The 144,179-nt window shown below is 35.4% G+C and overlaps 8 protein-coding genes and 1 pseudogene across 13 annotated transcripts in view; 4 read left to right on the top strand and 5 right to left on the bottom strand.

Moving 5' to 3' along the window:
• The window catches only part of LOC110663827 (uncharacterized), a 12,097-nt gene extending 1,943 nt beyond the window's left edge, over positions 1–10,154 (top strand). For all 3 annotated transcript variants that reach the window (XM_021823250.2, XM_021823251.2, XM_058129783.1), the window contains 10 exons: positions 1–61; positions 236–421; positions 529–681; positions 1,166–1,621; positions 2,343–4,679; positions 5,772–5,977; positions 6,068–6,223; positions 8,163–8,397; positions 8,761–9,074; positions 9,399–10,154. The exon at positions 1–61 is cut by the window's left edge. In XM_021823250.2, coding sequence (XP_021678942.2) covers positions 1–61; positions 236–421; positions 529–681; positions 1,166–1,621; positions 2,343–4,679; positions 5,772–5,977; positions 6,068–6,223; positions 8,163–8,397; positions 8,761–9,074; positions 9,399–9,693 — 4,399 coding nt within the window. In that variant the 3' untranslated portion in view covers positions 9,694–10,154. The remainder of the gene's footprint in view (positions 62–235; positions 422–528; positions 682–1,165; positions 1,622–2,342; positions 4,680–5,771; positions 5,978–6,067; positions 6,224–8,162; positions 8,398–8,760; positions 9,075–9,398) is intronic.
• Positions 10,155–11,047: 893 nt separating this feature from the next.
• On the bottom strand, positions 11,048–16,135 carry LOC110663807 (beta-galactosidase-like; annotated as a pseudogene).
• A 41,885-nt stretch (positions 16,136–58,020) lies between these two features.
• LOC110632570 (FCS-Like Zinc finger 13) lies at positions 58,021–59,235 on the top strand. The gene is made up of 2 exons (XM_021780837.2): positions 58,021–58,718; positions 58,913–59,235. The coding sequence occupies exons 1-2, from the start codon at positions 58,150–58,152 to the stop codon at positions 59,070–59,072; spliced, it is 729 nt and encodes a 242-aa protein (XP_021636529.1). The 5' UTR covers positions 58,021–58,149; the 3' UTR covers positions 59,073–59,235.
• A 3,218-nt stretch (positions 59,236–62,453) lies between these two features.
• Positions 62,454–71,600, bottom strand: LOC110632572 (oligouridylate-binding protein 1). Its single transcript, XM_021780839.2, has 12 exons — positions 71,242–71,600; positions 70,424–70,485; positions 69,517–69,619; positions 68,406–68,482; positions 68,269–68,330; positions 68,064–68,151; positions 67,875–67,950; positions 67,744–67,774; positions 65,724–65,843; positions 65,125–65,207; positions 63,405–63,578; positions 62,454–62,958 (listed from the first exon to the last, which is right to left on the bottom strand). The coding sequence occupies exons 1-12, from the start codon at positions 71,314–71,316 to the stop codon at positions 62,674–62,676; spliced, it is 1,236 nt and encodes a 411-aa protein (XP_021636531.2). The 5' UTR covers positions 71,317–71,600; the 3' UTR covers positions 62,454–62,673.
• Positions 71,601–74,694: 3,094 nt separating this feature from the next.
• On the bottom strand, positions 74,695–77,157 carry LOC110632576 (protein TIFY 10A). Its single transcript, XM_021780844.2, has 5 exons — positions 76,706–77,157; positions 75,944–76,136; positions 75,529–75,845; positions 75,362–75,419; positions 74,695–75,136 (listed from the first exon to the last, which is right to left on the bottom strand). The coding sequence occupies exons 1-5, from the start codon at positions 76,875–76,877 to the stop codon at positions 75,022–75,024; spliced, it is 855 nt and encodes a 284-aa protein (XP_021636536.2). The 5' UTR covers positions 76,878–77,157; the 3' UTR covers positions 74,695–75,021.
• Positions 77,158–85,118: 7,961 nt separating this feature from the next.
• On the bottom strand, positions 85,119–92,163 carry LOC110632573 (probable polygalacturonase). The gene is made up of 5 exons (XM_021780841.2): positions 91,529–92,163; positions 89,813–89,933; positions 87,658–87,906; positions 86,768–86,921; positions 85,119–85,883 (listed from the first exon to the last, which is right to left on the bottom strand). Exons 1-5 carry the CDS (start codon positions 91,958–91,960, stop codon positions 85,358–85,360), a joined length of 1,482 nt encoding a protein of 493 aa, XP_021636533.2. The 5' UTR covers positions 91,961–92,163; the 3' UTR covers positions 85,119–85,357.
• Positions 92,164–96,179: 4,016 nt separating this feature from the next.
• Positions 96,180–99,153, top strand: LOC110632571 (pollen receptor-like kinase 3). The gene is made up of 2 exons (XM_021780838.2): positions 96,180–97,957; positions 98,047–99,153. The coding sequence occupies exons 1-2, from the start codon at positions 96,658–96,660 to the stop codon at positions 98,631–98,633; spliced, it is 1,887 nt and encodes a 628-aa protein (XP_021636530.1). The 5' UTR covers positions 96,180–96,657; the 3' UTR covers positions 98,634–99,153.
• Positions 99,154–99,776: 623 nt separating this feature from the next.
• Positions 99,777–102,385, top strand: LOC110632578 (uncharacterized). 3 transcript variants are annotated; one of them, XM_058129781.1, is made up of 6 exons: positions 99,779–100,236; positions 100,388–100,489; positions 101,143–101,304; positions 101,398–101,569; positions 101,910–101,983; positions 102,078–102,385. In XM_058129781.1, the coding sequence occupies exons 1-6, from the start codon at positions 99,871–99,873 to the stop codon at positions 102,156–102,158; spliced, it is 957 nt and encodes a 318-aa protein (XP_057985764.1). In that variant the 5' UTR covers positions 99,779–99,870; the 3' UTR covers positions 102,159–102,385. The 3 variants fall into 3 exon arrangements, with proteins under 3 accessions (XP_057985765.1, XP_057985764.1, XP_021636540.2); XM_058129782.1 differs by lacking the exon at positions 101,143–101,304 and having other exon boundaries at positions 99,777–100,236; XM_021780848.2 differs by lacking the exon at positions 100,388–100,489 and having other exon boundaries at positions 99,780–100,236.
• A 3,173-nt stretch (positions 102,386–105,558) lies between these two features.
• Positions 105,559–107,147, bottom strand: LOC110632579 (protein DEEPER ROOTING 1). 2 transcript variants are annotated; one of them, XR_009141334.1, is made up of 6 exons: positions 106,920–107,147; positions 106,757–106,829; positions 106,101–106,597; positions 105,846–106,014; positions 105,648–105,743; positions 105,559–105,605 (listed from the first exon to the last, which is right to left on the bottom strand). XR_009141334.1 is itself a non-coding variant. In XM_021780850.2 (5 exons), the coding sequence occupies exons 1-5, from the start codon at positions 107,109–107,111 to the stop codon at positions 105,724–105,726; spliced, it is 951 nt and encodes a 316-aa protein (XP_021636542.2). In that variant the 5' UTR covers positions 107,112–107,147; the 3' UTR covers positions 105,559–105,723. The 2 variants fall into 2 exon arrangements, 1 of the variants encoding a protein (XP_021636542.2); XM_021780850.2 differs by having other exon boundaries at positions 105,559–105,743.
• Between the last annotated feature and the right edge of the window lie 37,032 nt (positions 107,148–144,179).

Here is a 144,179-nt window from a genome sequence, read left to right as displayed (position 1 = left end):
TCACATTGCTTTGGATCAGAAACTCACTGGTGGCCTGATAGATATCCTGCGATCTAACAAGGTTAATGGTTTCTCTGAACCTTTACCATTTTAGAATGCAAATTTTTTACTTCATTGTTTGTTGGAAGAGAATGCTTTGCAATTTCATGATATTGTATGTTTCAACTCATGTCAGTCATTTTGTATATACTTCTCTTTACGGTGGTAATTTGATTTATGATGGACAATTCTATAGGAACTGTTTCAAGGGAGAGCAAAAGGTTTTCATGTGGAAAAGGCTTTAATGGCAAAATCTGTTCGTGATTTTGAAAAAGCAATATCCATGGTATCTTATGGTTTTGAGAAAATAGAAGAGTTCTATTCAAAATCCAGCACACGAGATGTGGTTGGAAATGTGAATATTCCTGTTCTCTTTATTCAGGTGCATGTTTTGTACTTCTAATACCTTCTGCTTTGAGTTCTGGATATGATTAGTCTTTTAGTTCATTTTCAGACGTCTAATCAGTTGTAACTCTGTAAAAATTTCAGAACGATGATGGGACAGTACCATTATTTTCCACTCCACGCAGTTTAATTGCAGAAAATCCATTTACAAGTCTCCTTTTATGTTCTTGTATGCCATCTGGTATTATTGAGAATGGTAGAGCGGCTCTATCGTGGTGCCATAATCTTACTATTGAGGTGATGAATTTGTCCTCTTCTTTTTTATCCTAGAAGATTCAGTCATAGAATCTGAAACTGCCTTATCTGCTGACCTAAGTTTGGAGGTTCTTGCCTTGCAATTGATCTTTATGGAGTTTTCAATTTTAGATGCTTTGAATTAATGCACATGTATCATATGATAAACTCGTGTATAGTTATATAAGGATTCATGTTGAGGTCTTTTTTAACATTAAATTTTTTCCTACAGAGTTTGGATAAATGTTTAGCTTGCATTAGATATTTTGAGTTGCTCTAAACTGTTAACTATAATGTTCTTAATTTTCAATACGGATATGCTTGACTTTTTTCCCCTGAATTATTTGTGGTGCTAGTCATGTCTTGACCTGAAACATATTCTTATGATGTCTAATGAGTGATCAATAAAGAAATGCTAAATCATTTCCTTCCCCTTCTTTTGGTTGAGGAATTTGACGTCTGACTACTATGCATGTTGTGCTTGCAGTGGCTATCAGCAGTAGAGCTTGGGCTTTTGAAGGGTCGTCATCCTCTTCTAAAAGATGTGGATGTTACCTTCAACCCTACAAAAAGTTTAACTCTTGTGGGATGCAGGACATCCAAGAAAGGTATCAAACTTGAGAAATTCTTAGATCTTACTGCAAGTGACGCTAATGGGTATACCATAGATCCCATGAAAGAAAGGATTGACGATAGTTATACTTCTGCCCAATCAAGATCCAGAAGAGATTCATATAGAAATTTGGAATTTAAAGAGGGATTGCAAGAAGTAGAAAATGGTGCATTTCAGCAGACTAGCTCTGTTGATGTAGAATTGGCCAAAGAGGAGGTAGCTGATTCTGTAGATACTGAAAGTGGTCAAGTGCTACAAACAGCAAAGGTGGTAATGAATATGCTTGATGTTACTGTGCCTGGCATTCTGGAAGAAGAAGAAAAGAATAAGGTATGTTAAGAAGTGCAATTTGTTATTAATGTGGCAGATATTGAGTACGCTATTTATCATACTGTTCCAGTTTTCCTATGACTCCTGGTAATCCTGACCAGCTTTGTCATCTGTTTGCCTGAATAAGCAAAAAAATGATATGTAATTGTAGAAGCTGACATTTATGTTCTATTCTTATGTCATGTGGTTAAGTGTTGACTGAACTTTTCTTTGGTTTTAGTGTCACTAAAATTTGCTGCAAATTGGATGAAGATTTTTTTTTTTTTTTTTTTTTTTTTTTTTTTTTTTTAATTTCATTCTTGCTAGAAATGCCAGTAATATCTTTCAATATTGTAGACAATGGTATCATTGTGAAGATACGGAAAATTTATGTACCTTAAGCTTCTTTTTTGCCATACTATCAATTGTAATAAAGCTTTCTGTAATTAAAGACTGGAGCTGCTCATGTATCTTAAGGAGAAAAGAAGGATAAAAAAATTTGACTGCAGTTGACTAACATTTTGTAAAAGTGACTGCCTTATAATACAATTTATGAGCTATTTGATTGTGATATTCATCTTCATAATCATTTGAGATAGTTTTTCCTTTTTTCTTCTTGCCAAATGTCCTTAAGAGCAATTGTTTTGTTAACTGCTTCCATCAGATGTTTTGGGCTTGCACTTTTATGGTTGCTTACCTTGATTTAAGGAACCTCTGAGACTTATCTGGGACTTATGTTCAGGTGTTGAGTGCTGTGGGTCAAGGAGAGACTCTTATGAAAGCTTTGCAAGATGCTGTGCCAGAAGATGTTCGTGGAAAGCTTACAGGCGCCGTGACAGGAATTTTGCATGCGCAAAACACAAACTTAAAACTTGATGGACTTCTTGGTAAAGTTCCTGCTGTGTCATCAGCGATTAAATCAAAGTTCCAGGAAAAGAGCAGAGGAGCATCAAATGATGAAGCTACACTTAATGATCCTCAGTCTTTAGATGAGATGAAAATTCCTGATGATTTAGCAGATGTCTCTGGTAACAATCAACCTGGATCGGACAAGTCTACTGCTGGGCTGGAACCAGAACATCACTCTTCAGAAAATTTGCATAACTCTAGTGATTTGGGGCAGCCTCAAACAGTGAACATTCAGCAAGGTGATCCTTATGGTTCTGTTAAGGGCACAAATGAGCCAGGAAATAATCATGAAAGTAATGAGCTTGTCAAAGAAAAAGCTGCTTCATATTCTAACAGTGTTGAAAAGGGATTGGAGACCAGCACTAAGCAAAGTGTTACTAGCCGCACTGAAAATGCAGCTGGCACTGAGGAAGCAGTTGTTGATGAGTACAAGGTGGATGAGGATGGTGGAATGCCTCAGCTAGAAATGATAAGGGAGACTAATACCCAGAAAAACGAAGAGAAAATGCCAAATTCTTCAACTGATCAAAGTAAGATGGCATCAGGCAATATGGTTGAAGAAGCTTCTTCACCTGCAGTATTTTCTTCTGACTCCCAGCCAATGGGAAATGACAGCAGTGATACTCAGAAGAGGGACAACAAAGCAGTGCAGCCTGTTTCTGATCAAAATAAACCAATTGCGTCTGATTCTAATTCCCCTACATTCAATGTTGCTCAGGCATTAGATGCCTTAACAGGGATGGATGATTCCACCCAAGTGGCCGTTAACAGTGTTTTTGGTGTCATAGAAGACATTATTTCTCAGTTGGAAGAGGAAAAAGACGATGAGAACAAAATCCAGGATAGAGATGAGGTTGAAGGTGAGACAGTTGACTCTAGGTCCAAGAAAGAGAATGCCAGTGGTGATAGCTTGTTAAAAATGAATGGTAAGAATGACTTGACCATGCAACCTGGTATTTCACAGGATTCTGCTGTATATAAGCACAAAGCGAATGGTGTTAACCCACAGAATGTTGCGAATACTGGAAGAGTAGAGGAGAAACTCACTGGGAATTCTGTTTTATATGGTGAGAATGGTGCTGATGGTTCCCAGGAAAGTACTTCCAGTAACTATACATATAAGAAAGGAATAAAGAAGAATCAATTAGTTGGTTTCAAATTTTTGGCTGATTATGCTGATAAACATGTAAATAGCATTCCATTATACATAACAGCAAATCCATATGGGGACTATCTACAGAATGAATACTTCCGCAGGTATCTTCTCTCAAAGATGCCAAATGGCAAACCACTTGATTTAGATACGACTACTGCTCTATTGCTTGACTATTTCCCTGAAGAAGGTCAGTGGAAACTCCTGGAGCAACCAGGAAATATTGGAGAATCTATAGATGATGTTACAGCTTATAAGGATCAGATACATTCACCTGTAAAGGTGAATGATACAGACAACTATATTGAACCATCGTATGTACTACTAGATGCTGAAAAACAACAGGAAACTGTTGGAGAATATAGCGTAGTGGACAATTTTGATGAAAATGTTGAAAATGGTGATTATAGATTAGAAGAGGTGATGCAATTTGTGAAAATTCTTATAGTGGATGCTTTAAGGTTTGAAATTGATCGCAAGTTCAGTACAGATGACATGAAAGAAATGGAATCCACTCTCACTAGTGATCTTGAGCAAGTGGCAAATGCTGTTTCTCTAGCCATAGGACAGGAGGGCACTTTGTGCTTGCAAGGCAAAGACTTCAGTATTGTCAGTGCTTCTGAAAAAATGGGAACTCTTCAAGGAGAGTGTATAGTAAGGGCCATTTCTTCCGCTGTTCTGAGCACGAGCTATCTGAGAAGTGTTTTGCCTGTTGGTGTTGTTATAGGCTCTAGCTTAGCTGCTTTGAGAAAATATTTCAATGTAGGTACCAGGTATGATAATGACCTGACATTGAATGCCCAAACAAAGATATCCAGGGAAGAAAATCTAGATAAGTCCAGCATTAAGGAGGCTGATCAGCAGCTTACTACTGGAATGGATCAAACTATTAGTGTGAACATTACAAGGGGGAGAGTGGGGGAAGAAGCTGAATTGAAAAATACAAACAATGACACAGTCATGGTTGGGGCTGTTACAGCTGCCCTTGGAGCATCTGCTTTACTGGTACAGCAACAGGTACTAATAAATCTATTTAGATGCTTGATTTCTTTTCTGGAAGGCTCTTTGAAACTGCCTCTTAGGGATTCTAATTGTGAGAGATAGAGGTTCATGCAAGAGGGTATTGAATTTCTTTGTTCTTGATATATATATATCTTTATTTATCTAAAACACATACTCTGCCATTTGAAATTTGGCTGTGGGTTTTTCTCCATAAGCATACAAGTAAGATTCTGTTTTTTCTAAGAATTTTGCACTTCAAATTTTTTTGGATTATCAATCAAATATAATGTTGTCAACAAATGCATGAGTATCTTTGATTTCATTACTTTTCACACATCCAATCTTAATTTCTTTATTTCTTGTTCCTTCTTTATTATTATTATTATTATTATTATTATTATTATTATTATTGTGAATTGATTTGTTCTCGTACTAGATTTGAACAATGAAATGTCTGAAGTGGCCATGCAACAAGCTTGTATGTGTGGATGTGGATAACAATGCCCCTAAATAAATGGGTACATACACATGCATACATATGGCATGTCCTTGTATTCAATTTTTTGTTAAATTTTTGAAAGTTTTGTTTTTGAAAGTTGCAATAATTTAACTACATGCACATTTCTGATTTGCATCTGTCGAAAAAAATAAGAAGCAAGACATTTCTGATACGTGACCTGGACTATAAAGCAATGTTAACAATTTGCTTCCAAATTTATGTGTCTCTATGCGTCTGGGCTTGCACATGTTCACCATCCCTATTAAATAACAGGTTGGAATTAATATCCATTGCCCCGTGTAGGTCTTAAGCTCAGTTCAAACCCCAAACTGTTAGAAATGACCTACTGCCTATTGTTTGGGGAGAAAAAAGAGAGAGATTATTGAATCATATCAAGGAGCATCTGAAATCGTCTCCTGTATGGATATAACAAGTACATAATTCTTCTTCTGAATGTTAATTTGGACACTGAACTGGCTTGTTCATGAAAAAGTAATTCGTTATTCTGATCCCTTTTTTTTTCATATTCATGCTTGTTAATTGTTTGTTTCTCCTTTTACTTCTTTGGTTTTCTTTTCTAATCCGTATTAGTACATTTAACTTTGAAGAGTCCATTCTACGGCAAAGAAACTGAAGAAAGTTCATTGAAGTCCTTGAATAAGAAAGTAGATGATGTGAAGGCAGTTGAAAAGGCCGACGAAGCAGTCTCTGAAAAAATACAGAATAATGTAGTTGCAAGCCTTGCTGAGAAAGCCATGTCAGTTGCTGGTCCAGTAGTTCCTACAAATGAAGATGGTGAAGTGGATCAAGAAAGGTCTTTAACAATACTCATACATGTTTATCCCATATGTAACTGGCATATTTAATATTAATAAAATTAGCATCTGCATTCCCATGTCAATAGGCTGGTTGCAATGCTAGCAGACTTGGGACAAAGGGGTGGCTTGTTGAGACTGGTTGGTAAAGTTGCTTTGCTTTGGGGTGGCTTACGCGGTGCTACTAGTCTGACCGACAGGCTTATTTCATTTCTACGTATGGCTGAGCGCCCCTTGTACCAGAGGTAATCTAAGCTCCTAAATGCCCTTCTACGCAACCTTCCCCCTGTCCCCTCTTCTTTCTCTTGTAGTTCTTTGGTTCACCTTATTCCTGCCTTTTGTTAGTGCTTTGGTTAGTTTAATAATTAAATGCAAAGAGTTTAAGCGACACTATGTTGAATATCTGGAAGTAAATATTGTATTGAAATCCTGGCAAAATACATCTGTATCTAGAAGAGGAATTTGGTGGCAAAATTTTATTGGCTGTCTTTGGAATGGCAAGATTCAATAAACATTTTAGCTAGCCATCCCACCATTTATGCATGGCTTTCTCCGGTTCTTAGTTTACTCAGGACTTGAAGAAATTCATGCTCCAGTGTCTCCGTAATTTGGTTTTATATGTATTCCAAATTTTATTACTTTCACACAGCCAGTTGACTTCTACCCTGTTTGAAATTATTCTTTTGCTAGAATTCAATTCAAATGATCTTGTAATAAATAGTGTGTTTGGAATAAATTTTGAAATGATTTCTATTGTTTGGAATAATTGAAAAGTAAAATGAGCGTGCTTATATTCGTATTTTCCCCTTACAAAGAAACAAATATAATTTAAGTAGGGGTGTTTATAAAAGACTCCATTAAAAGAATTAAATTCTTGCAAAATTATATCACTTTTGACATGAATACGTTTTTTTTTTTTAATTTAAAGAATTGAATTCTAGCAATTTGAAACTTCCCAAATATGAGAAGTGGTCAAATAGAATTCAATTTTTATTTTTTACTTTCCAAACACAACATTTTTAAGTACTGAATCAATGATTTTTGTTGACCTTTCATGTCATTTGGAACTTTCAGTGCATTACATGTATTGCAATTTTATATCTTATAATTGCATTCAAAACTGAAAACTAGAATGGTTCATTAAAAATGAACATGTGAATAGAGAGAGAGAGAGAGAGAGTTTCAGAATCAGTGAAGATGAAGGGTTAAGGGTTTAAGGTTCAATTGTGTCAAACTGGTATACTTTTCAACCTGAATACTTTTTTAATAAATATTGAAGTATATTAAATTAATATTATATACTATTCAATAAATATTAAATTTATGTTATGATTTAATTAATACTTTTTTATAAAATTAACACTAATATACAAAAATTAATAAATTAAATACATAAACATTTGCATGTTAAATTAATATTAAATTAATAAATATTCAATTCTATAAATTAATTTTAGTATATTAGCTTGTATGTAAAAAAAATGTCCTTTTAATATTTAATCAAATTGTCAACCTTTAAACTCAAATTAATTACTTAATTTTTAGTGTACAATCGTTCTCCAAAATTAACTATCCAAAAACACAATAATAAACTTGTATTGTCCAAAACATGGGTTTAGAGTTACTTTTGGAGAAATGAGCATACCAGAGTTCGGAATGTTAGAAAATATAAAATATGGTCATCTTGTATTTTTTACCCTTTTGAGGCTTGTCACATGTCACTAACCACTGATTGCCTTGTCATTTTGTACAAAAATTGACCAAAAAAAAAAAAAAAAAAAACTGAAACCCACTCAATCCATGTGACCCATGACTGAGTCAACCAGTTACCCAGCCGGGTGATCGGCCTTTGGCCAGATTTCACAAATTTCAGTTTTTAAAGGTAATCCAGACTGGCCACTGGCCCTTTTCCTAAGTTTCCGAGTTGAACTGGCTGGACCGGTCTAAGTTTGAAAACAATGGTTTTCCTTATTTGCTTGGGCTTAGTTTTTTTGGCACAAGATGGAAGTCTTAGAAAGGAGCTACAGATATTACCAACATCCCTGTTTGTTCCGTTCTAGTTGATGAAAAAGAAAATTTATTGGTTTACCAATTTGATATATATTTCTTTTCGCTTTACAAGTCCAGTAAGGATTTGAAATATTATGTTTGCTGATTCTTTTCGATCATTGTTTCTTCCTTAAGGATTATTGGGTTTGTTGGGATGGTGCTTGTTCTGTGGTCTCCAATCATTGTGCCGTTGCTTCCAACACTTGTGCAGAGCTGGACGACGAACAATCCCTCCAGATTTGCTAGCCTTGTTAGCATTATTGGCCTTTATATGGCTGTTATGATACTTGTTATGCTATGGGGCAGAAGAATTCGTGGGTATGAAGATCCACTAGAGGAATATGGTTTGGACCTTATGAAACCACATAAGGTATGGTTGTAACCTATTTTTAAGATTCTTATGTTTTTAGACGAGCTTAAACTTGAAAATTTTGTCACTTGCTTCTTGTCTCAGCAAGTTCTGGACTTGCCTAGCAATGATAAGAGTAGCAATTACTTTTATTTTGTGAATGAAGAAGCAAGTTTGTTATTCATTTTCCATGGTAATTGTTTATTTCTTACAATGTAAGTTGCAAACTCTTAGCTGCAAAAGAGGGAAAACTTTTTGACTTTACATTTCTTTCCTTAATCCTTCTTGATGAAGTTTAGTCTTGAAAATGGATGAATATTTTGTGGTGCCATGTACATTAGAGAAAATGGTTTACTGCTGACTTTCTGAGCTCACTTCTTGCAGATCAAAAATTTTTTTATGGGATTGATTGGAGGAGTCACGCTTGTTTTATCAATACAGTCCATAAATGCTTTATTGGGCTGTGTGAGTTTCTCATGGCCTTCAAGTCTTCCTACGTCTTCTTCAGATGCCATGGTATGTCTCAAAGTATATGGGCAGGTAATCATACTGACTGGTCGAGGAATTGTTACAGCAACCGGTCTTGTGCTTGTTGAAGAACTGCTTTTTAGATCATGGTTACCTGATGAAATTGCCACTGATCTTGGTTATCATCAAGGAATTATCATTTCAGGACTAGCATTTTCTCTTCTCCAGAGGTATCTTCTTCATTTACTATATTGTAACATCAAACTGCACCTTTCTAGGGTAGGTAAATTTTATTGGCATATTATTCATTCCTCTTCAATTTTGTTTCCCATTTTTTTAACATCATTTTGGGTACTGTAGCCATTTAGGTATTTGTTTAAACAACGTCATGCTGCTTTTTTGGTCCTGAAGAATTATAGTAAATGTAGGAATGAACAATTAAATGCATGGTCAAATTTTATTTATGATTATGGTAGATAAATTTGATTTCCTGCTCTTGATAATTATTGATTATCGGCCACTTTATCATATTTGTTTGTTCCAAATGATTTTAGGTCTCTGTTGGCAATACCAGGGCTTTGGCTTTTGTCTTTGGCTCTGGCAGGGTTGCGGCAAAGGAGTGAAGGCAGCCTTTCCTTTCCAATTGGGTTACATGCAGGGATCACAGCTTCAAGTTTTATTTTGCGAACAAGTGGATTTTTGACCTATAAACCCAACTATCCTCTCTGGGTAACGGGTACTCACTCATTCCAACCTTTTAGTGGGGTAGTTGGTCTTGCATTTTCTTCGTTATTAGCTATAATTCTGTATCCAAGGGAGTCTCTACCAAAAAATGAAAGAATTGAGTAGGACTATTGAGGAATAAACAGTGATTTTGTCAGTTAAAAGAAGCAATGGTTTTAGGACGGCGCAGTTAGTATGGTTTGGTATGGTAGCTGGTTTCAACTTATACTCTCCAGCCTGCTATCGTTAGAATGCCTTTGGGAAGAAAGGGGGAAATAAAAGGTGCACAAGCACAGAGGAATTAAAGAGATTCTTTCGCGGTGGTGTTCCTAATCTCAAAAATCTGAGGTTGCGGTTGCTTGAGTGCGCATTTAGGTCAGGAGGAAAAGACAAAAAAAGAAGCAAAAAGCAAAGTCTGCCGGTGTACAGCTGTTTAGTAGAAAACGAAAGGTAGGGTTTCGGTGTATGGTCGATATAAAATCTCAAAATGCAGAGATGAGAGAGCAGAGCATTTTGCAAGTTAATTGTATGTATAAATTTTGACATACGCCCTTTCAACGCATAAAATATACGAGGATTTATGACGATTGATTGTTTGCCTTGTGTATTGCATGGCGGATGGCACCCCTAAAAAGCCCTAGCAATGCTTGTATAGCTTACATACAGCAGAATTATTGAGTTTTGTTACCCCATTTCATATTGCCAGAAATGCAATCAATATGATTTTCTACCCTTCCTGCCTGGTGTTTAGAATTCCTAAAATCAAATCCTCAAACACCCGAAGTTGATGTTCATGGGCTTTGTAATTGATTCGGTACATGAAAAATCTTAAGAAACTTCTGACATGATTCAATTTCTCATCGACCAAGCCACAGATGAGGTTTTGAAGAAAAGGTACTCAGAATGCTCTAATGAATATGGTCTCATTAATGATTCCCTCAATTTTTGCGAGTACATAAATTTTTGTAATTCTTGCAGCAGCGAGTGCTAGTACGGAAGCCAGTGAGCGTGAAGATGGGTTTAATTCACCCCATCCTTCCTATCTTCACCACGATAAGGATTCATGAGCTTGTTGCAATTTTTGAACACTCTTTTGGGCAATATATGTACGCTCATCTGGTCAAATATTGTGAAGGGCGGCCTGTGGCTCACTAAAATCAATATAATAATTATTTTTTTTATTTATTTTATGCTGAAACTCGTGTTCCTAAATATAATAAACTTTCTCAAGTCCATTTTATATTTCTTTATTGACTTCTCCTCTCCGTTTTCTGCATTATTTTCCTTCAAATTCTTTTCTTTTTTTTTCTTTTACCATTAATATTCTGGTAGATGAGCATCAAGAAAAGGAATGCGGCCGCTGTTTTCCCACGCCTTTTTTTTTTTTCAATAGATAATTCATTTCTCTCATTGAGATAGTACAAACAAGGTTCCAGAAAGACAACTCCACAAGAACTAAAAAAAAAAAAACTCTGCCAAAAACAAAGAGCCCAAAAAGGCCCACAGACAACCAACTCTAAAGCTGTGAGGAGAAAGTAAACTCTCCCCCAAAAACAAAGAGCCCAAAAGGCCCACAGACAACTAACTCTAAAGCTGTGAGGAGAAAGTACCCATAGCTTGTTTCCAACAGTGCCACCACCGACCTTCTCCCACGCCAATAGCCTCCGCCCGAGAAGGTGCTCGAGTTGTCACGCCTGAACATCACCTGAAGATCTTCCTCAAGCAAACATCCTTCCAAGGAGACTGAGTAAGACCCCCTAAGCCAAATATCCACCATCTCCAGTGATTTAGTCCAAAAGTGACCGTCCTTGTGGCCTAAAACGAAAATATACCCTTCCGCAGTCTGTAAACAGAAAGCCATAAACTTACATGGCTCCCTCCCGTGGGATGTATATCTAAGGACACCCATAAACTCAAAATTATAGAAGATCCATTTACATTCGAGTATCAATGACAAATTAATTTACAAACCTAGACCATTGCCTACAATACTCATCCTCGAGGAGCTGACTTACATGGTCCTGTTTCACAAAAGTTCTATCATATCATCATCATCATCATCATCAAAGAATCACAAGTGATGGTGTTGGTTCCTATCATTATTCTAGTTTGTTATTGACAAAAGCAGATTCTGATTTCCTGTGACTCGTAAATCATCTTCCCCTAGCTAGCAAGTAGCCTGCACTGCAAGCCTGTTTGTGTTGCCGCAGATGCTTTCCAAAAATTGCTTGTGAAACATTCAAAGAACAACTCGTTTGGCCAACACAAGCCTGCAAATTGAAAAATCATAATTTCCTTAATGCAACTAATTATAGAAAACGTAAGGCATTAGCAGGTTTTGTTCACTACCTTCTGCACTGCGCATAAGGCATCAGCAGAATAACAAGAGCCCTTCTGGAAGGACCCGCATGATCCGCTGGGGTTTCCAAAGCTTGCGAACTGAATAGCTGATATTTTCTGCCCTCCTTGGCATGAAAATTCCAATGTACTTCCGTCATATGCATTACCACAGGCGGTCCCTTCGGTGACCGTTTGGATACCAACTTGAGCAGGGTTCCCGCCAAATTCTTCAAACAAAACCAATGTGTTGTCCTGCTTGATCAGGAATGATCTTGGGACATGGTACCCGCATGCACAAATAATGTGTTATATAGGATCATATTCCTGCTGCAATAATCTTAAGATCCAATTACCATCTTTGAGTTGGATTTCCACAATTTTTCACGCATTTATCTGCAGTATATGCTCCACAGTAATCACATGTGTTGCTGCACTTGTCGTTGGCAGCTAGGTAAGACGTCCAGAAGCGACCAAGACTATTCCCATTCACCCAGGCCATGCCCTTGCCCATGCCTTGCAAGTCCACCACCACAGGGTCTGTGCCTGGAGGAGTCTTGAAGCTGGTCTATAATAAATACAATATTCAAATCATTTCGTATGCCAAGTTCCATCTCATTTCTTGGATTGTTGATAAAGTACAGAGGAATTCTAATTTGATAGATTCTCTAACTTTCTGTTTTGAGAGATTATGAATGGGAAAAATACCTTGTACCATGTAAATGGTTGCCCATCTGGGAGATTATTTGATGACCATTTAGCTGAATGATCACCATTGTGGAATTTTTGGGCTTCACTAACCAATCCAACCTTTCCTCCAGAAATGAAGTCACTGTAAACATATATGATATCCTAAAACAATGTTTCCAAGTATTTTCCAATTTTACAAAATTTTTACCTTGTAAGACCAACTGTTTGATGATAAATCCATAACATCACTTCCACTTCCAAGCAACTTAACAGGACCACCGTTGATGCCAGTTGGCTGCAAATAAAAAAATGAACCATAATTCTGCCAAGATAAAAAATACTGTTAGTAGGAAAAAAATAAAAACATATGGCCCGTATTCTTAGAATGCTGTCAAATTTCTTGTTTGTTTAGCTTTGCTTCTATCCTTCAAGTTCTACTGCAATATTAAAAAATCTTCTAAAATTCTTTTGTTAATGCAAAGGAAAAACATGCCTTTAATCCAACAGTGGCATTGAGTAAAGAGATAACGTTAGTCCCAGAGTTGAATGTGGCAGCTTTATTAAACAGAAAATTGAAATCCCCTCCTGTGCCCCACTGGGAACCTATCATTCAATCAGAAAGCAAGTTAGAGGGGTTAATAATCACAGAATGCCTGAATGTAATAATCACACAACAGAAGGAAACCGATCCCAGAAAATTGAGCATACCAACGAGCTTCCTATTCACAAATGCGTGGAGTACATGGCCTGATGTATTCACACTCAGATTTGCATTATTCCAGGACGTTCCGTTTAGATTAACACTGAATCATGATTGATGAAGATGAAGAAAAGCAATTTGATTAGTAACATAATGAAGAGGGTCTTATATAAAAATTCATGATTAAGTGAAGCAAGAGAAAAAATCGAATACATATATCTATATATACTTACGTAGTCATGTACCATAAGTAGTCTGTAGCATCAGCAGTAGTTTCCTTCAGTTCAAGAAGCTTTGTCGTATTAAATGTACCCTTTCCTTGAAGGGTATCATCCATGGGCTCTGCTGCCCATGACCAAGACAGTGGATTGCTAGTACCATTACCACAGCTTGGTTTCTTTATCATCAGAGAGGTTTGTGTATTAACCTGTAAACCGTGCATTAGCATCTCAGAATTCATCTAATGACAGTTTAATTAATTTAATTTAATTCTTAATTTTACCTTTGCAGTGTTGAAAATCTCTTTGTTGCAATTTTGAAGAATACTAACAGATCAAGCAGGCACAAAGTACTGGCCATCCTGTTTCAAGTCAATGTTTGCATCTTTTGATGAATCTTCATTGGATAGGAAACAGAACCTTTCGCCACTACTGCTGGTGAATGTAGTCAGCTGGTGAAGAGATGAAGTCAGATTTCATTGTTGTAATTATCAAACTGATACTATTTTTGAATCTTTTCACTCACATTAACATTGTTCCCAAACTGTGTGACTGAAGAGTATCTACTAGTGAGGATTTTCTCCCCTGATTTAATTGCAGCATTGAGTTGCTTAAGATGTCCCCACTTGGGCTGGTTCAAATTCCCTAAAAGTTTCAGGATTACAGAACATTTTCAGACCTCATGAACAACAAATCAGGAAGGAAATTACAATAGAAAAGTAGGATTTAAGTTCCTCAATTACCATATTCGTCAAGCGGCGCATCATAGTCATAAGAGGTTGTGATATAAGGACCTCCAGATGTGCGTCCAAAGTTAGTTCCTCCATGATACTACATTGAAGGGATGCAAGAACATTATTAAAAAAAAAAAAAAAAAAAAAAGGAAAAGGCCAAGTCATTAAATGGTTGGACAAACCATGTAATAATTTTGGAAGACCCCACTGAATTGAAAAAAGCGAGCAATTGCAAATGCTTAATCTTCAGCAGTTCTATGTGGATCTTGACCGCCCCAACTTTTGAACCTGAATTTCAATCCCATTTCAGTGCTTAGCTTACGCTATGGAGATATTGATATCAACATAATTCTAGACAACAAGGCTTACCATCCAATCCAGTTTTCAGTCCACATTTTGGGGGCTACTTGGGTTGTTTGGAGTGAATTGGTCGCAGTAGTATCCATTGCATGTGTTGATCTGTAACAGGAAAAAATTTTGAGCTACTAAAGCATTTTTAATATATTCATCAATAGAATGCAGAAGAATTTCTTTTTGGAAGAGAGACCAGAAATGGTAAATGAAGTAGAAACAAATTACCATGGGTTGTGGAGCGTTGCTCTGCTGACACATAACCCAAGGGATTCCAATGTTAAAAGGCTCAGCCATTTGTGCACACCATTGAATATAGGATTTCCCTGATGCTCCATATGGTTCCATGATATTTCCATATTCGTTCTCTATCTTTTATACAAGAAGATCAAATTCCAACACATTTAGAAAAAGATAAATGTGAGAAAAGGAAGAAAGAGAATTCAAGACTGGAAACCTGAGCAAATATGATAGGTCCTCCTTGTGATGCAAAGAGGTTAGCATCTTTGCACAGGTTCACTATCTTTGCAGTGAAAGTTTGCATCTCGTTCTGCATAAGTAAAAAAAAAAATAATAATAAAATAAAATTAGAGAGAGTTTAGAATATAGCTTTACACCACATAAAAAAGTCAATATTTATATTCCTAGGTAGAATAATTATAGGAAATTTATGGAAAATTTTTATATAGATCCAATTCGTCATGGATTTAAACCACAAACATGTGAGATCTGTGTATTTAATAAATGTATCCAATTATATATTTTGTATATTGAGTCATGATAAATAGGCAAGAAAAATATGAGATTAATATATAAATATAAAATATTTTATTTTATAGAATTATTGAAAATAAAGATGTAGTCATTTGTGGTTTTTTCCATTCTTTTTTTTTTCCTTCTTATTCTTAAATCTTAAGAAAATAGAAAGAGTTAGTATACCAAAGTAATGGAACCTTGTAAACGGCATTATCTGTCCTTAATTCAACCCCTTTCATATTGTGTAGCCAGACAGGAAAACCTCTGATATCGGGGGGGTCAAAAAAAGGCATAAGTATAATTAATATTATTGTCATTTAACTACTTAAGCTGCAATCATAACCTTACCCATAATTTCATTCAGCACAAGCATATGGTCCAATTCGTAGAAACCCATACAATCCAGCTTCTTGGACCAGCTTGAAGAACTTTACCACGTCGAGGTTGCCAGAGAAATCATACTAAGCCATCCAAATAGGCACTTTTCATAAACAATAATTAAAAAAGCATTAAAGAATCCTTGAATTTTTATATATTTTTTTCTGTTTTTGTTACTGAAACTTTTCACTGAAGTTGTAATTTATCAACCCTTCAAACTTTTCGACTTGATGCTATTAAAGATAAAATGCATGTCAGCCAAAACTTAAAGAATTCAAGTGCTTGGTAAAGGGAAGAACAATTGAAACCTCTTGACGACGAGGCTCATGGAGATTCCAGAAGATATATGTTTCAACAACATCAACTCCACCATCTTTAGCCTTCCTTATTAAGTCAGGCCACATCTGTGAAGCACACAAATTAACACCTTTCAAGGGTTATTCGCATTAATTACAAAACCAAAAAGAATTCAAGGCCACACATTTTGATTCATTAATTAATAATTCCTAGTTAATGACCTGTGGAGTGCTTCGTGGATAATGAATTGCACCAGAGATGAGAATACGACGTTGTCCATTGATGATAATGGCACTTGAATCATAGGTAACATTCGTTGATGCTGATCGAGGAGCATGATGATGAGAAAAATACTAGGACTAAACAAATGATAAGAAACATTTCTACCCTACAAAGTCAATGATAGACAAGTAACACCAATGAAAAGAGCTTCTGCATTTATAAGAAGACATTGAAATAAATTTCTATACTTAGACTCAGCAAAAGTTGAGGTGGTTGAGTAAGTTTTGGCCAAGTATTTTTGTGAATTAACGTGGTTTTCTAGATGTACATTAAGGAAAATTTTAAAATACAACATGTACGCTTTAATTTATGCTATGCAAAAGCAATAATAATCTTCTATGTCCTAAAAAGATCACAAGAAGACAATTAATGTTTTATTTTCATTTTATAAATTAAACTTTTTAATTTATTTAAGAACACATGCAACAAGTGGAGTTGCAGAAATATTATTTTCCTTTTCTGTTGTTTTTTTAATAATTTTTTATAATAATTATTATATCTATATATGTTTGGAATGAATTTTGAGCATATCTCGTTAAATCCATCATTGTTAATAAATTTTGAGTAAATAAATATTTAGATTTGTCCCTGTTAATTATTAAATCTTAAATGTATAATTTTGAAGTATTTTCTCTTTTAATGGGGCTATTATGTGTTTTTATTGACAAGTTATTTTGTTTTTCAATTAAAATTTCTCTTTAACCTTTCTCAATCACAATTAAGAATCAAAATTGAGAAAAAAAAAATATCATTTAAAACTTTGGAAAATAATATATACTTATATGGAATATATCTCATCTATGCTTATTAAAAAAAAGGAAAAAAAATCTTATCCCTTGATAATCTTTCTATATGTATAAAGTAAGCAAATTTTTTCTTGGTATTGTCACGTATAATCATATAAAAATTATAATACTTTATAATTATAAAAGTTATTTTTTGTGCTAAGTATTTAATTCTTTTTTTTATTTAATTATCTTTTTTATTTTCCTTTTAAGTATCTTTACTATTACCATTTCTAAATGATTATTTCTTTTAACAATTAATTTTTCAAATCTCAAAACCTCCATAATTAAATTTAGCATTTTAAAAATTTATTATACTGATTTTTATTTTATAAAAAATAATAATAGTATTGTTTTTCTTTAATACTCTTACATCTCATAATATGCATATATTTTTATGCATATTTTTTTTTATAGCTCGTTAATACGTTCATCGGAAGTTATACATTAAATTTATAATATTGATTAATAGATTTTTACTAATGTCAATTTGAATCATTTTTTGTAGAACCAATTTTAGAGGGATTTAAATTTAATTTACAATGAAATAATTAAATAAAAGATTTTAAGACTTATTTATTACTGTAATTGGTAAAAATATTTTGTTTAAAACAATTATATATATATATATATATATATATAGTGTGTAACACAGTTTTATATAATTTACAATAAATATGTGAATTTATATAATTTATAAGTTTATTATAATAATATTATATCATATATTAATTTAACTTTTTAGTATGGATTTAAATATCTATAAATAATTAAATATTTAGGCAAATACGTAATAATGATATAAAATGTATTAAGATTACAATGAATATATATATATATATATATATATATATATATATATATATATATATATATATATATATATATATATATATATTCATGTTTTATAAATTTTTTAAGTTATAAAATTCCAATTACTTTTATTTTATGTAACACCCCAAAATTTTAAATTTTATTATTTTATGAGCATTTTTGGTATTTTAATTTTATTTAAATTTTAGGAATTTTTTTGAGATTTTTCATATTTTAAAAATCGGGTTCGATTTTTCGAAAATATAAACTTTGATGATTTTTAAAAATTAATTTAAAGACCACGTGGCAAAACTAAAAATATATTTGGAATCTACGAATTTTTCTGAGTTTTTTGAAATTTTTTCGGAATCGGTCGACCTCGTTTTCAGTCCCGAGGCAGAGTAAAAATTCAAAAATTTTGTATCCTGAATCGAACCAGACCGGATCAGACCGGTCGAATCGGACCGGCCTTTTCTTTTTCTTCTTCCCTTCCCCGCGCGCGTCCGACCTCCTCCCCTTCTCTCTCTCTTTTCTCTCTCCTCCCTCCTCCCCTTGCCGCGCCGCCACCTCCCCTGCCTCCCCACCTCGCCGGCGCCACTCTCTTCCCCACCGCTTGCCACTGGAACACCGGAAAACGGCTCCAGAAGCGACGCGCAGCGCGCGCGCGACCGTTCACCTTCCCGGCCAAAATTCGGCCGATCTGGCTACCAATCGGACCGGGTCTTATGTATAAACTTATCTACTCGTCGAGATCTTTCCATAGACACCAAGAACACCGAAATCCATCGAGCGGTTTGTCCAATTTTTGCTCGGGAAGTTTTAGCCCATTTTGACTTTCGGGCTAGATTTCTCACAAACCGTGAACCCCACGAGAAAACCAAGAGTACCAGAGCGCTCCACTCATCGAGAGCTTCGCGGGAATATAAATTTCAAAATTTTCCGACACCGTTTTTCGATGGGTCCCACGAAACTTCGCAGTGTTTTTCCGAGCATTAAATGAGCTTAGAAAATTCTGAAAAATTTATGTATTAACCCCCGTGTTGTGGGCTTCGTGTAGGTATCCTCAATTCGCGGAAATTCGACAGTTGACTGGGTCTATGAATTTTCGGCCAGACAGACCCGTTACCAGAAAATTCTCCGAATTGGACCGAGGTTTTGGCTACCCCCCCATTGTCAGACATCCCAAGCACGGTCCTGAAGTCGAAATCGGCAAAGGTAAACCCGAACCTTACTTTTTCGTAATTTTTTAGTGCTTAAATAGGATTAAAAATCCATAAAATATTCGTGGTAGCTCAGAAAATTATGATTCTTTTTGCAATAGCCTAGTAATATTGTTAAGGACAGCGGGGCAAAGTTTTAGAATTTTTAGAGCTTGTTTGGGTAGTTTTTGCAAAAATGAGCAATTATAAGGACTAAATTGAAATTTTACATATTGTAATGGATGACTGATTTGATGGGCCCAGGAGGGGCTGTGTGATGTGATTGAGTTGTGGATATATGGATTGTGAATATAGAAGTGTGCTTTGAGCCATTTGCAGGTTGGGTAGGTCCTAGGTATAGGAGAGACTCTGCCGGATTTTCGGCACGACTTAGGACGTACTTGGTCTTTTCTTGATTTTTATTGAGTCATTGGTATTAAATAATTGTAATGTAATTGTTAGATGAGCCGGGACAACCTTCTTCCTCCGCCCAGCCGCCACAGTGACCGTTGTTAAGTCTGTGAGTAAAATATTAATTTTAATTGTAATTTCACTATTATTATATGTTCAAGCATGCCCATGCATCACTTATATGCATATATCTATATAGATAAACTTTAGGCATGATTTATGTTGCATTCATAACTGTGAAAGTGCCATGTATATTGTTGTGGTAATTTGGAGCAGCGTGCGTGTGATGTAGTGTGGACTATGGATAGGACCAGTAGACACGGCTTGAGATCTTCGCTGGGACCCGGTCCTTCGGGGTAGACACAGCTTGAGTTCTTCGCTGGGACCCCGATTTGGTTATTAACTGGAAGTTCGAGCTGAGTTCTTCGCTGGCACAGTTGGAATTAAGAGAGCTGTATAGGGGATCAGCTCCCATATATATATGATTGATATTGCTGGGTGCGTGAGTGCTCCAAATTACCTTTTTGATGTTATAATGTGAATTTATTGCTGATGCTGCATTTCACTCCACAGGGTGCATTAGTTTTAGATAGTTATAAAGATTATGGTTAAAATTGATATTTTACTCTCTGAGTCGAACGCTCACTCCTGTTCAATATTTTTCCAGGCCACAGGAGGATATTTTTTGAGGTTAACCTGCTTTCTTCCTCGCAGGTCGATTATTAATGTTTGTATAAACTTGTTAAATCTTAGAATTTTCGCATGTGTTAGAAATATTTATTTGATATGGGTCTGTAAACTAAATTATTATTTTGGACCTGTAATCTTAATAGTCTATGCATGTTCGATGGATTGGATGAGGGAGCTGAGCTCCCATTTATTTTTATGCTGATGAGTATGTGGAGGGTGAGCTGAGCTCCCCAATTGATTATTTATTGTGTTTACAGGTCGGGTGAGTCAAAAACTCCCCGTTGAAAGGTCCATTTTATGGCCGGACTCTGTCCAGTTGATTTCTTGAAATTGGGCCCAAATGGGCCTTAGAGTTGGGTTAAGTGAATAGTTAGGCTTACTACGGGCCTCGGGGGCTTTAGACTGGCCCAGGTCCTAGTGCCGGTCCGGCCCATAGGTTGGGTCGTGACATTTTAAATGATAAGCTTAAATACAACTCAATTCAACTAAGCCTTTATCTCAAAAATTTGGAGTCGGCTATATGGATTCGCTTTCTCCACTCTAAACGATTTTGGGTTAAATCCTCAGAAATGTGTAATGCTTCTAGGTCATGTTGTACTACTTTCCTCCAAGTCAATTTAGGTCTACCCCTTTTTTTCTTTCTATCCTCTAACCTAATGTGCTCTACTTGTCTAACTGGAGCCTCCGTATGTCTACGCTTCACATGACCAAACCACCTCAATCTCCTTTCTCTCAACTTATCTTCAATTGGCACCACTCCGACCTTTTCTCTAATAATCTCATTACGGACTTTATCTAGTCTAGTATGGCCACTCATCCACCTTAACATTCTCATCTCTGCAACGCTTATCTTAGACGCATACGACTCTTTCAGTGCCCAACACTCACTACCCTATAACATAGCCGGTCGTATGGCTGTATGGTAAAATTTTCTTTTCAACTTATTAAGAATCTTACGATCACATAAAACTCTCGTGGCAGGTCTCCACTTCAACCATCCGGCTTTAATCCTATGACTAACATCCTCCTCACATCTACCATCTACTTGAAGGACTGAGCCTAGATATTTAAAATAATTACTTTGGGACAGTACCACTCCATTCAAGCTAACTCGTTCCCTATCACCAGTTTGGCCTTCACTGAACTTGCAATGCATGTATTCTGTTTTCGTTCTACTTAACTTAAAACCCTTTGACTCTAGAGCATTTCTCTAAAGCTCTAGCTTTCTATTGACTAAACCCTTCTCGTGTCTCATCTATCAGAATAATATCATCCGCAAACATCATGCACCAAGGAATACTCTCTTATATATGTTCATCAATTCATCTAAAACTAATGTAAAAAGGTAAGGGCTTATGGCTGATCCTTGGTGTAATCCAATTGAGATCGGAAAATCTCTTGTGTCCCCTCCTACTATGCGCACAATAGTAATTGCTCCTTCATACATATCTTTTAACACTTGTATGTACCTAATAGATACCCTCTTTTATTCTAACACATTCCATAAGACATCTCTTGGAACACTATCATAAGCCTTATCCAAATCAATAAAAACCATGTGTAGATCTTTCTTCACATCTCTATATTTCTCCATCAAGCTTCTAATGAGAAAAATCGCTTACATAGTTGAACGACCGGGCATGAAACCAAATTGATTGAGAGAGATAGAAGTATCATGACATAGTCGATGCTCCACAACTCTCTCCCACAACTTCATAGTATGGCTCATGAGTTTAATTTCCCTATAGTTTGAGCAACTTTGTATGTCTCCCTTATTTTTAAAAATAGGTACTAAGATACTCCTCCTCCATTCATTAGGCATTTTCTTTGAGTTTAGAATCTTATTAAATAATTTAGTTAACCATATCACTCTCATATCTCTCAAACACTTTCACACTTCAATTGGTATTTCATCGGGTCTACAGGCTTTACCCATTTTCATTCTCTTAAGTGCTTCCTTTACTTCTAAAGATCTAATCCTTCTAGTATAATTCACATTCTTTTCTATTGTTCTATAATTTATATTCACGCTATTACCATTTGCACTATTATTAAAGAGATCATTAAAATAATTTCTCTATCTTTCTTTAATGTCCTCATCTTTCACTAACACTTTTCCTTCTTTATCCTTAATGCACCTACCTTGATTGAGATCTTGACATTTCCTTTCTCTCCTCTTTGCTAATTTATAAATATCTTTCTCCCCTTCTTTACTTCCAAGTTTCTCATATAACTTTTTAAAGGCCTGTGCTCTTGCTTGACTAACTGTCTTTTTTGCCTCTTTCTTTGCTATCTTGTATTGTTCATATGCCTCATTATTATCACATTTAGGTAATTTCTTATACCATTCTCTTTTTCTCTTCACTGCCTTTTGTACTTCCTCATTCCACCACCATCTCTTTTTTGAGGGTGGTCCATGTCCGTTAGACTCTCCAAGTACTTTTCTAGCCACTTCTCTAATTTTTGATGCCATCTGTATCCACATATCATTGGCCTCCATATCCAGCTTCCATACTTCGGACTCAAGAAGCTCCTTTTTGAACTTCACTTGCTTTACTCCTTTGAACTCCCACCACTTTGTTCGAGCTACACTATTTCTTCTTACCTTACTTGAATTGTTCCTAAACTTGATATCCAAGACCACCAACCGATGTTGACTTGTTAAAGCCTCTCCTGGAATGACCTTGAAATCCTTGCATAAAGCTCTATTTGTCTTCCTGGTTAAGAGGAAGTCGATTTGGCTTCTATGTTGTCCACTTTTGAAAGTCACTAAATGTGACTCTCTTTTTATAAAGTAGGTATTTGCTAGTATTAGGTCGTATGCCATAGCAAAATCCAGGATGCTTTTTTCCTCCTCATTTCGACTTCCAAAACCAAAACCTCAATGAACATTCTCATAACCTTGTCTATCACTTCCCACATGTCCATTCAAATCTCCACCAATGAAAACATTCTCTTCATTCGGTATGCTTTGCATTAAATCATCCATATCTTCCCAAAACTTTTATTTACTCTCACTTTCTAGTCCTATTGTGGGGCATAAGCACTAACTATATTTATTGTTTCTTCTTCTAGTACTAGCTTTACTAGTATAATTCTATCTCCTACTCTTTTCACAGCTATTACTGCGTCTTTCAATATCTTGTCTATGATTATGTCCACTCCGTTCTTATTTCTCTCCTTTCCGGTAAATCACAGTTTGTACCCTGAATTACCCACTTCCTTACTTTTCTCTCCTACCCATTTAGTCTCCTGAATGCAAGCAATATTCACCCTTTTCCTTTCCAAGGTATCCACAAGCTCCATTAATTTTTCTGTAAGTGATCCAACATTCCAAGTACCAACCCTGATCCTCATCCTAACCTGTTCCTTCCTAATTGGTCTCTTTCTATGATATCTTCTATTGTTTTCTATGTCTATCTTGTGTTCTGTTCTACTATCTGTCCTATGGACTAACTTCTTTACCCACACCCGTCCATGATGTGGGACCCTTGCTCACTTAACACCACACCCGGGCGACGGTATGGCGCCTCGCTTTCGGTGAACGCCCTACACCCTTGCATATTTTTCACTACACCTGGGCTCCTATGTAGCGCATTGTTAGTAGAGGATGCCCCAACGTTTATATCTTTTGAATCCATATCATAAGGTGTGACGAAATTTTTACACTGGTTGTCACCTACCGCAACCCTCCTCCTTTATCCGGGCTTGGGACCGGCTAAGCGCAAACTACTTAAGCAGAGTTAAATGATAAGCTTAAATACTTTTCATAAATAATAATTTAAATAAAAAAATATGATACGGTGTACATTATATTCACAATTATGATATCTCTTTTGTCCTTCATTTTTTTTCATTAATTGTACATATGTGTTGATTTTATACAAATAACTACAACTAAAATTTTTAAAAAAACATATAATATATATATTAGAATATAATTATTAAAAAAATTAGTAACAGAATATCATTGGTATTATTTAATGTGTAACTATTTGAAATCTTTCCTTATTATTTTTATTAGTATAAAGAATACAAGTGATGATGGAAATGATTGTGGATATGTATGTTTTCTTATTTACAGAGATACTACATCTATTTATACATGAGAATATGAGCTAATTTTGACAAGAATAATAATTGCTGTAATTATGCTAAATTAATATCCTATAATCATGTTAATTGTTGTAATTATGCTAAACAAATCTCCTATAATTATGTAAAGATAAATTTTCCTATAATCATGCTAACATTTCCCCTCAAACTCAAGGTGGTAGCACGGGTGTCAACTTGAGTCTGCTTAAGAAATCCTGAAAGAGAGCAGGAGGATGCATTTTGGTGAATATATCAGCAGTTTGGTTGATAGAGGAGACAGGAATCAAACATATGATGCCATGAGCAACATGATGACATACAAAATGACAATTAATTTCAATGTGTTTGGTACGCTCATGAAATACATTATTATGAGAAATCTATATTGCACTTCTTTATCGCAATTGTCGCAAGGTGTTTTGCGGTCGCCTGAACGAACCCTCACCGAAGTGGAAAAGAATGAGGAGTCGCCACTTTAGTTTTGAGGGAAACTAAAGAAAACCATTTGTGATAAATTGAAATAAAACCACTTCAAAACAGAGATTCTAAGTTCAGGGTCCGTAAACGGGTGGGGAAGGTGTTAGGCACCCCACCTCGTCCCTTAATTAGGGTAAGTAGATTTAACTTCGCACTCTTTATAAATTAGTTAGGAGGACTTGAATGGAAATGTTAATCCTTTTGACAAAAGGAATATTTGATTTTTCACTAATTCGGATTATCCAGATACATAAGTAAATGAGACAACCTTAGTGAGTTACTGTTGTATGTTAGTTTTGTTTGAAGGGCTATTTTATTAGAATCCAATTTTTGAAATTGGATGAGAACTCTCCTCCGATCTCTTTTAAATATTTATTTAAATTTTAGATTGAGAACCGGATAAGAACTCTCCTCCGATCTCTTTTAATATTTATTAAAATTTTTGGTTGAGAACCGGATAAGAACTCTCCTCCGATCTCTTTTAATATTTATTAAAATTTTTGGATTGAGAATCGGATAAGAACTCTCCTCCGATCTCTTTTAATATTTATTAAAATTTTTAAGCTTGAGAACCGGATAAGAACCCTCCTCCGATCTCTTTTAATATTTATTAAAATTTTTGGATAGAGAATCGGATAAGAACTCTCTTCCGATCTCTTTTAATATTTATTAAAATTTTTAAGTTTGAGAACCGGATAAGAACCCTCCTCCGATCTCTTTTAATATTTATTAAAATTTTTAAGCTTGAGAACCGGATAAGAACTCTCCTCCGATCTCCTTTAAAATATTTGTTAAAATTTTAGATTGAGAATCGGATAAGAACCCTCCTCCGACCTCTTTTAATTAAATGGTAGTCGGATAAGGATTTTTTCAATCTCTCTAAATTTTACCTATCGAGAGGGACTAAGGCTAAGGGTTCTGACGTTCAAAGGTGTCAGGGGGTCTGCGCAAGACTTCTTTAACTTATTGGTACCTTAGGACTGGGCAGGGGATTCCAAACCGAATCCTCCGACCTTCCTATATGGTCGCCTCACCAGCATTTTTGGTAGCCGATCTATTCCATTTAGTTATCCAGGGTTTGGTTTTACTCTGTCTTATGACGTCTTGCCCTATGACCTACTGAGTCATTCTAGTGACTCAGCTTTACCATTTTTCAGGCTTATTATTTAGACCTTTCATTATTTCAAAAGGACTCTTAAGTTGCCGTTACCCACATCTCATCCAACCACTTATGTATCGCTTGGAACTAGATGACTTACGCTCAGAAATAATAAAGATTAACAAAGGTATCGACACGGAAATAAACTAGAGCACAACCTTTCTCTGTATCTTTCTAGCGTGATATGAACTTAAAGAAAATAACATACGTAAAGAAAGAAAAATGGAAATGCGTAAAACAAGAACTAAACTTAATAAAATGGCAACATGAATACTGACCTGTAAGGAGTCGATTCTAGTGAACTAACCGAGAATCACAAAACGCAATAAGATTGCAAGTTGATAGCCGGGAGACTAAGGTTCGCCTTGGAACAAAGAGTGCTTCACTAAATGCAATCGAGTCAGAATTATACCCGAGTTTAAATGAGATTGAGCATGGGCGATGGAAGTGAAAATAAAGATAACAAGGAACTGAAAAATGTGAACACTACGGGATAATGAGCAGGCGAAAATGGAGAGTTTCAGTGTTCAAAATCTTTTAAGAAAACACTTCAGAAAACTGGTTCCAAAAGTTCTTCTTATGTAAGCAGAGTAACGATCTGAATTAAATTTCAGAGTTCTTCCGCTATAGTAACTTCCTCCTTTTTTTTCCGTCCTTTAAACAGTTTTTCATGCAGGTATTTATAGGGACCGGGTGTTCCCCTTGAAGGGTCAGGATCTATCTTGAGGGAGGTGGAGGGTCAAGATTTCAAAGGACATAATCCTAAGTTCAAGAATTAAAGAGAATCAGAATAGACGGCCGAGATCCACTTCAGAATCTTTGTCTTTTTCCTCCTCTAATCTGACGGTCCCAAATTCTCTTGTCCGGGGCGATCCAAGGGCTAGGAGTGAAAGGCGCTGGTTTTGTCGTCTTCTTCTTTGATCTAAGGGCCTTGGGCTCGTCCTTACAAGTTGGATCAAAGGTGGAGATTGGGAGGTACAGCGCTGTCATGACATATTCTTGCACCTGTCAGTAATGCGGGCGATTCTGGGGCGTGCGGTTGAGATTTTACCTGCAACGCTTTAACTACCTCGGCTCTGATCATGGCGACGGCGGTAGGCGCTTTATTCTTTTTGTTTTCAGCTCTCTTTTCCTTTCCAATCTTCTTAACATGATCCTTCTCTGATCTTTCATACCGGTCTCCCCTCTTCCGATCTCTATTATTCCAATATTTCCCTTAATCAGGCCCGATCCGGTCAAAGCATTAATTCCCCTCGATTCCCGAAGCGTCCGCTTCGTTTTCTGCTTAGCAATAAATGCCCGATTTTCCCCTATATATACCCACAGCGGAAGAGACTTTCCTCATTCGATTTTCCTCTCTTCCTTCTTACTTTCGATTCTATTTGCTCGTGAAGTTTCGGCCACGATTGTGGCTTTTGATCCTTTTCCGATGGACCTCTTTATTCCCCGACTGAAAATTTACGATCCCGGTGATCGAGGAATTATGATGACCTTATCTGATGATGGTGAGAGAACTGGACTAACTAACCAATCCGGGTCGAGGACCTTGATTGTGCCGATCTCGAGCTGTTCGATCGGTATAACCGGCGAACCGATTTTGGCCGAGAAAACTGCTAATGTTCCGCCGACCTTTGGCGGTTGCCCTTCCAAGTTTATTCGGCTTCTCACCGCATTGGGTGTTCCGACAGCGGCTCGGTTCCAAGCGGTAATACCGGTGACGATCTCTCTCATTCTCATGAGAGTCGTTGTCATCGCCATCTAAGTTGTACATCTATCCGATGTCGTCGGCCGGTCTTCTGGTCGAACACATCCTTTGGATCAGTCACAGCCTAGGCTTTGACATAGGCCCTTTAGATGGGATGTTCCGCTGATCGCTAGAGATCGGCTTTTGATGTAGTCAGGTCCTTAAATGTAATCCGATCTCTTGAAATCGCCCAAATGATGTAATCTGACTTTTGGAAATGTAATCCGATCTCTTGGGATCGCCCAAATGATGTAATCTGGCTTTTGGAAATAAAATTTTATTTTGACAGTTATCATTTTATTATTGTTGCTTCCGATCTCTGAAGTGTTTGTCCGATCTGGTTGTGATCGAAAAATTTCTAAATTATTTAAACACTTGATTATCTGAGTATGTTGAAATAACTGAAAGTGATTATTAACCTAAGTGTGAGAGATCAGAAAACACAATGAGCATGAGATCAGTAGGGAACCAACGCTAAACGGGACTTGATTAAAATTAGAAATTTGGCTTGAACATTTAAGATCGGGATCATCATTAAACCGGAACGGAACCTTTGATTATTCTTAAACTTTTGAAAGGGAGATCGGCAACAAAAATGGTAACAAAGATCTAGTGTCAGTTCAATTTCGTTTGTCAACAGAGATCAGGAATATACTTGACTGGTTAGGAGATTCGACAATGGGTTTGAGAGATCGGTGAGTGATTTAATAGACTGGTAAAGCTTTGACTGATGTGAGGACTTAGTATTGATTCAATTCCTTGTGAGGAGAGATCGGAAATGTGGTTATCTAGCAAAGAGAGATCGGAAATGTGGTTAGCTGTCAAAGGGAGACTTAGTACTGGGGATCGGTTTCAAAGTTTATTAATTCTGGGGATCGGCCAAAATATGGTGTCGACAGCTGCCCCTCTTTACATAATTTCTATTAAAGGGAAAAATTTTCCCGTGTAGGAATTATGTAAAGATTTAGACCCATATTTTGGACGATTAGGTGTTCGAAGTTAGGGAACTAAAGCATACCTAAGTTAGTGACCTAGAGATCGACAACATAAGTTAAATTAAAATCAACTTGGATCAAGGAACCAGAGGTTGATAACGGGAAATATAAATGCATGAAATTAAAATCAACTTAGATCAAGGAACCAGAGGTTGATAACAGGAAATGTAAATGGCAGGAAATTAAAATCAACTTAGATCAAGGAACCAGAGGTTGATAACAGGAAATGTAAATTGCAGGAAATTAAAATCAACTTAGATCAAGGAACCAGAGGTTGATAACAAGAAATGTAAATTGCAGGAAATTAAAATCAACTTAGATCAAGGAACCAAAGGTTGATAACAGGAAATGTAAATGCATGAAATTAAAATCAACTTAGATTAAGGAACCAGAGGTTGATAACAGGAAATGTAAATGGCAGGAAATTAAAATCAACTTAGATCAAGGAACCAGAGGTTGATAACAGGAAATATAAATGGCAGGAAATTAAAATCAACTTAGATCAAGGAACCAGAGGTTGATAACAGGAAATGTAAATGGCAGGAAATTAAAATCAACTTAGATCAAGGAACCAGAGGTTGATAACAGGAAATTTAAATTGCAGGAAATTAAAATCAACTTAGATCAAGGAACCAGAGGTTGATAACAGGAAATGTAAATTGCAGGAAATTGAAATCAACTTAGATCAAGGAACCAGAGGTTGATAACAGGAAATGTAAATAGCAGGAAATTGAAATCAACTTAGATCAAGGAACCAGAGGTTGATAACAGGAAATGTAAATTGCAGGAAATTGAAATCAACTTAGATCAAGGAACCAGAGGTTGATAACAGGAAATGTAGAGGTTGATAACAGGAAATGTAAATTGCAGGAAATTGAAATCAACTTAGATCAAGGAACCAGAGGTTGATAACAGGAAATGTAAATTGCAGAAAATTGAAATCAACTTAGATCAAGGAACCAGAGGTTGATAACAGGAAATGTAAATTGCAGGAAATTAAAATCAACTTAGATCAAGGAATCCAGAGGTTGATAACAGGAAATGTAAATTGCACTTACAAAGCAAGCCTAATCCGGACACAAGAAGTTCTTCCCCAATGAAGTGTACTTAACAGAATCCCGAAGGCCAATGATGAATGGAGGACGAGTTGTAAGACTTGACTTATGGCCTCATTTCTTCAAATGCCCCATTTCTGTTTTTTTGACTTCCTCCCGAAAAGCGCCCTTGCGGGTTTTCACTTCCCCTTCATCTATATGACTAGAAGCGCCCTTCCGGGTTTTCACCTCTAGTTTTCTCCTTTTTTTTTTTTTTTTTGCTCGCTCTTTCAGGACGCCCTTTCGGGTTTTCATCCTTCACTCATTTTATAGAAAGCGCCCCTTTGGGGTTTTCGCCTTCTTTCACACATTTTGCTAGGAGCGCCCTTTCGGGTTTTCACTCCTATCCCCCCTTTTTCTTCCAGGTCATTTCCTACAAATCTCATAGTAAAGTACGTGAGGTTATCAATTGTCAAATCTTAATCTTATGGCAAAAAATTTTAACAGATTAATAGCGCATTAAATAACGAGATTGCAGAAAGATAATGTTAAAGAGTGAGTATAAAGGGAAGATAAAAGCATAGGAGCAGTATGACTTTATTATAGCTTTAATAAAAACAAAGATAGAGTTTCAAAGGAAAAGGGTACAAGGATAGATCTCACATATTCCTTGTGGCTGGCTTTGAAATCCCTTAACTGCCATTATTTCAAGTTCTCTGAAGCCTCATGTCGTGACGGTTTCTTCTCCATCCTCGGTTTCATGCCCCATTCCTTATTTCTCCATTTTGGTTCTTGGGACTCCCTTTCGGGTTTTCACCCCTAGCCCCCCCTTTTTTTTTTTTTTTTTTTAGGCTCGCTCTTTCAGGACGCCCTTTCGGGTTTTCATCCTTCACTCATTTTACAGAAAGCGCCCCTTCGGGGTTTTCGCCTTCTTTCACACATTTTGCTGGGAGCGCCCTTTCGGGTTTTCACTCCCACCTTTTTTTTTTTTTTTTTTTAGGCATAGTATCTCTTGACGGTGTCAGCATTCACAGGTCTTGGCAATTCTTCACCATCCATGTGGGTCAAGATCAAGGCTCCTCCAGAAAATGCCCTTTTTAACTACATAGGGTCCCTCGTAGGTTGGTGACCATTTGCCCCGGGGATCGTTTTGATTCGACAGCACTTTCTTCATAATCAGGTCCCCAGGTTGGAATTCGCGTGGGCGAATGCTTTTGTCAAATGCCCTAGCCATTCTCCTCTGGTATAATTGCCCATGACATGCTGCTGTTAACCTTTTCTCATCCAGCAAGTTTAACTGATCCAACCTTGACTGGATCCATTCTGACTCATTAATCCCTGATTCCTTCAGAATCCTTAGGGAAGGAATTTCAACTTCAATAGGTAATACTGCTTCCATCCCGTAAACCAGTGAGTATGGAGTTGCCCCGGTTGAGGTTCTTATAGAAGTCCGGTATGCGTGAAGAGCGTAGGGAAGTATATCATGCCAATCCCTATATGTGACCGTCATTTTCCGGATTATCCTCTTGAGATTTTTGTTTGCGGCTTCCACCGCTCCATTCATCTAGGGACGGTATGGGGAGGAATTGAGATGTCGGATTTTGTATTGATCACACAATCTCTAAATCTTTGGACCATTGAGATTCTTGGCGTTGTCAGTGACGATTTCATTGGGGAGACCATGCCGGCAAATGATATTGTTTCTGAGGAATTTGAGAAACGTGTTCTGTGTAATATGGGCATATGACGTGGCTTTGACCCATTTAGAAAAATAGTCGACTGCTACCAGGATAAACCTGTGCCCATTGGATGCCTTAGGGTTGATGGGACCAATCACATCGATGCCCCACATTGCGAAGGGCCATGGTGAGATAAGGTTGAACAACTTATGAGGTGGCACATTTATCGGATCTGCATAAATCTGACACTTATGGCACTTTCGAAAATACTCGATGCAATCCTTTTCCATTGTAGTCCAAAAATACCCACGTCGCATGATTTGCTTAGCCATCATGTGCCCATTGGCATGGGTTGCATAATTTCCCTCATGAGTCTCAAAAAGGATCTTCTTCACCTCTTTTGCATCCACACATCTCAACAATTCGCCGTTGGGGCTCCTCTTGTATAAGGTTTCTCTACTGGGGAAGTATTCCAATGCTAATCTCCGAATCATCCTCCTTTTGTTTTTGTTCGCCCCCGAAGGGAATCCTCTGGTTTTGCAGTAAAACAGGATGTCATGATACCAAGGTTTACCATCAGGTTCTTCTTCAATCATGAAGCAATAAGCTGGCTCATTCCTTGTTTTAATCTTTAATATCTGAGTCATCTGCCCTTCTTCGATTTGAGCCATAACAGCTAGAGTAGCTAAGGCATCAGCAAATTGATTCTTGTCTCTGCTAAGATGAGTGCAAGAGATTTCTTCGAATTTCTTAATTAGTTCCAGTAAGTATTTCTGATAAGGGATCAGCTTCGGATCCTTAGTTTGCCATTCTCCCTTGACCTGATAAATAATCGGGGCTGAGTCTCCGTATACTTCCAACTTCTTGATTTTCATTTCGATGGCAGCCTGTAGACCCATCACACAAGCTTCGTATTCCGCGACGTTGTTGGTGCAGTCAAATCTCAACTTGACGGCTATCAGAAAGTGTTTTCCATTCGGGGATATCAATACGGCTCCAACTCCATTGCCGGACAAATTGACAGCTCCGTCGAAATACATTTCCCATACATTGGCTGGCCCCTCTTCTTCGCAGTCTACTTCATTAATATGCTCATCAGGGAACTCAAAATCCAGAGCTTCATAATCCTGGATAGGATTTTCTGCTAGGAGGTCGGCGATCACGCTACCCTTCACCGCTTTTCGGGTCATATAGACTATGTCATATTGGGAGAGTATGACCTGCCACTTGGCTATCCTGCCTGGCACGAATGAGCTTTCGAATACATATTTGATAGGATCCATCCTGGAGATGAGCCATGTCTTGTGATTCAACATGTAGTGTTTGAGGCGATTTGCCGTCCAGGCTAACGCGCAGCAAGTTTTCTCTAGGAAAGAGTACCTCGACTCGCAATCATTGAACTTTTTGCTCAGATAATAAATAGCCCTCTCTTTTCGGCCAGTATCATCATGTTGTCCCAAAACACATCCCATCGAGTTCTGTTGGACTGCCATATACAGGATCAGAGGCCTCCCCGCCACGGGTGGAACCAATACGGGTGGGCTTGACAGATACTGCTTGATTGTCTCAAAAGCCTCTTGACAAACTGAATCCCATTGAGTGGTGTTGTTCTTTCGGAGCAGTCTAAAAATAGGCTCGGCCTTAGCAGTGAGATTGGAAATAAACCTTGATATGTAGTTCAATTTTCCCAGGAAACTGCGCACCTCCCTTTCTGTTCTTGGGGATGGCATTTCTTGAATAGCTCGAACCTTGTCTGGATCTACCTCTATTCCCTTCTCGCTCACTATGAATCCCAACAATTTCCCTGACCTAGCTCCGAATATGCATTTGGCAGGATTCAGTTTCAACTGATATTTCCTGAGTCTCTCAAATACTTTCCTCATCACCTGCACGTGGCTCTCTTCTCCCCTAGATTTGATGATCATATCATCCACGTACACCTCTACTTCTTTATGCATCATATCATGGAATAATGTGACCATAGCGCGTTGATAGGTAGCACCGGCATTCTTCAACCCGAAAGGCATGACCCGATAGCAAAATACTCCCCATTGAGTGATAAAAGCAGTTTTCTCTTTGTCTTCCTCATCCATTGGGATTTGATTGTACCCAGATGCCCCATCGATGCATGAACACCTGCCCAATCCCACAGCATTGTCTACTAACACATCAATGTGGGGGAGAGGGAAATCATTCTTCAAGCTTGCTCTATTAAGATCCCTGTAATCAACGCACACCCTAACTCTCCGGTCCTTCTTCATTACCGGACAACGTTAGCTATCCATTGGGGATATTTGACTACTTCCAGGAACCCAGCATCATACTGTTTCTTGACTTCATCCCGAACTTTGAGCAGTGTGTCAGGATTCATTCTTCTTAGTTTCTGCTTCACAGGGATTGTCCCCGGAATAAGGGGAATTTTGTGCGTCACTATTTGGGGTCTAAACCAACCATATCATCATAGCTCCAGGAAAATACGTCCAGGAATTCTCTAAGCAAACTGATCATGTCTCCCGATTCTTCACTCTCCACTATCTTAAGCTCCCTTTTTACTTCATCAGTGCCTAAGTTTATGGTGCGTGTTTTGTCTCCACAAGGCACTAGGGAAGGTTCATCCTTTTCACCTCTTTCTTCTGTAAGATCTTCCTCAGATTCACTTGAAGTAATGGCAGTCATGGGGATTTCAAAATTAACCAGAGGAATTTCTGAGTCTATTGAATTATTAGGTGTTAATTGATGAATGGTCCTGAATGAATGAAAATAGAACATATTATAAGGATGGAATTCAAAAGGAAAGAAAGAGAGAATTGGATTTAAAATGCGCTATTAATTCATTAATATTTATGCCATAAGAAAAAGGTCCATTTACAGAGTTACACTTGCCACCATGGACAAAATGATCAAGTGTAGATAACCAAAGGTACTTTACTCGAGATTGAGTACAGGGATGTCCTCTGCTGTCCAGTTGTCTAGCTCTTGCCCCTCAGCTATTGGCGAGACCAGAGCCTCATACAAGGAATCCAGGTGGACGACATCAATGGATGGTTCATCAGGTGATTCTTCCACATATGCCGGATTTTCAATGACCGGTTTAGTGAAGATCTCTGCGATTCTCGGGACTACCTTCCTTTTTCCCATTTTCTGGTCAAATCTTTGATCCCGAAGCATCTTCCTCATCCAGAATTGCCCATCCATAAGGGCATCTTCCTCATATCCCAAACCACAATGGCCTACCTTCTGGATAGCCGGTATGGGTTCCACGATTCCCTGTAATGTGGCGCCTAGGCCTTTGCCTTCTTCGTACCCACTCATCGACATTATCTTGGCTACCATAGCCATAGCCCCTTCATTTCTGGTTTCTTTTAACTCAAGGGCCTGGAAGGAGCTTTCCAACGACTCCTCAGCCGCTTCCACATAAGGGAGTGATTGTGGCTTGGTGACCAAAATGGCTTCTTCTCCTCTTACAGTGTTGATTTTGCTGTCCATAATGTATTGTATCTTCTGGTGCAGAGTTGAGGGAACGGCGTTCGCAGAATGGATCCACGGCCTCCCCAGCAACATAGTGTAGGCCGGTTCAATATTTATCACCTGGAATGTGACGTTGAAGGTACATGCGCCAATTTGGAGTGGTAAATCAATATCTCCTAACACTTCTCTTCTGGTACCGTCAAAGGCTCTTACCACCATAGCACTTTGACGTATATCTGATTGGTCAACTGGCAATCTAGCCAAGGTAGCACTGGGCAGTGCATTGAGAGCTGATCCGTTATCAATAAGTACCTTGGCTACTATACAACCCTTACATTTCACTGTTACATGCAGAGCTTTAGTGTGCCTTAAACCCGCTGGGTCTATCTCGTCTTCCGAGAAAGTAACAAAACTGGATGCCTGGATTTGTCCCGCTATCTTCTCAAACTGCCCCGGAGTGATATCGGGGTTTACAAAGGCCTGATCCAGGATTCTCTGCAAGGCTTGTCGGTGCACTTCTGAGCTCAGGATCAGCGATAACAGTGAAATTCAGGCAGGTGTCTTTCTCAACTGCTCCACCACATCGTATTCACTCTGTTTCATTATTTGGAGCAGCAGTTCTTCCTCTTCTTTATGTCCGGCAGGTTCTACTTCCTCCGTTTTCTCAACCTCCTCTTCTGTATTCTTCAGTGACTCTCCCATTTTTACTTTCCCTTTTCTCTTTTCTTTCTCTTCGTTCCCGTAACACCTCCCACTTCGAGTTATGAACTCGACCTCTTTCTCAAGCGAGGAGGATTTTGTGGCAGCGACGGGCTGAAGATTAACCTGGGGAGTAGTACTGGTGGTAGGTCCGGCATAAGTCATTTTAAAATGCTCATGAGGAGTAAAACATGGTTTTGGTGGTGCCGGAGGCAAGGAAAGATTAGGAGCTGATGTACTGCTTGACGCTCCTTGAGTGAAAACTTGGAAATTATAGTTCTAAGGCACAGCGTGAGTATTGGTGACAGGGAGCTGAGGCAGAGTTCGGATAACGGTTACTGGCGGTGAGGCTACTGGGGGTGAGAAGGTGATTCTGGGTTTAGGGGTAGAAGCATTCCGGCTGTATCTAGTTGTGTTCACTCCCCCTTCCGTCTTCGATCTTGTCTGGCATCTCAGAACTTTGAGGGATAGCAAGTTCTGGACCTCTTGCTTGAATCCCTCACAGCTCCACAGCTCATGATCAGCTGCCCCTCCATGGTAAGGACATCCCGTATCCTTTACTGACCCTGATACCTGAGGGCAAAGGTAGCCTTCCTTCATTGCTACGGCAAAAATTTCCTCAAAGTGAGGAATCAGCTCGTCTACCTCCGGTGTCGACCTTTCTTCGTCAGGCTCTATCATATTTACACCATTGCCCGCATTATGGTTGGGCAATGGGCTTGATGTAACATTGGGGAGGGAACCATTTCCCTCAATTTTCAGCCACCCGTTCCGGATTAGAGCGTGTACTCTCCCCCTGAGTGCTCCGCAGTTGTCAGTTGAATGCCCTTGTGCCCCTCCATGATACTCACAATGGGTAGTGGCATCATACCACCTAGGATATGGAGGCTGAATTGGGTCTAGGGGAACTGGTATAATCTGGTTTATACCGACAAGGTATCGGTATATTTCACTGAGCGGGAGGGGAAGAGGTGGATCAGGGATTCTTGGGGGTCTTGGGCTGTTTTGTGGTGGTCTCGGTTGAGCAGGAGGAGGAGGTGGTCTAGGTTGGTAATTTGTAGGTGGGGGATACTGTGGGCGCGGGTGTGGATAATTCAGGAAAGGAGGCGGAATGTTTGCGATGGTTTGGCCATAAGGGGAAGGATATGGCCGGTAGTTATTTTGGGGAAGTGGGGAGTAATTATTCTGCCGGGTGATGAAATGCACATCACCCTCCTTTTTCTTGCCAAAATTGGCAGTCTTCTTTGCAGGGTTCTCAGCCAACTCCTGCAGTCGTCCCATTCTTAAGTTGGCCTCTATTCTTTCACCGGCCTGGATGATGTCGGAGAAGCTGTTGGAAGTGTTTCCAATCATCAAGTTGAAGTAAGGAGCTTTCAAAGTCTCGATGAACAGAGAGCATAGCTCGTTGTCGATCCGGGGGTGTACTTCGCCTTTTCTCTCCTTCTCTGGGAATACTCGTTGAAGCTTTCCTGTCTTTCGCACTGTGTTCCGAGGTCCCTCCTTGTAGGGGCCACATCGCAATTAAATTTATACTGTCTTAAGAAGGCATCAGCTAAATCCTTTCAGGAGCGCAGTTAGCTCCTGTCCAACTGAATGCACCACCTCAGGGCTGCCCCGGAGAGGCTCTCATGAAAGAAGTGGACTAGCAGTCTGTCATCATCTGTCAGAGCGGACATCTTGGCGATATAGGTGGCCAAGTGAATGCGAGGGTCTGAATTCCCAGTGTACTTGTCGAAATCAGGGACTTTGAACTTGGGCGGCACCACCACATCAGGAACCAATCTGAGCGATGCCACATCGACTAAACCATACATATTCAGTCCTTCGATTGCTCTCAATCTCTCTTCTAGAGCAAATAGTTTCTTGTTTTCTCTCGTCTTATTTTCTCCTCCCACTGCATGAAATGCTCCCCCAGTTGGGAGATGAGGGGTAGAGTGAACTGGAGGGATTAGAATTGAAGGGTATGGGTCGGTGTTTGAAACGGTTGGGTAATGAGAGTAAGGTAGGTCATTATTCATGGTAGCCGGATTGACAGTGATTGTCGGGTCCAGAATAGGCGACTGAAAGGTAAAAGAAGTTGAAGCTTGGTGAGGATCCATTGTTGTAGGAGGTGGAGGAGGTAGTGGTAAGTTAGGTTATGAAGTAGGTTTATTCTGGGACATTTCCCTCATTAGTCTCATAAGTTCTGAGACCTGATCCTTCAATTCGGAAACCTGCCCTTGTAGGTTCTGTGCTTGTTCCTGATCTTCCATTATCTTCTTTGTTCGAGATCTTGTTAAGTACACTCGCTTGGGTTGAACCGTTTGCTTGGTCAGACTTGCCTTGTTTGAAGCAATGTTGATTTTCTGTAAGGAGTCAAAAAAGGTTTTTAATGAATTTCGAATTTTGTAAAAAAATTAAAAGTCCTGGTCCGGACGAAGGATACAGTGGCATTTGTAAGCCAGAATGAAATCTGCAAAAGGATGATTGCATCAACTTTATCATGGCGTCGTTCGATAGTCTGACTGTGAATGACTGGATTGAATGCACATTTATGATACCTGTCCATATAGCGCATTCAATTTTTTCACATAACCCTAGCGAGGGAGTTCCTACCGGAGTCATACTATTCATTCACAATTTTGCTAAACAATGGTCCAAAAATCATTTTATTAACTGAATAATTTGTACACCAGATTCTTTACATCGGCCTAGGCTCTGGGAGGTTCTTTATAATGAGATGACATTTTCTGAGATACTCATATAACCTTTCTTCTTGTTTGGCAGGGTCGAATGATTTTAGAGCATACTTGGATTCAGGTAATAGTTCTTGTTTTCCCTGTGCTATCGTTCTCTCCAGCTGGTCAACATTCTCTTTCAGCTCTTGATAAAGAGCAGCTTGTCTTTCTTTCTCCTTCCTTTCCTTAGCACATTCTTTCAAGATATCGTTGATGAGTAGTGCCTGTTCTTTCAATTCGAGCTTCTTCTTTTTGTTTTCTTGTTCATACTCTTCAACGAGTATTTCTTAGTATTTCATTTTTTCCTGAAGCTTACTATTTTGTATTTCTACTTCTTTTACCACAGCTTGGAGAGAGTCTTTTTCCTTTTCCCATCGTTCCTCTTGCTCTTCGAACCCTATCTTTTCGGCCCTTGCCTCTTCCTTGAGTCTTCTCACCTTTCTTTTAAGGTTCTGCTATTGGTCCTCCAACTGTTTTATTTGTTCTTGCAATTGTGAGTTCTCGGTATTTGCCTTTTGTAGTGAGTTAGCTAGACGATTATCAGCTTCTTCTAAGAGGACGTTTCGGCGAGGGTCGCTGTCTTCGAATTCTGCAGTTGAGTGTTCTCGGTCCCTGTCAGCCCTCCATTCAAGATAATCGCGTGTGGCACTTGGACCTTGAGGGGACCTTTCCATCAGAGAGATGTTTTCCCAAGATCTGCGAGCCATTTTCAACCCTTCCTCTTCTTTGAGCTCATGGTAGAAATGACCTTGGCGGTATTTTCCAATGTTAATTCTGGACTGTGTTGAGCCAAACTGTCTCATTACCAATGCCGGAGTGTAACTTGTATATCCGGTCACTCCGATTAGGGATATCGACTGATTACCTCCCGTGCTGATCAAAATGGATTGGCCTGACGCCCACAGTTTCCTCCAACAGTAATCATGGCTATTGAAACTCAAAATCCATTCCCGCCACTACTGTTCATTCTTCGGACTGATTACCAACCGGGTCATCTTCTCAATGGGAAGCTGGTCAAGGTATGAAGTCAATCCTTTTGTCTCCACAGGACACATGTGACTGATAATCCAGAGGTACAACAATTGAGAACAACACTTAATGGACCCTTTGCCCTGTTGTCTACAGTAGGTAAGGGTTAATAAGGTCTCCGCAAGAATTGCCGGTATCGGATTGACCTCCTGCTTTTCTACTGCCCAGAATACTTCCACCGTGCTGCAGGTTATGATTCTCGATGGTCCCGGGAACAAAATCAGGCCATAGATTCCCAAGGCGAGTGTCACTGAAGCTCGATCCCACTGTTTCTCTTGGATGTATTGATCTAACCACTTCTTGAGATGTGTCCAATACCAACCATGCGTGTTTCCTTTGACAGTTTTTTTTTACTTTACTTCTTCTGGGGAAGTACCCATCATATGTGCCAATCGTTTCCAAGCCTGCCTATGCTCGAGATGAAGGTAGATCCGATTTTGCGTCAGGTAAGGAATCTCTAGTAATGTCTGATATTCTTCCATAGTGGGAACTGTATCAATATCATTGAAAGAGAATACTCCGTATTTAGGACTCCAAGCGACAAAGATGGCCTTTAATGCCGGATTTGGACCTTGACTCGCATTAGGGTTGCAATCCTCCGTACTTCTTCTCAAATCATGCCTTGACACGATCGGAAGCGACCTCCAACCATTAGACGGACCCTCGAGGTTTCATTCATTCTGACCTCAATTTTATTCAGATCCAATGAAGGTAGCAAGCTAGCATGTGCCTTGGAAACATCATTTTGCGGGGGTACTGGAGTATGAGCTGATTTGGACCAAAGTTTAGCATTCTGAACTTCTTCTGCCGACTGACTCGAGGATGCCATGATAAAAATGATGCCTATCCTTTTTACAGACTTTTGGTTTGGTGATGCCTGCGGAAAAACTCGTTAGCAGGATAAATTCAGGTAATCTTGTATTATATTGTTGGCAGAGTGGTACCTACACATTTATCAAAGTAGGAAAATGTGTAGGTTTTCTTAACAATATGATTCAAGATTACCCTTAAAAATAAGAACAAAATAAAATAAACAGAATAGGATAAGAGTAAGTATGCCCCTTTTGTCCTAGGATAGGGAGACTCCTGATACCGGATGAGTGCTACCTAATTGGATAGTTCTATCTTATAAGGTAGCTTACTACGGCTTTTAGCTATCGTGATAGTTTAGCTCAGGATCTAGTTTTCTAAGAGCCACAGGTTCCTAAATTGCCCCTACTGTAAACAGTAGAGCCTCATTCTATCCCCATGATATTGTCGGGAAAATTCCACGGATATCACAGTGAATAGAACGAGTTTCAATTTGAGCAGAAGCCTTCACGGATACTAACGGGGTAGAACCCACGGGTACCGCTACATGACCCCCTCCTACTTTCCTAAAAGGGTAAGAAAGCCCGGGTATAGGGCTGAAGTGTGTGAGGACATCGTGTGAGTGTTCAGTGTGTGAAGGGACATCTTTACCTCTTCCCAATTCAGGGGGATTTTATTTTTCCCATTTTTCTTTTTTTCTTTTTTTTTTCAAACGAAGAGCACTGTAAGGAGTAAAACAAGCAAAACAAGCGGAACAGTTAGTAGGAATAAACAAAAATTAACACATAAAATATTACCGGGTGAGCCCACCTAACTATAATTTGATTGAAAAATTAAATCTACTTTTGGACCTCTAGACCGGGGTTGAGTTGAAACAATGTCCCCAGTGGAGTCGCCAAGCTGTCGCAAGGTGTTTTGCGGTCGCCTGAACGAACCCTCACCGAAGTGGAAAAGAATGAGGAGTCGCCACTTTAGTTTTGAGGGAAACTAAAGAAAACCATTTGTGAAGATAAATTGAAATAAAACCACTTCAAAACAGAGATTCTAAGTTCGGTCGATGGCGGGTGGGGAAGTTGTTAGGCACCCCACCTCGTCCCTTAATTAGGGTAAGTAGATTTAACTTCGCACTCTTTATAAATTAGTTAGGAGGACTTGAATGGAAATGTTAATCCTTTTGACAAAAGGAATAGTTGATTTTTCACTAATTCGGATTACCCAGATACATAAGTAAATGAGACAACCTTAGTGAGTTACTGATGTATGTTAGTTTTGTTTGAAGGGCTATTTTATTAGAATCCAATTTTTGAAATTGGATGAGAACTCACCTCCGATCTCTTTTAAATATTTATTTAAATTTTAGATTGAGAACCGGATAAGAACTCTCCTCCGATCTCTTTTAATATTTATTAAAATTTTTGATTGAGAATCGGATAAGAACTCTCCTCCGATCTCTTTTAATATTTATTAAAATTTTTGGATTGAGAATCGGATAAGAACTCTCCTCAGATCTCTTTTAATATTTATTAAAATTTTTAAGCTTGAGAACCGGATAAGAACCCTCCTCCGATCTCTTTTAATATTTATTAAAATTTTTGGATAGAGAATCGGATAAGAACTCTCCTCCGATCTCTTTTAATATTTATTAAAATTTTTAAGTTTGAGAACCGGATAAGAACCCTCCTCCGATCTCTTTTAATATTTATTAAAATTTTTAAGCTTTAGAACCGGATAAGAACTCTCCTCCGATCTCCTTTAAAATATTTGTTAAAATTTTAGATTGAGAATCGGATAAGAACCCTCCTCCGACCTCTTTTAATTAAATGGTAGTTGGATAAGGATTTTTTCGATCTCTCTAAATTTTACCTATCGAGAGGGCCTAAGGCTAAGGGTTCTGACGTTCAAAGGTGTCAGGGGGTCTGCGCAAGACTTCTTTAACTTATTGGTACCTTAGGATCAAGGGGATTCCAAACGAATCCTCCGACCTTCCTATATGGTCGCCTCACCAGCATTTTTGGTAGCCGATCTATTCCATTTAGTTATCCAGGGTTTGGTTTTACTCTGTCTTATGACGTCTTGCCCTATGACCTACTGAGTCATTCTAGTGACTCAGTTTTACCATTTTCCAGGCTTATTATTCAGACCTTTCATTATTTCAAAAGGACTCTTAAGTTGCCGTTACCCACATCTCATCCAACCACTTATGTATCGCTTGGAACTAGATGACTTACGCTCAGAAATAATAAAAATTAACAAAGGTATCGACACGGAAATAAACTAGAGCACAACCTTTCTTTGTATCTTTCTAGCGTGATATGAACTTAAAGAAAATAACATACGTAAAGAAAGAAAAATGGAAATGCGTAAAACAAGAACTAAACTTAATAAAATGGCAACATGAATACTGACCTGTAAGGAATCGATTCTAGTGAACTAACCGAGAATCACAAAACGCAATAAGATTACAAGTTGATAGCCGGGAGACTAAGGTTCGCCTTGGAACAAAGAGTGCTTCACTAAATGCAATCGAGTCAGAATTATACCCGAGTTTAAATGAGATTGAGCATGGGCGATGGAAGTGAAAATAAAGATAACAAGGAACTGAAAAATGTGAACGCTACGGGATAATGAACGAGCTGAAAATGGAGAGTTTCAGTGTTCAAAATCGTTTAAGAAAACACTTCAGAAAACTGGTTCCAAAAGTTCTTCTTATGAAAGCAGAGTAACAATCTGAATTAAATTTCAGAGTTCTTCCGCTATAGTAACTTCCTCCTTTTTTTCCGTCCTTTAAACAGTTTTTCATGCAGGTATTTATAGGGACCGGGTGTTCCCCTTGAAGGGTCAGGATCTATCTTGAGGGAGATGGAGGGTCAAGATTTCAAAGGACATAATCCTAAGTTCAAGAATTAAAGAGAATCAGAATAGACGGCCGAGATCCACTTCAGAATATTTGTCCTTTTCCTCCTCTAATCTGACGGTCCCAAATTCTCTTGTCCGGGGTGATCCAAGGGCTAGGAGTGAAAGGCGTTGGTTTTGTCGTCTTCTTCTTTGATCCAGGGGCCTTGGGCTCGTCCTTACAAGTTGGATCAACGGTGGAGATTGGGAGGTACAGCGCCGTCATAACATATTCTGGCATCTGTCAGTAATGCGGGCGATTCTGGGGCGTGCGGTTGAGATTTTACCTGCAACGCTTTAACTACCTCAGCTCTGATCATGGCGACGGCGGTAGCCGCCTTATTCTTTTTGTTTCTGCTCTCTCTTCCTTTCCGATCTTCTTAACATGATCCTTCTCCGATCTTTCATACCGGTCTCCCCTCTTCCGATCTCTCTTATTCCAATATTTCCCTTAATCAGGCCCGATCCGGTCAAAGCATTAATTCCCCTCGATTCAAGGCGTCCGCCGTTTTCGCTAGCAATAAATGCCCGATTTTCCCCTATATATACCCCTGACGGAAGAGACTTTCCTCATTCGATTTTCCTCTCTTCCTTCTTACTTTCCAGTTCTAGCTGCTCCGGCAGAAGTTTTGGCCACGATTGTGGCTTTTGATCCTTTTCCGATGGACCTCTTTATTCCCCGACTAAAAATTTACGATCCCGGTGATCGAGGAATTATGATGACCTTATCTGATGATGGTGAGAGAACTGGACTAACTAACTGATCCGGGTCGAGGACCTTGATCGTGCCGATCTCGAGCTGTTCGATCGGTATAACCGGCGAACCGATTTTGGCCGAGAAAACTGCTAATGTTCCGCCGACCTTTGGCGGTTGCCCTTCCAAGTTTATTCGGCTTCTCACCGCATTGGGTATTCCAACAGCGACTTTCCTCCACACTGGGTGTTCGAAATGGCTCGGTTCGAGCGGTATCTGCGATGACGATCTCTCTCATTCTCATGAGAGTCGTTGTCATCGCCATCTAAGTTGTACATCTATCCGATGTCGTCGGCCGGTCTTCTGGTCGAACACATCCTTTGGATCAGTCACAGCCTAGGCTTTGACATAGGCCCTTTAGATGGGATGTTCCGCTGATCGCTAGAGATCGGCTTTTGATGTAGTCAGGTCCTTAAATGTAATCCGATCTCTTGAAATCGCCCAAATGATGTAATCTGACTTTTGGAAATGTAATCCGATCTCTTGGGATCGCCCAAATGATGTAATCTGGCTTTTGGAAATAAAATTTTATTTTGACAGTTATCATTTTATTATTGTTGCTTCCGATCTCTGAAGTGTTTGTCCGATCTGGCTGTGATCGGAAAATTTCTAAATTATTTAAACACTTGATTGTCTGAGTATGTTGAAATAACTGAAAGTGATTATTAACCTAAGTGTGAGAGATCAAAAAACACAATGAGCATGAGATCGGTAGGGAACCAACGCTAAACGGGACTTGATTAAAATTAGAAATTTGGCTTGAACATTTAAGATCGGGATCATCATTAAACCGGAACGGAACCTTTGATTATTCTAAAACTTTTGAAAGGGAGATCGGTAACAAAAATGGTAACAAAGATCTAGTGTCAGTTCAATTTCGTTTGTCAACAGAGATCAGGAATATACTTGACTGGGCAGGAGATTCGACAATGGGTTTGAGAGATCGGTGAGTGATTTAATAGACCGATAAGGCTTTGACTGATGTGAGGACTTAGTATTGATTCAATTCCTTATGAGGAGAGATCGGAAATGTGGTTATCTAGCAAAGAGAGATCGGAAATGTGGTTAGCTGTCAAAGGAAGACTTAGTGTAACAGCCCGATCATTCTCCAGTTAGTATTGTCCGCTTTGGCCCATGGGCCAAAGCGGACAATACTAACTGGAGAAGGATCGGGCTATTACAATTTGGTATCAGAGCTGGACTCCCTCTAGTACGGTGTGTGGTGCGAGGATGCACCAAAGTGAAGTCGGTGGGCTTGTCACGACCGAGGATGGGGTTGGGGCGTGCTTGTTCAACGATTCGCCTTTGGGGTGGAAACTTCGTGTCCCACATCGGAAATGGGAAGAAAAGATTTGGGCCATATATGTGGGAGCCTTCCTCACCTGGTCAGCGCGCTTTTGGGAATGAAACCTCCCAAGGGACAAATCCGTGAGGCCCATGGGCCAAAGCGGACAATACTAACTGGAGAAGGATCGGGCTGTTACATTTTAGTACTGGGGATCGGTTTCAAAGTTTATTAATTCTGGGGATCGGCCAAAATATGGTGTCGACAGCAATGAAGCATCATGGCAGAAGAATGAATGACATCCAAATCAATTAATAACCACCGTAACCAAAGTAAAATAGTATCAACCCCGATGGAGCTCAATTGCAAACTTACACCTCTTGATGGCACTCCTCTTTATGATCCTACTTTATATCGACAGCTTGTCTGGAGTCTTGTTTATCTCATAGTTACTAGACCTGATATTTCATATGCTGTTCATCTGGTCAGCCAGTTTATGTCTACTCCTCCCTCAACTCATTTCTCTGCAGTACTTTGAATCCTTCGTTATATCAAAGGCGCTCTTTTTTATGGTTTGCACGTTTCTTTTACCTCCTTCCTAGTATTATCTGGCGACTTTGATGCTGATTGGGCTGGTGATTTGACAGATTTTCTTTCTACAACTGGTTATTATTTCTTCTTGGGTGATTCTCTTATCTCTTGGCGTAGCAAAAAAGCAAACTGTTATTGTACATTCTAGCACAAAATCTGAATATCGTGATGCATACTTAGCTTGAGAGAGATATTAGCCATCAGAATTTTGAGAATCTTCAAGACCCAAAAAATAACTAAGAGAACCCAGGTCTTTCATTTCAAAATGTTGATTGAGATAATGTTGTAACTCTGAAATACCAGATGAATCATCTCCTATTATTATTATATCATCAACATAAAGCAACAGAAGAATAATACCACTGTCAGTTCAGCGAGTGATTAATGCAGAATCATGTGGACTAGAGAGAAAACCAAGTTGAGCAAGAGTGGAACTAAATTTGGCAAACCAGACCCTAGGAGCTTGTTTTAATCCATATAAGGCTCGCCGAAGTTTGCAAACCTTATGAGGAGAATGATAACTAAGAGGAGGATGCATATAAACCTCTTCTGTTAAATCACCATGAAGAAAAACATTTTTGATATCCATCTGTAAAAGTTTCCATTTACGAACTGCAGCAATAGCTAAGAGACTGCAAACAGATGTTAATCGGGCCACTAGAGCTAAAGTTTCTTCATAGTCGATACCATACTCTTGAGTGTACCCTTTGGCTACTAAGCGAGCTTTATAGCGTTCAATAGTTCCATCAAAATGGGTCTTGATTTGTAAATCTATTTGCAACTAATAGGGGTCTTGTTTGGTGAAAGATCAACTAAATCTCAAGTATGAGTTTTCTCTAAAGCCTGAAGTTCTTCAGTCATAGCTTGCTGCTAAAGAGGGTCAGTACTTGCCTCACGATAAGAACAAGGCTCATGAAGGATTGCAATAGTAGAGTAATAATGAAAATCAGAAGGATAATGAAGAGTTTCTCTTACACTGGTAGAACGACGAAGAGTAATGTTAGGAGGAAATGCAGGCGCAGGTACTAGGTCAACAACTGGTGCAGGTTCAACAGGGGTAGGTGAAGTTGGGCTAGTATTAAGCACAACAAAATCACCTAGATCAGGACTTGAAAACAGCTCTTTGGAGGAGTCAGTGAAAAATAGAGAGTCAGTATTGACAGAGTGATGAAATTTGAAAAGAGAAGAGAACATAGTATTGTCCCAAAAGATAATATGACGAGAGATGCATAACTTATTAGAAATAGGATCCCAACAATGATACATTTGTGTTCAATGCCATAACCAAGAAAACAACTGTAACACCCCTAATTTTTAAATTTATTATTTTATGGATAAATATTAGTATTTTATTTTATTTAAATTTTAAGAAATTATTTGAAATTTTTTTCGAATTTTAGAAATCGGGTTTGATTTTTCGAAAATATAAACTTTGATGATTTTTAAAAATTAATTTAAAGACCACATGACAAAACTAAAAATATATTTAGAGTACGAATTTTTCTGAGTTTTCTAGAATTTTTTTCTGAATTTTTGGGCCTTGTTTTTGGTCCTAAGGCAGAGTAAAAATTCAAAATTTTGTATCTTGAATCGGACCGGCCGAATCGAACTGGACCGGTCGAATCGGACCTACTTCTTCTTCCTTTTTCTTTCTCCCCGCGCGAGTCCCTACCTCTCCTTCTCTCTCTCTCATTTTCTCTCTCCTCCCTCCTCCCCTCGACCGCCAGCCGCCACCCAGCCCTCCTCACCTCGCCGGCACGCCACCCCAGCCTCCCCCCATTGCCGGCCGCCGCCTGGAACGCCAAGAAACAGCGCGTCGCTTCGTCTTCCTGGCTGATCCGGCCACCGATTAGGCCGGGTCTTATGTCAAACACCATCTACACCTCGAGAGCTTTCCATAGACACTAAGAACACCAAAATCCATCGAGCGGTTTGTCCAATTTTTATCCGAGAAGTTTTAGCCCATTTTGACTTTTGGGCTAGATTTCTCGCAAACCGTGAACCCTACGAGAAAACCGAGAGTACCAGAGTGCTCCACTCGTCGAGAGCTTCACGGCAATATAAATTTCGAAATTTTCCGACACCGTTTTTCGGTGGGTCCCATGAAACTTCGTAGTATTTTTCCGAGCATTAAATGAGCTTAGAAAATTTCGTAAAATTAATGTACTAACCCCCGTATTGTGAGCTTCGTGTAGGTACCTTCAATTAGCAGAAATTCGACAGTTAATAAGATGCGTGAATTTCGAACATGCATGACTCTGGAAAAGTCTTCGAATTGGATCGAGATTTTGGCTACCCCCACCATTGTCAAACATTCCAAGCGCGTCCCCAGAGTCAGAATCGGCATAGGTAAACCCGAACCTTACTTTTTCGTAATTTTATAGTGCTTAAATGGGATTAAAAATCCATAAAATATTCGTGGTAGCTCAGAAAATTATGATTCTTTTTGCATTAGCCTAGTAATATTGCTAAGGCCCGCGGGGCAAAGTTTTAGAATTTTTAGAGTTTATTTGGATGATTTTTGCAAAAAGGGTTAATTATAAAGACTAAACTGTAATTTTACATATTGTGATTGATGACTGTTTGGATGGGCCTAGGAGGGGCTGTGTGATATGATTGAGTTGTAGGTGTGTGGTTGGTGGATATAGAAGTGTGTTTTAAACCCATTTGCAGGTTGGGTAGGTCCTAGGTATAGGGGAGACTTTACCGGATTTTTGGCACAATTTAGGAAGTATTTGGTCTTTTCTTGGATTGTATTGAGTCAATTGTATTAAACAATTGTAATAAAATTGTCAGGTGAGTCGGATGACCTTCTTCCTCCGCTTAGCCCACAAAGGATCTTTGTCAAGTCTGTGAGTAAAATATTAATTTTAATTGTAATTTCGATATTATTATATGTTTAATGCATGCCCATGCATCACTTATATGTATATATCTATGTAGTTAAACCCTAGGCACGTTTTATGTTGCATTCACAACTGATAAAGTGCCATGGATGTTGTTGTGGTAATTTGGAGCAGTGTGCGTGCGTTGGCGTGCGTGTGATGTGGTGTTGGCTATGGATAAAACAGGTAGACACGGCTTGAGATCATCGCTGGGAGTCGGTCCTTCAGGGTGGACACGGCTTGAGTTCTTCGCTGGGACCCCGATTTAGTTTATTAAGCGAAAGTCCGGCTTTAGTTCTTCGCTGGCACAGGTTGGATTTAAGAGAGCTATATAGGGGATTAGCTCCCATATATTTATGATTTGACATTACTGGGTGCGTGAGTGCTCCAAGTTACCTTTTTGCTGTTATGATGTGAAAATATTGTTGATGTTGCATTTCACTCTACAGGGTGCATTAGCTTTAGATAGTTATAGAGATTATGATTAAAATTGATATTTTACTCTCTGAGTCAAACGCTCACTCCTGTTCAATATTTTTTCAGGCCACAGGAGGATATTTTTGAGGCTAACCTGCTTTTCTCCCTCGCAGGTCGTTTATTAATGTTTGTATAAACCTGTTAACTCTTAGAATTTCCGCATGTATTAGAAATATTTATTTGAATTGGGTCCGTAATTTAAATTGTCATTTTGGACCTATAAACTTATTATTTTATGCATGTGTGTTGGGCTGGATGAGGGAGCTGAGCTCCCATTTATTTTTATGTTGTATGAGTATGTGGAGGGTGAGCTGAGCTCCCCAATTGATTATATATTGTGTTTATAGGTCGGGTGAGTTAAAAACTCTCCGTTGAAAGGTCCATTTTATGGCCGGACTCTGTCTGGTTGAATTCTTGAAATTGAGCCCAAATGGGCCTTAGAGTTGGGTTAAGGAATAGTTAGGCTTACTACGGGCCTCGGGGGCTTTAGGCTGGCCCAGGTCCTAGTGCCGGTCTGGCCCATAGGTTGGGTCCTGACATCAACATAGACGAGCACGGGGTTCTAATTTGGTATGTTCATGAGGTTGTAAAAGAACAAAAGAAACACATCCAAAAAGTTTAAGGATGGAATAATTAGGAGGTTGTCCAAACAACTTTTCAAAAGGAGATAAATTATGAAGAACTAAGGTAGGAAGAATGTTAATAATATAAACAGCATGAAGAGTTGCTTCTCTCCAAAATTTTTCTGGACATGAGGCAGAAAGAAGAAGAGTATGAACAGAATCAAGAATATGGCAATGCTTGCATTCGGCTCGCCCATTCTGTTGAGAGGTGTGAGGACAAGAACGTTGAACAACGGTGCCTTGTTAACTAAGAAACTGAAGTAAAGAAGAATCTCGATATTCCATGGTATTATATATTTGGAGAATTTTAATGTAACAAGAGAAATGAGTTTTAATCATTTTTGCAAATGTGATGCAAATTTGTGATAACTCATATCAATGTTTCAAAAAATATATCCAGGTAAACCGAGAATAATCGTCAATAAATATCACAAAATAACAAAAACCATTTATTAAAGAAATAGGAAAAGGACTCTAAATGTCAGAATGAATTAAGCCAAAAGGAGTGTTTGAAGTAGCATTATTATGAGAAAAAGACAATGCAGGTTATTTTGTAAGCTGACAATTTAAACAATTAAATAACTCAAACTTAGTAGATCATAATAATCCCGGGAAATTAAAGGTTGGATTTTATTGGCAGATGCATGACCAAGACGAAGATGCCATTGGTGAATGGAGGAATTGGGGATTGTAGCTGCAGACACAAGTCTCTGAGGAAAATGTAAAGATGCAAACTCAAATAATCGACTTACTCTGCGACCCATCCCAAGAACTTGTCTCATTTGTGGATCCTGTACCTAGACACCATGGGGAGAGAAAAATAACATTTAGTCCTTTTTCACACAACTGACCAACAGAAATAAGATTGAGTGTCAAATTAGGGATATAATAGGTGTCAGGGAGATGAAGATTTGAGATAGACACATGACCAGTATGTGTGATATTCATTTTAATACCATTTGCAGTATGGATTGGTAGTAAGGAAGATACAGGTTTTGCAGAAGACAAGAATTTAAGATTAATGGTCATATGATTACAACATGCAGAGTCAAAAAGCCAATAAGAATTACCCTGAGTGGCAGACATGGTAGCAAGGGAATTAGAAGAGATAACCTATTTGAACAGTGCCTCAAGATCACTCATGGTGATGGCAGTAGAACCCTCAATAGCAGCAACAGCAGTGACAGAGGAAGATCTAGGCTTTGAGATATTCTTGAATTTAAAATGCCCTCCTTTTGGTCTTGGAGGGCATGTGGGACAATGTTCAAGAATATGATCGTAACCATGATAATATTTGCATTTTATAGTAGGACAATAAGCAAAAGCATGACCAATTTGATTACAATTCTTACAGAGTTGATTGTTAGATCTCTGATGTGAGGATCGAGTAGTTGCAAGAGCTATTTCAAATTGAGAAGTTTTATCCAAATTGAGACGAGTCTCTTCAAAAATAATCTCTTGAATAGCAGTATTCAATGATGGGAGTGGATTTCGATATAGCAGGGACGCTCGAACAGCCTCATATTCTGGTCGAAGAGCCATTAGAACTTGAATGAGATGAAGATGATCTTCAATGATTTTGGCCTGAGATATTTGATTCCAAATGGGTTGGACCTGGACAAGAAAATCATTCACAGATTGACCTGCTTCTTATTTCAAATTATGAAGAGTAATCTACAACTGATAATAGTGGGCAAGTCCAGTGATCTGATATCGATTAGCCAAAAAATCCTAAATTTCTTTTGCAGAGTCATAATCAGCAAATTTGATGTGAATGGTCGAGACAGAGGTATTGCGAAATCATGTGATGATCTAATGATTTTTACTATCCCAATCCTCAATACGGTCAGTAAATTTTGCATCAATTTCATCGTTCTCTTTTGTAAGCTTAGTGATATCTCCAATAGCTGCCAAAGCTTGCGACCTATCAAAAAACTTTTCATTCCTTGAACTCAAAGATTATAGTTGGAATCAGTCAGAATCGTTGCAATAGATTTCGAAATATCATATTTCTCCATTGGTTTTCTGGTCTGTAGCAGAGTGTAGATTGATAACAAGAGGAGGAGAAAAAGTGGTATGATAACAGAAATGAAAGAATGAACCAGAACAGGTTGTAGAGAGAGAAGAGAGACCCCAGAAACTAGAAATAAAAGCCTTATGGCTCTGATACCATATTAGGAGAAAAAATACAAGTGATGATAGGAAAGATTGTGTATATATATGCTGTCTTATTTACAGAGATACTACATCTATTTATACATAAGAATATAAACTAATTTTGACAAGAATAATAATTACTGTAATTATGCTAAACTAATCTCCTGTAATCATACTAATTATTGTAATTATGCTAAATAAATCTCCTATAATCATGCAAAAACAGATTTTCCTATAATCATGCTAACAATTTATTGTTGTTAGCAAGTTTTTATTTAACCCTAAATGCTCTCAATCTTTGTGAATAAAAAAAATTGTTATTCTCATTTCATCTTTTAAATATTTTGCAGTAAATGGAGTAATATAAAATGAAAAACATGTTAGAGACCAATAAAGAAATTATAATTATTAAGTACAAATACAATATTACTAAAATATCAGTTTTATATTGAGAAAAGTAAGATTGGAACTCTATAATAAAATAAAAATAAAGAATATTCATGTTTATGTTTAATTTCTTTAACTTTATAAAGTTAGAAATCATAATTATTTGACAAAAAAAGTAAAAGATAATATATTAAAAAATAAATAGAAAAATTAAAAAAAAATAAAGAATAAATTAGACATCATCAAAGCGGGACAAAAACTAACTCAAAGAGAAGAGGAAGTGTATTGTATCACATTAGTTTTGATTAAGATATTTGAATAATATATAAAATTTGAGTAAATCTCTTTTAATTAAATTAATTTTTAAAATAGAGGTCGATTCGATTCATTTCTTGTGCACTTTCTCAATACATGCAAAATCTAAAACAGCTGGATCTTTTCCCATAGGAGGTTTGAAAGTAGTCTGAAATATTAAAAAGAAAAAAAAAACATTTTAATAATATAAATTCAAAAAAATAAAATATATGCCTTCCACTTAAGACCAAATCATAAAATGTGTTATATATGACTCACCTTGAACCCAGTCACCATCCTGTTTGCAGGAAGATCATGGTGTTGCCATTTGGAAGCTTGAGATGAATCCAAGCTGTAAAGTTGATTTTCCAAGGCCATGCAATCCAACTTTTTATGACCATTTATGTGCTGAAAGATCTTTTATTATTATGTTCTCATCTTCTACCAACCACACTGGTCCTGGAATTTCAGTTTGTATCAAATTGAACATGGGACCATAATTCTGTCATTAAATATAAATAATGTTTACTTCCTTCCAATACCAAAATATTAATAAATACTTAATTTTTTTTTGTTAAATATATTGAGAAAAGGATCAATTAGCTAGAGTTGCAAATATTGTAGCGAAATTAATTGTAAAATAAAGAAAATTAGTTATATTTAATATTCAAAAGCTACTTAACAATCATTTAAATTAAAACTAAACTAAATATGATAAATATGATAATGGAATTATGTGATTGAATCGATTGTAAATGGTCAAATAAATTTACTTAAAATTAATTTATACACCAATACAGTTAATTTAGTGGTCATAAAAAATAATAATTGCATTATCATCGAGGATATCATTAGATTTAATTTCTTAAATTAATCCATCTCTTGTTTTCATCTAAGTGGAAAGAGGAAAATAATATAAATTAAAAGAGAAGAATTTGTCAATATTTCTTTACTAAATTAAAGTAATTAACTTAGCCGTTTAATCTTTTTTAGCTATATGACCAATATTAAAAACGAATTTAATTAGCAATACTTAATTTGGGATTATTTTATTATAAGTTGAAAAATGATTTAATTTTTAAAATTTCTATGAGAACCTTCAAGAGAAAATAATTTTAATCACAGTAGCAAGGAATTTAAAGTTTTCACAAACATTAAACCATCAACCTATCATTCCTTTTTTACTTCCTCTATTAATTAGAAGCCTTTTTTTTTTTTTTAAGAAGAAGTCTCAATTAAATTAATATATAATTAATTAGATTATTGACTTTTATATTACAAAATAAAACTAAGGAATTACCCATACTAATGCATGCAACTATTAAAAATTTTAATTTATATATTCCTTCTAATTTTAATATATACAAATAATGTAATATTTTAAATATTTTTATTAATTATTTCAATTTTTATTTTTATTACTTTTATTCTCAAACTTTTTAATAAAAATTTCATAATAGAAATAATTAAAATATGTATGTATATGTAATTAATATATATTAATATATTATAAGTTATCTTATAATAATAGCTACTTATTATAGTATTAATAAGGTTGTTGTCCCTCGTAGCAACCCAAGAGGGGGGTGAATTGAGTATTAATTAAAAATTTTAGAAGCTAAGGAAATTTAATGGAAAATAAAAACAAGGAAGAGAGAAAAAAAAATGATATTAGACATAAAGATTTATAGAGATTCGGCTATCCTAATCCTACTTTCTCTCCTCAAGGCCTTCCTTGAGAGTTAACTCCACTATATTTTTTCTTTGGGTGAAGAACAAACCCCTTATAAAATCACAATAGCAAAACCTTACTCTTTTACAATTTCCTTTTTTCACAAGAGCAATTTAATATTCTATCATACTCAAATTACAATGAATACTCTCAACAAATTTAAGCTCACTCTCTAAACTCAAAAATTACAGCTTAAACAAATGAGCTCTCAAGAATTGATTATGAAAGCTCAAGTTCTAGAGAGAAAAAGAAGAAAAAGTTTCAGAATGCTTCTCTATTTATATTTTTAGCAAGAGACCGTTAGAGGTGCATTAAATGTAAATATAGCTGTTCAACTATCAAAAATCTCGTTTCATCGAGTTATAAAAATCAACGTTCGGCTGTCGAAGTCCCTTACTTTAGCTGCTGAAAGTTGAGCACCAAAATTTCATATTCGAAAACTTGACTTTGACTACCAAAGTCCCCTACTTCAGCTGCCGAAGTCCTTTCTAGACAAAAATGCAAAAAGTTTTAAAAACTCATAACTTTTGTCACAAACTCGATTTTCGATCTATTTAAATCGTTAGAAAGCTAATTTAATAAACTTTTTAATAAAAACACTTTCAAAATCAAATTTTGCATTTCTTAAAAATGAAAATTTCATTTTACTCCCCCTTAGTTAAAAAATAGGTAAAAATAAAGATGCTAAGAGATTTTGAAAATTCCTAAACTTGAGCCAACATAATTAACTAATTGAAATTCACAAAATTAAAAATTTAAATTATAGTGTCTCATTGATCTTTGCTTTAATTTCTTACTATCTTTCAATCTTGATTTGAAGTAATTTTACAATTTGAATTTGAGACATATAATCTTAACACAAACACTTTCAAAGTAGATTAGTAGCACACTAATTATTTATTAGCATCAAAATATAGATTAAAACCTCTAAGTCCAACAAGAGTAATTATTAAATAATTTATAATTTACATATAATAGAGAATACAGCGTGGCAATACTATAAAAGAGAATACTATGCGTCATACTCTTTTATTAATTATTTTATATTTTATTTTTATTACTTTTATCTCTCAAACATATTAATAAAGATTTTATAATATATATATATATATATATATATATATATATATATATATATATATATATATATTATAAGTTACTTATAACAATGTCTACTTCTTATAATATTAATATGGTAACTATTAAATAACTTATAATTTATATATAATAGAGAATATGACATGATAATATTATGAAAGAAAATATCACGTATTAGCCATTTAGTAATACCATAAAAAAAATATCACGTGATAAACTCTTAAAAATACTTTCCTACTTTATACGTGTATATATATAACATCACTAAATTATTACATACATAACATCATATTGACAAAACATTATATGCTATTTAATAGTCTAATCAACGAATTAGTAGATAAATGATATATAGATGGAAACAACGTTACGTATCATTGTATTGATATTTGATTGTTACTTGTATAATTTTAAGGTCGGTATTGATATTATAATTAAATAAGAATTTTATTATTAATATTTTATAATATGATTGTAAAAGTATAAAATATAAGGAAATATATATATATATATATTATGTTATTAAATAAAAAAATAAATATTGGAATGTGGGTGTACTTCTTGACAACTAAAAAATCAAAAAAAAAAAAAAAGCCTATGATAGATGATGCTTGTGTTGTTGTACCCACAGTTTTCCACAGGAAGAAGAGAGCTGGAGGGTAGGGAGCAAAAGTCCCAAACCCGATCCATCAAATTTTCTTGATCTAGTTATAACTTGGATTTGTGTAAGACAGAGATGGAAGGATTTTATCTGAAGTTCGAATACTCATAATTAACTTCACATAATACTATATTATTATTTATTATTAAAAATAATTTATTTTTATATATTTAAATATTATAATTTTAATTAAAAAATAAATATATTATTAAAATAATATTTGAATAAATTTATATTATAAACTGATAAATTAAAATAAAAAAAAAATTCGTGGGAAATTTGCCACACCCCATTGCCTGGCAGGAAAGTTCTCACTACAACCCACCCCAATACCATTCCTATCAAGGGGTCCATGGTTTTGAAAACCGGATCAGACTAGACGGTCAGACTCATTTAATCAAGAACCAGACCATAGTCCGGTCCAGTTTTAGTATTAAACTCAGATTTCTAAGAATTAGAGAATATCAGTTTAAACTAGCTGGCATAACCGGTGAACCAGAAACCCAACCGAGTTTGAATTGATTTTCTAGTTTGATCGACTCAACAAAAAATTTTTACAATTGGCAGCAATAAGTATTGAACACAAGACCAAACAATTATTTTTGAGCCAACAAGCCACTAAGCCACACCATTATCATATATTTATTTCATTCATAAATAAATAAATAAATATATATATATATTTTTTAATATTTTAAATTTCATTCACTTGTAATTTTAATAATTAAAAATATTAATAATTTATTATGTTAGTATATTAATTATTATGTAAAATTTTTTCATTTATTATTTTATATAAAAATATATTAATATATATTTTTCATTAGTGCGAGTAAAATTATTATAAAAATTTTTAATTTTAAACTTTTTTTAATAATTAAATGTTATTTTTTTTAAATAATTTAATATAACACATTAAAATTTAATATATTTTTAATAATTATTTATAAAATATATAAAAATATTAATTATAATAAATATCATAACCTGATTGCAACGTAATTAAATTTTAAACTTTCAACCTTCATCCTATGTCTGAAACCTTAAAGCGTCATTTGCAACTCGGTCTAACTCTAATGGGTTAACTCGGAATCACGCGGCTTGAAGGAAAAAGAACCAATCTTGCAAGTGCAACATTTACAGGTGTCAATGGGACCCACTGTACTTTTGTTTTTTTTGTTTGGGTTGTGAGCCATTAGTTTTGTAACCAAGGGGCAACATACCCTTTTGTTATCTTATCATCCGAAATTCCCTAAATGCCCCTAAATAATTGCCCTATCTCTCCTTTATCTAGTGGCCTAATTATGATGCTCCCTTTTCCTATGCTATGCTTTTTCTTTTTCATGTTTTCTCGTTTTGTTTATTAATACTTAATAAAGATCATAATCCTTTTTAATTAAAAAAAAACCCTCGTAATCTACCCTCATTTTTCAGGAGATTTGATTGTGGAATTTAAAAATAAATAAAATTATCAAAAGGGAAATCATCTTTTATTATAATTTTTATACATAAGAATTATTCTCATTGCATCCAATCTTTTATTTCTTCAAAAAGAATATTATTTTAAAAAGAGAGAATAATTAATTTTTTTAATTAAAATTACATAAAAAAAATATTTCTTTATATGGTTAAATTGAATAATAATGCTAAATAGGACCAAAATTAATGGCAAACAAGCATGTCGTTTTCAAAGGGAAAGCATGGGCCTTCAATTCAGGGGGCTCACCCAATTCCTGGGTGGTTTTGGCAAATATTGCAGACTGCACCTTGTACAAGATCTTGCCACGTATACTTAACCTAGAAGGTGTTAATCACTCTTGGAATCTTTTTATGCTCGTTGGTGGGGCCCGATCCCAATAAGACGTCACAATCATTAGATGTGGACATATTAAAAAATGGACCCGCTTGTTGATTATTTTATTTTCTATAAAATAAATATTTTTAATAATATATATATAAATATAATTATTTAAAATTAACAACAATGAATGTTAATTTACGTTTAAAAAATAATATTGAATTAATAATTAATTAATCATAATTTAAGCTCATGATCATATACCTCCAAAAACTTGTGGGCTAAGTCCCACCAACTCCATAATATATTTGGATTTGGAGAGCTTGGGATATAGTTTCATTTGCGGAGAGATTTACAATATATTTCCCACCTCTCCAATTTTCTCCCATCTTCACATAGCTATGCTTAGTAAAAGAACCCATCCCATGATGGAAAGATTATCTGAATTATTTGTTTCCGGCAACCGTGGTGGATTCTTGGATGTTTCCAGTGCTAGTCCAAGAAGTGCATTGGAGTACAGACTTCAATCACCTAGAGGTCTAAAGAATTATGATCTTGGTGGGGTTGGCTTGGGTATTGTTGCTGCCCTTGAGAAACCTAGCAGTGATGGGGGACATGAAATTTTAGCAAAATATGCAATTTACAGTCCAAATATGAATAGGTCGGATCCTATTTCTGTTAGTTCTGGTAAAAACTGTGAGAGATGCAACAACTGTGATCTTAAGGAAATGGAGATGGAAAGCTTGGAGGATTATACTTACGTCACAAGCCATGGACCTGATAAGTCCTCGACTAAGGTGTATTATGATAATGGAAAAAAAGGGCACGATAGAATTGGTGTTGTTTCTATGGATAGAGAATCGCCGGCGAGATTTGTCGATGAAGCTGCGTTGTATCCCACCTCAGATTTTCTCAGTTCATGTCACTTGTGCAGGAAAAGGCTCCATGGGAAAGACATATACATGTACAGGTACAATACTGCAGCTTGTATTTTTCTTCTTTCTTGCTATCTTGATATTTTGATTATATTTTCCCATTATATTGGCAAGAATATGTATAAAAATGATGAGGGACAAAGGAGACGTGGTGTTTCTTGATTTTCTTGATTTTCTTGATTTGAAAAGATAGAGATTTTAATGTATTTTGCTTTGGATTTCTTTACAGAGGAGAGAAAGCATTCTGTAGCATGGAGTGTCGATCAAGACAAATAATGATAGACGAGCGCAAGGAACAGTGCAGATCAAAGGTTTCAAGATCTGCAGATGTTTCAAGCTCCTCTTACACAAGAAGCCCTATCTTCTCAACTGGAATTCTTGCCATTTAGACCTGATATATAAAACATATCTTCATCACCCACTGCCTATATCTCCAAGAAAATTATATAGATTTATAATTTTGAAAAGGAATTTTTTTTTTTCCTTTTTTAGATATTAGGGAAGAGTTTATGCTGTAGCCAAAATTATGAAGTTGAAGATGCAAATTGGATATATTCCTTTCTTTTTCTTTCCTTTTCATATGTTATTGATTAATTATGATATTAAATGGTTAACAATTGTCGTAGGCTGCATGAGAAGGAAGAGAGAAACATCTGCTTCCATTTAATACTAACCCACAGGAGAGTAGCACCAATAAGCGGTAGACAACACCACCTCAAGACTCAGATAGCATAGTCAAATTCAGCGTCTCTGAAGATAATTCGGATATTTGTGAAGCAGTAAAAGTCTCAGAATGTGCTGGCTTAATTTATAAAATTAAAATGTAAATTTATAAATATTTAAAATTTTAAATAATTATGTGTTGATTAAATAATTAATATATTTAATAAAAAATAATTTATAAATATATTTATTATTAAAAGAGATTTGTGTAAATTTCATAAATTAGAAGAGAATATAATAAAATATTTGATTAAACTAGTGATAAAATTAAAATTAAAGTTTGAGATTGAAAATTCTAATCATTGTTGATTTAAATTAGTATATTTTATAATTTATTTTATATTTATAAATAATTTTTTAACAAATTTCAGTTGTAATTAATATGATTAAAATATAATTTACATTCTTGTCCTTGATAAAAAAAAATTAATTCAAATAATTCATTTGGGATGATACTGTGTGTAAATAAATGTAGTCGGTGATATTAACTAAAAGGATAATATTAGCTCTATAATATATTAAAAGGATTAAATTCAGCAATACAACAGCTTAACAACACTTCTCATCATCAGAATTCTCTCAATATATACTTTCTATTCCAAAAACTACTAAAGGAAAGGAAAATAAGAAAAAGAAGCAATAAATTTCTGCCATTCTCACAAGAATTCTCAAAGCCTTTAAGCTTGCACAACAAACTCCTCTCATAGCCTAAAAAGAAAGCACAAAGTACAAAAATATTTGCGATTGGACTAGTAATTCCATAATAGAATATCATACCATTGGCATTGTGTAATATAAATAGCATAAAGCAAAAGGTGAACTGCCTTTATTTGATATGGAAATCAAAAAAAAGAAAAAAATTTTAAAGAGAGAAAGATAAACATTATTGCTAAAGGTATATTAATATTTTATTTATAACAATTATTAGTAATTACTCGCTTAATTCATTTTACTTTGTTTTAAAAGAAAATGTCTTTTCAATAAAAAATAATTTAATTACATATAGAATAATAATGATAATAATAATAATTTATTTTATACATGTGCAAAACATTTGCTCATTAGAAAATGGCATCAACATTTGTTATAATATTATAAAAACACTATACAATTTTATTATTTTTTATATCAGGGTAAAAATTAATTCCTTTTGAATTTATGGTTGTGCCTTCAACCAACCTAAATTTTCTCATTATATAGTTCTATAATTTTTTTTTTTAACTATTAAAAATAGTAATCTAGATGTTTGACATCCAACTCATATCGCATAATCTACTTCAGGCACTCGTCAATGTCCACTTTCATGCACTACTTTGTGAGTGGCCTTTCAACTTTCTCCTTGCTTTATGTTGATTTACCATTCCATTTTTGCCATCTTTTTATCCACCTTCCCCCATTGATAGAATTAATAGGTTACGCGAGCATTCATTTCCACCAATCTAGATGATTGAAATCATCTCCAATACTATGAGATGATTCAAATCATCTCCAATACTATAAGATCTGAAATTCGAATATTAATAAGAACTATTCATTATAAAAAAAATTAAAAAAATAAAAACATTTTATCCGCATGTACACAGCTAGCAATTCTATGTAAACCCTCAACTCAACTCAACTCAACTAAGCCTTTATCCCAAAAATTTGGGGTCGGCTATATGGATTCGCTTTTTCCACTCTAAACAATTTTGGGTTAAATCCTCAGAAATGTGTAATGCTCCTAAGTCATGCTGTACTACTCTCCTCCAAGTCAATTTAGGTCTACCCCTTTTTTTCTTTCTATCCTCTAGCCTAATGTGCTCTACTTGTCTAACTGGAGCCTCCGTATGTCTACGCTTCACATGACCAAACCACCTCAATCTCCCTTCTCTCAACTTATCTTCAATTGGCACCACTCCTACCTTTTCTCTAATACTTTCATTACGGACTTTATCTAGTCTAGTATGACCACTCATCCACCTTAACATTCTCATCTCTGCAACTCTTATCTTAGATGCATACGACTCTTTCAGTGCCCAACACTCACTATCATATAGCATAGCCGGTCGTATGGCTGTACAGTAAAATTTTCCTTTTAATTTATTGAGAATCTTACGATCACATAAAACTCCCGTGGCACGTCTCCACTTCAACCATCCGGCTTTAATCCTATGACTAACATCCTCCTCACATCCCCCATCTACTTGAAGGACTGAGCCTAGATATTTAAAGTGATTACTTTGGGACAGTGCCACTCCATTCAAACTAACTCCTTCCCTATCACCAGTTTGGCCTTCACTGAACTTGCAATGCATGTATTCATCTTCGTTACTTAACTTAAAACCCTTTGACTCTAGAGTACTTCTCCAAAGTTCTAGCTTCCTATTGACTCCTTCTCGTGTCTCATCTATCAGAACAATATCATCCGCAAACATCATGCACCAAGGAATACTCTCTTGTATATGTTTCGTCAGTTCATCTAAAACTAATGTAAAAAGGTAAGGGCTTATGGCTGATCCTTAGTGTAATCCAATTGAGATCGGAAAATCTCTTGTGTCCCCTCCCACTGTGCGCACAATAGTAGTTGCTCCTTTATACATATCTTTCAATACTTGTATGTACCTAATAGATACCCTCTTTTGTTCTAACGCATTCCATAAGACCTCTCTTGGAACACTATCATAAGCCTTCTTCAAATCAATAAAAACCATGTGTAGATCTTTCTTCCCATCTCTATATTTCTATGTAAACCCTAACTTTCATTAATATGAGATATTCATTTATTAATTCCGCACAAGTTGCCAACCAAAATACTTCAGAAGTGTTTATTGCATACACCACATTCCTGTTTTGCACCCTATAACTCAAGGCAGTTGGTTCAAACCCAAAAGACTCTCGTTGGCAGTAGATAGAATTTGACAACCAAAAACACAATAAACACTTGAAAACCTCTCTTGCTTGTGGCAGATTAACTAGCTGCCCAAGGACCACCTAAAAACCACCAGCGATGAGCAGGATATGCATTCTATTGACAACGAGAGAGCAGAAATGCTCACCATCAAAACCAAAAAATAAAATAAAATATTTAACCCTTCCCAAACAAAAGCTAATGTTTGAACAATCATATCTTTCTAAGACAATAAACATTCAGCATACACGCAGGCGCATATGTAACATAATACAGGACATAAACTTTAACAGGATTACAACCATAAAACATCATCCTACAAATTTTCGAATACTAATTCCTCCCAATCATGGTTCAAGGGAGATTTTCATAACACAGTATTAGTGGAAGTACATAAGCTGCTGGGTTGTCGCAACATTTTGGAACACGCCATCATATATTGCCTGACTAGTTCCAACAGCACCCATTCCCATGACTGCCTGCTTAAGGGCATGCTGACCTTGTGGATGCATAAGGGCTTGTGCACCAGCCATTTTGCTCAATGCCATCTGCCGTTCATAAGCTGCAAGGTCAGCAGCTGAAAGACCTGGCATATGTGCAACAGCTGGTGGGGGAAGAGGGGTAGAGCTTGTTCCTGGTGGAGTGGGTTTGCTACCCCAAGAGCACTGCAACATAAAAAAAAATTGAGCAATTGTGCCGTCTATTTAGAGAACACGCTCAAAACATTTAAATTCAAGCAAAAGAGTGAACTTTCATGCATCAACATTGCCATACGAAGTAAAATAAAAAATTGCTACATCACCATACGATCAACGCATAACCATACTTTCGTCAAAATATATCAATTATTATTTTATCTAAAAAAAGAGAAAAAAATCCAAATAAACCGAATACCTAGTCTCACCATTATACACAACTCGAGCACCATACGTAATCAGACAGAACACTATTTAACTTAATTTCTTCTTAATTATTAAATCAATATCTGCTTAATTATTAAAACTATTTTTAGACTAACATGATGAACAAGTAAGACTACAACATAGAAAAAGACAAAGACTTCCTATATGAATAATAAAAACCCATATCTACCTTAAGAAAAAACGATTACCTTAATAGGTTTGCCATAAAGAATACGAGCATTTCCCATCTGAATAGCAAGAGCTGCTTCAGCATGTGTACTGTATCTCACAAAACCAAAACCTTTATCCCGCTGCACACGCACATCTTCAATAGTTCCTGCACCAAGTGCATGGAACTGCCTATGAAGATCCACAGAAGTAACCTGCAAATTTATTTGTTGGTGAGAAACCCAGCTATAAGACTTTCCTAAACTTTTGGCAACAAAAGAATCAAAATTACTAACATTGTGACCTGATATCATTTCCATTACAAGGGAAAACACTTGAATTAAGTAGACCATTTAGACAAAATTTTCTAAAGATAAAGAGGAATTCATCTCACCACCCAGAATAATGTGGTGGAGGATTTAGTATTTTCACCTAAATTTACAGAACTCCATCCAGCTGTCATACCAAAATCCATCGAACCAAGCAAACATTGACCTTTTACATAGAAGCAGAGATGATGCTGAGCAAAAGGAGCCAAAACAGGATGTTCCAGCAGGGGCAGCACTTACACAGAATACTATATGCCCTGAGCATGTACCAGAGCCAAATCACATGCCCTGGGCATCTGATCTTCTGCTAGCCGTGTAAAGCTGCCTTTTTTTGGTTAATTTTGAAGTCCAGACGTCCTAAAGTCGGACTTCCTGTTTTGACTATCTACAGCTGTGGAAATTGATTAGAATTAATTTAGGAACTCTCCAACTCTATTTAGGATTTAATTATGTTTTCCTATTCTATCTAGGATTACTTTTACTCCTATTTTATCTAGGTTTCCTAAAGGACTTTGATTTGTTTTAACTTGCTATTTAGTAGGGATCTTTTCCTATTGTATTTAGGAGTTCAAGAACTCCATAAATACCACAGATTTTAGGTATTTTCAGAGCAGATTTTTGTTAATAAAATTTACAGCAGAGAATTTCTCTCAATTTTCAGTGTGTGTTCTTCTTTGAGCTTCATGCTGCGTCAAAGATAAAATTGTCAAACAGGCTTTCTTAATGCCCAGCAGTGTAGTCAAAAGTGTAAAAAGCGCTTGCTAAAGCCTAAAAGCACAGCAATAAATAGGAAAGCGCTTTTACATATGCTAAGCAAAGCACATTCAGTGAAGTGAGGCTTTTTGCCTCAACTTCAAGGCTAACATTGAAAGATGCTGAGACTGATTTAAATGAAGATTTTGATGGAAATGTATCTTATTTTGGAGATGAAGATGAGATTGTTGAGAACTTCGATGGCAAATCTAGTGAAGATAAGTTACTACGATTTTGAATGCCAAAAACTTTAAGATGTTTGATGATTTCTTAAGAGCTTAAATTTCATATAGTATAGTATTTTCTTTGCATATTAAACTATCAGTTAATTTTTTAATAATTTTGCGCTCCTTTCAATGAAGGAAGCACTTTTTTGTGCTTTAAGCGATGGGGTGATGCATCGCTTTGAGTGCCACTTGTGCTTTTAACTACCTTGATGCCCAGTTGGGTGAATGTGATATCCCAACTTCCCAATGGGATTAACCCAAATTGACTAATGAAAAGGTAACAGCATTTAACTACAAATTAACCATCCCCTTCATCCCAGCAAGTCCATAATGGTCCATAGCAAAAGTATGTCCATGATGGTCCATAGCAAGAGTATATCATATGAATTATAATATTTCATCAACTACTGGGCCACATGGCTACTAATTGCAAGTTTAAGAGAATTTCTTGCCTCAGAAGCAAGATTGCCAACATAAACGGTGGTGTACTGAAGATTGTACTCTGGCGCATCATCATTCTTTTCTTGACTTTCTTCTGCATTGAGCAAGAGTATTAAGTAAGCTCTAGCATGTCAATAAAATACACAAGCAATGCAGTAACAACAAAGTGATACCAATAAGCATGAAGACAGACAAGAAACTGTGACCAATGGAAAAACATTTTAATACGTATGAACAAACAACCAAAACTCAAAACACAAGCATCTGCATTATGTCATTTACAAGACAGGTTGCTTGTTGCACACTACAAGAGAGAACTATTTTGTTGCAAACTTGCTATCCATAAGGCAGAAAGAATACAGCTAATTACTTAAAACTAATATCAACACTAGGAAGAAAAACATAATTATACATATGCCAAGTTGGACGACAATTCATCCTTCAACTTGAAGAGAAAGCTTCATCACATGATGAGTCTTCAAAAGATTTGGTACCAGAAGCATAACAATATAAAACATGCCACTTGAGAGAAGCGTTAGATACCAGCGTGCACAAGTTGATGTCCAATTCCAACCACAAGAAATTAAGACACAATGATCAATAAGCTCACCTGATGTTCCACTTGTTAGCTCTACAACACTCTTGACATCAGAACTCGGCTTGTCATCATTAGAACTAGTACCTTTTGTCGCCCAGTTACACCGAATTTGTCTGCTTCCAAGCCATTTTCCTGTAATATCAGAACACAATTATAAGACACCAAAATGAAGAAATGTCACATACACGCTACCAAAATGGCATCAAAATGCTAATATGTAGATATTATAGTTCATGATAAGACTGTGAAAACCCCATGTACATAAATCTCTCTCCACTCTCCAGCTCATAGCAAGACCACACATGCAAAACAAACTCCAAAAGAATTTTGAGGAAAACACTAACACCAATTTCCATTCCATCTTAAATTCAACCAATTATGGTTTGACTAAACAGTCATGCAATAGGATACTCCAATTAGGGGTGTGCAAACGGTCGGTTCGGTTCCGAACCGAACCGAACCGAAAAAACCAAAAACCGAAAATCGAAAATTTTAAAAACCGAACCAAACCGATTGATAAGAGAAAACCGAACCGAATCGAACCGATAAATTTCGGTTCGGTTCGGTTTTAAACCGATCAAACCGAAATTTATAAAATTTCATATTTTTAACATTAAATCTAAATAATAAAAACATAAAAACAAAAAAAATTGGAAATCAAAACTCAAAAATCTTTAGATTCGGTTCGGTTTTCTTTGATTTCGGTTCGGTTCGATTCGGTTCGATTCGATTTTTTTTGATTTCCTATATATTAATAATTTCGGTTCGGTTCGGTTTTTTTGATTTTTTTATGAAAATAACCGAACCGAACCGATTAAACCGAAATTATCAAAATTATAAACCGAACCGAACCGATTAAATTTTAAAACCGAACCGATTAAATTTTAAAACCGAACCGATTGAACCGAATTAATCGGTTCGGTTCGGTTTTTCGGTTAAAACCGAAAACTGCACACCCCTAACTCCAATGTACTTCCACTGTAGCACCACAAAATGCACAATCTAAAATGCTGTTATGACCATTGTTTTACATAATGGCCGCTATTTATAGGTTTCTAGAGGCTCCATTACCTGTTAGGACGTTTTTTGAAAGCATATCCTGGTTTGCATGGAAAATGGCTATTACCACGCCACTGTTACAGAACGGTAGCGGCCCTTATTTACAATTAACGGTAACGGCCATTATTCCCAATAATGCAGCAGCTTAAAAAGGACAGCAAGCAGCTTTCTTAACTTGTTTTCATTCTTTGCATATTCAAGCTTCCCAACCAATGTTCCTATCGCCTTTTCTCTCAAAATTTCACCCAAATTTCTCCTTTTGACAACAAATCTATCCATTGTTCCTTTTCAAGCTAAGGTTATAAACTTATCATAAATACTTCTATTCTCCAGAAGTACTTGCAAAAGGTTAGATTATTTGCTGGTTTTTGCTTTTTTTTTTTTGCCATATTTGTTGAAGAAAATTAGGATTGATGTTAGATTTGTTATTAAATTTATAGTACATAACATTAGTTTGCTTGATTTATAGGTTTATGTTTTTTTTTTTAATTTGAACTATTTTTCAGAATTAATTTTACTAAAATAGCATCTACTTTGATGTATCTATGCTTATCATATAATTGTATCAACTCATTTCATGAACTTCACAAATTTTTCAAAAAAATTTGCGTAGCGCCAGACCAATACTGTTGTGTTACAGCGCGTCTCAAGCCTATTTCCATTACCCACAAAAAATTAAAAAAAATAAAATAATAACAAAATTAAAATAATAACCAAATATAAATATATAATAATAAATATTAAAATATAATAATTAATATTAATATAAAATATATAATAATAAAATATTATAATAATACAATTAAAATATTATAACAATATATAATAATAATAAAATATATAAATTTCTAAATTCTGTATGATAGAATAATCTACCGCTATTTAAAACCATGGTTATGACAAATGAAAATACATACTGCAAGAAAACAAGAACAGCAAGTAAACAGAATCAAAACAATGAAACTTAACATACCATTCAAATCATTTATTGCACTTTGGGCATCCTGGCCATGTTAAAAACAAAAATTAGAATCATAATATGAAAATGGAGAACAGAAATTACGAAGGGATAAGCCATAAGATTTCATCAAAGCAATTAAGTACCTGCTGACTCCTGAAAGAAACAAACCCAAAACCCCTTGAGCGCCCAGTCTTCTGGTCCCACATAACTCTTGCATCTCTGTAACCAATATACAGATGAAACTAGCCTCCAAATCATTTGAATTGCCAAAATACCAATAGTTGTTTATAGAAAAAGATGACTATCAGCATAAAATGAGAAAGTGAACTTACGAACAACTACGATACACAGAGAAGCATGCATACAACGTAGCATCTGTAACTTCAGGGCTTAGATCACCAACAAAAACATTGAAATGACCTACAGGTCAACAAGATAACAATATAAGCAATAAGAAAGAATAAACAGCACCAATTGTGTTCACTTCCAAGTTCCGACATGCTAATAAACAATATATTGCTCAATCCATTTACAAACCTGTTGTATCTTCTCTTTGACTACTAGCATAAGCCCAGTTGACTTTAATTGGTTGTCCAAACCTATAAAACAGATTAACATATTACAAAATAGGAAGGGCAAGCTTCAACTGAAATTTAGCTACAATTCTAACTTACAGATGCCTTCCATTAAGGGTCACAATGGCAAGAGCAGCTGATCTGCGATCAAAGTAATCAACAAAACCATAGGATGACTGCATAGAGAAGGAAAAAGAGTAACTATATCAGAAGCAAGATCCAGTAACAAAGCCATCAATGCAAGTTGATTAGACGAAATAATAGTGAAATAACTTATGCTGGGCAATTATTGCAAGGACAAGATAAGAATCTTCTTGCACTCATTATAGCTCTCGAGAGAAAACATATGGATTACTGTTGACCATCCGACCTAAAAAAGAAATTACTAAAGGCACCATTTGTTTCACATAAAATGTTTCTGCTGCTTGGGACACTTAAGAAATTAGTCAACAAATAATATTTTTCAGGTTTATATTGTCAAAAGAATAATATTTGCCAAGCATTGACAAACTCATTAAAAGAAAAAGGACCTAGAAAGGAACAACATAAACACATGCCCATTGGTTTACCAAATGCCGGTGGTCATCCTTGCCCATCACCAGTGACAGCAGCCGTCACCAATTGTGAGAGAGAACCACAATTTACCATTTTGTCCTTTTTTCTCATATTCAACCATAAACTGAAAAATGTTGAAGATCTAAACATTTTTATAGTTTCACATACTGAAACAAAAATAATAATTTACAATGCAGTCCAAAGTCCAAACACCCAAAAAAAAATGGAATTGATTTTCAGCATAATACCAAATTAAAGAGTGAGTTATTTTCTCAAAAATATGTTTTCCTCATAAAACATTTTTATTAGACTAGTTTTTTTTTTTGGGAAACAACAGAAACCTAAGATTATTGCCATAAAAACTAACCTTCTCTTTCCTAATCAGTTTCCTCAAAAAAAAAAAAAAAAGATTTCCTCATAAAACAAAAATCAGACAAATTATTTTCAGAGAAAAAACAGAAGACTAAGATTGTTGCAATAAAATTCCTAATCAGCTTAAATCAATCAGCTTAATCCAAATAATATATATATATATATATATATATATATATATATATATATATATATATATATATTCCTCATAAAACATTTTTAACAGACAAGAGTATTTTCAGGTAAACAACAGAGGCCTAAGATTGCAGAAATAAAATATAACCTTCTCTTTCCTAATCAGCTTAAATCCTTCAATGGGTCCAGTGTTTGAGAAAACTTCTTGAAGAAGGGGTTCTGTAACCTGAGGGTGGATGTTACCTACATACCTGCAGTTAAGGGGGGAAAAAGAAAAAAAGAAAAAGTATCCTATCAATACCAAAAGCACAGTCAAAAAAACATAATCTACCTGCACAGAAAAAGGGAATATAGAACGAATGTCATATGGTATAAAATAGAACTATTAGGAACAAACAATGGTGTGCAAACCACAAAGTAATGTTGATACAAACCTAAAAATGATAGATAGTAATAAAATATAGAGAGAATAAACTTTTCATAATTCAGCTCCATTGGTTTCATGGGAAATAATTTATCTATGAAAAATCTTTTCCAAGGAAAATATAATGAGAAAATAATTTATTTTCTGTTGTTTAGTTTCAATGTTAAAAGATTAAGGGCAATTATTTTTTACTGTTTAGACTATAAAAGATTCATTTTTGTTACTATTTTATTGTTGAATATAAGTAAAAAATGCATAAAAACGTTAAAGTGAGGTGGCTGCCACTAGTTGCCTGTGACCAATGATGGCTGCTGGTAGTCAGGGAGCACTAGTGGTGGCCAATAAACTAATGGGTATGTATTTGTGTCATGCATTACAAATTTCTTCACATTTTAATAAGTTTATCAAAATTCAAAAATGACAGTCTTCTTTGAAAAGATGAAGTCATTCTTTCTTAAAAATGGATTACTTTTTCCTCTAGTAGGAATTCTGAATGCTCTAAGCATGCCGAAAATATTTTCCATGAGACAACAGAGCATTAGCATGGAAAGATACAAGTTCTCCCAGTTCAGGCATCAACTCTAGAACAACTAAAATAAATCAAAGGCTGAAAAAAGGCTACAACACTCACACACTGCGGCATGTACTCGAATCAAAACCAGGAGGCAGATTTCCACTCAAGATAGGCTCTATCTGCAAACAGAAATGTAAAAATAAAAAAAAAAATAAAAATAAAAGCCCTAAAACTTAAAACCCTACGCTCACCATGAATGATTGAGAAAAATAGTATTGGTTGTGGAAAATCCTACTCACAATTCTATAAGAAAGGTCAACAAATCAGAGGAAAAAATTCCTCAAAGGCAAAGCGTAGTACAAGTCCTCATATAGTAAGTTCTAATCATGCTAAAAGAATATGTATAATCACAAATAGCATGAAAAAGGCAGTATTTTAGAGCGTGTCCCATGAGTGATTGACCACAGATATGGTAGAAACTTGTTATGAGAGAATATTGTCCAAGAGGACCTCAAAAAAGGTAACTAAGTACACAGCCACACTCCTTACATCCATCCGTCTAAGCATGCTATCAATCTAGCACCACATAGAAATCACTAGATAAACCACTTCAACCACTTCATAAAGAAGACACAATCAAAGCAATACTTTATAATTATAAAGTACCTTGAAATTAACAAAAGCACTCAGGATATACAATATGTATGCCTCGTGGATGAAGATATGGCCAAAAAAAAAAAGTATACCCATTAAAGTATCTACTTAAATGGAAAAAAAAAAAAAAAAACTCCTTTTGAGCTTTACATACCTCAATTAAAGCTTGCAATACACTCAGAAAGTCTTAATTTTAGATATAAAACTAAAGCTGATCACCAAGTAAGAATTAAAAATTAAACGGTACCACAAAAATCCCAAAGTCAAAGCACAAAACGAACCTGGGGAGCAGCTAGAAGAGCAGGATGGGGGTACTGCATTATGGTCTGTTGCTTCAGCCTCTGATGCTGCATCATCTACTACTGAAAGATGAAATTACAGAAACCAAAAACCGTTGTGGCTTTGGTCGTGATGATTTGGGAAAAAAAAAATTTAGGGTTAGGGTTTGAAGAAGAGGGAGGGAAAAAGGAAGAAATTGAAATTGAAAAAGAAAGAAAAATGAGAGGAAAAGAAAAATTAAAAAAAATGAAAATAAAAGAAAATAAAAAGAAAAAAAAAAAGGAAAAACCCTCGAGGCGGAGGGACAGCTTGAGAAACGATCAGGAAAAGATAAGAGACTCCCAAGGAGACGGGGATTACGCCTACCCCATCTTTATAGATGGTCCTCAAAATTAAAAGCAATGTGCATCACCACATGGGCTCGGAACATAGATATTCTGGTGCTACCATTTGGGCCAGATAGGAAGAAATCAGAGATAAGACGACTACTCCTAATTGGTCTCTAATCTTAAACAGAGGCCCAGTGTTCCGTTCACATATGAATTCCACGGGCCGATTAAGCCTGCAAAACCTCACAATAGCCCAATATCAATTTCTTGGGTCACAATACCGAGAGAAATTATATACTACAATTTTTTTTTGTTAATTATCAAAAAAAATTTTAAAATTTATTAATTTTTATAATTAAATCCTAAAATTTATATAATTACTAATTAAACTCTCATATTTAATTAATGTCTTAAATTAACCCCAACCATCAAAAAATCGTTAATATACTTAACGGAGTTTCACGTCAAGTATCATGTCATCATTGAAAAATCCACATAAGAAAATCTAAGTTTGAATTGATTATTAAAAAAAATATAAAATTTATTAATTTTTATAATTAAATTCTAAAAATTTATATAATTACCGATTAAACCTTCACATTTTATTGATGTTTCAAATAGAGCCAGTCATAAATAAATTATTAATATACTTCAACAAATTAAATATTACAAGTCAAATTCTATTCTACAGATGCAATTATCCTATCCTATTCTAATTAACCTACACATTCAAGCCAACATTAATAAAACTTATTCACTTTTATTATACATATGCATAACAACATAATACAATCTTTGAAATAGAGCAAAATAAAATAAAATCAATTTTTTACTCCTCTTCACAGTTAACTCTTTTTTCAAATAAACTATTTTATCCTTTAATTTTTTTTTTCTTTGTCAACACATCTACTCTACTTTGCATAATTTTGATTATATTTTTCATTGAATTGCATCCATTTTTCAGTAATTTTATTGTAAATCTTATCCAACTTTATAACTTTCTCCTTAATAGCATTTATTTGTCAAAGTAAATGTGTAAGTTGTTCCTTCTCTTGAGCATGATAAAGTGTATCAAACAATTGAATGAAAAAATAGTCATTCCCCTAAATTAATTACTCATTAATATCAACTAATAACGAACCTATAAAATACAGCTCCCAACCAAAACAGAGAAAATAAGAGCTATTACAATTACTTGTTAAGTATCATATACTAATAGTTTATCGACAGTCGGGTCTATTTATGACATAAATCAAACGTAGGATTTAACTGACAATTATGTAAATTTTATAGTTTAATTACAAAAAGTTTAATTGCACAAATTTGCAAACTTCATAAATTTTTTGGCAATTAAATATGAGTTGGGGGTTTATGATGTGGCTTTTTCAATGATGATATGATAGTTAAAGTGAAATTCATTTTAAGTATACTAACGGTTTATTGACGGTAGAGTCAATTTGAGACATCAATCAAACGTGAGGATTTAATTCATAATTATGCAAATTTCAGAGTTTAATTACAAAAATTGATAATTTTTAAAATTTTTTTAGTAATTAACCCTTTTTTATCATAAATTATACACTACATTCGTTATTTCATAGAGAATAATTTACATGAAATAATAAATCAATGATAAATAAATATATATACATATTAGATTTCAAAAAATTGTAACTACTGAATAATTTTTTTTTTAATTCCAGTAGTTATATTTATATATTTATTCATCTTTTACTGGTTTATCATTCCATATAATATGTTATCACGATATTACCATTTTACTTTATAATTTCTCCAACACCACTTAATCCTATTGTGTTATTAGTTAGCTGATTATGTTAAGAAGAAATTATTGGAATGTAGAAACATTTTCATTCGTAATTATATAAAATATATATTTTATGTTTAAATAAAATTAAATTTCTATGTATATAAAGAGTATTAATTTTTAATATTTCCTTAGTGTTATATTATTTCCCTATTTTATAACATACAAATTAAGAAATTTAATTATAATTTCAACAACAATAATTCAATTTGGGACAATTTAATTATAGAATACTTGTTTATAATTAATCCTTCATGATCCTTCATTTATAATCCTTTTAGATCAAATCTTTGATTAAAAAAAAAGATAAAAAAGTAGAGTTCACATGCTATTGTACCAAGATGGCTAAATATGATTTAAATTATAATGAGAAAATTGACCAAAAGCCAACCAACTCTTAGTGGTACAAAATTGAAAATAGAAAGAAAGTGAGCTCAGCTCACAATAAACTTAAACCACAAGGAATGATATCGCTACCTATCATACTACGATAAGGACATGAATTAATAATCTAATAATTCACCTAACTCATGGGTGGAAATTTAAGAATATAGAAATAGAAATGGTCAAACAAAGTCGACATTCCCCCCCATCAATTTTCAAACAAAGACAATTAAGAAAAAGAAAATACCATTATTCACGGGTGATTTTTTTTTTCTTTTTAATTTTATAATACATAAAAATAAAATATGCATAACAAGAACAACGAGACAATACAGTAGGTAGGGTTTTGATCTTCATTATTGTGGATAAATATGGATACCTTACCTGTCATTGTCTTTTTCTTGTTTAATTAAATCAAATCAAAAGGCTATTTCCGCGTTCTTCATGTGTCAAATACGCGTGCTTTATTTATCCTTTTTCTTTTAATTGTTCTTTTTCCTTTTAATTGGACAAGGTATTTCTGTGTCATTATCAATTACATTGGAAATTTGGTAAGTTATTAAATTTGGTAATTGAATTAAGTAGTCATCTTGTGAACGGCAATGGTCCCTAGCTTTATTTTTTTTTCAAAATTTGCTTGTGAAATAGTTGGGCCAAATTTGGTAATCATGTATTGTAGACCAATAGAGCCGCATGGGAATAATTACAATTATGAAATTATCACTTGATATTAATTATGAACCAAATGATGTTTGTTTAATCTGTTTCTGATTCGTGTGTGTCATCTGCCTTTGGAAAAAAATGATGTTTATTTAGAAAAATGTATTAAATATGATACCAACTTTATCGAGTCCATTTAAGATAATCCCATTTTCGGATCAGACTAATATCATTTTTATCATTAAAAAGCCACATTAAAAAGTGGAAGTGAATTCGTGTTTCATGCGAAATTCCTGTAAAACAATTACAGATGACCGGTTCAAGTTCATGTACCCAAAACAGAGATGATTAGTACAGTCAAATCATCTTCTAGCTGTTGAACCCTTTTTCTTCTTCAATAAAAATAATTACATGAATGAAATAGTAAGATTGATAAAAAGGTTAGGTCTACGGTGGCCTGAGAAAAGCCTTGGCTTAAAACAACCATAAGGAAACAGCAGGATTCAACCTGCTACAAAAATACCAGATAGAAGGAGGCCTAAATTGCAAAATCTAAAAATCTACATAATCAGCAATCGGTGCTACTGCAAAGATTGACCAGCCAGGCCGAGCCACGGCTTGCCTTCAGCTGGCTTCGATGGAGAGGCCGACAAGCCACGACTTGTTTGGTATGGAGCTCTTGCACTTGCAGTGATCCTGTAAAATGCCAAGTTACAAAATAAATAACAAATTCAATGAATCAATACAAAAGAAAGAACGCCTTGTTGATTCTGAAAATAACAAATAGTTCAATTTCAATTTCAATCATATCCTAGGTGATTTATAACCTAATTAGTTCAGCATACCCACAGCAAAACTTCAATGGCAGAATTATTTTTTTTCCCTTTACATGATATTTGTTATTAGTTGATGAAAACCTACCTATCTTTCCTCTTCTCCAAGAACCGGTGAAGGGAAGCTCTCCTTGCAATTGGTAGATCTGGTGTTGAAAAAAGCCTTTGGTTAGAAACTTGGCAAAGTGAAGCCGATAAATAGTTCCATCATTTTCTTCGATCAATGCATAGAAAACAGAGGACAGAAGGAATTACCACTAGCAATGGTTTGAGAGGGAGATTGCACGCGCTCCTGATTCAAATTATTGCCAAAACTAGGAACAGGATTCGAGTTGGGAGGAATTGAACTGGTGGATTCAACAGGGGCTTTAGCAACATTAGGGTCAAAGACAGGGTGACTCTTGACAGGAACAGAAGGGAACCCCGTCAGGCTCTGGGAGCTTCCCTTGCTAGCTAAGAGCATGACCTCCTTAACCTTATCAGCTGGAAAATCATTGAACACGATTACTTGTCCAGCATAGAAAATAGTCATTGGTGCAGTTTGAGGCTCTGGGGTTGCAGCCTTGTTAACACTAGCAAAAGATAAACAAAAATGGTAATCAGCCAAAAGGGAATTAAACACGGGTCATTGAAATCCATTCATGGATGAAAGAAGGGTAAATCAGCGCACCTTGGGTCAAGACTCTTTTGCACATCTTCCTTGGGAGCAGAAGGAGAAAAGCCAGCTTGTTGAGGGAACAAATCCATGGATCTAAAATTAGTCCGAGGAGGAGTAGCCATGTTTCTGCTGGAAACATCAACTTGTTTCTCACTCATTGGAAACAAATTCATTGTTGTTGCTGCCTGACGCAACTCTGTTGTACCTGAAATATGGATACAATCACCAACTAAGCATCAGATCTAATAAGTTTCTGGGTTTGAAGCTTTTAGCAGTATTCTCCAAATGGGGGAGATTATTGTCCCCAAACAGGAAACACTGTAGTAGTTATTTATGGCGAGTTTTTGAGAGAGAAAGGGCAATCTTAGAATACTGAATTGAACCATTAGGCAGGAATTAGTCAATTACAATTGAGAGTATTTTGGATCTAAACAATAAGGCACAAAAATGAAGAAAAACAATAACTGACATGAAAATTTGAAGATCTAAATTAAAGTTCTCTACAGATAATCTCTGTCAAGTCTGTACAGCAGAATCAGCATTTTATTTTCCCTTTGAAAAGGAAAAAAAAAAAAAAAAAAAGCTTAATCTAATGATGTAAGCTTTTTGAATTAGAAGAATAACTGAAATCATTAGCAGTTTTCTTTCCTCCAAAAATTTTCTTCTCTATATATTTTTTTCTTTTGTTTTCCGTAAACTAAACCGAAATTCTCATCCGAAACATACGATATTCTCCCTAAAACAAAATCAGAATTCAAATAAATAAACACGCACCATTTCCATTTCCTTCAGCACTGCATGTCATCCCAAGACTGAGATCTCCAAAACTACCTTTCTCCTTGATGTATTGACTCAACAGACTACACGTCTGCGAGAAACTCGATTTCTCCGCCGACTTCGCTGCCTTCCGGCCACCAAACTCAACAAATTCCGGCGAGCCAGCCATAATTCTCCTTCAAAAAAAGAAATCTCAAACAAACAGATCGGAAAAAGCTAGTTAACTTATCGAAACCCAATCGCGTCGACGTTGGTTCTCTCTACCTCTGCATTTAGCGACAAGTTGAATATGCAGGCGTGTTATACGAAGGAAAGAGAAGAAGAGAGGCTGAGGCTTATTATCTCTTTGTTTGAAGCTGAATAATTGAGTTAAAGAAGCACGAGGAATATATGGGCTTTTAAGCTTGTTGCCAGCAGCTTCGCAGGGGTTGCAACTTGCTGGTTGAATAGTTCTATTTTATTTTATTTTTATTTTTTTTTTTCGAATATTATTATCATATTTGACTCGTTGTGTTTATTTTTATTTTTTTTAATGATATTTGAAGCACGTGTTCTTTGCTTTTTGTAAACGGCAATATTTTGATTTGATTATATTAACCACTCGCGCAACTTGTGCGTTTGATTTACGGAATTGCCTAGTGGTTCGGATAACTGGTGTTTGTATACGGTTATATAATTATCCCAAACCAGGACTGGAATTAGCTTAAGATGGGTTCTCTTGCTTTCCCACTTATTTAATAAAATAATAAAGTAATTATCTCTTATTTATTTATTTTTTTTGCCTTTTATTTTCTGCTTTTTCTCTCCCGATAAAGTAAGTCTCAACTTTTTTCCCCTTATTATTTGTTTCAGATAAAATTTCATTTTCAATGTCATATCATTTCGATAGGTTATTTGTAATTTTTTTTTACCATAAAAAGAAAATTACTCCATCAATGAATTTAACTAAAAGAAAATTTATAATATAATATTATAAAATTATATTGTTTGAATTTATAATCATTATTAATATTATTTAATTTTATTTAGATTTAATTATTAAAATCTAAGCATATAAAATTACGCCAATTAATATCAATTTATAAATGTGTTTTCGACCATGTACATATGTACATCAATTTCTAAATTACACACATGATACATTTCCTTTTAACAACTATGAGAGAATATACATATATTTATTTATTTATTTATATATTTATTTATTTATTTTCAATATAATATGTGAATTTAGATTATTTAAACTCCAAAAATATTTTTCGCACATACAAAATAAAAACTTAAATTTATTGAAAAAAAATACTTTACTTATGAAAAGCTTTGTCATGAAATTTATTTTAAAAAATATTTTTATGAAAAATATTTTTTTTAAAAAAATACATGAAAAACATTTTTCACATTCAAATAACATTTTCATGAATTTTTTTAAAGATAAAGTCATTTTTTTTAAATAATTTAATTTTTCCAAAGTATTTTTTATTTACTCATTTCTCAAATGTCTTAAAATTTAAAAATATATATATATATTTTTTAGAAAATATTTTTTTACAAAATAAACAGAGTCTACTTTTTAAATTATTTTCATAAAGATATAATTATTTAGAAATAAAGAAAAGTTAGAAATTTAATTAATATAATATATAATTAACAAAAATTTAAATATATTTACAATTAAATTACATAAATTATAAATTTAAAATTTATTAAAGATTATACTACACGTATTAAGTCAGAATTTAAATTATGACAATCGATCGTCTCTTTAAAAGCTTCTAATATATATATATATATATATACACTCAAATTTACAATATTTTAAACATATGAAGTAATCGAAATTAAGATTTTTTTTAAAAAATAAAATTAAAAATTCAAACTCTACATATATATGCAAGTAATAATTAGATTACTAATTAAAGAAAGTGCATAACCATCAATGGAAATATAATTTTTCATAGCCATCAATGGTAATATAATTTACTTTTTTTTAGAATAAATTAACGTTAATAATACGTAATTATTTTATTATTATTATTATTATTATTTTATTAAGAAGGATGAACAAGCTGAAAGATAAAAACACTAAAAATGAGGAGTATGAGATCCCAATTATATCATTAGAAAATAAAGGAAGAAGATCACGAGGAAAACAGCTTAGGATATGATATAGAAAGGGATGGAGCAAATTTGGCTAATCAATCTGCGCAATAATTCACTTCACTAAAAATATGACCCAACTTGACTTCTGCTTTCACATTCGTATATTAGTTTTTTTACTTTTCATGGCTCGTCTAAGAAAGAGTAATTGTACAGTAAATTGATTATTTCAAGTGGATAGAAAGAATTTAAAAACATTAAATTTATTGATAAAAATCAAATCCTATCAATAAATTTTTATCAGGTAAAATTAATTCAATTATTTTTAGATTGTTTATTTAGGTTAACAGCAGATATTTAAATAAATGATTTAGATATAAACTATTATACTGATTAATCCAGTGTTTAAATAGTAAAAAATTTAATTTTTTATATTTAAATTTAAAAAATTAAAAAAGTTAATTTTAAAATTAAAATATTAATTTTTTTATTTAAATAAAAAAATAAAAAATTTAACATATTAAATTTGATTTGTAAGTTAAATTAAACTTATAAGTTAAATTCAATAATTGATTGAAAAAACTTTCTCTCTCTAACAAGTAAAACAAGTGGAGAGAGAGAGACGATTTGATTTATTTTATTTTATTTTATTTTATTTTTGGCCCCTGTTAATTCATCTTTAAACAACAAGACCGATGTGGGGACCACCCACTCTCACTCGTGACTCCGCCAATGTCTTCTATAAAAACAGGCGGCATGTGCGCGTTCCATGAACAAATGGTTAATAGGAACGTGGAGATTGGTGGTTGATCGGCAATTGCGAGTGGGAAATTCTAAGCTTTCCCATTGGACACATGACTATAAAATAGTATGTTACTCTTTCAGGAGATTCTCGTGCTTCCCCTCTTTTTTTTTTTTTTTTTTTTTTTTTAAATGCTTGAATTATCTATTTTTATTTTATTATCTCCAATATTATAATATTTACGTATTTTATATAACAAAAATTATAAAATATTCTTGTGAATAGAGTCACGTGATCTCAAATACGCTATTAATTGTAATAAATTGAATTTAATTTGTCAATTTTAAATCATTTTATATTGTATATTTATATTTTAAAATTGTTTGAATTAGCAAAAGGAATTTAATTAGTGATTATTTAAGTTTTCAATTTTCACATGTTTGGTAATTTTATCAATAAAAATGAGATTTTTAAAATTTAGCATTGACCTTTCCAATTCCTAATTGTAAATAATAATATTGTCATAATGATAATTAAAGAGAATTAAACTTAAAACATTCTAATCCTTTATCTGTAAAAATAGAGAAAAATTAATTAAATTACTTTTCTCACTAATTACATCAAAATTCTCATATTATCTTATGAAATAAAATCTAAAGGCTTAATTATTTTGTTATAGTTAAAAAAAAAAAAAAAGTAAAATAAAGAGAAGGGTGTGAAAGGAGACGGCGAGTGGAAACCGTGTGGGAAACGCGGAGGGATTGGAGGAGCAAAGGTGGGTGAGACGTGAAAGCGGTGCACATGCAAAACGCCTAAAAACTAAAATTTACAATTTAGCCCTTAAATTTTGTTTAATATTACACTTTAATTTTTAAATTTTAAAAAATTAATTATTTAATCTCTAAAATTTAAAATATATTACACTTTAATTTTTAAATTTAAAAAATAAATTATTTATTTTATTTATTTTTAATATATAAAATAATTTATTTCTAATAATTTTAATATTTATAATAATTTTATTAATTGATATAAGTATTAAATTATTTTATATATTAAAATTAATAAGATTAAATCAAATATTTAATTTTTAAAAATTTAATGATTAAAGTATAATATAATATAAAAATTAAGAATAAAATAATTAAATTTTGAAATGTTAGGGATTAAAGTATAATAAGAGTTGAAATCAGGGATCAAATTGTAAATTTGTCACAAACATGCATACACGTGGCGAAAAATAAAAGGGTAGCTAGAGGAAACATTTTCCCCTTGAAGGTGCCGTGAGAATGTGAATGTCTTGGACAATCCTTCAAAAAGTAAAGGAGAATTAACCAAAAAAAAAAAAAAAAAAAGGTGGACCCGCATGTGGCAGTGATCAATTTGTTGAGTTTGAAGACTAGAAATAGAATAAGCTTGGGTAATAATTCTATGTACGCCATTACTTATATTAGTATGAATTCAATTTTTTGTAATTTATAGAAAAAATAAATTTTTATGAATATTCGATGAATTATTATTTAAAAATTAATAAAATTTAAATAAAGTAAATGAAAAAAAAAAGCAAAGATACTAAACTACTGTTTGATATTAAATTTAGAGAAAAAAATTTTAAATATTACTAAAAATATAATTTAAAAAAAATATTTTATTATTTTAATGTCAATACCGCTAAATTCTACTAAATTTAATTCTAAATTATTTTAATCTTTCGGCGGAGCATCTTCCCAATCCACCACGTGATTTGCGTGCGGGTTTGGGTATTCGTACTATGGGCACTTCTCGGCGAACGCCCTTCTTCTTCCACTTAATTACAATATCAACACTGCTACCACGTGTCATATATACATCCAATGTATTAATATATCATATATTAAGAAAACTGGAGATAATATATCGTATATTAAAAAATCTTTTTTAAATTATAAAAAATAAAACTCATATTATTATAAATGAAATTGTATATTTATATTTAAAAATAAAATGATAAAAATAAAAATTTTGATAATCTAAATGCTTTTATATTATTATAAACGAAAAGAAAATTAATATTTTAGCATATATATAAATAGTAGACAACATTGCACTTTATTTGATAATGTTGAAACCAATCAATAAAAAATAAATAATTTTCATGGAATATATTTCTTTGAAAAATATTTTTTATGAAGTAAATGGAGTTTTAATTTAAATTGAATTACTAAATTTTCATATTTATATAATAATATGTAATAATTTAAATTAAATCATTTATAGAGATTATGATTTTGGATATTGATGTGAAAGAGAAAAATATCAATATCAGTCATTTTTGTGACAACAGATTTATTGATTTTAAATTATAAAATGAGAGATTTTTTTTTTTAAATATTCCATTTTATGTGATTTAATAATTTTCTAGAAGATAAAAATATATAATATAATTAACTATAAAATAAAAGTCATGATATGAATTTAGATAAGATATAATCACTATTTCTTTTTATTTTTGGGCTAAATAAAAAAAATTCTGCATCAGTCAAAACTTTTAATCTTAAATTTTTTATATGATTTTCAATTTTAATAATAAATTTAATTAAAAATAATTAAGTTCATTAATTAATAAAAACAATTTAAATCTTTTCATTTATTATTAATTTCAACTAACCCTTTTAATTTTATTAATTTATTCAATAATTTTAATATTTTCATTAATTTTAGAAAACTTTATATTGAAAAAATATATATAATAATTAAATAAAATATCTAATATCATTATTTTTAATTTTTTTCCTTTATGTTTATATTTTTTAATTTATATCTTTGTCATCATTTTATATATATATATAAATATAAAGGAGAGACATTAATTGAAATAATATTTTATTTGATTTTAAATAATAATATTTTATTAATTTAAAAATATATTAATATATGTCAATTAGGTTTAATTAAGATTGTATTCTAAAACAATGGTATATTATAATTTAATTTTTAAAGTTTGATAAACTTATAATTAAAGGGCATGTAGTTTAAAAATCAAATAATTTAATTTCTACATTAGAATTATCATTAATTTTCTATCAAATCTAATAAAATTATTTAAATTATCCTTAATTTTATTTTCTAAGTTGAAAATAATTTCATTTCTGATATTTTAAGATTGTAGGTTTAATTAAACATAAGTGATTAAATTGTTTTCAAATATAAAATAGAATTAAGTATATTTTAATTATTTTTATTAAAATTAACGAATTGAGATTTTAATAACAGTGATTAATTTATATAATTATTAAAATACCAAAAAATAAATTACTTGATTGACAAATTAATTTTTTTTTTTTAACAAACACAAGAACTTGTGGACATTTTTCTCAAATTCCTGAAAATTGAAATGGACCTTCACGCACGTTTGATTGTGCCCTATTATAATTAATGCAGCAATTGTTCACAATTCTTCTTGACTTTGTGATTCCTATTATGATACCAACTTCCACGCCATTCAGTTATTATCATCATATCTTGTCAATTTTTTTTTTTTCCTTTTTGTCATCAAGGCACAAGGGTAAAGGAGAGGGGAGTCTCGAATCTAGCCTGGCCAGATTTCGATAAGTGCCTTATGTCACCAAGCTACGCAGGGCTAGATATCATATCTTATCAATTATCCTTTTAATTTTATGTTTAAACATGATAATTTTCCCTAATCTCTCTCATTTACAATATAAGAATATGTAAACCATCAATATCCTTACCTATAATTAATTACCATGACAAAGATATAATTAATATGAGTAGGGAAAATTTAAAGAAAAAAAAATTGAATATTTAATAATGACTTGTGAGCAAAGGGTGTCCAATTAGTAGTGAGAATGGGAGATAATATCTTTGGATGGAGACAGAACAGAAAGAGAGAAACTGTGTCCTCAGGATGCCTAAAATCAGTTCTCATGGTTCTGCTTTTCTAGGAACCAGAATCTAAGAAGAACTCCAAATCTGTGGTCCAAAAGTTGGTGCAATGGCCTGCAGATGTTGGTACATATGTGGAGGTGTGGTCTATTGTAGAACATGCTTTTTCAGTTTTCTGTTTTCATCTCAACCACAGACCAATTATATATATGAACACATGATGATTAAAATTCAAATATATATTTCAAAAATATGAAACTCGTTTAAATAATGGGTGATTTTGATAGATAAATATTAAGCGCAATCTGAAACTAAAATAGCATAAAAAAAAAATTGCAGAATTGCAACAACTTAATCAAAGCTAGGAAGTGGATACACTCTATGAATAGTAACATTTCAATACTCAACGGAAACACATGGTTCTACTCCTAAATACACAGAGGAGGATGAGTACAGCTAGATCTCGATTAGGTGACTTGGATTTTCTGTTAGAAAGGCTTTCTCTTGTCTAGTAAACTCCATATCTACTCTTTGAAGGGAAACCCGTAGAGTAGATAAGAAATTCACCAAAAGTCTCATAAAAGAGGAGAGAAAAAAGCTGTCATAGATCTAAATTTGTGTAAAAGCACTTATATATATTAAGATTTTTAAAAGAAAAGGAAGGAGAGGAGGTTGTTGATAGCCAAAAATTGTCCCTCAAACTAAGGAAAATGATGGAAGGGAATAAGTCGTGTGTAGAAAAAAAGAGAGAAAAAAAGAGAGAAAAAAAAGAGCAATTTTTAGATAAAGGCTTTGTGTTTGTTTGATTTTGAGATTGGAGATTAAAAATCAATAAAATAAATAATTTAAAAAAAAATTATTTTATTATTTTAGTATTCTTATTATTAAAATTTATTAATTTTAATTTTAAATTATTTTTTAATATTTTTCTAATTAATAAGTTTAAAAAAAGTATTTTTCTTAATGCTGAATAGGATTCGTAAACCTTCATTAAGCAACCTGGATCTTGCTGGGGTGGTGGTGAATTGAAATTAAAGGTGTGTTACTCTTAAATTATAATGTCTTCTGATACCTAAAAGCAATGATTGGATGTTGCTGATTAATAAAACATCCTCACCTTCAACAAATTATTGAAGTGAACTAAAGATAAGGTAAGGTGTGGAAATTGGAAAAATCCACAACCTTTCATTCAAATCAATGATGTTATTTTAATCCACAACGTCTACTAGCTAGAGCCATGTGCTCTATTATTTGTCCAATAAGAATTTAATTAAGACCGCAGAGTAGATGGAGATTTTTCAATTATTTAGTAAAATGTGGTCCAAAAGGAACAACTGATGAATGTGTTCAATAGTCCAAATCACATGAATTAAGGAGTTGACACAAGGTTGGTGTTGGTTTACCAAACCTAAAAGGGTCTTCAAATCCTGCTTGACTAGTTGCCTGCTACCCATTACTTAATCAACAATTTTTTATGCTAATTATTTAGTATGATTTATGGGTTAATCAAGTCTTTCAGTAAAAGTTTACTTAATCAACAGGTCATCTTTTGTTCATTCATCTTTCTCTGTGAGCTATTTATCCGAAAATTTAAAGCTATTTATCTCATCTTCCTTATGAGGTGTACACTGTTCTTAATCAATTGACTTGAAGCGGCTTTGCAACCATGTAAGAGGTTTCGGAAAGTGTAGAAAACAAGCTATGGAATTTCGGCACCCTCATGAATGTATGAACAACTGAGAATTTTCTGTATATATACAACTCTGTCAAGAAATGAAAAAAACTCGATAACACTTTGGCAGAAAACATTAAGAGCGAGATTAACCGCTCCAGGGTGATTTATCCAGCTTATCTCATACAGACAAATGTTGAAGTCACTCAACTCAAGAAAGCTATGCCCAGGAGATTGGGAACTCAACATTTTATCAAAAATCATAGTCTACATCTGTCAAGTTCTGGGAGACGGAGTGCTTAATGAGTCGTTCTTGCTCATCATAACGATCAAGATTCTCACATGGGGCAGGGAATATGGTACCTATTACACGACCTTCAACAAAAGCGCACTGGAATATATGCTTCTTCTTGTATGTTATTCCCACTGACATATCCCGAAAAGTCACGTTCCTAACTGGAATTTCTTCACTCCCATGTATCCGCACTGGCACGCGAACTCCTTGACCATGGACTCCAGTGTAGCTTATGTCCTCTAGTTTTGGAACTGCCTTAGGATCATAACCTTCGTCAGGGTGTTCATTGTAATCTGTCTTGATAACAATTCCAACTCGGACATTGTCAAATGTTAGATTCCGATAGGTTATATGTCGAATATATCCACCTCTTCCAGGGGCTGTCTTTATCCGAACTGCACGCCTAGAGCTCCACACAAGGACGTTTTCCACGGTGACATTTGATACACCACCTGACATCTCACTGCCAATTGATACTCCGGCACTGTTTCAAAAATCGACCAAGGGGGATCTCAGTTACCATTCAAAGAGTGAAGACATGCAGTTACTGCATGCCAGGGCAAGGTTCATGACAAGTCCATATGCATCATTCTGCAGTTATTAATCAACCAATATTGACGTTGCTAGATTAAAATTTTCCTTAATCCAAGCTCTTTATTTTTTTTGTGATCAGATTTCTACTTATGTTAACTATACCAGAATCCCTGGCCAAAAGACACACAGGTTAAACACAAGCAGCCTATCACGATGGCCAAAACAAGTAGCAGTTTCCTCTTGTGTCAGGTTATCTTTGCATTATGAAACAATATTTCCTTGTTTTTGGGAATAAAATTACCTTCAAAACAATTGACATGCATGTTTTAAAGAAATTCAAGTTTGTTAAAATAATTTATACAAACAAGCTAAGCTAACCTGATTATAAACAAACAAAAATAAGAAAAACTGACAAGTAAAAAGATGATACTTATCAAAGCTATTCCTTACCATTTCTCCTCTGGATAGAAAAGAATTGCTCATCTTTAACTAATTGTTCACACAATAGATTAACTTATTCTGAATTAATTCATAAACCAACAATTTAAGCAAAATAGATTCAGGATGATTGAAGCATATAAATATAGTACGTCCTATATCATAAGCAAACCTCTAATGAACATTTGCTACATAAATTACAGCTTTATGTATTACATGCATGTATCCAAAGCTTCCACAACGCAAGACAAAGCCAACAAAAATATAACATAAAAAGATTCAATAACGTATTGCTTGGGCCATGCAGACAAACAATTATGAAATTGTCTTCCACTGACATGAAGAAAACAAGAAAACATTCACCAAGTTGGAAGAAAATTATGAAAGAAACTTCACCTGACCATAGAACGAACCACAAGGTTACGGATGAGAATATTCATTGAAGGTCGACCAAATGCAATTCCATACTGATCCCAGCCACTCTTTATTGCAATTCCATCATCCCCCACACTTATGTAACAGTCTTCAATTACCATATCCTCACAAGAATCTGTTATATCCCCAAAAATTATATTCAGGATGGAAAGAAGATATTGCTATTTGCTAGCTAACTTCATAGCGAACCAAGTAGTAGAATAGTTACTATTTAGATAGTTATCCCATATCACAGTAAGAAGCTTTTGGCAGGGCAACTTGATGCACAAAGTAAGGTATTAATAGTTTAATACCCATTAAGTTACAGCACAGAAGAAAGAACAAGAAAAAGGAAAAATGTAATGAGGGCAACAATGACATTAATAGGAGCACAATTTCCTTACATACAAGAATAAAGTCAGCTTAGGAACATTAAAATAGAGAAATAGGAGAAAAGGAAAGGTAAATGAACTTATTTTTGAAGATTAAAAATTTTGAGCTCCAAGCAAACTCTCACAATAAAGTATTTCCATCAAGTATACCTGAAATGTATGGAACTGGAACTTCCATAATTTAGCATTTCCCAACATATGGTCTGACCATTGATAGAAAAGTTTTCACTAGTTTTAAATTGGGTTTTAAAATACCAATTTACCTTTTTCTTATCTTTGATGTGGCAGGATTACTGCAAGGTAATTATTCAACTGGTATTCCATCTCTTAAAAGGATTTTATAGAAAATGATAGAAATTCAGATAAATACAGAATCTGAACACCCATAAAGAATAAAATCCATTTTTTTAGCCATGGGCCTGGCCCGCCATTATTCATGTGGACTGTGGAGAGAAAAACACAATGGTAAAAAATACATACCAGGATCAATTCCATCAGTATTTGGGGCTTCAAATATAGGAGCCAAGATTGTAACATTCCTTATAGTTACATTCTTGCAGTCATATGGATGGAGTGTCCAAAAAGGGGAATCCCTCAATGTTATATTAGTGATCAGAATGTCACTTGACCACATAATCTGCAAAAGGGGCCCCCTTGTGTGGTTGAGAAGCTTTTGACGATACTTTTTCCACCATGTTTGACCCTGTCCATTTATGGTACCATTGTGTCCTGTTAATCAGCAAAAACAAAAAACTAGCATTAGATCCAGTCAAAAAATAATTATTTTGAAAATAAACAAGGCTCACAAAACTAAATGCTCACCATAATAATGTCCAAAACAGAGCTAGACTTACCTACTCTTAGATCCGCTTATAAAGAGTTCAAACTAGACTAGTCAAATAGATTTAAGTGGTTGCAACCTACCAATTATACCATATCCACAACAACAGTTATTCCACCAGTTTGATTTGCAGCCTTTAAGATTTTATCTGAAATGATATGTGGAAATCAAATTGAATGATAGAATTAATTTCATTGATGGTCCTTTTGTGTATGCACACTTCAGGTAGTGACTGATAAGACAATGAATTAAGCACAAAATAACAGGAGAATGAATTTCTCCAACATCCAGAAGAATGAGTAAACGCTCCTCTTTCTCTGTGCAAATTTGTTGCAGATTGAAGTTAATCAAGAAATTCTATATAGGGCTTATGCTGTAATAAGAAATGTTACACGTAAACCTAAAATCCAAGATAATTTTGCACAAGGAACTTCAGACTCACATACAAACTTGAAGCACTATGATCAATGGCATTATTGGTCATGATGCACAAAGGTTACACACAATTGCCATCCAAATTTCCTCTTTTCTTAAATATGACCTAACATCAGGGGCAGAGCCAAGTATTCTTCAGTGGGGTGCAATCCACTGAAATTTTAAAATTTTTTCAATTTTCATTAGATTTTCTAAAATTTTATTGACAAAGATATGTTTTTTTATTTAATGCCCCCACTGAAATTTATTTTTTTTCTCTAGTCTGCATAAAATTTGATATACTTTCATAAAAAATTTGATCCACTAGAATAAATAAAATTCTTTTAATTGTTTATTCAAAAAATAGCTAAGTTTATTAAGCTTTACTTTATTATAGTGGATGAGATAAAGTTTAAAAAGTTTGTACTTGACATGGATACCTTATTACTTACATATTTTACTGATTGGTAATTAAAAATCATTATGCCTAATATATAATTAAAGATAATATATAAAATAAATATGCAGCATTTTTTTTTGGTCAATTTTTCATGAGATTACAATGAATTTATAATATAAAATTTAATTTGCTATACTTCAATTCATCTCAAGATAAAAGTTTAATAAAACTTAAATTAATTGAAATTTTGATATAATTACATTTTATTGAAAATTGTATATATTTATTTACAATGAATAAATATTTTATAAATAGAAGAAAATATGTATTTTATTAAATATTCTATAAATAAAATAAGCAATTTTTATGCCCCCATTGGCCAAAAATTCTGGCTCCACAGCCTAAAATAGACAGAAAATTCACTTGGTAAGCTCCCTTAGTCCAAATAAGGATATATCAATTTAATTTTTCAAACAGGAAATTTTCACGGTTAAAACATTATCATGGGTTTCCAAGGATTAGAACATTTCTTGTTTTTTGTTTGTTTTGTGTTTTCTCAACAACATTTTACAGGCTTCTCTAATAATTGCACTTTATTTACATAATTTGAAATATTCATGAGGCACTTTTTTTATACATTCAGATGTACAGGAATTTGTGTTACTTTCTCTTTGACAATTTTTCCAAATGTTGTGGAAACTGATATTAATCAATTCAAGATACCACAGGATAGGGATACTTATTTGTGTCTCTTGAAAAATGGATATCTTTAGAAAAGATTTTAAATTAAATATTTCCCCCCTCTCACTTAGACCAATACAATTCTTGAGTTTGATATGCCCAAGATCAAATACATCTATAAACCAATGCAAGTATATATCAAACCACTCACTTTCCATGTTAAGGACTTTGAAAATAAATACCAGAACATCTAATAAAAGTCAATTCAATGTGGAGTCATGGAAATTGAATTAACTGGCCTGTTATAACCACATCTTTGAGATTTTGACCATGGATTAAACTCCCATACCGAGGTCCAGGATGCTCTCTCCCATATCCATATGAAGGCAACGGAGGCATTAGCGGCCAATACTTCTCATCCTGTTTAACATTACAGAATAGAACATTAAACAAAAAAAAGCAGTAACTTTGATTCACAAGAATAAAAAAAAAAAACAAAAAAAGAATAATTGCTTAAAGAAGTTAAATCAATAGCATCAAAGCAGGTCACTGAATATATACAGCATGAATGCAAAAAGGTAATTTTCATAATGCTAACACAAGTCATGGACATAACAATCTGCCGAAGTTTTGAAGCATTTGCAGATAATCAAATTATTTGTACAGACTATCTGGTAGTTTCTTGGTCAACAACACAACCTCATGTTACTTGTTCATATTTCAATGAAATTTAAATTTCATTCCGCATATCTATGATTAAACATATTCCTAAAGATGATGATTGATTTAATAATTAACTTCGGAACATATTTCTAAGTGATCAAATTTATTCTTACACCTCTGTGTGTGTGTGTCCCTGAACCACACAGAATAATGGGTTGTTTGGCACACGTGTTATAAGAATTCATTTGATCATAATAGTAGTTCCTATCCAGTATCCACCACGGTCCAGATTCTAGAAGAACTAGGCAAGGCATCCACCACTTAAACCCTTCTTATTTAGGTACTTGGTTTTGTTTAAATGTATATTCTGCCACCACAGTACCAAAAGCAAGTGGAGGATATTTACATTAGTTACAAGAGCTCTCCAGTCTCCACATTAGCTATAGCCTTTATATCATAATCAAGCAGGTATTTAAAATAAATTCTCTTTAAGCAACTAGAAATAGAAACTATATCTAAGTAGCAGTTGAGCAGTTCAGAATATGCCCCAGGACTGCAATATTAGCAAACTTAGAAGGACATGCATAAACTATGAATCTCATGCCACCCAAAGGCTCATCAACAAAATATTATGCAATACTACTTGAGGAAAGTATTACATTCCCAAGTTCAGGTCCATGAAAGTGCAGCAAACATCACAGGAAGCATCCAAGTGACCTTTGAGAAATTTCAACAAATGCATAGAAGACCACCCTCCACATGTCACAAATTCATGGGAAGCATTATTTCTAAATCAAACTATTCCAGTAATCTTGACTCTTGAGTCTTGACATGCCGCATACACAGAATTTAATCATGTATACGAGGAAACTTATTACTAATAGGTGAAATTCATGGAGGGGAAGAAAAATGGTATGCACTTTGTGGTCCTTACAAGAGCTAAAACGCAATCATCAGCCATTTCCAAATCCTGAGGCAACTTCAAAAATTTTGTGCAAGTCTGAAGCTTATATCAGCTTGTTTAGTGTTGCATTTAAAGACCATCCTTCTCATTTCAAAAGTGTTTCTTTGAATAAATTTTCAACAATCAAAATTTTCCTTAATCCACTAATACCCTTCAAAATCACTATCCACAAAGTATGAATGTCAATACCATATCCACAGTGGCCATGTAGGTAGAAGAGCTTGAATGATACTTTCCTGACCACCAGCAGTTTGGCATTTTCCAAACAACTTACACCACGGAATTAAAGACGATACTAGAATAAATTTATACTAAGATCCTAATAAAAAGGAATTAACAAATCAGTCCACAGTCGAAAACTCAAAAACGCTAGACGCAGAACACTAACCTCAATTCCAAGTATAACAGCATCCTCAGCAAGAAACAGAGTCATATGACTAGTGAGATTAAAGGGGGCCGTGAGCCACCTCCCTGAAGGAACGTTCAGCTGCCCTCCCCCTTTCTTCCTCAGCTTGGAAATCGCCAAAATCGCCCTCTCAAAAGCCTCGGTATTCAACGTAACCCCATCGCCCACTCCGCCAAAATCCGTCAAATTAAATGCCAGAGGTCTCAGCCTGGGCATCGGCCTCATAGGCACCCGCCAGAACACCGCGAACCCTCCTCCCACGACATTCCGCTGCCACACGAACACCGATGCAAATGCAGCGATCCATAAGACTGTGAAAAGGGTTTTGTGCGAAGACAAGAATGCTGGTACCCAGCGCTTGAATTCCAGCCTCTGGTACTGGAACCGCCCTAGTGGCGGCGTCTCTACCATCATTATACACAGAAGTCGATAACCCTTTTGGAGTGATTAGCGGGTACTTTGGTTCAGTGAGAGCAGAGATGGGAAATGGAAAATTGGATCTTGGACATTGACCTAAAGAGGGAGATTTTTGCTTTGTTTAGTTTTCAGAGTAATAGAATTGGGTGAATTGTTCATAATCAAACTGATGTGTAATTAACTAATTATTGTTTTTTCCTTCAGTAGAATTAACTAATTATTGTTGATGAATAAGTATATTCGAAGCGAAGTCTTTTTTTTTTTTTTTTTTTTTTTTTCAATTAGTTTATATAAAATAATCATTAACAGATTCAAGTGGCTGTGAATTCTCATTTCTGAAATTTATAATTTAAATTGTAAAAATAATATATTTTTATAAAACACCAGTGTTTTTATAATTATTTTAATAATCTATTATGAATAAATTATCATTAATTCATTTAATTAAAATTATTAAAAATCCAACTTATTTATAAAAAGTAAAATAATAATAATTTTTAATTTAAATAATGCTTAATCATTTTCAAGATTGTAAATTATAGAATTCAAATTATAGTAAGATGAAATTGTAAAAACAAATTGATAATAAAAATTTATTTTTTATTTATCAAATGAGCCATATAATGGAAGTGGTTTTGCCCGTTTAGATAAACTCTCCCATTTTACTAATAAAACTTAATATAAATATATATAATCTAAGTTTTTAATTTTTTATATTTTTTATAATGAGATGATTATGCTGTTTTATATTATCATATTTATTAATGAATTATCAATTTTTTTTTATAAAAAAAACACTTTATAAATATCGTAATTTAAAAGAAATTAGTTATGATGTGTCAAATTTTAGTTAAAAGTTTTGAGTTGTTCGCTTATATATATATATATATATATATATATATATATATATATATATATATATATATTAGATTAGATTAGATGTGTAAGAGTTATGATGGAGGATCAACCCATCAAATGTTCATTCATATTACACATTTTAATTTTCAATATATTAAAAATATTATAAATATCGAGTAAAATATTGAAGAAGTTATTTCAATTTATTTAAAAATAATCATTGCAAGCTCAACTTAAACATCAAAGCTGATCACGATTTTCCCATGTCCACTTTATTGGTTCAATTGGGTAGAGATAAACTTCATTACTTCACTCTGTCTGTTTCGTAATGCATTTCCCTTTTAGTGATTGCTCCATCAACACAATTAGGTAAAGGAAGCAGAGGTCTCTGTCGCCGCATTGCGAAGGAAACTATAAAAAAGCCACAAAGTAGGTGAAGCTGGTAAAGGGTTACAATCAGTTTCAATTGTTCAGCAAAATGCAGTTGATGAACAGCACCAACCAAGAACAAATTAATCATATATAGCCATGCATATGTTTAGTCTCATTGTCAGGAAAAATACTGTTTTAAATATGTTAATTATAAAGTATTAAAAAATAATTTAAATTTTTTTCCATAGTTTTATATAAATTTTGATATATGAGAGTACTAAAATTTGATTTAGATTATATTAAAGTTTTATAATAATTTAAATATTATTTATTGAAAAAGTGCCATAAAAATCTTCTATTGAGATTATTATATTTAACAATTGCCTAATTATAGTCTATAAGGTAAAATAAAAAAAAAATCATGTTTAATATGGATATTTTACTTATATATTTTAATTGATTGGAGTTATTAATATTTATATTTAATATATAATTAAAAATTTATAAAATAAATATATAGTTATTTCATGTCAATTTGTTATGAAGATATGATAAATGATAGAACTAAATTTTCTTCATTTCATCTCAAAATAAAGTTTAATAAATTGAAAATTTAACATATTTTATTAAAATATATATATATATATATATTTTTTATTAATGACACAATATTTTATAGATAAAAAAATATTTTTTAAAAAATATTTTATAAATATATGATGATAAAATTTTTGCCCTACTGACCAAAATTTCTGACCGATGACAATGGTAGTATATCTACGAAAATACCACACTTGAACTCGATTAGTATATTCAATATCCAAACTCATTGTAAATCTAATTAAAAGTTTATTTTAAACACCTAGAATTCATTCAAAACTCAATTATTATAACCCGAATAGTTTTTGAGTTAATTTAATTTTATATATTTTAATCAATAAATTCCATAAAATATATTTTTTATTAATAATTTACGTTTTAAAATTCAATAATTTTATAAAATATTTAAATTATATATATATAATTATTTATGTACGTATATAATTTTTTATTTACATAAATAGCCATGAGTTTAATTAACGAATAATTAACATATAAAATCTAAATCCAACATTAATATTATTTTTTAAATTCAAATCAAATTTAAGTGTAATTATATACTATTTAATTCGATTTTTAAGGTTTTCAAATTTGGCCCAATTAATGAACTATTGAAGTAGGGAATCAAGGATTTAAAGTTAAATAGAGTTGGACTGAGATTGAATTGGTACATTATTAAATAAATATTATAAAATTAATAATAATATTATATTATAATTAAGACTTTATAAATAAGTATTAAAATAAATTTAGATAAATTTTAATATATAAATTTATTGAAAAATTAATATTTTAATTAAAATATAAGTAATAATATTTAATTATTTATAATAAAAAAATACTTAAAATTTTTATAAAAATAAATTTAAATTAATAAAAAATAAAAAAATTGGATGTAAACATATATATTATCGTGAAATAATTGTTAAATACAAGTGCAGGATCTGTTGGTTGTTGCTAGCAAAAGTAACTCTACTTGGTCAAGGCCTGAACTCGAACCATGCCAACGAAGCTTCAAAATTTTTCATCGAATTGTTTAAATCTGAAAGTTTTCGTTTCGCCGATTATCTAACCGATTGAACTCTTAATTTTTGAAAATTAAGATGTAAAAATCAAATCAAATCAGATTAAATTTTAATTTTTAATTAAATCAATCGGTCCAGATTTCAAAACACAGTCCATTTCAATATGATTGGATGGATCAAATTTTGCTCTCTTGTAGTGTTGGAAGTTTAGAGTTTCAAATTTCAATTACCCCATAGGTATTTTGTCGGTGCAATTTGTTCTGCTTTGGCTGGTTAAACAGCAATCCATTGCCGGGCGTAGCTCTCGTGGGTTCTGATATAGATCCAATCTCACACAGGGGCCCAAATTTTTGTGGAGGAAAGGAAAAAGAGCACATTCTCAATAAACGTGTCAAACCACCATTGGTTCTTTTTCCTTTTTGGTCCAATCAGTACAATTCTTGAGTGGATAAGTCCAGAACCAAGCCCATTAAATTAACAGATAGGCAGTCATCAAGCTGCTGCCGAAGAATTCTTGGATTGGTCATTCACGGCTTTGAGTATTGCTTCTACTTCATTGACAAGACTTCCAACCAGTATCAGGTGGGTTATGGTTTGATCCCCTGATATGTGGTAGAGTGTCCCCAGAGCCTGTAATGGTGTTGAGGACTAAGGAGATTAAGAACGGGCGTCTAGCTATGCTCTAGTATTTGTTGGCTTCTGCTTCCAGGCAATCTATAGTGGGGAAGGTCCCATTGAAAACTTGATGGCTCACATTGCAAACAAAAGTTGCACAATTGGATATATTGCCATGCTAACCACAAGCACAAACATTGAAATACTGCTTTTCATTAGAAGGGAAATGCTACATTGAAGAGAAGTACTATAAATGATTGGATTTTCATTTGGATCATATTGGTGCAAATTCTTCAGCTTGGAGGAAATATAGCTTTCTAAGCGTTTTGCTTCTTTCCAACTTAGTTTTGGCTTTCTACCATTTTTCAATGAAGGGACCTATTTAAAGAGAGCTTTCGGCTATTATGGACAACAAAGAAAAAGTCATGTACTTTTGTCATTCCCATCCTCAATATGAAGAGTCAAAATGACTAATACATGAAATTAAGCAATAAAATAAGAATCCTATAAACCAGAACAATTAAAAAAAAAAAGGAATGTTGCAATCTCTAACTAGAAATCTTAACTAAAAGAGCATAACATATAGTAGAAAATTGAAAGATCCATATAAACTACATACATGATCAAAGCAAATAGAAACAAAGCAGCAATGCTTTGGCTACTATTTATTTGAACTTATTCAAGTAATTTGTTGCTCCTTGTAACCATTTTACCATTTCAGACTAGCTTAGTCATCCATGCTGAATTCTGGCAGTGAACGGCAATCATTTGCATTGGAGCTTGGCCCACGATCCATCCCCCGTTATGGACAAATATATAAATCAATTACTCAGTTTTAGGAGATTAACATGGTCAGTCCAAGAATGTGGTCAGCATTGCACACCTTATTATGACTGTTTAAAATTAGAAAAGATCTTGAATTGATTGACAGGGTCAACAGTAGTTGCACGCCTCTAGCCTATGTCTGAATCCCATAAACTCCTTCACCTTCTCTTATTGTTTATCTTCCAATTCTATTCTTAGAATCTCAGATAAACTTGCCAGCTCCATCACCAATTCTGCCTCTCAAAGAGACGCGCACGCCAACATGAAACGCCCCCTTAACCTAAAATTAAACAAAAGGAAACAAATCTTTCCCACAAAGAAAAAGACTTGGGGAACAACAAAATCTCTCCAACAGCGGCTCGTTTCTACCCGGAGCTACACCCCATTTCCGGCTTGGAGATGACCGTTGTTCGCTTTCTTGTTCTCCTCTTCCTCGTCGCACTTTCGCTCTGCAGCCTCTCATTTTCCTTATCAGAAGATGAGGCTCTTCTCAAATTTAAGAATTCTTTAACTCGGGCCGATGCCTTGAATGATTGGGTTTCAGGATCCAACCCATGTATAAGTAGATGGGTCGGTGCCATTTGCTTTGATGGTTTCGTCACAGGCCTCCATCTTTCAGACTTAGGTCTCTCAGGAACAATTGATATCGAAGCATTACAACAGCTTCGTGGCCTTAGAACCATCAGTTTTGTGAATAATTCTTTCTCGGGTCCGATCCCTAAGTTCAATAAACTTGGCGCATTGAAATCGCTCCTCTTAACCCACAATGAATTTTCTGGTGAAATACCAAATGATTTCTTCACCCCTATGTCATCTTTAAAGAAAATTTGGCTCTCTAATAATAAATTCACAGGGAAAATACCTGAGTCATTGATGCAACTAGCGCATCTCAAAGAACTGCACCTTGAATGGAACCAATTCTCTGGACCAATCCCACCATCGAAACCACCCAAGCTACTAATAGCCTCCCTGGACCTCTCACACAACAAGCTCGAAGGAGAAATTCCCTCGAGCTTTTCCACATTCGGTGCCTCTTCATTTGCAGGAAATGATGGACTATGTGGAAAACCACTTGACAAAGATTGCTCTTTAAGCCCTCCAGCAAAAGGTGTAGCAGAAACTACCACTCCTTCAGGTGGTAATTCCACAACCCTGGTTGGGATGTTGATGTTAGCAATGATAGCAGTTTTCATTTTCTTCTCAATGTGTCATGGCGGGAAGAATAAGGACGGTGATTTCAGTATGTTAGAGAAAGAGAACCTTGATGAGGGGGTGCTGCCCGTGAGCGCACACGGCTCAAGCAAGAGGCTTTCGTCAGAGAATAGTCGAAAAGGAAGTGTGTCTAGCCGAAGGCCATCCCACCAAAGCAGGCCTGCTATGGGAGATTTGATAATGATAAACGACGAAAAGGGTAGCTTTGGGTTGCCTGATTTGATGAAGGCAGCAGCAGAAGTTCTTGGAAATGGCGGGTTGGGGTCTGCTTATAAGGCCACGATGACGAGTGGATTGTCGGTAGTAGTAAAAAGGATAAGGGAGATGAATATGTTGGGAAGAGATTTATTTGATGCTGAAATGAGGCGGTTTGGGAGGATAAGGCACAAAAACATTTTGACTCCATTGGCATACCATTTCAGGAAGGAGGAGAAGCTTATGGTGTCAGAGCACATGCCCAAAGGCAGCTTGTTGTACGTCTTGCATGGTATGACATTGATTTTACTAGTTTGAAGAATACAATGTATTATTTTGTGGATGAACCATGGTTAAATTAAAGTGATTCTTATATTTCAGGTGATCGTGGAATTTGTCATGCTGAACTCAATTGGGCAACCCGTCTAAAGATAATCAAAGGAATTGCAAGTGGATTGGGTTTTCTGTATTCGGAGTATCCAACCTATAACCTTCCCCATGGGAATCTGAAGTCCAGCAATGTTCTTTTAAGTGAAACTTACGAGCCACTTCTGTGTGACTATGCCCTCGATCCACTAACCAATCCCAACCATTCTGCAGAGGCAATGTTTGCGTATAAATCCCCTGAATATATAGAAAAACGTCAGGTTTCTCCCAAGTCAGATGTATATTGTTTCGGGATCATCATTCTAGAAGTCGTCACTGGAAAATTTCCTTCTCAGTATCTTAGCAACAATATTAGCAACGCAATGGGAGGGACAGATGTTGTACAATGGGTACTCCAAGCAACATCGGAAGGGAAAGAGCAAGAATTGATCGATCCTGAGATAGCAAAAAATAGCAGTAAAGATTCAGTTGATCAGATGGTGCAACTGCTTCGAATTGGGGCTACTTGCGTGGAAAGTAATACAGCGCAACGGATAGAGATGAGCGAAGCAATTAGGAGGATAGAGGAAATACAGGTTTGAGGAATTTGATCATACGATTATAGGTTAATGCAAGTTGCTTAATTTGTTAGGTAAAGAACACGCGTTGAGGGAGGTTGTCAGCTTCCAAGTCCATGCCTTCATTCACAATCAAACATGGATGACAAGCTCAAGAGAAATTAAAGATGATAAGTTGAGGAAAGGGATTCCTAGCATTGCCTTTGCTTACCATTTTCTCGAGAAAAAATACACTAGAATTTGTAAGACAAATTTTGGTTGTGACTTGGCGGCCGCCCAACATCTCCCAAAAATGTACATTAAAAGGATTTAAGACAACACTTCTTCATACAGATTCAATCACTCTGGAATTAATGGTTAGGACTTAGGGGGAAAATTATAGTCTCCGCCTTAATGGCTATTTTTTTTAATTTTATTTTAGAATTTTTGGAAGGCAGTTTTCCTGTTGTATAAAAACTTTTTTTCTTTTCCTGCTTTTCCTCCTCACCATGTAAATTTCATATTTGATGTTGCAAGAATTGACTCAAAGCTTTGGCTTTTATTCTGAAAAGTGAAAACTGCATGCTCCTGTCCTGCAAAATGACGTTTTTAACTAGGAAGTTATTACATAAACCTAGTGTACCAGGTTGCAAGGATGAGTTAGTGCTCTCAGCATGAGATTATGATAAAAAAAAAAAAAAATATAAAGAACTCGACTTTTAAAGAAATTTCTCAAATAATTATTAATGTGCTAATATGTTATAATTTTAGTATTTTAGAATATTATCATATTTTTATAATAAATTATTAGATATATTTGATATATATATATACTTTCACTAATGAAATAGTGAGTTATATTTTTTTATTTTTATTATATAATTATTTTTATATAAACATATGATGTACTATTTGTTAGTACACTCAATAAAGTTTATAATTTGCCAATTTTTACCGATTGGTACACTAGGTTTACGGTATAATTTTCAAGCCTATCACAGAAAGTAAAAAATAAACCAAGTCAGACCTTATAAGAAACGGCAACGTTTGATTGGGGGCGCAATTACTTTGGACCTTTGCTGTTGCCCCGTGAGTGGAAGTTTTCTGAATAGTCTGTTATCGAACGACGTACCGTTTGCTCGTAGTCATGTCCCATCCTTTGTTGCGAACCACCTGCCCACCGCTTAACTCTCGATGTTTATTGCTAATGACACGTGGACTCGTACAATTCCCTCTCTTTCCCGAGAACTCACTTCTGCAAACGGAGTAGTGACAATTAAAGATGTATAGAACGGCCGCTAAACGGTTACTTTCCGGCACAACCGTGGTTAAGAGTAGCGACGCTCGCTTCAGACTCCGTAATCTCCAAACAATCGTTACCAGTACTGGAATTTGCACCTCGGCAAATCCTCAATCAATCTCCAATCAAAACCCTAATAATCAAAATCAAATCCCACGTACCAAACCTAACCAATCAGATTCAAACGCGTCATCATCTCCAACGTCGTCGTCTTCAAGTGGGCCAACATCATTCACGGCTGACGAGGCTCGACGCCGTCACCACCACCACCACGACGAGAGGCGGATACCGAGAGTTAAGTACCAAGATGAGCAAGCTCGCGTGCTTCATGCTTCCCTTCGCCACGTGGTCTGTATCGCTCAAAATTCCAGCTCTCTTTCAAATTTGTTTAAGTTGATTGATAGCTGTTGAGATACGAAATAAAATTTATTTATTTATTTAATGTGTGTTTAAAGAGGTGATTACAAAAAAGGGTCTTAATTGAGTGTTTCTGGTGAAGTTGGGATGGAGTGAAGAAGCCATGATTGCTGGTGCAAGAGACGCCGGTGTCTCCCCTGCTATCGTGGGATCTTTTCCTAGAAAAGATGCCGCGCTAGTCGAGGTATGGTTTTCCCCCTTATTGTGATGCTGGCTTCTTCTTCACCTCCACTTTCTTATCTTCAGAATAGGGATTTGCGATGTTATTTTACGTTGCATTTATTCTTCTGAACTTAATCATTGTTGGTAGTTCTGATATGCTATTGACTTGATACTTCATACTTTGCTATAATTTCTTGGATTGGATGGCCATTTCTGTTGTTGTGTAGCCTTGATTTGGAAACCCGCTCCACTTCCACCACTCAAGAGTGATAGCCCAAGAACTGTCTCATCAAGAATCTTGATGTGTCTACAATGTAATCATTTTTTAAGGGAAAAAAGGGTACGGCTTTTGTGAGTTGATATGTTTGCATGTCTTGTGCATCTGATTATGGTTCATTTGTTTAGGAGAGTTTTGACTCTCTGTCAGATGCTCCTTGTGCTGTCTAGTTGTGTCTCAAATGCTGGAAAATTAGAAATCACAGTGAGAGAGAGAGAGAGAGAGAATAAAAATGCTGTCCCCATTTTGTTTTTGGTCATCTTGTGCGAAGTATTTGTGGCATCCATTTGAACTTTCTTTTCACTAATGCTCAGTTTTGTTCAGCATCTGAATGCCCACACTCTGTATGCATGCATCAAGAGTTTGATAATAACTAGCATTATTTTTTCTTTTTTCAGTTTTTTATGGATGAGTGCTTACAAAAGCTTATTGATCGAATTGACTCTGGCGAGGAGTTACAAAACTTGGCACCTAGTGAGCGCATCTCAAAGCTTGTTAGGATTCGCCTAGAAATGCAAGCTCCCTACATTTCAAAATGGCCCCAAGCACTGAGCATCCAAGTGCCATTCTTTGTTCCCTTTCTTGTTAAATTGCTAACTTACATTTGTGAAGATGAAATTCTTAACACCTATAATGTATGACTTTCTTCACAGGCACACCCATCAAATATTCCAACAAGTTTTAAGCAGCGTGCAATACTGCTTGATGAGATCTGGCACACTGCTGGTGATGAGGGCTCTGATATCAATTGGTATGTAAAGCGCACTGTTGTGGGAGGGATATACCCAACAACTGAGATTTACATGCTGACCGATAGTTCCACAGGTTTATTTTCCTGAACTTATCTCTTTATTAGCTTTAATTGAAACACAAGTCACTTTTCTCCTCTTGACATATAGTGGGGGTTTCTAATATTATTTTGATTGGTCGTGTAATTGCTTCCCTCCCCTCTGGCCATCGTTGAGTTTGAGTTAGATTTTTTCGCCTAATTGAAGAATTGTATTGAGAAGATGGTACCAAAAGATCTCTTCGTTGTTAGTTTCATTCAAATGGCCTGCTACATCATCCCTGTGACATAAGCAATTATTTGGTTGATTTTCCCTTCTTTATGTGGAGATAATTACAAATGATAAACATCTCATCAACTGACCTCATTCACTAGCAGATTTTCGTGATACATGGTCTTTCTTGGATGATCGAGTGAAAGATGCCTTTTATTTCAAGAAGACAATTCAAGAGGTAGTCTAACTCGGTCTTCCTTGCTGTTTTAGGTTGAGTTATTTTGTCAATTACAGCCTTTTTAAGAGGCAATGTCGCTGTGACCATATTGCAGGCACAGTACTTGGCTGAAGCTGTTGGTGCTGGAATGGGGAATTCTTTGCAAGGATTTGTGAAGAGAGTTTTTCAGGGCTGAATCTATGTTTCGGAGGCTAACATTTTCCTTTGGCCAGTCTCATGATTTGGAAATTCTTTGCATAATTGCTTTTGATGGGGATTAAAACTAGGAGGGGATGCCTTTAAGTTGCAGTACTTTTCCTGGTGTTGCAAGTATTTTAAATGTTTGAGGTCCAAGTTCACATAGGCATTATTTGGAATAAATTTTTTACAAGAAAAGAATTCAATTGAATTCTTACACAATTATATTTGGCTTTTATTTATTTGAAAATGGTTTTTTTTTTAAATAAAAAAATTGAATTCTTTCATTTCAAATATAAAAATGACCATAAATAAATCAATGAAATTGAATTCTTATAAAATTCTAGATTGCAAACAGGAGGATAAAGTTTTTCTCTGAAATTCTCCACTGTTAAACATGATACTGTTTTGGCAAATTAATCGTGTTTTATTTTCTTTTTTCCATTGATGGTGTTATCTTCCATCTATTGAGGTTTTAAATCAAAATAAGCTAGCTTAGAATATTCGTATTTTATTTGCATGGAACTGCATACAAGGAAGCGATTGAATGATAATGAAAGTAATGAAATGGATGTACCAAAATTTCATTGTCATTGCATCTGGAAAGTTGCAATCTTTCAAAAGGTTATGGTGTGCAGCTTGACTTACCGACTGCCTTATAGATAATCAAATTAGCGATGCTGAGAAGGAAATTCAGAGAAGATGATTGGTGCCTAGCAGTCGTCCGCAGCAGAATACGCTGGATGATGGTGCCCAGTTAATGGTTGTGCCAAATAAGGATGCTGAGAAGGAAATTCTGCCAACAATTTTGGGCTTGAGTTTTGTTTCATGAACTGGCTGCTCTAGAGTTTTGATCTGCAGCCAAGCCCAAGACTTCTATTATTGCATAACAAGATTCATAAAATAAATTGATGCTAATTTCTTGTGCAGTTTATCTTATGTGTCCACTCATGAAAATAGAATAATAACTTTCATATATTTAAAAAAAAAAACTTTCATATATAATTGAAATGTGAGATTTTTTTATTTCATTTAAATTAAGTAATTAATAAATTAAAAATTTTATTTTAATATTCTCAAAACCTCCCACTGTTTATGTATTAGTTTTAGTTTTGCCCCAGCAAAGTCGAGCGTCTATCTCCGCCACTGATTCCAATAGGAGATAACTTCAGTGTTCGATTAAAGTTGGATGTTTAATAATCCATTTCAAATTGTTATCAGGAAGTGAATATTAACGATAAATAATCTCATAGCAAATCCAAAATCTGATTCTATATTCCAACATGTCAGTATTATACCAAAGTGAAATTCCAGTGTTCCTGATTTTCAATGCCCTCAATTAGTACAAGCTGAAGCTGTTATTTTACCCTTTTATCTTATTTCTAATGGATCATATGTGCACTTTTAGGTTTTGGAATTGAATGAGAGAGATGATTTAATAGGAGACAATCAGCAATAGCAATACACTGTGCCTCCAAATGTGTGGCGCATTCTCCCACATTGACCTAATGCATTCATGATAAATAATCTTTGAGTGTATGGATATTCAGATAATATTGTTGCAAGGCTGCTGAGCAAGAAGCACAGAAAAGAGCCCAGGTCAAGGAAACTCTCCAACTCAGGTTCAGAATGAGTTCGCCGATGTTGGCTCGCCTCCCCCTCTAAATAGGCCTTCAAATCTACCGCCGGTCTTTGCTACTTCTGAGAATGTTTCATCTGGGCAACTGATCTCTAGGGGCGCTCAACTGCTATCAAGGTCTCTGGAGAGAAACCGGTTCGTGAAGAGTAATATCGACTTTGCAAGGGTCATTGCCTCTACCATTTGCTTCCCAAAAGACTGAGCTTGGATGGGTAGGAAAAGTATTGATGATCTCCTCAACCTGTTTATGAGCCTGAGCTTGGAGGCAGTTGCCACCCAACACATGGTGAAGGAAAAGGTTAACTTCCTTAGGCGGGAGATGTTGAAGGCGATCAATGAGGCCGTAACTTGCAAGATCAATCTGACAGTTGCCAGTGCCTGGGTGTAGGAGCTTGAGTAACAAGTGCGATCTTCTGAGGAGCTCGTGGCTCGGCTGCAGAAGGAACTAGAGGATGCCAAGGCGAGCCAGGCTGTTGACTTGGCTAAGTTTTCTGCAGAGCTTAAGGCAAAGGAGAATGAGGCTATTGAGAAAGAAGCCAATGCCTATGTGCAAGCCCACAACGACCTACTTGCCGAGTTGCTGAAGCGATACCCTAATGAAGACTTCTCATGGCTCGAGAAACTAGCCCCGAGTGTTGGAGTTGAAAGTGAAAGTGAGGGGGAGGGTGATAGTGCCAACTGCCCGCTGAATAGTTGTACTTATTTGACATAATAAAGTTAGTCCTTTTTTGCTAACTAAGAATTTTACTTTTTTCAATTTTTCCTAGAATGAAATTAAGTATTCATAAAGTTGATGGTCAAAGTTAAAATCAAGTGACTAATTAAAAATGAAATTGAAATTCAATTAAAAACTTAAATAAAATTAGAATTAAAGTAAAGATGAAAACTACAACTTGGTCAATAAAACAATACATTCCATATATTTTATTTATTATTACTCGTATAGAAGACCAGACAAAATATATGTCTAACAATCTGTTGACCCGGACAAAATATGGTGTCTATAAATATAATTAATTGATACAAGAGATGATGTAATTAATGCTAGAGCTAGATAAAATTATGAAATAAGAAGATCAATAACGTTAAATTTGAAGCAAGAATTAATTTTAATTTTCTGTTGGTATTTCGTTCAATTTGGGTAAAATTTAATATTTGCTCATCTATGCAAATTTAGTGAAGTACTTCTAATAATGCAAATACAAGGAGATAGAAAACACAAGGAGGTTTGTCAATTGTGGATGGATACATGCTCTCCCACATGCCAAAACATCTGTAAAAGAAAACCATCACATTGTTAGTGGATTATAGATATGATCCATCCAAGATCAGAAGTCAAGATGAGCAGTAGCAGTAGTGTCCCATTTCGGTTGGAAGTTCTTACATGGACTTGGTCCTTGCAAATTTGTCGTTTTCTTTTAAATGGAAGTGTAGAAGAAGTCTACGTGAGATGTGCCTTGAAATTACGGAAAATGAAAAGGGTAGATATAAAACTAACCTAATTACGGAAAATGAAAGAAAAGAAGAGAAAAAGGAGAGAAGTGGAGGATTTCCTTGTGCTAGCCAGCACCATACAACCAACCAATGGTTAAAAAAAAAAATCATTGCACAAATCATTGGACTATCTATATATATAGATCATCCCTGGAATTATTCATGAAGAATGCAGACAGCTTTCGTTTCTATGATTAATTATTTTCAATATTTCATCTCAGTGCATCCAAAGCTCATCAGAAGCACACGTTTTTCTGCACAATAGTTAGCTAAATAAAAATTGGATCAAAATATTATTATTATTATTATTATTATTATTATTATTATTATTATTATTATTATTATTATTATTATCAGGAACTGGACAATTAAGAAACAAAAATACATCTGTAATACCATATATCTTCGCAGCTTGGCAGAGATAATTAAATTATATCTCCAACACTATATCTGCAATTCAAAAATGGTGCCAATGAACGTCAGATAAGTAATTATATATTTATAATAAGAACTTTCTGAATGTATATGAACCCTCGGCCCATATATACTTACATTCAGAATCTGTCTTGACCCATTTACTTCCCTTATCATCCTTGTGATTTCTGTCATCCTCACGGTCGACAGACCTGGGCTTGTGTTTATTGTCCAAGTATTTCTTGGCAGACGAATTTGAACTTGGATTTTGGGGATATACCTTCTTGTGAAGTATTGCCCTCAACATCTGCATACAAGTCCATATTGAGTGAGAAAACCTATGTGTATTTTATGTACTTTAGACAATTCACGTATGCGTTTACATGTATCTACCTTTTCCATTCTGGACTCAGGAACCTGATCTCTTAGGCTAGGGGTAGGTGTAAATCCACCTCTGCAAACGAGCATCTTCTTCAGAAGAAATGACAAGGATTTTCTTTTAATTGCACTGCCTGTATTATCCACACTACATATTCCTCTCCCTCTGCCAAGAATTGCAATGCTGCTGCCTTGAAAGTGGCAATCTTTGTCATCTTCCTCCGAGCTGGGATTTCCATTGAGAAGCTTACCTACTGCGAGCTTCTCAGTATCTGATTCTGTATCACCAGAGGTTGATCCATCTTGTTTATGCAACAACGAGTTTAGCTCATTTTGAAGTTTTTCAACTTCTTCAAGTGTAAGTTGTTGCAGATGATCTTGGGATAGATTTTCTTGAAAATAGTTAAGCTTGGAATCTTCTTTCGTGCCATTGTTTCCAAATGTACCGATTGCCAGCAATCCATGAGGCCAATCACTGAATTCTTGGTCCCGAGGTTCCTGCTGTGTATGGTCTGTTGGAATTGACATGAAATCATTCAAGTTTTACAGAGTCATTTTCCATATTCACACGAATTTACTAATGAACTAATCCATTAACATATGCTAATTAGTAAAGAATAAGAAGTCCGGCGTATATAGAAGTTAAAGAAAAAGGGCCAAAGAGAGCTTACGATTAACTGAAATAGAGTTAAGTTTCTTGGCGGCATGTCTGCCATGAAGTTTGTTTTGCATCCAACCGAATATCTGCAATTATTGGAGACATAATTAATAAATTAATTAACTAATTATCTCAGTTGAAAATGTAAAGACAGAGGGGACAGTCGTTTCTCTTACCTTCATTAGGAGAAGTCTTGTATTTAGATTTAAGAGCCAAAACAGGTGGGTGTTGGTGATGGTGGGCTTACAGAAATCCAGTGTTCTTTCTGTAACAGATCCCAGAAGCCAGTAAGAACTTAGCTGCATTGGGTTATATAAAGTTAAGGCTTTGATAAATTCCGTAGACAAGCTAGTAAGTGCCAATGCCATTGGTTCAAGTTCCCAAAACACTTGACTTTTGCCGCTTCTCTCTCTCTCTCTCTCTCTCTCTCCCTCATCTATTTGTCACCTTGCTCCAACTACTACTAATGTCTTTTTCCTTCTATTTTTCTCGCACGCATTTTTCTTATATTTACATTCCCAGCGACTCCATGTCCATACATGGGATAGTCCATTACATTATATATATATATATATATATATATATATATATATATATATATATATATATAGTTTTCAATTGCTTGATTTAGAGGGTAAGAGAGATTCATTCAATCTGAAAATACTTAAGTTCAAACTCTATTACCCATCATTTGGTGTGATGATATACGCATGTATTCAATTAAATCCATTTCCTATCTTAAACTTTGATTTCTCTTTTCGATGTAGGTGGGTGAAGATTTTCTAAATATGTGTGTGGATGTGAAAGGTAATGTGTTATTTATCAGATACATAATCGACCTATATCCCTTTCTATTTAAAAAAATATACAGTACTAGAAAGAAGGGAACATTTAGAGTCGCTATCTTAGTAAGAAACTACTTATAGTTTGGTGAGTTTTTTACAGGTGGTCCAGTGAAACGAAAATTAACTTGACCTTCTTGAATAGGTATAAATATTGTTTTAGTAGAACGAACCACTAAATATCCTATCTTTTCTTGGAAATTAGCGTACACAGATTAGATTACATCGCCCCGACATCCGAAAAAAAGAGTAGTTAGTGACAAGGAGGAGATGTAATAGAAAAAATGAAAAGGTGAAGAGCCAGCCTGCAGAGAAGGGAGATAATAGACCATGTTCCCGTGGGGATGTCCCTTACTAACCGGACCACCGGCCAGCTCTCTCACCACAACCACAAATAAACTCTAATTTCTAGCACCACCTTCTTCATTACCACCTCACAGTTGTGCAGAGATATCTGTGGCTCCTGATAGTTTGAGCCCACCAAAAATCCCCCTTCTGCTTGTGAATAAAGAGCTAGATGGCATGGAAAAGTTCTTGTATGAATGAGATCGGGGAGGAAGAAATGCTTTTGCATAAGATAGGTACTAAAATAATTCTAGATGATTATCCCTAGCTAGCTATTATTAACTTCTAAGTAATTAGGCACAATTCCATCAAGGGAAAGATTCCAAATTCTGCTCCATTCAATTCCAAATAACTTGAACTTAATTAATTCCTGTAAAGATATTACTAACCTGCAAGATTTGCACTCTTTTGTAAGCAATATTCAACTTTGGAATTGGAACTAATTTATTAGGCTAAAAGATTCTCAGAAATCAATTTTTACAGTTAAAAAAAAGTGAGCTTTGTAACATTTAAGGGTGACAAAAATCCTGAATCTAGCATCAGATCTAGTATGCTCAAAAATAAGATCTAGTTGTTCACAATCCTATACTAATGTGTTAAATTCCCATTTGGCATATTAATTAAAGATGCAAATCCCTGAATTGAGGATGATGGAACTCATGCTAGAATAACAAATCCCAATTATCAAGTTGATAAATTGGAAACAGTTCCAGCTTAAATTCCAGGATCAATAAAATAATATAAATCCTGCTTAGTTCTATAAATTTTATATAAATATTTATATCAAAATTCATATATATTTACTATTTAAATTATGTGAACAAAATTATTAAATTTATTTTAATATAAAATTAAAAATTATATTGGACGCACTCTTAAAAAAAATTCCTACCATATTCTTCAGGTTTGCACTTTTTATATTCAACGTGAACAATCCAAATAAATAAACCAATATGTGATGAAATAGTGAATATAATTAATTCTTCCCATAACTCATTCCCCATGATTCCATTGCCTACACGGAGTACCAACCCCTGACATGTGAAGTTGTCCAATCACGTGGGGGTTTCATGGCCATGTCAGCACAAGCACGACAGGTACTCAAAGGATTGGAATATTGGGACAAGACCAACACGTGTCTCTAAGGGCTTGGTCTGACCACGACAAATTCTTCATGCTCTTCCCTCCACGCCTTGCAATTTGCATTTTTTGTTTATAACTAAATTATTTTGGAAACAGCCAATACTTCTCGGTTTAATAATTTCAATAATTTCAATTATATATATATATATATAGTTTGAATTGTAATTCTAATTATTAATTTATATATATTGCATGTTTAAGATTTTTTTTATTTACACAATTAAGTTACAATAACTAATATTCATAGCTCCCTTAGGTCCGAGGATTGAAGTCAGTGATTAATATACTTGATTTAACTTAACTCCATAAGAAGATATTTACACCTAACTCGAGATGGTACCCATTGAGATGAAGACAATCTACTATCTTATTTCATTGCACTACTAAATAGATATAATATTTAATCATCATACTAGTGTGAGGAGTCGAATCGGAATGGGATAAGGTCATCTCACTAAGTTGATCACCAGAATATCATGCTTGGTAGTAAATTAATTTTACTTTAGTGAATTACGAAATTGAAATTTAATAATTTTTTGAAATAAATTTTTTATTGAGTTTATTATTCTTTTATATGATAAGCTTTACGTAAAAGAATTCTTGCTCATATTATTTATATTTCACTCATCTTCCAATTTTAATCCTATTTATAAATAAGGTAGAAACAATCTATATGCGTACCTAATTGGATCATATATAAAAATATGCATTCGTCATACTTCTGTAGCTCTTTAGTAATTAATTATATGCTAATTTGAGCTATATATGTGCACATACGTACGTGGTCCTCGGACATTCTTGTATACAGGGAAACCCTCAAGGAACTCCTCAAAGATGAAATGGTAGGTAGATAACAGAAACCAATAATCCGTACCTCTTATTTGTGGAAAAAACCCTGCAAAAATTTGTGCATATCATCTAATGGCTTCTCTTTGGTTAACAATGACGTATAATTGGAGAAAGCATTCACTTATCAAACTTAATAATCCCAACTCCACCTCCATAATTAAAGAATATATTAAATCTTATATTGCTGAAAGTATAATGTTATCCTTCAATTCAAAAAGCATAAAGAATAGGTCTTGAATTCGAATTCTTTCATGTATTATCAATAGGGAAGGAAGAGAGCTAGTCTAACTGTTTATCTTTCTTATGAAAAATAATAATAATAATAAATAAATAAATAATAAATCTCACCGTCACTTCACCCTAACTTGAGATAAAATATAATTTTTGGGAATGTTTCTTTCATGGGAATAGTAGAATTTAAAGTTGTTTTCATGTGATATGCTTGGGAAATGGAGATGGTGGCCTTGGAGTAGCTCTGGCTAAAGTTCATCGAGATGCAAGACAATGGGAGAGCGTTTCATTAATGGCATTTTGGGGTACAAGAAACAACTTCAACAACCAAGAAAAACCTATGAAATTTCATTGCAGACAACCATGTGAATACTTTTCCAGGAGCCAACCGTTTATTGGTCTTCATTTTAGGGTTTCAAGGTTTTGGTCCATTCTATATCTGGAAACCTCCTGCCAAGTACTTCTCCAAAAATGGAAATTAACTTATATTACCCCGCCACAATACCTTGTGCATACTTAGAAATGGGCACAACAGCAGTGGCTAAAGGGCCCAAATGCCTAGCTACATGAGAGGAAAGTAATTTCCCATTTTTGCCCTGTCTTAATGGGAAATTCCCACTACTCACTTCCAGTGGACGAGATTTCCTTCCCATTCCTTCCCTTTTCATTATACTATTTTATTTTTGTTTTATAATTTTATTAAAATAAAAATATGTATATGTAGAGTAAAACATGAGAAACACTAGCAAGATTAGAGTTGAAGATCTCTGTGAAATGGAGAGTTCATAGAAAGAGATTTTTCCCCCTATTTTCTTTCTTAAAAATTAAAGATTCATTAATCATTATTATCTCCAAAATATAAAAGCTCCAGCCTCCAGCGCCACTGGTACCATTCCTGTAACACCCTCCCTGTAGCAACTCCGTACATTCTACTATTCCGGTGATCAGTGTCGGTCCAGATAGTTAGAACGTCCGGAAAAATATTTAAACTAAAGTGATGAACCATAATTAACTCAAATATTAACAAAAAAAATTTAGAAAAAATTTTAGAAATAAAATACAATCGAGTTAAATGAGCCAGTGCCTTAGCAATGGGTAACCTAGTGGGAAATTACGGTTCTTGCAACTAGGAGCCCTAGACCAGGGGAAAAATTCATAAAATAATTTTTGAGACTCCAGACAAGGGTCATTGAGGTTCCTATGGCATTAGAATGCCAAGAAAATGCTTAGAAAATTTTTCAATCGGTACAGATAATTTTAGTTTGTTAAGCCAAACGAAGGACATTTTGGTCATTTCGCCTTCAGAAGTGATTTTTTGCCTACTTGTCCAGTTAAGTAAATAATTATCACGACACAAAATGTGAATAAATATTGCTAAAAATTAAATTGCAAATGAGTAGAAAAGAAAAGAAAAGAAATGAAAGTAAATAGGATTTATTGCATATCCATGATGCAATTAAGAAAGGCCCAACCAACCAAAATGCAACAAGCTTTATTAAATCAATTAAAAGAGATAAAACTTAAGGAAAACAAATCATATTTCTTCTCCTCCTTCAGCTGGCCGAACCACACTCTCACCTCTACCATTGTTGTCCCTTCAACCAAGCTTCCTTTCCCACTTTAAACCCCCTCAAAACCCTAACTTGCCTTTATTAAAAATTATCCCTACCACTAGAGCAAGCCTTGGGCAGCAATTTGAAAGGAAGAAAGTGAAGTTTTTAAGTCTTGGAAAGTGACTAAGTGAAGGTTAGTGCCACTTTTGTTTAATTTTTCTCTTATATTCTTTGTTACAACATTAACCTAAACTAGAAAATATGAAAATGGAACAAATTGAAATTGTGGAGTTAGGGTTTGGGAGAAACCTAGGGTTTGCTCATGTGTTGGTGAATGAAAATGATGAAGAAATGAAGTGAGTTCTGCCCTGCAGGTTTAGATGTGAGTCCAGCAGGTTTGGGCAGCTATAAATAGAGTTGTAGAGGTTCAGTTGGTGCAAGGCCAATTGGACATGAAACTAGACACATAATGGCACCACTTTGGTGAAGAAACCCTGCCCATAAAACCAAATCAAGTTGGCTTAAAAATTTCTCTAATCCAGGTGACTTGCATTCTACCTGGGCAAAATGACCAAATGAACAGTTTCTATTCATTTGGTCATAACTCAGTGTAGAAAGGTCCAATTGACCTGAAATTTTACCAACAGAAAGCTGAGACATAGACCTACAACTTTTATGAAGAACACAAATCCAAATTCTGACCATAACCTAGTCAAATTGCCAACCAAACTTAGGTTACCAAATCTAGCAGAATCAGTTTTGACTAGAATTTTAGATTTTGTCCAATCCGGCCAGTTATGGTGTTTAGGCCATAACTTGAGCTACAAAACTCTAAATGGACTAATTCAAAAAAATAAATGTAACTAGACACAATAAGGAATAACTTTAATTGAAGATAGCTTTGCCAAATTCCTACTGTACAAATGACCAATGGAACAGTAAACACAAGGCTTGAAATATGAAAATTTTGAACAACTAACACTAAGCTTAGAAATGGTATTGGCAACCAATACCAACAACTTTACAATGTAAAATGTGGTATGTTGAGAGCATTAAAACCAATGTACCTATTTCCTATGCAAAATTCAACATTTTAGTTGACTAATGAAATGAATAGTAACACCTAAACTTAAATTTCAAGAATTGTAAAGTTTAAAAGTGTAACATGCCCTAGTACACTTAGCACGATTAGTTTGGATAGGTTGGCATGCCAATAGGGTTTAGTTAGCAGTACTGCACATGGTATTATATCATTCTGTGATTTTATGGGTTTTAGCCATTCTGACATTGTGTTGATATTTGGCCTTGTACCTAATGTTTATTACAGCTTATTAGCTATTCTGTTGCACATCGGGAGATACATATGTGACCGATAGTGTGACGGCCTGAGGTACTTGATACCCAATGCCAGTTTACCCATTTATGCAGTTAAGTCATCCAGTATAGGTTACTTGAGCAACCAAAAATGGAAGTGGATAAATTTAATGAAATTATGAATCTAACAAGTACAAAAAAAATAAGATTACCAATAATGATCGAAAAATTATATGCATAAGACATCGGGACATTCACTGTATATTTATTTTCTGTTATTTCTTTTTATTTTATTATTAGCACCACTAAGCATTATTGCTTAGTGCGTTGCTTTTTGTCACACGTAGGTTCTGGAAAGACCGACCGAGAGCCCAGTAGACCACATACTGGGTGAGATCTTTTGCAGCTCTGCATAGTGTCTGTGTCACCTCATCGTCATCAGTGCATTGGAAGGACACTAGGTTTTAATTTGTTATTTTGTAATTAACTTTTATTTTCTCATGTATAATTAAGACTTATGCAATGTATTTTAGTATTGATGTAAATTATGAAAATTGTGTTTATGAATGAACAAGTGAATATTTATTTATGACTTTTATATTAATTTCATATGAAATGAATGAATGAGAAATGTGAGTATATTTGAGAAATATTGAGATTTTGTTGATGAAATGGAGTTTGGGATTAATTAAAAATTTTGGAAGTGTTTTTCACAGGTTCCGAAGAACTGTTTTATCCATTTTTAGTCGGCATTCTGCTGGATTTTCTATAAAATTTGCGAAACCTCAAATAAATTATAATTTCAATAAATGACTTAAATGAATTATATTTCACAAATTGTACTTTATAACTATGATAAAAATAAATTAAGGAAGAATAAAATGATTGAGATAAAATAGGGTATTCTGGTACACTGTGTGACATATCTTACTCGGCTATACTGTAGACGGGTAAGAGGTGTCATATTTAGTGGTATCAGAGCCTAGTTTAGGCATTTCTGGGCCTAGATCGAGTCCATACCATGCATTGCATTTGTAAGAGTCGAGGTGACACTAATGCAGATCTGTTTGTCTTTGTTATTTTGAATAGGATATGGACCCTACATCACAGAGGGCAGTTAGGGAGGAAGTGGAGAGTCATGCTTCACTTGCAGCAGCTGAGACTGGGGGTAGGGGAGAACCTGCTCCGCCAGCTCCAGCAGAGCCTGCTCAGCCTCCACAGGCCATGTTCCAGCAAATGGCTAAGTTTTTCAGACAAATGGCTACGGTAATGCCACCACCACCACCACCTCCACAGCAGAAATCACATCTAGAAAGATTGAGAAAATTTGGAGCAGTGGATTTCTTTGGCAAGAGAGAAGATGATTCTGTTGCAGTCGAAAACTGGTTGAACAGAACAGGAAGGGTTTTAAAGCAACTCCACTGCACTCCAGAGTAAAACCTAAAAGCTGCTGTGTCTCTGTCGCAAGATGATGCCTACCAGTGGTGGGATACAGTGTCTAGTGAAGTGCAGCAAGAAGTTATAACTTGGGACTTCTTCTTCTCAGAATTCAAGAAGAAATATATGGGTAGTGTATACCTGGAAGAGAGAAGAAGAGAATTCATTAACTTGAGGCAGAGACAACAGACAGTGGCAGAGTATGAAAAGGAATTTGTCAGACTGAGCCGCTACAGAAGGGAGATAGTCCCTAATAAGGTCAAAAGGTGTAAGAGAGTTGAAGAGGGATTAAATGATAATATAAAGATCATGATCACTGCCTTGGGAATCACAGACTTCACCAAGTTAGTGGAAGCTGCAATAAAAGTTGAAAATATTAGAATAAGTGAATAGACCAGAAGAGAGAGACAGCAGAAGAGGGGCCTGGGTCAGTCTAGCTCATCTCCTGCACCAGGAAAGAAGTTCAAAGGTTCACCTGCACAGAGTTCAGGTCAACCACAAGGTCAGGGTCAGTCCCAGGGGCCCAGGCCACAATTCACCCCCAGGAGAGGTCAGTCCACACCATCAGTGGGCAGCTCTCTAGGGACAGGGTTCAGGGGACCAGCCCCAGAATCTTCTGCATGTCCACATTGCCTGAAGTGGCATAAAGGGGAGTGTTGGAGAGTGATTGGTGCCTGCTTAAGGTATGGGTCGACAGAGCATCAGTTGAGGAACTGTCCACGCAGAACTGCTCCAGCTGCTCCACCACAAGCAGACAGACCTGCTCCTACACCACAAAGGGGTAGGAAATCTAGAAAATTTGAGGCAGTGGGACCATCACAGAGGCTCGCATTCGAGCGATGAGAGGCACGAGGCGGACCACCTACCAGAGCCTATGCCATGAGAGTTCAGGAGGAGTAAGATGCCCCGGACGTCATCAGGGGTATGTTCTCCCTCTACAATACATCTGTGCATGCATTGGTGGATCCAGGATCCATTCATTCATACATCTGCATCAACCTACCCGTAGAAAGGGGGATACTAGTAGGGGAGAGTGACCAAGATATCCTGGTCACTAATCCATTGGACCATAGTGTAGTGGTGAACAAAGTATACAAAGGTTGCCCGTTAAAGATTCAGGGGTATGAATTCTTGGCAGACCTGATTGAGTTGCCTTTCCATGAGTTTGACGTGATTTTGGGAATGGACTGGTTGTCACGTCATTAGGCAATGGTTGATTGTAAATTGAAGAGAATTTCCTTGAAGACTCCTGAGGGTAATGAGATTACAGTTGTGGGGGAAAGGACAGATTTCTTGTCCAATGTCATCTTAGCCACAGTTGCAAGATAACTGATGAGAAAAGGCTGTGAAGCCTACCTAGTACATGTGGTGGATATTAGGCAGGCTAAGCCAGATCTGTATGACATACCACAGTAAAAGACTTCCCAGATGTGTTCCCTAAAGAATTGCCTGGCTTGCCAACAGAAATGGAAGTCGAATTTGCTATCGAGATACTGCCGGGTAAAGCATCAATCTCTATTGCTCCTTATAGGATGGCACCCACAGAATTGAAGGAACTAAAAATCCAATTACAGGAGTTGCTGGATAAGGGGTTCATACGCCCCAGTGTGTCACCATGGGGAGCTCCAGTGCTATTTGTAAAAAAGAAGGATGGGACTTTGAGGTTATGCATTGATTACCGGCAGTTGAATAAAGTGACTGTGAAGAATAAGTATCTGTTGCCTAGAATTGATGATCTGTTTAATCAGTTGAAGGGAGCAGGAGTATTTTCCAAAATTGATCAGGGTATCATCAGTTGAGAGTGAAGGATGCAGATGTGCCAAAGACTGCATTCAGGACCCGGTATGGGCATTATGAGTTCCTGGTGATGCCCTTTGGCCTAACAAATGCACCAGCAGCATTCATGGACCTTATGAACCATATCTTCCATCCATACCTAGATCGGTTCATAGTGGTCTTTATTGATGATATTTTGGTGTATTACAAGACCAGGGAAGAACATAATGAGCATTTGAGGATTGTTCTGCAAACTCTGAGAGAAAAGAAGCTGTATGCTAAGTTATCCAAGTGTGACTTCTAGTTGAAAGAAATTGCATTCCTTGGACGCATAGTGTCAGCTGATGGGATTAGAGTGGATCCACACCCCTTACCCATCTACAGTATAGCCGAGTAAGATATGTCACACAGTATACCGAAACACCCTATTTTATCTCAATTATTTTATTCTTCCTTAATTTATTTTTATCATAGTTATGAAGTACAATTTGTGAAATATAATTCATTTAAGTCATTTATTGAAATTATAATTTATTTTAGGTTTGGAAAATTTTTATAGAAAATTCGGCAGAATGCTGGCTAAAAATGGATAAAACAGTTCTTCGGAACCTGCAAAAAACACTTTCAAAATTTTTAACTAATCTCAAACTCCATTTCATCAACAAAATCTCAATATTTCTCAAATATACTCTCATTTCTCATTCATTCATTTCATGTGAAATTCATATAAAAGTCATAAATAAATATTCACTTGTTCATTCATAAACACAATTTTCATAATTTATATCAATACTAAAATACATTACATAAGTCTTAATTACACATGAGAAAATAAAAGTTAATTACAAAATACCAAATTAAAACCTAGTGTCCTACTAATGCACTGATGACGGTGAGGTGACACGGATACTATGCAGAGTTGCAGAAGATCTCACCCAGTCTATGGTCTACTGGGCTCTCGGTCGGTCTCTCCAGAACCTACGCGTGGCAAAAAGCAACGCTTTAAGCAATAATGCTTAGTGGTGCCAATAATACAATAAAAAGAAATAATAGAAAATAAATATGCAGTGCATGTCCTGATGTCTTATGCAGATAATTTTTCGATCATTATTGGTAATCTTATTTATTTTGTACTTGTTAGATTCATAATTTTATTAAATTTATCCACTTCCATTTTTGGTTGCCCAAGTAACCTATACTAGATGATTGACCGATAAACGTAACCGCACTGGGTATCAAGTACCTCGGGCTGTCACACCATCGGTCACATATGTATCTCCCGGTGTGCAACTGAACAGCTAATAAGCTGTAATAAACATTAGTTATAAGGCCAAGTATTAACACAATGTCAGAATGGCTAAAAGCCATAAAATCACAAAATGACATAATGTCACGTACAGTATTGCTAACTGAATCCTATTGGCATGCCAACCTATCCGAACTAATCTTGCTAGGTGTACTAGGGCATGTTACACTTTTAAACTTTACAATTTTTGAAATTTAAGTTTAGGCATTACTATTCATTTCATTAGTCAACTAAAATGTTGACTTTTGCATAGGCAATAGGTACATTGGTTTTAATGCTCCCAACATACTACATTTTACATTCTAATGTTGTTGGTATTGGTTGCCAATACCATTTCTAAGCTTAGTGTTACTTGTTCAAAATTTTCAGATTTCAAGCCTTGTGTTTACTATTCCATTCCATTGGTCATTTGTACAGTAGGAATTTGGCAAAGTTGTCTTCATAAAAGTTGTTTCTTATTGTGTCTAGTTACATTTCTTTTTTTGAATCACTCCATTTGGAGTTTTGTAGCTCAAGTTATGGCCTAAACACCATAACTGGCCGGATTGGATAGAATCCAAAATTCTGGGCAAAACTGGTTCTGTCAGATTTGGTAACCTAAGTTTGGTTGGCAATTTGACTAGGTTATGGTCAGAATTTGGATTTGTGTTCTTCATGAAAGTTGTCTATGTCTCAATTTTCTGCTGGTAAAATTTCATGTCGATTGGACCTTTCTACACTGAGTTTTGACCAAATGAATAGACACTGTTCATTTGGTCATTTTGCCCAGGCAGAATGCAAGTCACTCGGATTAGGACAATTTTTAAGCCAACTTGATTTGGTTTTCTGGGCAGGGTTTATTCACCAAAGTGGTGCCATTATGTGTATAATTTCATGTCCAATTAGCCTTGCACCAATTGAACCTCTACAACTCCATTTATAGTTGCCCAAACATGTTGGACTCACATCCAGACCTGCAGGGCAGCCCAGGCAACTCACCCAAATTCAAATACCAAGCCACAATTCACTTCATTTCTTCATCCAAATAGTCACTAATTGACCATTTAAACTTTTATTCACCAACACATGAGCAAACCCTAGGTTTCTCCTAAACCCTAACTCCACAATTTCAATTTGTTCCATTTATATTTTCTAGTTTAGATTAATATTGTAACAAAGAATATAAGAGAAAAATTAAATAAAAGTGGCACTAACCTTCACTTAGTCACTTTCCAAGACTTAAAAACTTCACTTTCTTCCTTTCAAATTGCTGCCTAAGGCTTGCTCTAGTGGTAGGGATAATTTTTAATGAAGGCAAGTTAGGGTTTTGAGGGGGTTTAAGGTGGGAAAGAAAGCTTGGTTGAAGGGATAACAATGATGGAGGTGAGAGTGTGGTTCGGCCAGCTGAAGGAGGAGAAGAAATCTGATTTGTTTTCCTTAGGTTTTATCTCTTTTAATTGATTTAATAAAGCTTGTTGCATTTTGATTGGTTGGGCCTTTCTTAATTGCATCATGGATATGCAATAAATCATATTTACTTTCATTTCTTTTCTTTTCTTTTCTACTCATTTGCAATTTAATTTTTAGCAATATTTATTCACATTTTGAGTCATGATAATTATTTACTTAATTGGACAAGTTGGCCAAAAATCACCTCTGAAGGCGAAATGACCAAATACTCTCCGTTTGGCTTAACAGACTAAAATTGTCTGTACCGATTGAAAAATTTTTCTAAGCATTTTCTTAGCATTCTAATGCCATAGTAACCTCAATGACCCTTCTCTGGAGTCTCCAAAATTATTTTATGAATTTTTTCCCTGGTCTAGGGCTCCTAGTTGCAAGAACCGCAACTTCCCACTGGGTTACCCATCGCTAGGGCACCGGCTCATTTAACTCGATTGTATTTTATTTCTAAAATTTTTCCTAAATTTTTGTTATTAATATTTGAGTTAATTATGGTTCATCACTTTAGTTTAACTATTTTTCTGGATGTTCTAACTATCCGGACTGACACTGGTCACCGGAATAGTAGAATGTACGGAGTTGCTACAGGGAGGGTGTTACAATTCCTATGGAAACACGAGAGGTTTGGGTATCCACTCCTATAAAGGAGTATCCAAAATGGAAAATTGAACGTTTTGTAACACCCCCGTTTGCATAGCCTGGTAGATTTCACTGTTCCGGTGACCGGTGTCTGTCCGGACAATTAAGGAGATTAGAGCCACACTTAAGACAACTTGAGAAGCCATAAACACAAATAATTAGTAATGTTTAATTAGTTAACTATAAATAAGAAAAACAGAACATAAGAAGTTAAACGAGCCAAGAGTCACAGTGATGAGTGGCCTCCTCGGGAACGACTGCGAAGTCATTTTAAACTCAAATTTCGAACCGTAAAAAGTGACGCTGCGGTCCTTAAGACCCTTATGAACATAGTGGAAAAGAGAAAATCATGAAAAAGAACTGTTAAGCCAGTCAAATAATTAGGTCAGGGAGCCGGAAGAAATATGAAATTATTTACAAACCGGGATGAACCGGCGAGGGGAAATTTGGTCAATTGACCCCGAGAGCTGACTTCTGACCTAACTGTCAAATAAAATCGGAGAAAAGAAAATTTCGGAATCGAGAATTAAATTAAAGAACTAATAGAAAAAAATAAATAAAAAAAAGAAAAAGAAGATGGGAAAAGTCAAAGGTGATGACATCATGAATGATGTCATAAACAAATTAATTAAATTATTTCTTTAAAATGGATTTTTGGTCTTCAAAAAGGGATAAGGATAAAAAGAAAACAAAAGAAAAAAAAAAGAATTTTCTTCTTCTTCCTTCCATCTTACCGCCCACCTTCTCCCTCTCATCTCTATGGAAGTCCACCATTAAAGCTTGCTTCAAGCTTTTAAACATCCATTTGATCTTACCTTACCCCAAATTCACCCATAAAAACTTGTTTTAGTCACTTGACAAGGAGATTGATCATCAAAGAAAGAAGGAAAGAGGAGAGAAACTAGAGAATTTAAATTCAAGTGAGGTAAGCACATCAATTTGTAAGTTTGAAATTTAGTAGTTGTGTTTATAGCTTGAATTACTTGTAATATGTTTAAAATGAAAAGAAATTAATTGTGGGAGGATTAAAGCGAAATTCATCCAGCTAGGGTTTTGATGTGTGTGCATGAATTTGATGGACTTAAAGGTGTGTATGAGTTTGATAGAGTTAAAGAAGCATGTATATAGGCATTGAATTGGTTAAATGCATGAAATTGATGAGTTAGGGTTTTGAATGCTAGGGTTTGGAACCAAATTTTGGAGAAATGCATAAATGATGACTTTGGTCTATTGTGAGATGAAAAATGGTCAATAATGACCAAAAGAGGTGTGTGGGAATTGTTGGAATGAAAACCAAATTCGTAGGTCCAATGGTCATGCTGCTGGCAGCATGACCAAACCCACTTTGAAGGACCAAAACTCAAATTTTATAAGTCCAATTGATATACCACCAATTGAGGATGAAAATAGACATATAAGGGCACAATTTTCATTAAGGAACCATGCCCAAAAACTGACCAAAACTTAGTGAAACAATTGACCAAAGTGAAATGAGAGCAGGCTGCCACTGCACCAAACTGACCAAATGAACAGTAACTGTTCATTTGGTCATAACTCGAGCTAGGAAGGTCAAATTGACCTGAAATTTTACCAGCAATTAGATAAGGTATAGATATAAAACTGTTATGAAGAACACCACCCCAAATTATGCCATTAACCCATTCAAATTATTGAGAAAAGTTGAGTTACCAAACCTGCAACTCTGCAGAATTTATATTGAGCAGTAATGTTTGAAGGGTTATAACTCTCTCTACAAAACTCTGATTTAGGCGATTCTTGAACCAATGGAAACCTAAGACATAGTAGAACATTTCATATGAAGAAATTTAGACCAAATTATGAACTTAACTTAATCAAATTACTGACCAAAGTTGGATCAAAATCTGCCAGAATCCAAAATCTCAGCATGAACAGTGCATGTGAACAGTAATTTTATTTTGACTATAACTTGAGCTACAAAACTCCAATTGAGGTGATCCAAAAATGAGAATACACTTAAGACAATAAGAAACATTTTCTATGAAGGAAGTTTTGCCAAATTCCAACAATAGACTGACCAATGGAATAGTGCAACTTAGAACTCCAAAACCGAAAATTGGCAATTTTGCCTAAATGACCTTAGCTTTGAGTAAATGACCAAAACCAACAAGTTTAGTGATCAAAATGTGGTATGTGGGTGAAGTTGGAGTTCCCATACCTATTAAGCCTTAGAAAGTCAACTATTTGACTTGAATAGTGTAGTGAATAGTAACCCGAAACACAAAAATTTCGAGAACGTCGAATTTAACACGTTAGAACTAGGTAAATGCGAAGCTAAAATTTATTTTGGATTTATGTTAAGTTCTAATACTGAAACATTGTAAAATTGTGTGTTTCAGTTGAAAAGAATATCAGGAAGGAACCCGAGGAACCGAGTCGAGGCTAAGGGACGACTCGTTTGAGGTTTGTGCACAACATCACTATGCTTTAAAATGTGTTGATAAAGTGAATGAAATATGTATTTTACATTTGCTTGAATTATTGAGAATTTATTTGTGATATTAATTATGATGTTTTGACTTAAATTGTTGAAAGTTATTGTGTATATTTGAAATGACAATGTTTAACAAATTGTTAAGATAAGTTTTGAAACCACAGTATCATGACCATATATTTGAATACCTCACTAGCATGACTAGTGGGGGTAATTAGTTTCGAATTTTGATTCCTTCTCTGGAGAAGTGTTGAGGTGTGCCAGTAGAAGAGGATATGAATGGATATCCATATATTTGAGCTAGCTAGCCTTGTGATGTGATTTCTCTTTAGCCTCTGGCTATTGAGATTCTATTTGTTTCGAATGGCATGATTTAACTGTGGGTTTTATGAAATGTGTTTTGATACTTCTAAATGAACGTGATTTGCATTAAAATCTCATAATTCATGTTTTGTGTTTAATGCTCATGTTTAGTCAAATTTGTGAATAAATGTGATTTTATTTTTGCATAAAGATTATTTTAGTATGTTGTGCACCACTGAGTCCTAGTACTCAGCGATAGCTTCTATTGCTGTCGCAGATACAGAGACTAGAAGAGCAGCAGACTGAGCTGCTGAGGTGTGAGGAGCATCAGCTTAAAGTTTTCGGGTATAATTTATGCCCCAATTGTAAATACTTATTTTGATGTATATATTACACATAAATGTATGGACATGTAAAAATGGGTCTTGAGCAGCTTGTACAAAATTTGTATGAAGTTTGTAATAAAATTTAGTTTGTATTTCTTTTGATGTGAATTTTGTAAGGATGTATATAAATTGTTTTGTCTCAAATGAAATGATTGTGGAATTGTTGAAATTGATAAAGTTTGATTGTGGAATTGTAGTTATGGTTAAGAAAAATTTTTAGAAGTGCTTTTTACAGGTATTTGAAGAACGGTTTTCTCAAAATACAGAGGAAACTCTGTCAAAATTTTTATAAAATTTGCGGAAAACTAAAATGGACCAAAATATTAACTAGTTTTAATTTCAACTAAATGTTTTAAGTACTTACTAGAAAATGCTCACCACTTGTCAAAAATAAGAAAATTATTTTAAAATCCCTTGTAGGGTACTTAATGAGTTATCGGTAGGTGAAGTTCGGTAGTTCATTAGGTATTCTACGGGATCAGGTTATGCCTTACAGAGGGGTAAGGTGTGACATGTTTTAGTGGTATCAGAGCAAATTTTTGAAGTATGTTTTAACATATAAATTTGTGTCTTTCTTGTTAAGTACAACTGCTCAATGTCCATAATTGTTACATACAGTGCATTACATCATGAATATGAACTAATGGAGGGAAATCTCCTTGTGTTACTTGTTCAGGAGATACCCTAACTTCAACCTGAAATGGAAGAAGGGGATCGCTCAGTTGAGCAGTCTGTTGAAGCTGAGGCACAAGGGGAAGCCCAAGCTTTACCGAATGTTAGTGGGTCAGCAGCACCAGCCCCACAAATGCCGTAGTTCCCTGCACAATTCGCACAGCAGATGGCTGTGATGTTTCAGCAAATGGCTGGGGGTATGCCTGCTCAAGCTCCACCACAACCACCTGTGGCACAACCATTGCCTCCAGCCAGACAGTATGACAAGTTATTGAATTTAAGGGTACAAAGTGGACCCTTTAGAGGCAGAGCAATGGCTTGAAAGAATGGACAGAGTGTTTAAGAAACCGTGACCGCCAAGATGAGCTGAAGTTTGAGTATTCCGTGTCTCTACTGCAAGGGGATGCGTATGATTGGTGGAAGACCATCCCCCACAGCTTGGTTGAACCACCAGTGCTGACCTGGGATGACTTCATCAGAGAGTTTAGACAAAAATACATCCCAGATGCATATGTTGACCAGAAATTGCAAGAATTTTTGAGCTTAAAACAAGGAAATCGATCGGTGGCAGAGTATGAGAGGGAGTTCTCCTACCTGAGTCACTATGCGGGAAGCCTCCTTACTACCAGCAAGGCAAGATGCAAGAGATTTGAGATGGGTTTGAAGCCCAGCATAAGGATGCAAGTTGTGGGATTTCGACACAGCAACTTCTCAGAGCTTATGTCGCAAGCACTTGAACTGGAGAGAATTGAATCAAAAGCAACCCCAAGGAAAGAAAAATCAGAAAAAACTGAGAAATCAGAAAAAGACATGGGGGAAAAATCAGTTGAACAGAGTTCTGGTGCTACCTCTGGAAAGAGAAAGAAGTTTAGTGGACCCAGCAGGGGTCGAGGTGGAAGATTCAGTAGGGGCCGATTCTCCGGACAGAGACCCCCTAGGTCTGGTCAGCAGTCAAGCAGGGGTTCATATTCTGCCCGCCCCTGTGAAACTTGTGGCAAGATTCATTGGGGGGGGGGGGGGGGAGTGTTACTGGGCCACTGGAGCCTGTTTTAACTGCGAAGGCAAGGGCCATATAGCTAAAGACTGTACTAGTGCTCCGAGATATAGTCCAGCTCCTACTACTGTCGAGGGATCTATTCAGTCCCGCTCTCGAGGTTCACGCCGCCAAGGTGAGGAAGAGGTAGAGGTAGAGGCACTACTTCAGGCAGTCAGGGCACAGTTGGTCAATCAGGACAAGGAAGTGCTTCAACCAGAATCTACACAATGAGACAGCGAAAAGAGGCTGAAACTTCTGATGTGGTAGCTGGTATATTCTCTATCTCTGATCAAGAAGTATTTGTGTTGTTTGATCCGGGTTCAACCCATTCATATGTTAGTGCTAGCATAGTTAGTTCACTTGCTGTTCCATGTGTGCAAATGGATTTTGAAGTGCTAGTAACTAGTCCGTTAGGACAAGAGGTCCAGGTCAACAAAATTTATAGAGACTGTCCTTTGGTGATCCAAGGACATGTTTTCCTTTCAGACTTGATTGAAATGCCCTTCAGAGAGTATGATATCATCTTGGGCATGGATTGGTTAGCCAGGCATCATGCGATGATTGATCAGAGATCAAGAGATCACTTTTGGTCTCCCTTTATACGGTGATGTGGTAATACACGGGGAGAGGCAGTTACTGCCATCAAACATCATTTCAGCTGCACTAGCCAGAAGAATGATTAGAAAGGGGTGTGAAGCATACTTGGCACATGTAGTGGACACCCAAGTGGGGAGTCCAGCACTGAAGGACATCCCTACTGTATGTGACTTTTCGGATGTATTTCCTGATGAATTGCCAGGATTACCTCCAAAAAGAGAGGTGCAGTTTGAAATTGATGTTATGCCTGGTGTGGACCTAATCTCCATAACGCCATATAGAATGGCACCTGCAGAATTAAAAGAGTTGAAAGTATAATTGCAGGAGTTGCTTGACAAGGGCTTTATCCGCCCTAGTGTGTCACCTTGGGGAGCGCCAGTATTGTTTGTAAAGAAGAAGGATAGCACTCTTCGGTTATGCATTGATTATCAGCAGTTGAATAAGGTGACAATAAAGAATAGATATCCATTGCCCCGCATTGATGACTTGTTTGATCAGTTGAGGGGTGCAGCTGTGTTCTCCAAAATTGACCTGAGATCAGGTTATTATCAGCTGAAAGTACAAGAGCAGAGTATTCCTAAAACTGCCTTCAGAACCCGCTATGGCCATTATGAGTTCCTAGTCATGCCATTCGGGTTAACTAATGCTCCGGCTGCTTTTATGGATCTGATGAACACTATCTTCAGACCATACCTCGACCAGTTTGTTGTGGTATTCATAGATGATATATTGGTCTATTCGAGGAATGCAGAAGAGCATGATAGACATCTACGGATTGTACTACAGACTTTGAGAGAGAAACAGCTATATGCTAAATTGTCAAAGTGTGAATTTTGGTTGAAGGAGATATCCTTTTTGGGGCACATAGTATCAGAAGAGGGCATTAAGGTAGATCCAAGTAAGATTGAAGCTGTCCTTAATTGGAGGCCACCCAGAAATGTCACAGAAATTCGTAGTTTTCTGGGTTTAGCTGGATACTACCGTAGATTTGTGAAGGGATTCTCTATGTTGGCATCTCCATTGACCAAGCTGCTTAGAAAAGATGTAAAATTTCAGTGGACGGATAAATGCCAACAGAGTTTTGATGAATTGAAGAGATGTTTGACTGAAGCTCCAGTCCTGACTTTGCCTACTCCAGGTAAAGAATATACAGTATATAGTGATGCTTCTCACAATGGGTTAGGCTGTGTATTGATGCAAGATCGAAATGTCATTGCCTATGCATCACGCCAGCTAAAATCGCATGAGAGGAATTATCCAACACATGATTTGGAGCTTGCAGCTATTGTGTTTGCTCTTAAGATCTGGAGACACTATTTGTATGGGGAAAAGTGTTACATCTATACAGATCATAAGAGTTTGAAGTATTTGGGTACCCAGAAAGAGCTGAATTTGAGACAGAGGAGATGGTTAGAGTTGATAAAAGACTACGATTGTCTGATAGACTATCAGCCAGGGAAAGCTAACGTTGTGGCTGACGCCCTAAGTCATAAGACTATGGCAAGTCTACGGGTTACTCCTTTGTCTTTGGTACATGAGTTAATTTCATTGCATGCCAGCTTAGAGATTAATGATGATGGGCAGACAGCAGTTGCATGGCATGTACAGCCAGTGTTGATTGATCATATTAGAATGGCTACTCAGAATGATCAGAAGTATCAGAAGTTGATGGAAGAAGTCAGGCAGGGCAAGAAACCAGAATTCTCAATCAGAGATGACAGTCTACTGCTACACCAGGGCAGAATATGTGTTCCCAATGATGTTGAATTGAGGAAGATCATTTTGAAGGAAGCACATGAGTCTCCTTTTGCCATGCACCCTGGTGGCACAAAAATGTATAGGGGGCTAAAGGAGCATTACTGGTGGATGGGTATGAAACGAGATGTGGCAGAGTTTGTATCCAAATGCCTAACTTGTCAACAAGTAAAGGCAGAACATCAAGTACCCATTGGGTTGTTACATCCACTACCAGTACCAAAATGGAAATGGGAGAGAATAACGATGGATTTTGTGATGGGACTTCCGAGGACACAGAAGAGTTATGATGCAGTTTGGGTCATTGTTGACAGACTGACCAAGTCTGCTCATTTTCTGCCAGTCCAGATGGACTACAGTTTAGAAAGATTGGCCAAGTTATACATCGATGAGATTGTGAGATTGCATGGAGTGCCAGTATCCATCATGTCAGACAGAGATCCTAGGTTCAATTCTAGATTCTGGGGTAGTCTTCAGAGAGCCCTAGGAACTAGATTGAACTTGATCTTACATTCCACCCACGCATGCATGGCCACCGAGAGGGTAATTCAGATCTTGGAGGACATGCTACGGGCTTGTGTGATTGAGTTTGAGGGTAGTTGGGATACACACTTGCCTTTGATTGAGTTTGCTTACAACAACAGCTACCAATCAAGCATTGGAATGCCTCCATATGAAGCTTTGTATGGCAGAAAATGTAGAACCCCGTTGTGTTGGGATGACGTGGGTGAAAGAAAGATGATTGGACTCAAATCGTCAAAGAAATCAAGAGAAAATCAGGGTGATTAGAGGTCGACTTAAGACTGCATCAGACCATCAGAAGTCCTATATTGATTTGAAAAGAAGGGATATTCAGCATGCAGTGGGTGCGAAAGTTTGCCTCAAGGTTTCTCCTTGGAAGAGAATTATGAGATTCGACAGAAAGGGGAAACTGAGTCCTCGTTTCATTGAGCCATATGAGGTTCTAGAAAGAGTGGGTCCTTTGGCATATCGGTTGGCACTACCTCCAGAGTTGGAAAAGATACATAATGTCTTCCATGTGTCTATGTTGAGGAGGTACCGATCAGACCCATCTCATGTATTACCAGTAGAGGAAATTGAAGTGAATCCAGACCTCACATATGAAGAAGAACCCATAGAGATTCTGGCTTGTGAGGAGAAGCAGCCACGGAACAAGCAGATACCATTGGTAAAAGTGCTGTGGAACCATCATTCGGGCCAAGAAGCTACTTGGGAACGAGAGGAGGACATGAGGAGACAACACCCACAATTGCTCGAGAGATTAGTACTGGTAAAATTTGGAATGAAATTTATTTAAGGGGGGAAGAATTGTAACACCCCCGTTTGCATAGCCTGGTAGATTTCACTGTTCCGGTGACCGGTGTCGGTCTGGACAATTAAGGAGATTAGAGCCACACTTAAGACAACTTGAGAAGCCATAAACACAAATAATTAGTAATGTTTAATTAGTTAACTATAAATAAGAAAAACAGAACATAAGAAGTTAAACGAGCTGAGAGTCACAGCGATGAGTAACCTCCTCGGGAACGACTGCGAAGTCGTTTTAAACTCAAATTTCGAACCGTAAAAAGTGACGCTGCGGTCCTTAAGACCCTTATGAACATAGTGGAAAAGAGGAAATCATGAAAAAGAACTGTTAAGCCAGTCAAATAATTAGGTCAGGGAGCCGGAAGAAATATGGAATTATTTGCAAACCGGGATGAACCGGAGAGGGGCAATTTGGTCAATTGACCCCGAGAGCTGACTCCTGACCTAACTGTCAAATAAAATCGGAGAAAAGAAAATTTCAAAATCGAGAATTAAATTAAAGAACAATAGAAAAAAATAAATAAAAAGAAAAAAAAAAAGAAAAAGAAGATGGGAAAAGTCAAAGGTGATAACATCATGAATGATGTCATAAACAAATTAATTAAATTATTTCTTTAAAATGGATTTTTGGTCTTCAAAAAGGGATAAGGATAAAAAGAAAACAAAAGAAAAAAAAAAGAATTTTCTTCTTCTTCCTTCCATCTTGCCGCCCACCTTCTCCCTCTCATCTCTATGGAAGTCCACCATTAAAGCTTGCTTCAAGCTTTTAAACATCCATTTGATCTTACCTTACCCCAAATTCACCCATAAAAACTTGTTTTAGTCACTTGACAAGGAGATTGATCATCAAAGAAAGAAGGAAAGAGGAGAGAAACTAGAGAATTTAAATTCAAGTGAGGTAAGCACATCAATTTGTAAGTTTGAAATTTAGTAGTTGTGTTTATAGCTTGAATTACTTGTAATATGTTTAAAATGAAAAGAAATTAATTGTGGGAGGATTAAAGCAAAATTCATCCAGCTAGGGTTTTGATGTGTGTGCATGAATTTGATGGACTTAAAGGTGTGTATGAGTTTGATAGAGTTAAAGAAGCATGTATATAGGCATTGAATTGGTTAAATGCATGAAATTGATGAGTTAGGGTTTTGAATGCTAGGGTTTGGAACCAAATTTTGGAGAAATGCATAAATGATGACTTTGGTCTATTGTGAGATGAAAAATGGTCAATAATGACCAAAAGAGGTGTGTGGGAATTGTTGGAATGAAAACCAAATTCGTAGGTCCAATGGTCATGCTGCTGGCAGCATGACCAAACCCACTTTGAAGGACCAAAACTCAAATTTTACAAGTCCAATTGATATACCACCAATTGGGGATGAAAATAGACATATAAGGGCACAATTTTCATTAAGGAACCATGCCCAAAAACTGACAAAAACTTAGTAAAACAATTGACCAAAGTGAAATGAGAGCAGGCTACATCGATTAACTAACCAAATGAGCGAATCGCTGTTCATTTGGTCATAACTCGAGCTAGGAAGGTCAAATTGACCTAAAATTTTACCAGAAATTAGATAAGGTATAGATCTAAAACTGTTATGAAGAACACCACTATCACGACCCAACCTATGGGCCGGACCGGCACTAGGACCTGGGCCAGCCTAAAGCCCCCGAGGCCCGTAGTAAGCCTAACTGTTCAGTAACCCAACTCTAAGGCCCATTTGGGCCCAATTCCAAGAAAACAAACGGACAGAGTCCGGCCATAAAATGGACTTACCAACGGGGAGTTTTCGACTCACCCGACCTGTAAACACAATATATAGTCAATTGGGGAGCTCAGCTCACCCTCCACATACTCATCAACATAATAATAAATGGGAGCTCAGCTCCCTCATCCAATCCATCAAACATGCATATCATTATACGTTTACAGGTCCAACATGATAATAATATTACAGACCATAATCAAATAAATACTTCTAACACATGCGGAAATTCTAGGAGTAAATAAAATTACACAAATATTGATAAACAACCTGCGAAGTATAAAAGCAGGTTAACCCAGAATAAAATATCCTCCTGTGGCCTGTAAAAATTTTTGAACAGGAGTGAGCGTTCGACTCAGAGAGTAAAATATCAATTTTAACCATAATCTCTATAACTATCTAAATCTAATGCACCCTGTAGAGTGAAATGCAACATCCACATCATTTTCACATCATATCATCAAAAAGGTAATTTGGAGCACTCACACACCCTGTAGTATCAATCATAACATATGGGAGCTGATCCCCTATCTGACTCTCTTAAATCCAACTCGTGCGTGAATTACTCAAGCTCGGACTTCCACTTAATAACCAAATCGAGGGTCCCAGAATTACTCAAGCCGTGACTACCCCTCGAAGGATCGGTCCCAATTACTCAAGCCGTGGATCGCCTGGCCCTATCCATAGTCCACACCACATCACACGCACGCCAACGCACGCACACTGCTCCAAATTACCACAACAACATCCATGGCACATCAACAGTTATGAATGCAACATAAATCGTGCCTAGAGTTTAACTACATAAATATATGCATATAAGTGATGCATGGGCATGCTGAACATATAATAATATCGAAATTACAATTAAAATTAATATTTTACTCACAGACTTGACGACAATCACTTTGTGGCGGTGGCGGAGGAAGAAGGTCATCCGGCTCACCGACAATCATATTACATTTATTTAATACAATCTGACTCAATACAAACAAAGAAAAGACCAATTACGTCCTAAGTCGTGCCGAAAATCCGGCAGAGTCTCCCCTATACCTAGGACCTACCCAACCTGCAAAAGGGCTAAAAACGCACTTCTATATTCACAATCCATATATCAACAGTTCAATCATATCACACAGCCCCTCCTGGGCCCATCAAATCAATCATAATTTTCTAAGCTACCACGAATATTTTACGAATTTTTAATCCTATTTAAGCACTAGAAAATTACGTAAAAATAAGGTTCGGGTTTACCTTTGCCGATTCCGACTTCGGGAACGCGCTCGGGACGTCTGACAATGGGGGGCTAGCCAAAACCTCGGTCCAATTCGGAGACTTTTTCGGTAGCTGGTCTGTTTGGCCGGAATTCACGCATCCAGGACAACCGCGAATTTCCGCGAATTGAGGATACCTACACGAAGCCCAATAATAATATATAAAAAAATCAGGGGTGTTACATTCTTCCCCCCTTACAGAAAATTCGTCCTCGAATTTTACACAAGGTAGAATAAAATACATGATTACACATTGAACAGATAAGGGTACTTGCTACGCATGTCCCGTTCTAACTCCCAGGTGCACTCTTCCACTGACTGGCTCCTCTACAAAACCTTAACCATAGGGATCTGTTTTGATCTTAGCTGTCTCACTTGGTAGTCCACTATGGCTACAGGTTGCTCCTCAAATGTCAAGTTCTCCTTTAGTTATATTACATCCGATTGTAGTACATGAGAAGGATCGGGAATATATTTCTGAGCATGGAGATGTGAAACACGGATGAACGTGAGAAAGGTTGGGTGGTAGCTCTGGCGGTAGGCAACTGCTCCAACTCTATCAGTAACCTCAAAAGGTCCAATATACCGAGGTGCCAACTTGCCCTTCTTTCCAAATCTCATGACTCCCTTCATTGGAGAAACCTTCAAGAATACATAGTCGCCTACTGACAACTCCACATCCCTTCGTCTGGGGTCTGCATAACTCTTCTGCCTACTGAAAGCTGTTTTCAATCGTTCTCTGATTAAAGGAACTATCTCTGAAGTGTACTGCACTAGGTCTACATCATGCACCTTCGCTTCCCCCATTTCTGTCCAACACAGAGGAGACCTACACCTTCTTCCATATAGTGCCTCATAGGTGCCATCCATCTATGGAATGGTAATCGTTGTTGTAGGCAAACTCCACCAAAGCTAGCCGATCATCCCATTGACCTCCAAAATCCAAGACACTCATGCGAAGCATGTCTTCGATGTTTGGATTGTCCTTTCTGATCGTCCGTCTGCCCGAGGGTGGAAAGCCGCATCAAGTTCAATCAGGTGCCAAGTGCCTACTGCAACTTTCTCCAAAACCGAGATGTGAACTGGGGCCATCTTTCAAATATTTTGGAAGCCGGAACTCCATGCAATCTGACTATTTCTCGAATGTAGAGCCGGTGTACTGTGCCACAGAATATGTAGTCTTCACAGGCAAGAAGTGAGCTGATTTGGTTAGACGGTCTACAATTACCCATATCGAATCATATCCTCGCGTGGTACGAGACAACCCAGTCACAAAATCCATAGTGATCATTTCCCACTTCCATTCTGGGATAGGGAGCTCTTGCAGCTTCCCTGACGGTCTCTGGTGTTCAAACTTCACCTTCTGACAAGTCAAGCACTTGGACACAAAGTCTGCTATGTCTCTCTTCATGCCATTCCACCAGTAGCTATCTTTCACATCATGGTACATCTTGGTGGAACCTGGGTGGACAGTGTACAGGGTGTAGTGTGCCTCTCGCATGATTTCATTCTTGAGGTTGTCTACATCGGGCACACATATCCTAGAACCTTGTACTAGGGCGCCATCATTGGCAAATCCAAACTCACTACCTTCACCTTGCTGTACTCTCTCTATAATCTTCATCAATTGTTGGTCTCTGTGTTGGGAAACTCTAACTCTATCTCGCAAGTCTGGCCTCACTGAAAAATGAGCCAACAAGACCCCCTCATCTGAAAGATCTAGGATTAAACATTGATCCATCAACTCATGTAATTCCTGAATCAACGGTCTCTTCTCTGCTGAAATGTGCGCCAAACTGCCAGAAGATTTTCTGCTTAAAGCATCTGCTACTACATTGGCCTTCCCATGGTGGTACTGGATGGTGCAATCATAGTTTTCCAGAAGCTCCATCCATCTCCTCTGTCTCAAGTTTAAATCCCTCTGTTGGAAGATGTACTTCAAACTCTTATGGTCGGTGTATATCTCGCACACTTCACCATACAGGTAGTGTCTCCAGATTTTTAGTGCAAAGACTACAGCCGCCATTTCCAAATCATGGGTGTGATAGTTCTGCTCATGCCTCTCCAGCGGCCTTGAAGCATAAGCCACTACTTTTCCATTCCGCATCAAAACACCACCTAGGCCAACTCCTAACGCTTCACAGTACACTGTGTATCCTTCACCGCTCATAGGTAGTGTTAACACAGGGGCAGTGGTTAGACACTCCTTATCCTCATCATTATAACTGACTCTATCGAGCTCTCTTCCTGTCCTTTACATCTTATCCACTTCCCTTTTCCTCTTTTTGGTATTGTTGGCATCTTTTCAACCTGCTGTACTTATTCCTTAATTTTAGTCCTATCTCATCCTTACACCTTTTCCTTCAAAGATGTCTATCCCATCATCAACTTTAACTTTCTTTTTATTTCTTAGTCTTATCTTGATTACTAGTTTCATTCTTGAGAGAATTCTAACCCTATGATTTACTCCTACCAAAGACATTCTTCACCTTATGTAACACTTATAATTACCCATAGAAAATTTTTCTTGTATCCCCTTTTTCTAACTTAACTATCGAACATTATCATTCCCTACCAAATTAGTAGGAAATTGCTTATCTGGATGAATATGAGCCCCATAAACTATAAGTTCCATCCGAACTAACACTATTGTAGGAAATATGTGTCATGCCTTAATTCCAAACAAGATACTTCACGTGTTCATTCTCCTTAATATAATCATATATCGCCCATAGCTTTCTAAACTTCAACCTCAAATTACCCATCAGAACAATTTCATCTATTGAAACTCATCCATAAATAGTACTTCATCTAGCTCATAGTTTAAAACAAATGCAAGCCTTAGTAGCTAACTCAATTTAACTCCTGTCATTACTCTGATCGTCCTTTCATACTTAACACTAGGTATGCACTTACTGTCATTCTCATATCAGGAAATTGTATATGAATTGGTGCCTATCAAAATCTCAAATAACTAGATCTCCTTGCCTCGATCTGCTCCTTATATAACGCTCTGGAATCAAAAACACGAGCTAAACTTGAAAAGAAAGAAAAATATCCTCTATATTCAACTACGCCCGATTGTCCATATAATAATGTTTAACCTATGTTTCTTAGTCTCTCTTTAAATTTCATCATCTCCTAGCACAATTGTGCTCTACCTATAAGGTATCATCTGCATGAACCCTTTACCATTGTCCTTCCTGACATAATATTTTATAATTTATTAACTTTACTTATACTCGACCTATGATTCATATCTATTATAGTTTATATTGTGCCCTTAACCCTTGTTGAATCCTGAAAGATTTCTCTCGCTAATAGATTCTTTCAACACTAATTCCACCCTTATCTATGGTCATTAATTTGATCCTTAAACTTTCTAGTGATTTATTACCATCCATACTTGTTACTTTTTATTCTACCCCTACTGTTGCTCTGTTGTTATTGCTTCACTGCAAAGTGATTCTGTTGATCACACTAAAAATGTTTGCCTGACATTCATAACGAACCTCTAACTACCTTCTCACTATCTCAAAAGTCTTACCTAAAACCTATGTGTCATTATCTATCATTCTTTTCCTCTCATCATACCTATTTGATCCCTTAGACTGACTTTTATTCAACTTACTGCTTACTAACTTCTCTTTCTCTACCTATTTAGGTAATCCGCAATACCATCACACACCTTCTAACATTTACTCATTATTATTGTATTCCATACCTCCATCACTTTTCTCACTAATGTGGTCCCATTTTGGGTTTTCCATCCTTGTCATTCTCCTTGCCAAGAATAACACTTAGCCTATCCTATATCTTAACTTTGTTCCTTTTATTATGCGCTCTTTAGATTGTCCTTTCATTTATTTCCTTTGTCTTACCCAAAATAGAACTTGACTATTCTATCCCTGGTTCCATTCTTCTTCCTAACATAACAGTTGTACTTGCTAACTATATCTTTCAGAGTCTCTATCGCGTTATCATATGTCTGTGCTACTCAGATTTGGTCCTTTGACCACTCTAGCTAGTACTCCCACTAGCACTTAGATTATATTGCATCTGTAATCAATTATCCCAATTTTCATTCTACACTTTCTCTGTCTACTGGCCTTCTGTGATTTATCTTCGCTAATTTATTACTCTTAACACTATTATAATTAGATTATACTACTGTTTGAACAATATGAAGTCAGAAAGGAACTCAGGAAATTGCAGTCATACCTTTATCGTATGATTTCTATTCTTATCCTTTAGCTTACATAATACCCTTACTACCTCGAGAACTGATTCTCGGTAATTTATTTATTATTATTTTTATTATTATTATTTTCCATGTTTACTCAATTCCAAAACTTAAGATTTCGGGCACCCAAACCCGTCATCCAATTCAAAGGATTTACATCCATCGTGATCTGATTATATATGATTCCTATAATGGAACTTGTATCCTCTCCAGGATACCCGAGCCAACTACTCTCTACCACACTCTACAGTCCCATCTGGGGCACTATTTTGTGGGTCACCATTATTAGTAATAACTTTCGATCCCTTACGAAAGATAGGACTATACCTAACTTGCTGCAACAAAGGTACTACATTTACCACCTTGCCCAAAACCATGTCAAACTAATGTCTCTCTTATCATATCATAGCTCTGTAAATCATAAATTCATAGTTTCGACCTTCTCTAGGTAGTAGGGTTGTACTTTATTCCATACTGATACACACAAGGTATACTATTCTCACTAAACTCTAAGCAAAATGTTTATCATACTGCAAAAACGATCCAAAATTCCATACTGAAGACTAGATGATCTCACTCTATAGGTGTTACCTTTACTTTACAACTAGTTGAAATCTGCAGTGCGATAGCAACTCTTCTTTGTAACTCTAGCTCATGCTAGGTAATGGATCCTTGACTCTAGTTACCACCCAACTGTGACCTTCGATATTCTAGCTCTAGATCCCTAACCAAGAGTTCCCAACTCCTTTGTAGATATAGAACTGCTTCGGCATTCTTGTACCAAAGCAGACGCTGCAACATCCTCATCATAAGCACTACTGGAAGTACGACTCTACACAATAATCTCATGTCGATCAGCATGTCTGCGGCTGAGCGGACATCCAGAATATTGTATAGTTACTACGATACGTCCTGGCAGACTAGGTCTCTTAATCTCTTATCTCTCTTGAATCTTCTATTATCATAAACTTATTCTGTCTGGGTCATCCACTGATGACTGCCAGCAATGGTATCCTCATCCTTATCTAGGGCAACTGTACTTTCAAGACTCACTTTTATGTACTCGTGCCTTGCACGAAATGGGCACACCATTTAAACCCATACTGACGAAAATATAGTATTTATTGGAGTACGTGTTTTCAAGGTAGATCTCAATAAGTTTGCTAAATCTATTTCATGTTTCTATGTACTCCACGAAAATCAAGACACTAACTGAGGTAATCTTATATTTCCCGAGGTATAACGTAGAATCTAGAAACAAAGAATTACAGGAAAAGACGAAAGCAATCCTATACTCGCATGTGACTCTAGTAGACTCTTCCCAAGACTTTAGATGAACATTCCCTAAGAATCGGAGCCTAAGCTTTGATACCACATTTGTCACGACCCAACCTATGGGCGGACCACACTAGGACACAGGCGACCTAAAGCCCCGAGGCCCGTAGTAAGCCTAAGCGTTAAGAACCCAACTCTAAGGCCCATTTGGGCCCAATTCCAGAAAACAAGCGGACAGTCCGCCATAAAATGGACTTACCAACGGGGAGTTTTCGACTCACCCGACCTGTAAACACAATATATAGTCAATTGGGGAGCTCAGCTCACCCTCCACATACTCATCAACATAATAATAAATGGGAGCTCAGCTCCCTCATCCAATCCATCAAACATGCATATCATTATACGTTTACAGGTCCAACATGATAATAATATTACAGACCATAATCAAATAAATACTTCTAACACATGCGGAAATTCTAGGAGTAAATAAAATTACACAAATATTGATAAACAACCTGCGAAGTATAAGCGAGTTAACCTGAATAAAATATCCTCCTGTGGCCTGTAAAAATTTTTGAACAGGAGTGAGCGTTCGACTCAGAGAGTAAAATATCAATTTTAACCATAATCTCTATAACTATCTAAATCTAATGCACCCTGTAGAGTGAAATGCAACATCCACATCATTTTCACATCATAACATCAAAAAGGTAATTTGGAGCACTCACACACCCTGTAGTATCAATCATAACATATGGGAGCTGATCCCCTATACAGCTCTCTTAAATCCAACCTGGTGCCAGCGAATTACTCAAGCTCGGACTTCCACTTAATAACCAAATCGAGGTCCCGAATTACTCAAGCCGTGACTACCCCTCGAAGGATCGGGTCCCGAATTACTCAAGCCGTGATCGCCCGTCCTATCCATAGTCCACACCACATCACACGCACGCCAACGCACGCTTTGCTCCAAATTACCACAACAACATCCATGGCACATCAACAGTTATGAATGCAACATAAATCGTGCCTAGAGTTTAACTACATAAATATATGCATATAAGTGATGCATGGGCATGCTGAACATATAATAATATCGAAATTACAATTAAAATTAATATTTTACTCACAGACTTGTGACAATCACTTTGTGGGTGGGCGGAGGAAGAAAGGCATCTGGCTCACGACAATCATATTACATTTATTTAATACAATCGACTCAATACAAACAAAGAAAAGACCAATTACGTCCTAAGTCGTGCGAAAATCCGGTGAGTCTCCCCTATACCTAGGACCTACCCAACCTGCAAAAGGGCTAAAAACGCACTTCTATATTCACAATCCATATATCAACAGTTCAATCATATCACACAGCCCCTCCTGGGCCCATCAAATCAATCATAATTTTCTAAGCTACCACGAATATTTTACGGATTTTTAATCCTATTTAAGCACTAGAAAATTACGTAAAAACAAGGTTCGGGTTTACCTTTGCTGATTCCGACTTCGGGAACGCGCTCGGGACGTCTGACAATGGGGGGCTAGCCAAAACCTCGGTCCAATTCTGAGACTTTTTCGATAGCTGGTCTGTCTGGCCGGAAATTCACAGATCCGGACAACTGTCGAATTTCCGCGAATTGAGGATACCTACACGAAGCCCAATAATAATATATAAAAAAATCAGGGGTGTTACAACCACCCCAAATTATGCCATTAACCCATTCAAATTATTGAGCAAAGTTGAGTTACCAAACCTGCAACTCTGCAGAATTTATATTGAGCAGTAATGTTTGAAGGGTTATAACTCTCTCTACAAAACTCCGATTTAGGCGATTCTTGAACCAATGGAAACCTAAGACATAGTAGAACATTTCATATGAAGAAATTTAGACCAAATTATGAACTTAACTTAATCAAATTACTGACCAAAGTTGGATCAAAATCTGCCAGAACCCAAAATCTCAGCATGAACAGTGCACGTGAACAGTAATCTTATTTTGACTATAACTTGAGCTATAAAACTCCGATTGAGGTGATCTAAAAATGAGAATACACTTAAGACAATAAGGAATATTTTCTATGAAGGAAGTTTTGCCAAATTCCAACAATAGACTGACCAATGGAATAGTGTAACTTTGAACTCCAAAACCAAAAATTGGCAATTTTGCCTAAACGACCTAAGGTTTGAGTAAACGACCAAAACCAACAAGTTTAGTGATCAAAATGTAGTATGTGGGTGAATTTGGAGTTTCCATACCTATTAAGCCTTAGAAAGTCAACTATTTGACTTGAATAGTGTAGTGAATAGTAACCCGAAACACAAAAATTTCGAGAACGTCGAATTTAACACGTTAGAACTAGGTAAATGCGAAGCTAAAATTTATTTTGGATTTATGTTAAGTTCTAATACTGAAACATTGTAAAATTGTGTGTTTCAGTTGAAAAGAATATCGGGAAGGAACCCGAGGAACTGAGTCGAGGCTAAGGGACGACTCGCTTGAGGTTTGTGCACAACATTACTATGCTTTAAAATGTGTTGATAAAGTGAATGAAATATGTATTTTACATTTGCTTGAATTATTGAGAATTTATTTGTGACATTAGTTATGATGTTTTGACTTAAATTGTTGATAGTTATTATGTATATTTGAAATGACAATGTTTAACAAATTGTTAAGATAAGTTTTGAAACCACAGTATCATGACCATATATTTGAACACCTCACTAGCATGACTAGTGGGGGTAATTAGTTTCGAATTTTGATTCCTTCTTTGGAGAAGTGTTGAGGTGTGCCAGTAGAAGAGGATGTGAATGGATATCCATATATTTGAGCTAGCTAGCCTTGTGATGTGATTTCTCTTTAGCCTCTGGCTATTGAGATTCTATTTGTTTTGAATGGCATGATTTAACTGTAGGTTTTATGAAATGTGTTTTGATACTTCGAAATGAACGTGGTTTGCATTAAAATCTCATAATTCATGTTTTGTGTTTAATGCTCATGTTTAGTCAAATTTGTGAATAAATGTGATTTTATTTTTGCATAAAGATTATTTTAGTATGTTGTGCACCACTGAGTCCTAGTACTCAGCGATAGCTTATTCTTGTCATGCAGATCTGAGACTAGAAGAGCGTGACGAAATTTCGAGGTGTGAGGAGCATCAGCTTAAAGTTTTCGGGTATAATTTATACCCCAATTGTAAATACTTCTTTTGATGTATATATTGCACATAAATGTATGGACATGTAAAAATGGGTCTTGAGCAGCTTGTACAAAATTTATATGAAGTTTGTAATAAAATTTAGTTTGTATTTCTTTTGATGTGAATTTTGTAAGGATGTATATAAATTGTTTTGTCTCAAATGAAATGATTGTGGAATTGTTGAAATTGATAAAGTTTGATTGTGAAATTGAAGTTGTGGTTGAGAAAAATTTTTAGAAGTGCTTTTTACAGGTATTTGAAGAACGGTTTTCTCAAAATACAGAGGAAACTCTATCAAAATTTTAATAAAATTTGCGGAAAACTAAAATGGACCAAAATATTAACTAGTTTTAATTTCAACTAAATGTTTTAAATACTTACTAGAAAATGCTCACCACTTGTCAAAAATAAAAAAATTGTTTTAAAATCCCTTGTAGGGTACTTAATGAGTTATTGGTAGGTGAAGTTCGGTAGTTCATTAGGTATTCTACGGGATCATGTTATGCCTTACAGAGGGATAAGGTGTGACACGTTTTGCATTGGAAATGAATTTCTTATGTAGTGTCCAAACTTGCATTGTTTTCATGAGTATACTTGGGCTTATAATAAGTTGTTTTCATTTTAGGTTTTCCTATGCTACTATTCTTTGATGTACAAGGGTATTGCAAGCAACTCAAGTAGCAGGAGCCAGAGGTGCGTATTTAAAATCATTACCTCTTTTTTCTATTATATATTATTGTTGTGATCATTATTTTTTTCTTTTTATCTCTTAGATTAATTAAATCTTCCATACTTTTGCAATATTATTTTTTTTTTAATTTTATGTTTTACATTGGGACATTTTTTTTTCATTTTTCTTCTTGATTCTATTATAATAATTGCTTGACCCTTATTGTTTCTTTTGTTTGTTTTAATTTTTCCATTTATTATTTTTTTTAAAATCATTAATTTTTTGTTTCTTCACAATGTAAATCCTTTTTTTTTTCATTTTAACTCACTATTTGGAAATTCTCTTTTCAGTTCTTTCTTTTGTCAAATTTTCTTTGATTTTTTTTCTCAATTTTCTTTTCTTTTTCTTTATTTTCCATATGTTACATTTATTATGCTCCTCTTCCTTATTCTTTTCTTTGTAATCCCTACCCTTAGAATTGGGCATCAGGTAGATTCTGAATCAGAATTAAATGATTTTGATTTCTGAAAAAATAAAATAAAACTAAACTGGCTAGAGTCCATTTAAGATGGTTCTGATTTCAATTTTGAGTTGTTGAATGGGTTAAAGCTTATTAAAAAAAAAAAACAAAATAACTAACTCGGAATTGAAATAACTTGGACTTATAATCCTAGGCCCAACAACTACAAATAACTTGAGTTGAACATTCATAAGCTAAAGGTTTAATGTCACACCTTACCCCTCTGTAAGGCATAACATGATCCCGTTGAATACCTAATGAACTACCGAACTTCACCTACCGATAACTCATTAAGTACCCCACAAGGGATTTTAAACAATTTTCTTACTTTTGACAAGTGGTGAGCATTTTCTAATAGGTATTTAAAACATGTAATTAAGTGGAAGGCTAGTTGGAAATTTTGGCCCATTTTATTTTTCCGCAAATTTTATAAAAATTTTGACAGAGTTCTGTCTGTATTTTGAGAAACCAGTTCTTCAAATACCTGTAAAAAGCACTTCTAAAAAAATTTTTCAACTACTACTTCAATTTCACAATCAAACTCAATCAATTTCACAATCATTTCAATAAATTTCTCAAGTTCAAAATTCAGTAATCCTCAGCATACTAGCAACACATTTCATTTAAATTAACTAAAATAGTTGTACTCATATTTCATTAGAGACAAAATAATTTATATACATCATTACAAAATTTACATTAAGAGAATTTCAACTACAATATATCGTACAACTTTATACAAATTTTATACAAACTGCTCAAGACCCATTTTTACATGTCCATACATTTATGTGCAATATATACATCAAAAGAAATATTTACAGTTAGAGTATAAATTATACCCGAAGACTTTAAGCTGATAGCTCCTCACACCTCAGCAGCTCAGTCTGCTGCTCCTCTAGTCTTGTATCTCATGACAAAGAATAAAGCTATCATGAGTACTAGGACTCAGTGGTGCACAACATAGTAAAATAATCTTTATGCAAAATATAAATCACATTTATTCAAAAATTTGACTAAACATGAGCATTAAACACAAAACATGAATTATGAGGTTTTAATGCAAACCAAGTTCATTTTGAAGTGTCAAAACACATTTCATAAAACCCACAGTTAGATCATGCCATTCGAAACAAATAGAATCTCAATAGCGAGAGGCTAAAGAGAAATCACATCACAAGGCTAGCTAGCTCAAATATATGGATATCCATTCACATCCTCTTCTACTGGCACACCTCAACACTTCTCCAGAGAAGGAATCAAAATTCGAAACTAATTACCCCCACTAGTCGTGCTAGTGAGGTGTTCAAATATATGGTCATGACACTGTGGTTTCAAAACTTATCTTAACAATTTGCTAAACATTGCTATTTCAAATATACACAATAACTTTCACAGTTTAAATCAAAACATCATAAATAATGTCACAAATAAACTTTCAACAATTCCAAAGCACAAGTAAAATACATATTTCGTTCACTTTATCAATGAATTTTAAAGTATGGAGATGTTGTGCACAAACCTCAAGCGAGTCGTCCCTTAGCCTCGACTCGGTTCCTCGGGTTCCTTCCCGATATTCTTTTCAACTGAGACACACAATTTTACAATGTTTCAGTACTAGAACTTAACACAAATCCAAAATAAATTTAGCTTCACATTTACCTAGTTCTAACGTGTTAAATTCGACGTTGTCGAAATTTTTGTGTTTTGGGTTACTATTCACTATACTATTCAAGTCAAATTGTAACAGCCCGATCCTTCTCCAGTTAGTATTGTCCGCTTTGGCCCATGGGCCTCACGGATTTGTCCCTTGGGAGGTTTCATTCCCAAAAGCGCGCTGACTAGGTGCGGAAGGCTCCCACATATATGACCCAAATCTTTTCTTCCCGTTTCCGATGTGGGACACGAAGTTTCCACCCCAGTGCGTAGCTGGTTGAACAAGCACGTCCCAACCCCATCCCTGGGTCGTGACAAGCCCACTGACTTTACGCTTTGGTGCGTCCTCGCACCACACACCGTACTAGAGGGAGTCCAGCTCTGATACCAAAACGTAACAGCCCGATCCTTCTCCAGTTAGTATTGTCCGCTTTGGCCCATGGGCCTCACGGATTTGTCCCTTGGGAGGTTTCATTCCCAAAAGCACGCTGACCAGGTGAGGAAGGCTCCCACATATATGACCCAAATCTTTTCTTCCCGTTTCCGATGTGGGACACGAAGTTTCCACCCCAGTGCGTAGCTGGTTGAACAAGCACGTCCCAACCCCATCCCTGGGTCGTGACACAAATAGTTGACTTTCTAAGGCTTAATAGGTATGGGAACTCTAACTTCACCCACATACCATATTTTGGTCTATAATTTGTTGGTTTTGGTCATTTTCTCAAAGCTTAAATCCTTTTGACCAAATTGTCAAATTTTCAGTTTTGGTGCTCCAAGTTGCACTGTTCCATTGGCCCTTTTACTGTTGGAATTTGGAAAAACTTCCTTCATAGAAAATGTTTCTTATTATCTTAAGTGTATTCTCATTTTTGGATCACCCCAATTGGAGTTTTGTAGCTCAAGTTATAGCCAAAATACAATTCTGCTCACGCAATCGCTCATGCTGCAATTTAGGTTCTGGCAGATTTTTGATCCAAATTCATTCAATAATTTGATCAAGTTAGGTCCATAATGTGGTCTAATTTCCTTCATACGAAATGTTCTACTATGTCTTAGGTTTCCATCGGTTCAAGAATCGCCTAAATCGGAGTTTTCTAGAGAGAGTTATAGCCATTGGAACTTTACTGTTCAAATGGAAATCTGCAGTTTTGCAGGCTCAGTAACTCAACTTTGCTCAATCATTTGATTAGGTTAATGGCATAATTTGGTTTGGTATTCTTCATGAAAGTTTTAGATCTATATCTTATCTAATTACCGGTAAAATTTCAGGTCATTTTGACCTTCCTAGCTTGAGTTATGACCAAATGAACAATTACTGTTTATTTGGTCAGTTTGTGCAGTGGCAGCCTGCTCTCATTTCATTTTGGTCAATTGGTTCACTAAGTTTTGGTCAGTTTTTGG

The sequence above is a fragment of the Hevea brasiliensis genome, chromosome 11 (assembly GCF_030052815.1).
Source record: "Hevea brasiliensis isolate MT/VB/25A 57/8 chromosome 11, ASM3005281v1, whole genome shotgun sequence".
Classification (NCBI taxonomy): Eukaryota; Viridiplantae; Streptophyta; class Magnoliopsida; order Malpighiales; family Euphorbiaceae; genus Hevea; species Hevea brasiliensis.
Note: the sequence above shows the minus strand (reverse complement) of the source record. Positions and strands in the feature narration are given on the sequence as shown.

What these genes read in the sequence shown, in the direction of transcription:
- LOC110632570 (XM_021780837.2), top strand. Translation starts at nt 58,150, where the DNA reads ATGCTTAGTAAAAGAACCCATCCCATGATGGAAAGATTATCTGAATTA. An exon ending in AAAGACATATACATGTACAG is followed by an intron (nt 58,719 to 58,912) that starts GTACAATACTGC and finishes ATTTCTTTACAG; the next exon opens with AGGAGAGAAAGCATTCTGTA.
- LOC110632572 (XM_021780839.2), bottom strand. Translation starts at nt 71,316, where the DNA reads ATGATGCAGCATCAGAGGCTGAAGCAACAGACCATAATGCAGTACCCC. An exon ending in CTCTTCTAGCTGCTCCCCAG is followed by an intron (nt 70,486 to 71,241) that starts GTTCGTTTTGTG and finishes TTCTGTTTGCAG; the next exon opens with ATAGAGCCTATCTTGAGTGG. An exon ending in TCTGTGTATCGTAGTTGTTC is followed by an intron (nt 67,951 to 68,063) that starts GTAAGTTCACTT and finishes TATTGGTTACAG; the next exon opens with AGATGCAAGAGTTATGTGGG.
- LOC110632576 (XM_021780844.2), bottom strand. Translation starts at nt 76,877, where the DNA reads ATGGCTGGCTCGCCGGAATTTGTTGAGTTTGGTGGCCGGAAGGCAGCG. An exon ending in CAAAAGAGTCTTGACCCAAG is followed by an intron (nt 75,846 to 75,943) that starts GTGCGCTGATTT and finishes ATCTTTTGCTAG; the next exon opens with TGTTAACAAGGCTGCAACCC. An exon ending in TTGGAGAAGAGGAAAGATAG is followed by an intron (nt 75,137 to 75,361) that starts GTAGGTTTTCAT and finishes GGCATTTTACAG; the next exon opens with GATCACTGCAAGTGCAAGAG.
- LOC110632573 (XM_021780841.2), bottom strand. Translation starts at nt 91,960, where the DNA reads ATGATGGTAGAGACGCCGCCACTAGGGCGGTTCCAGTACCAGAGGCTG. An exon ending in CTGTTATACTTGGAATTGAG is followed by an intron (nt 89,934 to 91,528) that starts GTTAGTGTTCTG and finishes AATGTTAAACAG; the next exon opens with GATGAGAAGTATTGGCCGCT. An exon ending in TACTGATGGAATTGATCCTG is followed by an intron (nt 86,922 to 87,657) that starts GTATGTATTTTT and finishes GGGATATAACAG; the next exon opens with ATTCTTGTGAGGATATGGTA.
- LOC110632571 (XM_021780838.2), top strand. Translation starts at nt 96,658, where the DNA reads ATGACCGTTGTTCGCTTTCTTGTTCTCCTCTTCCTCGTCGCACTTTCG. An exon ending in CTTGTTGTACGTCTTGCATG is followed by an intron (nt 97,958 to 98,046) that starts GTATGACATTGA and finishes CTTATATTTCAG; the next exon opens with GTGATCGTGGAATTTGTCAT.
- LOC110632578 (XM_058129781.1), top strand. Translation starts at nt 99,871, where the DNA reads ATGTATAGAACGGCCGCTAAACGGTTACTTTCCGGCACAACCGTGGTT. An exon ending in AAGATGCCGCGCTAGTCGAG is followed by an intron (nt 100,490 to 101,142) that starts GTATGGTTTTCC and finishes TTCTTTTTTCAG; the next exon opens with TTTTTTATGGATGAGTGCTT. An exon ending in TCAAGAAGACAATTCAAGAG is followed by an intron (nt 101,984 to 102,077) that starts GTAGTCTAACTC and finishes ACCATATTGCAG; the next exon opens with GCACAGTACTTGGCTGAAGC.
- LOC110632579 (XM_021780850.2), bottom strand. Translation starts at nt 107,111, where the DNA reads ATGGCATTGGCACTTACTAGCTTGTCTACGGAATTTATCAAAGCCTTA. An exon ending in TAACTCTATTTCAGTTAATC is followed by an intron (nt 106,598 to 106,756) that starts GTAAGCTCTCTT and finishes CAATTCCAACAG; the next exon opens with ACCATACACAGCAGGAACCT. An exon ending in GGTCAAGACAGATTCTGAAT is followed by an intron (nt 105,744 to 105,845) that starts GTAAGTATATAT and finishes TTTGAATTGCAG; the next exon opens with ATATAGTGTTGGAGATATAA.